This window comes from Varroa destructor, unplaced genomic scaffold (genome assembly GCF_002443255.2).
Source record: "Varroa destructor unplaced genomic scaffold, Vdes_3.0 BEIS01000001.1, whole genome shotgun sequence".
In the NCBI taxonomy this organism is placed as follows: Eukaryota; Metazoa; Arthropoda; class Arachnida; order Mesostigmata; family Varroidae; genus Varroa; species Varroa destructor.
Window position 1 is genome coordinate 11,567,252 of NW_019211454.1, and position 144,179 is coordinate 11,711,430.

Here is a 144,179-nt window from a genome sequence, read left to right on the forward strand (position 1 = left end):
TTCAATTGGGTTAATACTCGGATTAACTTGCCGTTAGATTTAACTGGGCCACACTTTGTCGGCACGGTCGAATCAACAATCAGCAACGTCCTTGCTACCCGGACAACCGCTGCCGTTCGTCTGCTGCTTGCGTTTCGTCCCTGTTGCCCGCGTCTCAGTGGTCTGTCCTTTGATTACAATGCGTCTACATGCGTCGTATAGAAACGTAATTGATGGTGTAAGGAAGACATAAGCCGTCAACGCCTAACGCAATAGATAGCTATACAACAATGCACCGCAGCGTTCATCTCGTCCCTTCTCTCTATGCCGGCAAAAAATACATGTCCGATATTTTTATGTTATAGAAATTATTACTTTATATGTATTTGTCCGCATGGCGAGGATCCATCTACTCAACGGTGAGTGACAATAATGTATGAAATTTTCAGCCTTTTAAGCTGCCTTCTATCTCTGATAAATGCCTTTCGAGTTTGATATTAAATCTACAATTTCCTGTGTGACAGACATTCCATAAAGTAATCAATAAAAAAAATCCGACTTTTCAAATATCCCCTTTAACCCATGACCTGGTAAATTTATTCAACCCATGCAGTGGAACAATGTTCGGTGTTTTGCTCTGTTAATAGTTTTTGAGAAATCGAAATAAGTGCAATCCAATTGTTACTCTCTATAACCCAGTACTGTATCATATACGTTAGGTAAATTAGGTTCCAAAATTAGGCGTAACAAATACGTTAGAACTTCTCGCCAAGAAACTGCGTTCGCTCATAACGAGTAATCGCCTAGTTGGCAGAAACGGTATGTATTGGAGTACATGATCTAGTAAGACATGCTCAGATCTGGTACACACTGGTCTACTGGATGGTAGTCCCAGACATTCCTTTCTTTAATATCGACGTTTCTACCAAGACCCGAAAATAATCCGAAATTGAACTCTTTCTGAACGCACTTCCCGGCGCCAAGCTCAACGGTTAACCATGTACTCAGCTTTTCATAAGCGATGAACAAATACTCTATTCGGTGCAGCATTAACTTTGGATCATATGAAACCCATTTTCCCTACTATCTTATTTGTTAGTGGGGGGGCAGTTATCCTCAAACGTCCCCATTTATTACGATTCATGATTTTTAGTGGTTATTTTCACAGTGCCAATTTCGATGCCATTCACCCCTATGTATACTAATTTAGTTATCGTAGTTTTACTGCATAGTATCTTAGGTTTCACTGCAGCCATGTAACTTGGCAAATGAACACTTTATCTTATTCCAATGTTTGTCAATTTTTTGTCTTCAGTATACAACCGTCATTATATTATACATAAGATTCTATAGATCTCAATCCAGCCTGATAGAAAAAAATTGTTGTTCTCTTGTACGTTTTAACCTAACGTATTTAAAATGCTCGACATAGATCATTCCTGTGCTTCCGAGTTTTCAATCTTCGAAGTTTTTTTTTGACAGAGATTTATTCACGCTTAATCATTTATTTGTCCAAGCGCTAAGGGAAGTGGCGAACGAAGTGCTGAAATATGTGACAATTTGACAGCTGCCTGCAAAAACAGGCAGGTGAAGAAAATATGTTGTTGTCGTCCATGACATGGTAACTTGGTACATGTCTTTTTTGCGTGTAGAAGTTGAGCGAACGTCCGCGCACAATCAACTTTACTGAAACCTACGGCTCTGGACCTGACATTCCAGGCTGAACGGCACAGCCTAGAAACGGACAGACCGGAGAGAATGCCCGAAAAAAAGGTAATATTGTCAAAAGGGGCTGTGCTCCTACCTCTTACTCCAGCAAGGACTTTTTTTTAGCTCTAACCACACTCTTTCAATTAATCTAGCAAGATCCCCTGTGAGGAGACAATTCCATTTAAACGATCGGGATCAGTCACCAGCAGAGAGGTGACCTGAAATAGAGGAGTATAGCCAAATGGTAGATCGAGCACGTAAAATAAGCCAATTGCTTATTTCGTGTGTTTAACATGTGTGTAAGTGTAGCGCCCCATAGTTTTTGAGTTTGTTTTTCAGATGTTTATGCGTTTACTTTCCTCTTATCCTTTCGCATGTGTAAATTATACGAGGTGGTCTTCACCTTGCCCAGTTTTGATTGCGGCGGGGCAATCACATTTTTTTTTGTACAAGGTCGATTTCAAATATGACATCGGTTTTCCTCTTCACGTATTATAATACTCAATTAAATGATTCATTTCAGTAAGTGAACGATAAATAAGCGTCTCGACTGTATAATGCTAACTATCTGCTGGTAGTTTTTTGGCATCATAATAGAATGTAGTATACTAGGAAGCTCATCACTACATACGAGGCTAAATGTCGTGTTTTACTTGATTTGTTACTTAGATGATTTATTTGGACATAATAATACATTCTTTCATAAACGTTTATATGTGTTTGTATTTAGTTCATAAGTAATCATGCCGTTAGAAAATCATATGATCTCAGATTTTATTCACACATACGTATAGAATTTTCCAACTTTTCCTTTTATTCCTATAAATGTGCTGCTTCTTGATTGATTCAGTTCTTCATTCAGTATGCATGCATTTTTTTTCCAAGATTTTGAGAATTCCTCGATCAGTAGGTATAAATATTTCTACAGACTATATAATCTACCAAACGATAGGACGCGTTCCTTTTAGAATATAGCAAGAGATCTTTTTTTCGTCTTTCTAATGCGGGCAATATTAAGTCAAATTTGATGTTTGAGTTGTCTAGATCTGACTGCGTCCTGAGACTTTGTCATTAATGAACGAGGACGCCTTGGAGAGGTGTGCTACGAAGGCACATAAGCAATAGAGGTGTATCAAAGGCCCTCCTAAAACGACTATCCGGTCGTCGCGATTCATCTAGTTTTCATTACCGAACCACACATTACAAATTCAGCTGGATGCCCAGTATATAAAATATAACGTATGTGCCATTAGCAATTTTGTTAACTTTATTTGTCTAAATTGTTTTCCATGACGATTGCCTAGGAGCTCTATTAGCCAGCTGCGTTTGAAGGCAGAAAGTTCAAGTATAGCGGGGTCGCACGTCCACAGACAACATGGATGGAACCTCGAATGTCTTTCACAATGCGCAAAGGTATTATTATCGACTATACCTATTAAGGTCATGGGGGAAATCATGACAACATGATTGACAAACCTTGTTTTCCATCCCTACAAACATATTTAGATCATCGCCTTAGGCTGATTTGAGCACTGGATAATTTGGGCGTCATTGAGTGGCATCTAGTGATGGACTTGTAATAAACCCCGGTTTTCTTCTGATTTTTTTCAACTAACTTACTTAATCGGAATGGACGCAAGATGTTGCTATCCCTTGTTGTCCTATGTAAAGTAAATTCCAGTTTCAGTTTTCGGTCTGGATCATGCGTGTACGCTCTTGAAGGCCTCAGGATAGAATGATAAAGTCGATCAGCAAAATGCAATGTTCTAAAAATGTCTGTAAATGATCCAAAAAACCGAGAGATATAATTGTCGCTTGTGATAGCGGCCTACACATCAGAAAGTGTCAACGCCAAAAAGTCAATGCGGCAGTTTAAGATAAATGCCCTCGTATACACAGTACTTTATTATTTCTCATTTTTACAAATTCACTATGCTACGATGGAGCGTTAGCTGTCATTTTCAAACAACAGTAAAATCCATTAAGGTGCATGGCATTTTTGGACTAAACAACTAACCACACAAACTAGAATTATTGTACTCAGATTATTCATCGACAAAAAAAATTCGAATGACGAATATGCACGTTGTTAGAAAACAGACAACATTGAACGGTAGATAGAAAAACACTGATCACAAGTTTTTGTTGTTGTTAGCAGGCGTCTGTTTGGCTGTGTGCTTGTTAAATTTCAAACAGCATCAAAATTAAGTTTTATGGACACCGTTTCAACTGTTTTTTTTTCAATGATTAGCTGTTGAGCGTTTTTCGGGTTCAGCGCATGCGTTGTGTAAAACGCGCTGGCGTTCGGCAAAGGTACAAAAAATCCCGCGGGGTGAAGCAGTCGCCTAAAATAGGCATAAAAAATAGTAAGGGGGAATCCATATCGCTGTTACATATCTGAGGATCAGTTTTTTTTTCGTATTTCGCTAGTACTGTCAATCTTGCTAAGAGACGGAAGTCAGTCTTCGTAGAAGCCATCTATAGTAAAAGAGGTCTATTTTATACAAGGTTTTCCAATTTGAAGTTTTTTTAGACAGTAAATAATAGAATAAATGCAATATAGGGCTAGTGAATACCATTTACTTCTCCGGCCCGGGGATCTCGTTACAACATATCTTGCACACATATATGCAACCTACTAAACCTACTAGTCTCTTGATTACACGGTTAAAGCTAGCACATCCTACTATGTAACGACTACAGTTGTAATGATGCAATAGTATATTTCGGTTAAGTTCCAGTTTTTTTAATAGCTATCAAATTGTAAAGTTAAAGACACAAACGCTTAAATCTAATGTGATAAAACACGCAGTGAATCAAATGAAAGTTCATGAACGTTGAAAAACAATTTCCGGTAGGGACAAATAATTTCGGCTATCCACCAGCACGGACTGCTACGTTCTGCTGATTGACAAGGCTAGTCCTTATATTCTCCGTGATGCACCGTAGTTCCGACTAAATCAACTTGTCTCTTTTTTTTTTTTTTTTTTTTTTATTATTTCTTGTCCTGATTGGAGGCAGCGCCATCGTTCGATCCTCAGACTTCTACCAGCACTGGCTTGAATATCTGCTATTTATGATATATCTTACAGGGACTGTTTTAACAAAAAAGCCTTTGTAGCTAGTATTATGGACGTGGCAGTTTCTGGAGGCGCCATGCTTAAGCCTGTTGTCGTTGCCTTCATTTTATTATCGCTTGTGTTGGCATTATATTTTTGTAGCTGTCAATGGGGCCAATAGGTTCAAGATGTGGTTGGGATGCATGTTCATAGCATCCCTATTCATCAGCGACAGTTACAATGGAGCCCTAATGCTTGTTGTTGCCTAATGTAAAGTGTTTTCGAAGGAAGAGCTAACAGTGTTGCTTACGATTCCCTTTCCCTATCTTTCTCCCTCTCTCTTGCAACGGCGGTTCTTCTGAAGAACTCCAGACCATTCTCTGTTCATCAGACCATAGGGAATTTGTAGCAGTACCGCCCAATGATACCGAACGCTCACGTACCTCACTTAGCTTTTCTAAGTGAAGTTCGTGAGCGGTTCCGTTACGACCTGTGCTCTAAAATTTAGCGAACAGTCAAGCCGCTGGATATAGACGCTGTTTAGGTCACGACTTTTAACTAGCACATGTAAACTCTGCAACATTTAAAGCAGTTGAAATCTTTGATAGCTAAAACTTGATAGTTAACAATTTCCAGCGCGATTCTAAGCGGCAGAAGTCGGCGTTCTCTTTAAACGTCTCTTCTGTTCAATGTGGATTAGGTTCAGGATGTGTGTAAGTCGACATTGCAGACGAAAAAGTGTTTGTTTTATTATTTTAAGGTATTATTATAGCACAGTACCAATATTTGTATTTTTTGAAAAACGCGCCACTGCAGTGGGATTGGCATAGAAATGTCGCGATAAGCGTGTAAACATTTCCATTATTGTAAACAGTAGTCCATTTTACGCCGAATAAAGCACAAGGGATTGCTTCGTCCGCGTAGCAGTCTCTCTTCTGCATGTGTTTTGAGCTCAAGATAATATATTTGGATAAATTAATCTACTGTTTATTGCACAATTGCCATTACATTATGTGGGGCAGGCACCTTGGCAACAATATGTGTCATTTGTCTTCCGCTAGATTTCGGCAGTTTTTGCTGAAAGGTGGTGGATGTAGTGTTAGTCAGTTAAGCCAGGTAGACTAGACTCGTTTTGGCGCGATTACATATTTAAAAATGGAACAACTTTTTCTGGACGAAGTATCCTGACAATGAGGACAATGATATGGCTCACTTTTTAGCCAAACGTGACGCAACGGTTTGCTAAAGATTTAGGAAATCTAAAAATCATTTACAAGTATATTTTAAAGCCGATTCATCCTACCAGAAACAAGATATGAAATAGAAAAACATACATTCTACAAATGCTCAGGCTTGAGGATCTCGAACGTAGGGCAGATTTCAATTGACGAATTGTAGACCTCTATAATAACTGTCTGTAATTGTACATAATACGAGAACAGTACTCTTATTTGTCTCTATGCAACACCCCTCATGCTCAGCATATGTTAAATAAAGTATCGTTATTGCTATGTGACAGACACAAAAAACCCTACGAATTCTTTATTTATTATAAAATTACCGTTACGAGATAGTGATTTAATTAATGCATAAATAACGGGGAACTTATCGCGGGAACAAACAAGTTATGTTAACCATTCAACCTACGAAATCGGAAAATTGCTAACTCGTTAAATGCATGTAGCTAGCTTTAGGCTGGCCCATAATCAAGCTATACGTTTTACGTCAACACCTGTAACTAATTTCATGCATATTGCGATTTGCCCCTGCTCTGTTACCAACCTTCCCAACTAAGCCTTCGGCCAAATCGAGTAAATTTTTACCAAGCAGCGCTGGCTACACTTCAGCATGCTATGGCAGGCTGTCTGCTATAGCCTGAAAAATTACCGCCAACTTAGCCAACTTATTAGCAAAAACGCGACATTCTCGCTGATGCATATGCCAACTTCATCTGCCAGTTCATTAACAACCAGCCAAGGCTCAGACATCCAAATCGCGAGGGAGAACACGCCGTATGTTGACACGCGTTCAAGATGTCCGCCCACTGTGAAATAGCACCTGCATATGATGTTTTGAGAATGACATATTCAAAAAATATCCGGGAAGGAAGGAAGGGCTCCTGTCGCACTTTTGGGTTAACCGAAATGTGTAGTATGAATATTTATGTGTAAAGGCAAATTTTGTTTCCACAGATAACATAGGTCTTCATTGCCATGAGTATTCTTAACAATCGGAGCGGTAGCTTGGACAACGAAGCTAGAAAAAGCTGGCTGAAAAGCCAGAGCTTGCTGCTTTGACACCGATGGATTTTACATATTTTATACGATTCAGTAATGAAAGCTTTAGCTTTCATGGTAGGTAGACAAAGCATCTATAAAAGCTTTACGGAAACCCAGCGCCAACGATAATGATAAGTCTAGCAACAAAAAAACGGCGCATACGTTTATCTGATTTTGCACCCTGAAAGACACGTTTTTCGATAATCGTCTTATAGTCGGAGGATCGGATGATGGGCCGCGCATAATTTTTCAAAGGTGTGATGGTGCTTGAGCCAGCATCGGAGTTGACGACAGAAAAAAAGCATTGATCGATACTCTGCATTTTGATCGTACTGCTTTATGTTCGTAGAATATAGTTTCGCTTTGCTTAGTAGAGCATATACACCAAAAGGTTTCAAGAACATTGTTGATTCTCAATTAGACCGCTTAATCTCCCTCTGGTTCCAACTCCTGCGTTCATACAACTTCTATGTTTCGAGTTTTACGTTCGGTATCGCCGTTAGGCAGTCCATCGGACAGACGGCTGGCTGGCTTCCAGTACGAAGCATTCATATAACCTTAGTACTTCGCGACAGTCTGTACGTTCGAGTGTTAGAAATGAACGTACTGTGAAAACGAATGACACCCTATGACGTGTTAATGAAAAATTCATTTACCAAAATTCGAATTTTGTAAATGTTTCGAGCAGTAAAAAAAGGGGTGGCATGGTTATATCTGAAAAAAAGCTTACTTCTCTTCTAACAGCGACAGTTGGAGAATTTTTTTTTCTAAAAAACTAGTACATTTTATACGAAAAAGGGTGTTAAGCGGCCACAGCTTTGCCGACTCTCCTAAGCTCGACAGACAAGGGGACGTTATTTTGTACGCATGTATATTTCTCAATACAGTGAATTCCCTTGAGTATGAGACTAAAGTAAAGAAGAAGAAGAGTAAAGAACAACTGATTATTTGTTTTATACTACCAATTATAAAACGTGTCATGTGGTATATGCTTTTCCCTTTTAAAGTCGCTTCGACAAAGCATGGTCGAATACATAATTTATTTGAATTACACAGTCATAATACAGCCGTAATACTGCACTTTATTAAGTAATGATTTTAACATGTCTAGTTCCTGTTTCAGAAAAGTTCGCAACAGTTATTCGACGTTCTGCCAAGAGGCTTTACAAGGCCTCAAAGAAAAACAAACAAGTTCTATCCTCGTCCAATGTTGTTTTGATGGGTGTAACAACCTCACTAAACATTGAGCTCGTGTCGAATGATACGGACAGAATTCCTTCGACAGCGGCCTTCCGTGGGTTTAGGTGTTTGTGCGTGCATGTATGGTTAGGGTGAGAATCATCCCGGATCAAGGTTGTGTCTACTGCCGGAATGGTGGAATGCACACTTTCAACATTGCTACTGTCACTGGAGACTCTATGGAGGCTCGTGAGATTTAGGAAACTTCATGAATACCAAATCAATCTGGCCTACGACGACTGCGCTGGAAAATGTATGCAGACGCCTGGTTTGTTGCTACTTTTTGATTTTCTTACGTCGCTGGCTGCCTCGATACTGACTTGTTTAGTACATAGATTGATCATAACTGACAGTTTCAAAGAACGAGGGTCAATAGCCTATTTAAGGACATTTGTACGACTGTCCTAGATTCTGTCACGTTTGTTTTCCGCATTTGATATGTAATATAAGAAACAAGGCAATTCGCATTATACGACCGTGCACACGCTGGCGAAAATACAGGTGTTTTTACAGAGTATCATAGCCTTATGCCTTTCATCTTGAAAACTGATCGATTCCGCAATATGTGATGGTATATATCAAGAGGGATTATTTTTAACGATCTTACATTGAAACAGATTGAACTCATTGAACGCAGTCGAAAAATGAATCAAAAATTCTTTAGCGCCAACTTGCAACTCAAGTGATTAATCTTATCTTTGAATGGCTGTTAATTCCGTTAAGTGAAAGCTTGATTCTTTTACGGATAATTAGGTACATTATCTAGCGGTTATTCGTTTGGGGGGAGCCCTAGTAATTTCATACAGGTAATCAAATATTGAATATGGCGTCAGCTGTAGACAGGTTTAAATCTGCTCTGGCACTAACGGATAGGACAAGGCCTTCAGTCATTCCAAATCGACTTTGAGGGCGTACGTCATCGATTTCACCTCACGCTACCGGTAATACGTAACCAATATTGTTCGTGTCCAATAGGAACACGTGGGTCCTTATTTAAGGCGTTTCTTTGCATACATACTTCATTTTTGATATTAATAGTAATTATTTTTATTATTTTGTTATTATATTATATGACATTCTGTCGTGCCTTCTATTATTCCCTTTAGACCTCAAACCATTTACGATGCATTCTTCAGACTCGTACGCTGAGTAAGCTACGCTTCACAGACATTTTCTTTAATATCCTTCTCACTTGTACGAACCTATCAGTTTAGACGGGTTAACTTATAAGCTTTCTTTTCAGCCCGGAACAATGTGCCTTGCGACGCTTCATGGTAGGATTTAGATGGCACGCAAACGCAATCAATTAGTGCTGCACGTAGGCAACAGTAGTTTCCTCACAGCTACAGCGGAAAATAAGACGCCTGAGGTACAGGACGCAAAATCGGATCGAGTGCCGGCTGGCTAGATTAGATTAAATTTTCTCTTCTTTTCATAGAGATGTCACGAGAACTCGTTTGTAGCATTATATGCTGATGGGGGGAACCTATATGCATGGATAACCGGAGTACTCTCGAGACTCACAGCACACAGAAGAAATGTGTAAGAACGTATAGTAAAGATATAAACGCCGTGCAGACCTTGGGGGTGCTCTGTTATGCCGTATTGAATTTGGCAGCGATGTCCATGACTATCTACTTTCGGTACCACTTTCAAGATGTTTATTCTGCAGAAATACTGACCGATACCATAACACGCTTGGTGATTTTTTTTGCTAAAGGTATAAATCGTTTAAGTTTCGTATCGTCGTCAGTACAGAATACAATATTTGTTGGGCGTCAAAACAGACAGTGACGAGTTACACTGTGTACAAGAATGTATTTTTTCGTTTACGCTGGATGCTACACGGAGATGCCATAACATCTCACAACAATCTTTTTTTTCGTCCGCCTTGTGAGGGGTTCTATATCCGTCAGTTGAGCTTCTTCCCTTAGTGGTCTCTGGATCAGGCTGGCCCGATCTTCTTTTTCTTTCAAGGAAGTAAATACATAACCACTGTCAGCCCTTCTCTCTGGTGACTGTCCCGTCAGCGGCTTCTCGGCACTATTTCTTGGTGCGACCCGCTATAGCCGAACCCAGAGCTTTCAAGTCTAGCGTAACAAAAGCAACGCCGTTATAACACGACGACTTGCCCTCCCGGCACCCTCGCTGGTTGCATTACATCTCGTCGGTATCTTTCTTGTGTTTTCTAGCCACCAGCGGCTTCTGTTTGGGCTGCTACCTAGTTCCCAGCCCATTTAGACAAACGCTGTCCTGGCACATCTTAGTTAACTTACACTTCTTTCTTTTAACTGTTGAGCTGGCTACTAGTTGACAACCTTGTATTAGGTTTCTCGACCACTGACTCACCTAAACTGCTACGTATGACACTCATCCTATGTACCGCTTCCGCATTTTGATTCGATTTTAAACTAGAAGCAGGACACTTAGTTCACATGCGTGTTCTACATGGGGTAGGTTCGCCTGCGTCTTGAATGTATGAGACACAGACGACTTAGAAAATACGCCAAGTATACTAACTCTGATCACTTGTTTTTTTTATTTTGGGTTATTACTTTATTTGTACTCTGTTGAATGTTTCTTGTCCACTTCACAACCCTTCTGAGAATGGCATACTTTCTTTAAAGCTAATCATAAGCAGATGCGGAAGTAACATTGTCGTCCAAACTATTTAGAGATAACGTTTATATGAGGACCAACGTTAGCATGAAGTTTCTGGTATTTACTCTAGATGGCACTTCTCTTTCCTAGTAAGGTGCCCTTAATAGCGCGGTTCATTAAGCTAGTAAGTGTCTGTGTTGTTCTATTTGTATAGAAATGTATATTATTATATTATATATTAGCAAACGTACAACGATCATACATTTTTCAATAGATAGTCTGATTAATTCTCGTAAGTTTTTTTGCCGCTGGAAACAAGCCTGTATTCTGAACTAAAATACATAAAATAACATCATTGCAATGTAAACTACTGTTGGCCTTCATTTTACTTTTTGCTCTTGCCATTCCGACTTCCCCATATCGGATCGGGGTTCTTTGTGTCCTGGCCTGCATTGTAAAAATGCGTTGCTGTTGAATCCGGCATATTAGACAATGCTACTCTAAATAAATCCTTACGGCCATAGTGTTAGCAAACCTAATTTTCCGCGCAATGTATTTCGTGTAACTTGCTGGCTCCTAATAGCCACAAACTTGTCGTCGAAACTAAGAGAAACCGACCAGATGCTAGCAAGGGCCGACGGCCAACTAACTTAAGAGTAGATAGCAATCGCGCTAAGGATGTGCTTTGGAACGTTACCACAATAATAAGTCTAAGCAAGTTCTACTTAGACGGCGTCGACACGAGAGCCTTGGATCCGAATCCAAAGGTGTAAAAAAAAACAGGAACACAAGCTTGAGACAGTTGAAAACACTTCGCACAGATTTTTGGTTTCCCGGAATGGCATTGAATTGCGTTCAGCCTGAGGAGTTGCAACTGAGAGAAAGCAAGAGGTCTCAGATATTTAGGTTTACCACTGCGGGAAAAATCGTGAAAATCGATGATGTTATTAGGTTAAAACTAGGTCCTTGGTTCAGTATCACGTCGGCACCACGAAGGAACTGCTTCGAGTAGTCGAATCAGCCTAAATATTTAAGTGGTTTGTTAGTTAATCATAGATATCTAAAATTCGATTTGTTTCTAATTTACAAATAACTCTTACTGCGTCTTGTTTAAGTACCCGTTAACTCGTATTGAGTCATGTCTCAGATCAGATGCAAACGGGTACAGTCAGACAGCTGATACACCTGTTTCGGTTTCTTAAAACCAGGACCCCCGCGCCAGCCAACCGTACGACGGTTAGACGTTGCAATCTGTACGCTGAACTGATTGATTAGGGTTCTTGGATTAATTAGAACGATGATGAGACATAGCTTGCGCTTTATGCCTTTACGATCCAAATTCTACCGGTAATTATTGAAAAAAAAAGTATAAAAGTTTCAAATATATTCAATATATTACATACATCAATATACAAACAAATAATTTCAATTTGTGTTAGTCCACAAATTGCCTTAAACTAAGTTGGTAGAGTCGCAGTATTTTTATACGCTAAATTATTCAGTCTGTCTCAATGATGCAGTATATTCGAATATATCACTAGTAAATTAACAATAACTAAAAGTATGAGTGGTATCTTTTCTCGATATTGTTCGAGATGTTGGATTTACAGTCAGTCTAGCTAAAAATATTGGGATTGTCCATTGGTTCCATGCGCCTCCGCGATCCAAAATGAAATTGAATCAGTAATAGGTCACAATAACGAATCCACTAGTAAGTTGATTTTTATATTTTTGGCAAATACGTGATGTTACAATATAATAATATTTGGTTGAAGGTATCCAGAATCACTCTTATAAATCCTGCACCAGTGCCGTTTGTATATAAAATATAATCACTATCAGATTTACTATTATAACTCTTTAGTCATCGTCTCATATTCAGGTGACGTGATATGGATCGTTTGAGCCTTAGGTAATACGTCGTCATTATAACTATTTCAGTACGGGCGAGAAATGTGTTCAGGCCAAAACCGTAGCATGACCTCCTTTCTTCTAGGACAGATTTTTAGTGTCGAGGTTAGCATATTGGCGGCGACGACCGATCAAAAACACGACCATGGTCCTTCAGTAATATACGTTGTGAACCTTAGGTAGACCGCTCCTAGTGTGTATTAATCTTACTGATCAAATGGAGAAAATAATAAGCCAACAGGGGAAAAAAAATTACCAGGCATCGTACGCAAATGTCCCTTTCTTCTTTGTGAACAGGCTTTTACACTATATGGAAAGCCCTGTCATGCGGTAAATTATTAGTCAATAAATAAACGTAGATGAGCTGCTTAGTTAGGATAAGAGCACAATAAAGCTGATACGAAATAAATACGAAGTACACGTTTAACGATATCCGTTTGGGGGTAGTTAGAGGTAGAATTACGTTGCTAACTGGAGAACGTTGCCTAAGCCATAGTGAAACAATGAGGTCAAACGCTGGTGCTTGATGACAACTATTCGTGTTATAGCAGAGGATCATGTTGTACTAAATCGTTACATTATGCGGTTCACTTATTCATGTTGTAAATCCAGTGATTTGCGGCGTGATCTAATGCGTACTAGCTTCTGCGATGGGTATCAGCTTCTGGTAATCAAAACAGAGGATCGAGTATTTAATAAGTAAATCGATCGCCGTCGGACCGTCAAGAGCAACTGAATAAGATTTATGCGCTATAAAATAGACAAACAGGATGTAATAATCAGACCATATCATAGAGATACATCGATAGAGAATCGTAAGCTTATGAGCACGTCATCAAGGGACCCAGAGTAATCAAAAGATATCTATTAGACATGAACTGGCTTTTACAGGCAAGGACTATAAGTCTATAATAGGTTCTAAAAAGGGTGCAACGACCCAAAATTGGTTACATTTATATCATTGTTCCAGCATATTGATCAACTAATAGATCAGCTATTGAAACGCACAACTACATAACTGTCTAGGGTGCGCGTCCTTTGAGAAATCTTCTCCTAGTTACTATATTATATTTCTCTCTTTATTTATCTAATTACCTTACCGGCTAGCCCCGCAGTTGGAAACCGAGCTATTCTATGTGCATACATACTTAACGGTGCCTCGAATATTAAAGACGCAAATATGCAGAAATCTAAGCGACGTACATCTATACGAGGAACTATCCTTATCTCCTTGCCGTGTGGCTTTTTTAAAGTATATTGGCTTCTAGTTTGCTCTATCTGGTCGTCGTTGCTTTAAACTATAAAAACGGAAACAGGGCAAGCGTAAGATAAGAGTCGCAGATCCTCTTCGAAGGTAGCTGCTATTAAAAGCAAGGTGATTCCTCCGGGGGCAAAATGCGATTAATTTTTCTTTTGTAATAGGCACGAAGGCAAAACGCCTGGAGAGAAAACCGAATCGTTATCGACTTCTGATTTATTATCTTTTGCTAACTCGCGCTAGTGGAAGGTAAGCGGATGATGAGCTCAGAAAGCGCCTAAAATCACCATACATAATGTAAGTTAATTATTTAAGTTCCGCCATAGACGCATATTACGTAACGTAATAATAAATATGCACATTCAGCTTGACGAACGATCGCAATCAATTTCACTGCATTGGTCCATGCAGCAGATGAAAAATTCCTTCCCCCTTTCGATGCAACGCATCTACTTAGACATATGTATCAAGTTAGATAAATATTCCCGATCAAAGTGGTTTGGCCTGTTATTGAATCGGCTCATCACATGTTTTAGAGAGCCTCCTGTTCTGAGGGAGATCGCTCCTCTTCGTGTTTCCTTATGCATATGAGCCTACAAAATATAAATAGATAAATGGAAAGTTAGCATTTATACGGTTTTAACATTACAAAAGGTAATGCTTCTCCAATTTAAGTGGGCCCAAAAAAATATGGTTGTGACAATTATTCATCTATTTATGATTTTGGGCACGTTCAGCTGTGATCGGAGGCTAATTCTTCAACGCCTCTATGCCAAGGCGTGTGAGCCCTGCGTTTTTTACTCATAAGAAAGACATTTTTTTAGAAACAGGTGTACCGAGACCCCTCTTGGTCATTCCTTAAAAGACACAAACTATCCAGTGTAAAAGTCGCACAGATTGATGCTAGGAAGGTTTCCGCTATTCGAGCATCATCACGAATCTTTTCCAAAAAGAAAACTACCTTTTTAAGTAATAACTGTTAGATTTTTTTTGAAAAATTTCGAAGTGCGCTTTTTTTTATATTGATTTTAATAACGATACGAAAATTACGTTAATACACTTATTAGATATTAGCCCACTTTACTGAATGGCAAACTTCTTAGAACTAATCATAATGCGAAGCGACAATATTGACTACCTAGGTCTCTCCATTCGGCTTAATAAATGTGTTCTGTTTGTCACAAATGTCAAATTACGTTTATTTTTTAGGTTTTAGGAAATTATTTAGTAAATTTGGAAAATCGACAAAAGTTATCGTTTACGGCCGTTAAATCATTCTTACCATTCTGCGGATGTAGCTCATACCTACACAAAACAATCTGACCGAAGAACTGGTTGGACCCTTTTTTAACAATTTAAAAAATAAAAAGTTATGATTTTGGAAGGAAAAAACCAGAATCGAAGTTCGTATCGGATTCGTTAGAGGAAGCTATTCAAGTTGAACAGAGACTGCTTCCTTACGACAAAAAAGATCGGCGTCCACTTCGTCGCCCTTACATAGCACAATCGAATGTGAGAAATCTAAAAATTTTTCTCTCTTATTTCTATTAACATCTTGGGAAAAATCGTTAGTCATTATAAAGCAAAGTACCGTGTTTTACTATGTGGCGTTTCGCGACGTTTTTACTACATGCGGCCTTTGTTTTTGCTTCTTTGTTTGTCAGCTAAATTTAGTGCTTCTTACTATATGCAGGCATAGTCTGTTGCGAGCAAGACAAATAACAGCAAGAAGGTCATCACTAGAAAACCGGACTCTGGTGAAAAAAACTAACGTGGGCAGACACCATCGGCAGGTAGGACGCAGAGGCAGGTAATCAGTGTCGGCTTCGAGAAACCGATGATGCGGCTCATCGGCTCTAAATCATCGACCGTCGGTAAGAGAAATATCAGGTTTTAAATTAAAATAAAAAGAGAATTAGGATTAAAATTAAAAAACGAACGTCTTTACGTTTGAATTATGGACACTATTCAAAAACGAGCACGCTAAAAGCACGTGAGTAAACTTGCTGAAAAAAGGATAAATTGTTTCATTGTAAAAATGTAAATCTAATCCCTAAAGCATGTACCTCCTGTAAGAGTACGAAGCCCGTATCGAGGTTCTGCCACCATCGAGTTCAACTGTAGAATTGCCAGTCTTCGGTGTAACGAGCCGCTTTAACAGCCCCTACGTTGTAAAATCTCCTGGGGACCAGAAGCAAATTTAGCGTTAATAGCAAGCAAATGCTGTTTATTAGTCTGCATGCGGTTATGTGTATTTGCACATAACAAAACATATTGATAACGTTCTCAGCTCTTCACTTAAAACCAGATAAATGACGACCAAATACCATACACGTAAAGAAACCTAGGGTAAAACATCAATATTAAGCTTTGCAGTTCTATTACAACCTACAATTTTATCAGCTAACTTGGTGCAAGATATTTTTACAGTATTCAAACAGATGGTTGAAACAGGGCGAAAAAAAAACGTATTTGAATCTAATAATAGAGCTATATTAACCTAGTATACAACAAGCCTTAAAATCGAAACTACGAAAGTACAAGTGTACCCTATTCCCTGCATGTGGAATAAATGAGCTCCACTTCAAAGGAAGTCCGATTTTACTGGCCTTTTGGATTTCCTAATACACGATCCTGTTGTATTGGTTGTTCATTTCTAAGCTTTGTGTTCCCCATATTGGCCTCTAGTAGCGGACTTGATTGAGATTTCAGGATGGTTCTGACGGCGCGGTCAAAAAAAGCGTCCTAAATCTGTCCGCCTCTTCCGCAGCAACGCTGTATTGCGATGATAAGGTTACCTTTTTCCGAACATACATTGTTTTGGTATTCTGGTAATGGCCGCATCAGTATGAACTAGACAAATTTATCCTTCGCTTCGCTGATTTCTGCTAGGCCTTGGGGCAGGACACCGGACGGAGAATCTCTTTTCTCACGTGTTATCGTTACTTTCCATGCAGATTTGACAAGATCCCGTTCCTCCATCGGCTATCTATAGCCAAACCAGCTTTCACACACGCCTTCATAAAGCTTCTTGCAACGTTGACACATATTGCATAGGCGAGTAAGAGGCTGCATGAGCTAGAAGGCTCGTCATTATGCATCGTTGTGCGGCGTAGGTGACGGCAGAGCAGCGATACTGCTACCTCTAGTTGGCGTTTACCGATATAAGATATCTAGGCAGATTCCCGGCTAACATATGGCCAGCTTTCAGTGGAAATGGTTTAATTTATGTTAGATTTAGCTACGTATTTGTAATTGGGGTGCGTATCGATGCAGGGCTCCAAACAAATAACTATATTTCTAAAATACGTAGTTAAAAACAAAGTGTGTATGAGTTCTTAGTCTGGTCATCTAACAAACTTGAGCGCACTACGTATTACCAAAAAAAGTCGAATGTATCTCTTTTTTTTGAGCTCCCTTTCTGTCTAGCTCATTTCCTATGTAAACGGTGTGTCAGCTGCCAGTTCGATTTGCTATTATGTCGACACTGAAGTAGCATAAGACGCCTGCTGATTTTTATTGCCAAGGCGACATGTATACCACAGCGAAGCTGTTCATTTTTAGAACAAAAATTAAAGCGTCATCGAGCTATCCCATCAGCAGACAGTTCACCGTTTTGCCAGTACATGAAACTTTGCTTGGTATCTGGCGTTAACTTCTAAAACTATTAAATAGCCATTTTTGTAACAGCGGTTTAAGTTGAGCCAGTTTAAACATCTTGGACTTGACCTGCTGTGTTTAATGTTTCCCAGAGTTATGATTATCGAATTTCGTATCGGTAGATCGTGCAGAAGCTTTTTATTGCAACAAAAATTAGGCGATAAGCAAAATACTATGCCTTTATCTTTTTATGAATAGATACTTCCGCTTGAAATAGGTTAATGCTTATCCAAAATTAGCCGTATGATACGAGATTCTTTATTATACTGGTCTGCATAACGGTTACACGCTTGGAAAATATATGTTTTTCATACTTATACTCTTCAGGAAGACTGTGAAATTACTATGCCTTACATGGGGAGTTTTTGTGGTAGGATTTTATATTTGTTGCTGACAAAGTTTTGATGCGACGTTTACATAGTGAAGTGGACACTATGCTATTATACATTGTAAGTATAATTTTTTAAATAAAATTTTGGCATTTCCCCGCAAGATGGGATAAGCGCCCAAGCAGATCTATGGATCTATGCTATTTAAAATACGCAGGTCGATTTTTTGCAGGACCAACGGGAATTTGTTCATGTTTACAGATGAAGAAACCCTGCTTGTGTGTCCAATAGTGTGAGCAACAAAAGAGGGATGGCCAATCTAAAATGCTTCCGCTCATTCTTAAATACATTCTCTATTGACTTGGGCTAAATGTAGGCGCATAATTTGAGGGTTAGTGCATTGAAAGCTAATGTGGTCTCACTACAAGGGTCGTCGTACAGCTCAATGGAATGGACTTCTCCGCATTTCATATAGCGATGTGAAATGGGCAAGATCGATGCTGGTCGTGTCATAAAGAAGAAAGTGGCAGTAGCCCAACTAAGGCGAATGTAGGCCAGTCGGTGAAAGCGAAAAAAATCTATTAATTCTACGACTGTATTCGTGGAGGCTTTTTCCGCGTATGATCTTTTCCACCAGCTAACGGATTAGGATGGCTGTACACGGAGTCCGACCGGCCAAGCTACACAGGACGGCCATCCATCCTTTTTGTTTATTAGTCAATATTAGTTTGTCACGAGTTGTACGCTATATTTGGACAACGTTGTCACTCCATAGGCCATCACACATTCTCCTAGCTTCTCTACCCTACCGTCCGCCAGCCTTCTTTCCTTACTTGCCATTGCTCATCGCTACGTACTTGTACTCCCTGTACGCAGTATACGGGCGCGTCCCATCGGGTCTGCTCGCAGTTCCAGTTGCAGTTCGACCATAGCTATTGGCGGTCGTACGGTTCTGCGTTCTGCGACACGAACAAGTTCAGTTAATTATTTTCTCAAGAAACCACGTTACACCGACGGCTAAGGTCAGTTGTTTCGAGTAACAAGGGTACCGTTGTAGGGCTGTTCCGGATCCGGGCAGGCAATCGTTTTTCGAGGAAGGTTTTGACGAATAAATAACGAACAATTTACAAACAACGTATTTAAGAGAACTTTAAAAGTATTTGGCGATCACACTCTACGAACGTTCGCGTTTTACTGTTCGATATCTGAATATCGTCGGTATAAATCTTTCAAACTCAATGCCAAGGATAATGCATCACGGGGCAAGCCATACAGGTAGCTTATGATACCAGAGAATATCGTCTCATCTCGGATTGGATCGCCGCCGCTGCTGCTGTGTGAGTGTCCTATACTTAAACGTTGTGTTCCTAAGTGGAGTAGTTCTATACAGCGTATTTATTTTGCCTGTTACGGCCATATTGCATACTTTGCTCGGACAAGGTTTGCCAGCCTTCCTTCCAACAGTCCAAAGTCATTGCAGATGTTTTGATCATTGCATCACATGATCTTTCTCTGTCAGACACTTCTTATCTTCGCTGATTTTCATCGAGATTGATTATGTACCCTCTAAATTAGTGGGCATAGAGGCTAGTACCCTGATGTTTACGGTACACAGTTCACTACAAAGGCTACCACAAATGTTTTCTCTTTCCAGAGACAAGCTGGATGCAGAAGGCTCCATTACTTGTACAGCAATCGACGGCTATCTAGTAGCCTTATTATACCATACAATATATGGTTTTTGGTAAGATTTTGGCTGTGATTAAATGTGTACAGAGACAGAAATCGGTTGGCTCTTTTAGACTGAGCAACGCGCTGATGATACTGATAATGCTAATAGTAATAATCTCTTTTTTTTGCATATAGCTAGGCCTTCTTCTTACCCTGGTGTCAAAATATAATTAGGCCTAATTCTCAAGAGGAAGCGAAGCGTGTTCGCCACACATCAAATTTACCTGTTTCTTGATGTACCGTGTTACTCAAGGTGGTTTTTGCAGTAGCTTATTTACTATATTTACAAATTATTGCTCTCATTTACTTCTAACGTCTCTCGACAATGAGCTTTGAATGAAACTTTTTGTTCTGAGCAAGCAATTGGATTTTGCTAGCCTTAGCTGTTAAGGTCAAATATAGGTATTCGGAAAACTTCTGCACACTGTCGTTGCAAGAGACCTGTTAATAGATATTTACTGGATAATTTTTATCTAGTTCCTTCTTGATCAGAACACTTTTAAGTATTTCTCATATCGGTGGAATTTTTTTTGAAAGCGCTTTGCCACAAATGGCGTACTCAAATTTGCTGCTTTTATTAAGTTGAACTATAAGTTGAAGCGCTATTAGTTAAATTATATATAGAGTAAAAGGATTGCTTCATAGCGGAAACGTTCGTATTTGCTAAAATCAAGCTACGTACTTCAATAAGCAACTCCCGCAATAAGAACGGTAGTAATAAAAACGGCTTACTTGACAATGAGGAAGAAGGGACGAGACGTTAATTAATATTGCATCTTCATAGATAAAAAAGTTCAGCGGAACTTTTAGCTCTATGGCGTTACTGACACACAGATAGTTGTTCTATTGCAATTTTAACTAATCTTTGCTTGTAACTTTCCCGAGCATATTCCTGTCTTGAGGCTCATATCAAGCGAGCAGTATGAAGGGCAAGCCATATAGAGACATGATGGTATGCTTAGTCAATACTTCGAGTTTTTCGCCCAGTTTCGCCTTTGGGCATTCCATCGGACGGCTGGCTCCCAGCACGAAATGCACCATGTGTCTATGGCCGAACTCGAACCTATACCACAATGTTTGCCTAAGATTACGGGCAAATATGCTATCCACAAAGACATTCGTCCAATACGTTTTCGTTATGACATCTGACTTTAGCCCTTGTTAACACGCCTAGAACCTATGCTTTGCGCACTATTGCTATTTTCGTATCGTGTGGCGAGGCCTATACCGAAAAACAGTATACCTTACTGGACCCGTAACAAAAAGCCTCAACACAATTAGAAAGAAACTGCTGAGCCAGGCAATCAAGAATTACCGTACATTTTAAACTAAAGCGATCAGCTGCAAGAACAAGCGAAAGCCAAACATATTCAGTACACATTGGTGCTGACGTGTCATTTTATGCTTTGGCTCCAAAAGCGTCCAAAGCGTGTTTGGCAAGCTTACCTTTTCTTTATTCTGATATAGATGTACCAGTCGATTTCGCATGTCTTGCATGGCCATCCAGCAGGAATAGCAGTCATTTTGTAGCAGTACTTTTGTACGCTTTAAAAAAATAATAAGTAACGAGACCGGCCCGAACCACACACGCAACAGCAACATAGAGATCGTACTGGGATGGGCATTGACAGAATGACGACCCCGCGTTAAGTATGTATAGCAATCGACACCACGCGATTTCATCTCGTTTGACATTTTCTAGACCGTTTACACGAAAGCGCTTGCTGTTCGCAAGGACACAATAAACCCCAACGGTTCCTGTATGGTTTCGGTACAATAAGATGCAACAGAGTCACTATGCATATTAGAAACGTGACATTTTTATGTCATCTAAAAGACGTTCAGAACGTAAGGTACTTGCGTTTAAAAAGTCTATATCAAATATTTTGTACCCTATGAGTAGCGACCCAAAGTTAGAATTCGACTTGTATATTGCAGCAAACACCGGCTACGTACCAATCTAATCCATTCAGCGTTAAGCTAGCTACGTTTACAGGTGGTTTATTGCTTTATTTTGAATTATTAGCGGTGCTCAGGTCCGTTCGCATAAATACATTATAAATACATACATAAATAACTTACACCTAAATATACAAGCATAATTACTATCGTATGAGCACTTATCAGTGTCTGACACCGGAGTTCATGTGTGTAATCCGTTAAAAATCCGTAAAATGCCCTTGCAGGGGCAAGCACATCGTAGCGACATCTAGCGCACACGAGATACTTTTATAAACACAAAGCACAGAACAGGCGAAGGAAATGGTGGCTATTTACGCAAAGCACTGAGCTTACAAATATCAATGTCTAATCATGAAAAGCTAGGACTAGTAATTAGAACTGCAAGATGGAAGGACCCCGGGTCCGGGTATGATGACTTTTCGTTAATAAGGCGTTCGCATTTTCGAAGGGCCGCATATTTCACTAGCACTATAGCAGTTCATGGCTCTCTGTGTGAAATCGATAAGCTCGAAAAATGATAAAGAATCAGAAGGAACAGATACTACTATTGCTAACAGTATTGATATACATATATATATATATATATATATATATATATATAAAATTAACAGATAGACAACTACGTTTTGTACTTATGGTTAGGCATGCGGATGGCTATCTAGTATTGTGAGAGTTTGCGTGGGTCCGAGTATATGCAGAGAGAGTATATTTACATAGTGGATATGATTAACAAATTGTTCCGAAGCAAGAAATCCCCCAAATGTCAGTGTAAGGACGACGTACATAGGTAAGCCTGATGATACTCAGGATCGGTATGATTTTGCAAGAGCGTACAACACAATTCGTAGCATGATTAAATAAGAAATGCGATGTACTAATGCGTAATAAATAGCGAATTAGTGCGGAACGAGATTTAACCGTCGGCTCTGGACCTTACGCTGGGCACAGATGAAATAAAGGCCATCTTGTTTTGCTGGTTCCCGTGTGCGCAAATGTTTGACACAGATGCTCTTAGGTACAACATACCACCGTTCTGATGTACATTATTATTCTATAAACGTTTCTCGGATAACGTTTAAACGAACCATTTTAGGATCAGATAAAAAAAAAAAACGAAAAACAATTTTGTTTTGAGACATAATACTTTATCTCTCTCTTATCAAATAAAACTATAACAATGAACGCGTCTATATTGCATTGTTTCCCTATGACAGACAACAACAATAATTGAAGCCTAGGAAACTCAATAATAAAAGATGCACATTATCTTCTACAGCTAATTTGTTAGACTAACCGTAACGTACATATCAAAGTCGGTTGGGTTTTAATGGCCTGACGAAACGGGCATATCCTTGTACAATAAAACAGCAAGTTCAGCATGATGGAAAACAGTATGGTGTTTTCGAAATTTTAGCAAAGGCCAGCAGTGCTTATCCAACGTGCTCAAGCGGGATGGGTCATTAACTCCTCTCTTTGCCCGAAATCGGCGACCATATTTTACGCGGTTTCTAAAAAATCCGTGGAAAACTTTTCGGGAAATAAAACCGGAAGTCCTCAATCAAATTTGACTCAACGGGCAATTTTTAATGTACCCATAGGTTTTAGATAAAAATTAAGAGTCGTTTCGAGAGCAGGATATCAGTTGCCAACTGGGTCGCGCAGACAAGCTCTAATAATTAGTCTTTTTAGTACTTATAGGTTGTTTTGAGCCTTTGCATTATTGGAGCCTTTGGCCTGCTTTGAGTCCAAAAACTTGCTCCTGCTGGAATTTTTCGTTCGTAGCATAGGTAAGCCTTCACGACTTTTGTGATAATATTTATGGACGCACGGTCACTTGTCAAAAGCAGTAATAACAAAAAAGCAATAGTAATATTAAATGAGCGTGACCATCGTGAGTTACACTTTTAGTGCATGGTCAAAAAATGTCTATCTTTGTGTAGATGTCGTTTTGTTAAAATTTATAAGCAAATATCCCTAATGATGTATATATATATATATATATATATATATATATATATATATATATATACGGGTCATCTATTCTATCATTAGTAAATCTCTAGGCCTGCATTTGGACCTACGCACGATCTATATTTCTTGTTCTCTTCCTGTATCTTCCTATTCCGCCCTTCTACCCGATCCGATAGATACGCTAATGTATGTTGCTGTAGGACAGCTGAGGGACCAATCTTCTGTCTCTCTGATGACAAATTTGTACCACGTTCATCGGAAGCTAAGGTCGTCTGTTTCAGCAGACTCCTGTCAACCTCGATGATTTTTAGTGTGACCGTCCTTTCGGCGTTTATTTGCACCTTTTTTTCTGCTTTCTGACACCTTGCGTTTCTGCGAATGACCGTGGGTTGTTGCCATTACTTTCCCTCTAATAGCAGCGGTTTAACAGTATAGTGGAAGGTACCCCTATATTATACGAGCACGTATCCTGTTTTATCATCGTAAGAGCTGAACTCTACTTAGCTGGCTGGAGACGAATGTCTAGGCTGGGATGGACCAATGGCACACTTGAATCGAGTGAGTTATCATTCGCAGTTGTACGGACGTGTCGAAGGGTAACAAGATGCACTGAGATAAACTTGGTGGTCGGGGTGAATGCGGCTAGCCGATTTCTAGAGTCCTTATTGTCATCCGCTTCTGCCGATACTGCAATAGACCCTGCAGACTATTCGGCTGGCTGCTTACCTTGTTCACTGCGACTAAGAACATCCTGTGTTATTCATTTCTCTCCTCCAGACGGGTGCAGCTTTCTCCACCTATTAATGGCGTCAAACCGGTTGAGCAGAGCAGAAAAAGCAAGCGTACCTTAGACATATCATTAATAAGTGACAGGGAATCTATTCCAGGGGTGGTAAGTAAAAATTTTCAAACCGCATCTCACCTCCCTTGATCGCTTTTCAACTGGACACCGGTAGTTAGCCTTGCTAATAATAACTAGCACGAAGGTCGTGCGCTGCGGCAGTATAGTTATTTGCTGCCATGTGATATTATCATTAAACTATAATAACAAAAGCCATGGCTACAGGCATAGAGACGTGTGGTATCGTTTTTAACTGAACCATTATAATACACAGTGGTAGTAGTGATTAAGCGATATTGGATTTTCTGTATCAAGGTTTTCCAAATATTTTCCGAGCAATGGAACGAATTTAACGAAAAAAAAAACCATCAAAATTAGGTAAACGGGAAGAACATGATTAAGAACCGAGAACGAAGCGAAAAGTGTCATTACAGAGAACAAACATTTATTTACTTCAAAATTTATTTTGAACTCTGCTAAAAAAAAAAACGCTAATATGCACAGAAGTCCTATTAAAGAAAATTTAATGAGAATTCCGTGTCCTGTAAACCAAAGCTCAATACAGCGTAATTCGATTTAGATTTTGCTTCATTAACTTAGACAAAGGCTTTCCAGGGTAGTCGTTACTTAGCTTTTGGAAACGATTCTGATTGAACAAAACATTTAAGTGTTCCCTTTCTTGCCTTTTCCTTTTTAAGCAAAGCCAAACAAAGATGACGATACGTGCTGCGTTCGAAAAGATAACAACGAAGACGAATCTTGATTTCAACTTAAAGGGACAGTCTTTATTGCGGTGTCTTGAATCAACTAACTGTCCTCACAAATTCATTCATCCACTGAAGTGTCCAATCTTAACTTGACAATGAGAGAACTGGAACCGCTTTCCCTTGTGGGGGATCATTCTTCTTCGGATGCAGGAACAATAGCGTTTGAGGAGCTGAGGCTGCAAGCCGTAAACGTTGCCCTTGACACGGCCAAGCTTCGCCTAGCAACACGTTGTGTCACTTGAATCAGCGTAAAACTGCGCAGCAGATGACTGCAATGCAGAACGGGGCGATCCTCTGCATCGTTATGCTAGTTTTAAGAGTGAACAGCCCTTTCCTAGAGAGAATTAGACAGACAGGTAGCTGATAATGGCGGATAATAATAATAATGTAATGCACTAAGTTCTATTCAGCCTTGAAAAGTTTATTGTCAATTGTGTGGTACTGAGAGCCCACCATTGCTGAACTTCTTTGTTTTTATCAAAGAAGAAGTAGATTAATATGAAGCGACCTCGTGGTTCATACACTCGACCTCTCTCCATATAAAACACATTTGAAACTTTATCTGGATAGCTTTTTTATCTAATTATAGCTATTTAGTGACGATCTAAAAACAAAACTCTTCTAATTTACAGATGTAAATTATATCTGAATTCTATTAAAATTCACGCATTTTAAGGTAACACAACAATTTAAAGCTCATCTTATTATAAGAAAAAAACACCCACGACAAATTGCATTGCCGAAAAATATGTTTGTAGGAGACAGCACAACTTTCCTATTACGACCTGATCTAAAGATTGCAGTGGATTACGCTAAAGTACTGGAGGACTCAGTGAAGCGTTGTACTTGCCTTTTATCGAGGGTTGCTTGTTGTGTCGTATATAAGTACAACAATGCGTTTGCTCAACAGATAATCAACAGCAAGTCACTGCCTAACCCCAGCACCGAAGTTTCCCTAATGGGTTAAGGTTTTCGTACAGGGACTACGCTACTCCTTTCTATGATCCGATGGGCTAAAGGTAGCGAAACAGAACATTAAAAACCATTTTGTCATTTTTCCATAGACTTTGTCTATGCACTTTATTATAGTCTTCGGTATTAACTTGACGATCTCTTGTTAACGCGTTCAAATTTATCGTTACCTTTACGTTCGCGGCCGCACCGGTAGTTGCGGCAATATGGCGACTAAAGGCGACAACGAACGCAAAACAAGGAGATACAGAAGGTTATGGTGACCCAGCTTAAAGCTCTTAGGCCACCCAAAGCTGATACCTTGGAAGATGTTTGAGCCACAAGTTGGATAATTTTCTCATGAAAGGAATTGTTGAACAAATTGCACCTAATCTACCTTGTTTCACACGAATGGTTTCTATGCTTGTAGTACTGTGGACCTCGTATTAGCAACGCCTGGTTTTTCCAATCAGAGCCCTAACCATAAATGGCAATGTGTAGAAAAACATGCCATTTTCTTTTGAAAAATATACTTTTTTTTTTTTTAATTGTAAACTTTTCGATTTTTAATGTTTGCAAATATTCGTCTTTTTGCACGTGTTACACTGTTTTGTTTTTTAAACAGGATATGCCATATTGTAATGATATCATTCAGTGGAACTTTTTTTTTTACTTACAATATGAATTAAATCTAACCAAGGTTAGATAAACGAAATTAGCTGCCCTTTCAGTTATTGTAGTTGAGTGGCAATGCTTGAAACTGAATAGGTTAGAATAAGTATCATCAAGCATAGAATCTTTTCTAAAAAACGGAAGGTAAACTATACATTCTATTGTGTTTTATCATTTAATACCGTATGCGAAATCGTCTGCATAACATAATCTTTTGCTGTCCTCTCAAGTCAGCGCTGGATAGTATGTCCATGACCATTTCACACATAAGAACCTAATAATAACATGTAAGATAATTAATAGGCTTGCAATGAAATACGTAAGGCACTTAATGAACGATTAACGATAAAATGTAATATTGTTAGCTTTACATTCACGTGATGATGAGATACGAGGGTGTTTGAAGTAAGAACGAAACCAAAGGCAGGGCAAACAGCAAATATGGTTATTTTTTCAAATATACTTCGACTGACCTATAGGACACATCGAGCCTTGCTCCGGCGAGGTGTAGGCGTCTGCCGCATTCGTTGGCGTACACAAGTTGCTATAAACTCGATATATACCCATGTAGGTAATGAACGCTAGGAAACTGAAACCTTGTTGATGAATGCTATCCTTGCAGATGGTTGGCCTGCATTATCCAGTCTTTCTGACAAGGAACGTTAATAAATTCTATAATGCTATAGGTCACAGCGACTTCGCCCACGTAGTGACAACAAGGACGATGGAGAAAAGCACCATTGTATACCTCTGCCGCGACCTAGTAACTGCTAATTTTTCAACCGGATGAACGCATTCGTAAGAGAAGTGTGATAGGAAAAATCCTATTGCAGGAATGGCTTGTCTTTATAACATATATATATATATATATATATATAATATATAAAAACATATATTTACCTGTCACGTAATAGGACTCACATCGGACAGTATGAAGGGTACACATTCGGAACGCATATTGTTTGTAGTAAAGGCTAATGGAACAAATAATTCGAGTCGATTCATCATTTACGCTGCTAGAATAATACATCGCTTCTAGGAGCAAGAATGCTGTAAAACACCGTTAATCCGAAGCGGATCTGGCGTATGTAAACCTAGACCTATGTAATGTAATAGTTTATCACTAAACATCCCTGCCATTTTTTTTTTCATTTAGTAACGCCGAGAATCGGCAACCAAGAATGTTCAATAAGAAAAAAGTATACCTGGAAACCCATAATGACTGACAATGACATCTTGATTTTCGGTGAAGGATGACGGCGTCGTGCTTATAATCCCATTTCTCCATGAGCATTTCTGGTGCATTATTCATAGACAAAAGGCCTATAGAACCTTAACACTGCTCCGAGCTATTCTAATCTAATAGCCTAGCAATCTGCATAATGCTCTCAATGGGTTTGGTACACAACTCTGGTTAGTCTGGAAACGTAGCTTTCCCAATCCGGTGTAAATAATAAATGTTTATGTCTCCATGGAGCACAAAATAATTCTAGAGAGTTGTTATGCGTTCAGAAACATCGGACACAAAATTCATATTTTATAATACATTAGCAGAGTATAGCTTCCCAAACCATGTCTTCCCTTTTGGGAGCTATGCAAGTGTACTTATGATGATTTTTGACTCGGATCCTCGCCTACTAGAACGTTGGCATTCCTTGCTTTATTAAGGTTAGCTCTTGTTTTCGCTGATTGAATTTACGTCCCCTATTTGCGCATGTCTTCGCTAGCTACAGTAGAAACAGAAACTTTATAGAGTGAGATCATTTGTGACCTTGTTTATCTCTCCTGACGAACCCACTTTATTGACTTTCGGTTGCCTGTGTCATTCGGATTCAAGTAATACTCGTCGGGTACCTTTTCCTTTGCTAGTTGATTGTTGACATGTTCAGCAATGACCACCCTCTAATTTGGGCGTCATAGTGAAAGTGATGAGCGTTTCTTTGGTTGCTAAGCTATCGCTGCTATCCAAGAAACAGATACCACACTGAAAAAGACCCCATATTTTTGAGAAAGAACGGCGTAATCTCGGTGCCTAATACCTATCTCGCTGAGCGCGGTGCTACGGTAACCATTATACCATATACAACACTCGCTGGTTTAAATTACAGCATTGGCAGGTGTTTACGATGCTATACGGTTTCATAGATCTGTCAGAAATATGTCTAGCAAAACACACTCTGGCGAGTTGTTGATTTTACACGAAAGTTCGTTCAATCAGTAAGAATGACCAAAAATGCTAAGGAAAACAAATTATGTTTGTCTCCTTTTGAGGTAATATTTTTGACATCACGACTGGCACTGAGTAACTGTTTTGAATAGAAGCCGTTCGAAATGCGCATAGTTGATGTATCAGCTCAAAAGTTGGCCTACTTTCTATCATCTTTAAGCTTGGCCTATCTCGCAGCAAATGCCCTAGTGCACTTTCTTCGACGTGTCACAACGAAGAGAATACTGCAAAAATTTATGAAGCGGATATAGATAGTTCTGTGTTGAAACTTTGCTCTATCCGTAAAACGGCGATGAGCTATTTGTTTAGCCCAGCTGCTTGGAGTCTTTGACTTGTTTGTAGGACGCATGATGTTATAATCCCTGCGCAATAGGCGTATATTTTCCACACTCTGGAAGGTATACGACCCGGAGATTACAGATAATGCTAATACAACACAGTTACCTCGGATTTTAAAGCAACATTTTAAAACATTTAGGAGGCCAATCGCTACTTTGGCCTCGGGTTACCCGCAGAGGAGACATGTATTAAATGCCGCAAAATTACAACCCAGCGTTAAGAAGAGGGAAGTATAAAACATTATTGAAGAACCCAGGTTAATTTCGTTTCCGTAGGCAAGATGCTAATATCTTGCAAAACTTCTAATGGACTCAGGTGATCGTACCTGCAAAGCAGGGTTTTGAATTTCATGCAGCTTTTGTACGTATGACTATCAGTACGAACTACGAGTGTGTTTAGCCGAGGCACATACGAAAAGGTACTTCTATTCAAGTACCAACGTGTAATAACACACGTACTGCTAGCACAATGCATGTACAGAAAAAGCCAATTATTTCTTTCTATGCCGCAAGCCATAACGTTTAAACTGATATTTTTATGCCATTAGTGCATGAGATCTGGATTGGATAATTATAGTTTACTTTTTTACATCCAAAACTTGACAGTATATAGAACGATTTGCGACCCCTTTTTTTTAAACGACCTACGTTTCAAAGCAGGTTTTCTTCGCATTTCTGTTATCATTACCTCATATTGCATTTGTCGGGGTCGCAATCGCTTCGTTAGAGCTTCGTAAGTTTTTATTTAGCTAAAATAATGCTTCAAAAACCAAATAGCGTCTTCGGTGCAGTGCCAACTTCTTACCGTTAAAGAATTACTATGTCAATAAGAGGCAGACAAGCAGTAAACAACTTTGACATAACATACACCCTAGAGAACAAGACACATCAAACGGTTTGTTGGTTCAATTTATTCATGTTATACATCGTATTGTAGTACCAAAAGTTATTTTTTTGTCTATTATACGACATTATGCAACCTACGTTATTTAGTAGCCAATAGAAAGCTCTAAAGAGAATCCTAAACCGAAACAAAAAAAAATTACTTTACCCTGTTTAGCCGTATTGCAGATGTTCAATAAGCACTGTCTTAACTTAAAGGCTGTTTATTACCGTCGAAGGATTTTAATGCGCAAATATAATTTTATTTTATTTACCTTTCATTACATTTTTTAGCACTTACTTAAAATCCAAATGATATTTTTGTCATATCCTAATCACAAAGTAGAAGTTAATGTAGAAATGTTTAGAGGTTATCGAAAGGCCAGTTTACATCTAGAAGTTTATGTCACGACAGGCAAATAAATCGCATATGATGGTCGTGTTATTTTTGCACTATTCGGCGAAAATAGGTCTACGTTTAACAAAAACGTGTAAGGTGTAAAGAACAAACAGCATACCTCTTTTTCTCTCCTTCTTTTCAAAGCTAACTGCAAAAGAAACACTTGATGTGCACGCCTAGGTAGCGTCTTTGAAACTTTTTACTGATTAAATTCCCTTTGCAGCCAGTCTCACCCGTTCTGGTCTACTGCGAGCCCCATTTTTGCTTCAAAGACATTTCTACGTTTTCAAACGCATCGCACAATTTTCCACTGTAGTCGCTTTTTTTTTTTATTATTGCTTTATAGCGATGCAGTTGTGAAGCAAGCATGCACCAGGGCCTCGACCAAGATCTGAATTTACCTATTAAAGTAGTATTGACATGCTATGAATCTAATCGTTTAGGCAAGAATTATCATTAACTTGACTGGAAATTAACACAAAATAGAAGACTATTTTGGGGCAACATTTTCAAAAGCATTTAACGAATGGATCAGAAATATAAGAAAGTGCTAATTCATTAAATCTGAGCAAGGAATCAGCTCGAATTTTAGGGAGTTTATATCTGGCCTCGCCAGATATAAACTCGCTAAAATTAATACTAAAATCAAACCGGGTGCCTGTGATATCGATTTTCAATATCATTTTTCACTCCTCCGTTTTCTAGCTAGTCTTCCCCTGTATATGCCTGAGCGTAGAATTCCCCTGAGACTTTTTATATATAACAAAAATCGTTTTCTACCTAGATACACCTCGATCCACTACAGAGTAGAAACGCGCTGTTTTTATACAATGTTTATTTCGTCACTTCTATTAGCTTTTAATCGACCTATTTTGGCTCGAGGGCGAGCTGACAACGGCGCATTGCAGGATTCTTTTTGTCGAAAAATGCGGTCACGAGAAGCTAGCTATATGAGATAGAGAACGGGTGAGAGAGATGAAAAAGCCAATGTGGCCAATATATCCAATGTGGTCGCGGTCCCTTAACGAAGTTTCCCTGATTTTGGTAGTACTCGACACGTCTCGGCTTTGGTTATTAGGTGGTCCTATTCCCTATTCCAATTTAGATAGAGACTGCTCGCGACACCGGCGCTGGAGAGCGGGCACGTTGTTCAGTCATCTGCTCGGTGGGTTTACGGACCGCCGTCTAGATAGTCTCATTGCTAACTCATCTAAATAGAACATTCGGGCGAGCTTCACTGCTGGCCCAACCTATTCGGCCTAGCAGAGATCGTTCTGCGCCAGCTCCTGTAAACGGTATGTGAGAGCGCCAGTTCGTGTTTGTACGAAAGTTTGAATATGATCTAAGCTACCCTCACGGACATACTGGTTTCGAATTTAGATATTATTATGCAAGGGGCTGGCGAAACCCAAGAATGTCTAATACGGCGCAGAGTTGAGAAATGCGACTTGGGGTTGGAGACTGTTTTGTAAGGTGGGTACGGGTAAAAAGAATAGCTTATATCATAAATCAGCGGAGTCCATTAGCGCCATATACGATTGAGACCGATAAAACCACCGTTATGAGCTATTTTGTTTTTCTGTTATGCGTTTCAAAGCTGGCCAAGTTCCCCGAAGGAAAGAAGGAGCTGATAAGACTCCAGAGATATTTAGAAGAGATTTTTTTTGGTTACGCTGTTCAATATTTCATCACTCGTTATGGCGTGGCTGTTTCTGCTTTTATGCGACGCTATTTAGCATGGCCTGCCCTGTGAGAACACACATAACATTCAAATACTGTGCTTATGAATTTTAAGGAAATGACTACAATTAACATTGCCTGTAGCTTTGAGGCTCTTTTTTCGATAACAGCAGTTGGCATGTAATGATGTTTTTTGGGAGCGATTCCGTTATGCTCCGTCATCGGATTTCTAAAAGAGCGGTCTCCATGGCTTTCTCCGTATTTTATTTTTACTACTATTAAAAATTTATCAGTTTTTTTTTCCTTACCGATGAAAAGAACTCATCTCTACCCACCGCTTTAGTGGATACTCGCAAGTCAATTAAATAGCTTTAAACCAAATGTAGGTACCCACTGGAGCGTATACAAGATCTTAGATCCCCAGAAGAGGGAAACAATTTACTCACTTCTTTATCCATTTTCATGGTGGTTTCCACTTAGTTGAGAAAATGGAAATATGTAAGTACAACAATAAGATTAATTAGAAGCAGACAATAGTTTTGTTTCTCGGCTGGAATACATCCATGACCAAAAAAAGGTACCTGTGGTGGAAGTCACAATAAATGCGAGTGACAAATGAACGTTTCTCGCAAGGAAGTTTTCCCCAGCTTTTCAATGGCGATACATATACTACTTGGACCTTGTTTCGCGTTGACCGGTATCAGTGAATATATACTTCGCTCTCCATATCGAGAAGTGCATTACTATGTTAAATATATTGCGAGGCAAGCGTACCTTTGCTTTCAGGCATCGCTGGCCCGCGAACCGGTAAGGACTAAAGCATCTTGTGTTTTGAAACGATATTTTTAATATAAAAAGCACATATGCGCATATGTAAGCAATCGATAACAAAGTGCTATAAAAGATTATCACAAGTAACACTGCAGAAGTACCACCGTTCAAATACGTTACCAATATAGAAAATACCCACTTTATCGTAATGAACTGGCAATACCATTCGTGCGCATTGGCATTCTTTGCCCTAAACATAGTTCCTAAAAGGAAACGATAGTTATCGTCGCCTAACGACCAAGCGCGAATCCACTACATTGTCTATCAGAGAAACGTTGTATTCACTAATCGTTCAATTGAATATCCATATTGCATCTTGAAATGTTCAGATTTGGCCTCTTCCACTATGTAGGACTATTTATTAAGAGCACGTGGAAATATTCAGATGCTCTGTGCCGCCGGAGACAGTAAGAGGGCCACAAGCACGTGAACGTACATACGATATCGATGCTGATGGATCCTGTATGCGTTATACAAAGTGTGTGCGAATTGTAAATAGGACACTGTTGGCGTACCTCTGGTAACCATCTGCAGGCACAGCTGAATCTAAAAGTAGGCTTTATAGAAGAGCCCCTAAAGCCAGAAGAAGACGAGAATGAACGACAATAGAACAAAAGAAAGGCTTCACACAATCTATGGATAGCTGGAGAAGGTCACCATATAAACGAAAGCCAATTCTGGCGACATGTATTTGCGCTTTACTTTTCAATACTCGCACGGTTTTCACAGCGACTTTTTAAGAAGGCATGTGAATAGCTTCATCGCTGCAGGACTTACATGCCTATGACACGGCACAGATTTTAAGCTTCGCTACAAGCTTCTGCCACTTTAGATGGCCTAAAATGAAAGAATAGGTGTACGAAAACTAACTACTTGTTTTTTTTTTAAATAAAAAAGGACCCCTTGCTTCAGGCCTCAAACACCGAAGTCAGAGCGAAACACAATACTCTAAAAGACCTTCGAAGGATATTCGGCACACATTTTCAATTTGTTCCTTACAATTTCGCCATAGCGATGTAAATTGGACAAGCAACTTTCGGAGGTTTCTTTAGCATACATTGGCCAGCCTGCTTATTTGACAATCAGTCCGTCACAGATGTCCCCAGGCTACATTCGAACTTGTTCCTGTACGATTTATATATACTTCTCGTTGTCGAAAATGACTTGAAGGATCCTTTCTCATAAACCAACGTAAAAAAATTATATGCAACACTGACTGCATTACGGCAGTATTAAGTTGGTTTATCAAGCTAAAAGATAAAAGTAGCCAGAGTTTTTATATCAACAAAAAGCTTACTGTAGTATGGCATTCAGCTTTTGCGAGTCAGAACCCTAGTAACGTGAGCTCCCAAAAGGCGATAGACCCTGCGTACGAGATAAATATCATACAGCTTCTCGGGAAATATCTTTAATTACGGGCCAAATAAATTAAAACCATAAGTCATAAAGATCTTATGGGCAAACAAAGAGCAATAAAAAAAGATGCAGGCGACATGAAAATATAAAAGCGTCAAAATAGTAGCAAGAATAATGTATTATATGTGCATCTTCATTCGTACTTGTCTCTAAAGATGTCAGTAATTTGAACGTAAAGTGAGCTACTGAGTACTGATTTTATACCGCTTTTATTAAGCTCGATGATGATATAGCAGTAAAAGTCTGCTTATCAGTGACATCCGTCGCAAATAATAAATATACAAAATACACACAACAAACTACCGAAGCACAAGTGTATATTAAGCTTAGATAAGAAGTCTAATATAGTGCGAAAAAGAGTTATAGAGTCTCTTATAATCCACTGATATTTGTGTTGTGAACTTGCGGCGAATGTATCGTTTTCCAGCGTCGACACACACACACGCTATGACAAATATTATCTATTTATCATCCTTACATACGTCTTTGATGGACGCTCAAACTTAGCAAGAACTCTTATAACAAAGTGACGATAATTGTTTTAGAGCAACACTGTCTCCATTCCAGCAAGTTAGAGTGATAATCATACTTCGAACGAGATGCGAACCAGGGGGCAAGCCTTCAAAGTTGATGGCTGCTGTACTACCCTATTAATTCATAGATCGCATGTACAGGTCTTTTGTGTCGGCACGACTTGGTACTATAGTTCGCCTTTTACCTGTAGTTCCATTTGTTCGCTTTCTGAAGTCAAAAAGTAGTAAGTAAAAAAAATAGTAAAGTAAATAAAGTAGGTATAAAAAAAAGTAGTAGTAGTAGTAAAAACTGCCCTTGACTAGGAAATGAAACAATTTCAACTCGACCATTAAAGCTTTCTCTCTTCTTGTCAAGTAGACATAACCCGCCGCGTTCCTAGGGCGTCCTAGGCCCTGGCTCGGCAGGCCGAACCGTTGCTGGACCGTGTCTGCCTTTAACGTCTTCAAATACCGCTAGGGGCAAATGTAATAATGTAGTATGTTATTGTGTTCCCGCAGCGCGTCCAAGAAATGCGCCACGAAACATAGCAGAGGGTGTAAATGAAAAGGACACGCTAATTGTGTTTGACTCAGTGTTCTACGGCCTCGGGGGTGCTACAGTAACGTATTCTGCCAAAGCGCGGAGAGCTTCTCCACATGATAACTTTGGCCGTTTCGGAAGCGGCGGTACTCCCGTATCTGCTGTTCTCGGACGAACGTGGAACGTAGATTACCATGCGTTATGTCTCCTGAGGACTACCCTTCGGCGCAACAAAGACGCATCTATGTGTAAGCAATGTCGAACATTCACGTTTGATTGTCCAGAAGTTTCAAATTTAAAGGTTCGGACCGTGTAAGCTGTATTCATGGGGACTGCGAGCTGACATCAGACTGTGTTTTACAGGGCCGATCCGAAGTACGATTGCTCTAGTGGATTATTGAGTTTGTTTATCAGTGTGCATATATTTGTATCCACTAGTGTCTAAATTCACCGTTTTTACGGAAGGCGTCAGTAAATATCCGTTAATTTGCGTGCGCCTGATAAGTGGTAGTAAGACAAGAAGTAAACAAATACAAGTTAGTAATAATCAAAACAACCATATAGTCGTCCTACAATTTCGCTTTTTTCTTTTCCGGTGCTTGGATTCGTCGTATAAGAAAATAGGAAAAAACAATTAAACTTACGCATGCACTGGTCATTTGTTAAACGGACACGAATAAACAAAATGACGGACGAACATAAGATATTAGCAATAACATTTCAGGAAATCTGAAACATTGAAAAACGAGTACACCATATCGTCCGTACGTAGGTGACATCCTGTATCCCAGACCTGTTTGTATACAGGATTATGCAGGTGTCTATTCTAGCAATCACAAATTAACTATATCTGACTAACCGACCGATAGATTTGATTGACCGCGATTTGATAAACCATATGTTGACTAAAAAACAAGGAGATCATTGACTTTTTCCATAAACGGTTTCGCTGGTAAAATCATGTATAACAAATAATTCTATTTGCTTTTTCTGTGTGTAGCTTGTCATTCGCCTAGTCACCCAAATGGGTCGTGGACCAACCGTGGTACAGTCCGATTTACACGTGCTACGAATATTGTTTAAATTCTTTTCTTATCTGCTTTCGTACGAATATTTCCCTTGAAACACACAAATTGCAATCAGTCCATGGTCCTTCATATCAGACCCGCCCAGAGGAGCAAAGTACAAAGTGGATCTATCACATATATTAAAAATGTATGCATGCATGTATGTCTATACACCTTGTGTCAACGAAATAAACCAGTTGAGGACAGATTTTGCCCGATATCAACTTGCTAATGGCACACTCGAGTGTTTTTATGGCTAAAAAAATACCTTCAACTCCAATGGCAATTGTGATATCTTCTACTTTTTTTTAATAATCGTGTCCGCGAAATACCCTTTTACTGTTATTTTCAAATTAATAATATAATAAATATGTAGTTTATTAGTAATTAACAAATGTTTGACCAAACCTTCCACATTTCCGGCTTAGGTTTTTACTCGGTCATTATTTTGTATTGTCCTGGTGGCCATTTAAGATGTAATTTAAATAAATGAGCCATTCAGAGCCTTAGCGTATATGGCTCAAGCTAACTACGCTGCCGAACGCCCGTTGCTACCCTAAACCAGCGAAGTTTTTTGGCGTTCTGGGGTCATCAACGGGGAGAACCCTCTCCTCATTGCTGATGATAGATAACAATTCGAAGTCCGTTTGTCACCGTTATCACAAATTTATCGAGGCGATGGAGTACGTAGTAGCGTTGCATAAGATATTGAACATTGAATTGAATGTTATAAATTAACATAACACCACTGGTCCCGATGGTAAGTTGTTGTGTTACCAAGTGTATTTATCTAAAGACAGTAACTTCACATATTGTATCTTGCTTTGAAAATATTATTATATTTCAATTCAGCGCTAATATTCCCGTTAAAAATTAGCTACTTTTGAACATGATGGCGTTGTTTTGAGTTAGTAACAAGGATTGTTTATCTTGACCATTGTTACAGTCAAGGTTGTCAAAGGCGTGACCAACTTTTTCGGGGAGGAATTAGTTTCGATCCTTTCTATCGACTACCAAACGTGGCTGAAAATTAACATAAACAAATAGAACGCTTCAAATAAAAGTAGATAGATAACCTTGAATACGAGTTTTTGAAAATTCGTACCTAGAGCGGACGTGGGAACCTATTTGTGCTGAAAATTAGCTATTGTATTTACAATGCAAAATATGTAGATGAAAGTGAAACGTATAGATCTCTGGGAATCATTTGTCTTGATGTCGTCGTCTACGGTATCTTCTCGCGGTGACTTCGAGGTAGCAGTTGCGGACTCGGCGGATTGATGATACCTGGCAAATCATACAAGTATGTCACGCTTTTAATAGACACGTAGACAAAAATATAGGGGCAACAGAATTATTTACGGAAACTTGCTTGCAGAAAAACAACATTGAAACTGACTGGACTCTACGATAATTAAAAATCTATCGTTGGCCAAATATGACCTGGTGTGTAAATCCAGTAAACAGAAGCACTACATCCGAGAGACGGAAAACCGCGGTGCAATGCCCCAGTCGCGCGACATGTTAAGCATTTCAAAGCCTTTCATTTAGTCTGTGCAAAGCCCTGAAACAATTGAAATAGCTCAATCTACAGCGGTGAAATGCTTTAAGCTAAAATGTTGTATTTAACACAAATCTTAATCTATAACTACTACTACTAACGACTGATAAAGGTTGTAAAATAAGTGTTTTTTTATTTTTTTTTATTTCCAAACAAATGCAAATATATTTCAGTAAAACAATAAGACTCCTGCTGGAGACCAGGGGGAGTAGGCTTAAGCTGTGTTTGTTGTATTCACCTACTATACGTTCAGTTATCATTATTACCTTCCTAAATAGAAAGATGTAGCCTATTGAAGCTATTTGTTGAATACCGGAAAGAGAAAATTGCGCCTCATGCACTGTCTGTATTCATAAAAGGGCTTAGGCCAATTGTGCCAATCGCTCGTCGATCGTCTTTGAAAATATGGGTCCAATACGAGCTTATCTCTGGCTGTTAGGCGTCAGTCCTAAAGGATCTAGATTAAGTCCATCTGCGTCAACTAGTGTAGCGTAAATGTCTGTTATTCAAGCTTATTGTTAGCGTGTGTCCTGTGCGCAGCATATATCTGTTTGTATATGCGTATGTCCATATGTATTTACGCTTCGTCAGCGCGTTGACTTTGTGGCCGGCAGTTTATGGCTTCCCGACTTATTTCATGCATACCGCTTCGGGAACCCAAAAATGTGCTACCAAAAGCAAAATCTGAAAACTTTGTAGCATTGGTATCCTTTGTAATTTTGGCTTTGTAATCGACAATGATATACGTCGTCATAAGGGTACGTCTCTATATATGACCGATATGACAGAACCACATGCATAAGATCAGGTGCACTTGCGTGGGCCTACTCGATTTATTATCGATATAGTGTTAATAAACAGATATACATACAAATGTGTGGACAATGTGAATCGGGTGGAGAAACAGAATGTGATACGTGAATATCTATAGGGTAAAGATGTAGTGTTTACGGCAGGAGAAAAATTGAACATAAGGATATATATATATATTTCTGTTGAAATCTATATCTCGTGAGTGAAGGAATGCGTTCAACAGCATGCGTCATTAGTTTACTTTTACATTGATCTTGAACTTGTACTTTTTTTTTTGTAGAATGCACATAAAAGATTGCAGCTAACATGTTGCAGCTTTGACTAAATCGTGAGAAAAATATACGCACACTAAGCTCTAGCAGATTTCAATACGATTTTTCGTACCTTTCGTCACGAACACTGCAATTTGTTATGGCCCATGATAAGCGAAAGTTCTTAGAACTCTGCCCGAATAGATTAGCTCGAGGCAACGATTGAAAATTCTGCTCGGTCTTCAACACGTAAAGACGCTGAAAGGTAGACTATATCTGGTATTATCCAGTGGGTTCAAACAACGAAAACAGTTTCTTCCTTAATAAATAGGTCGGATAGGCGATACGGTCACCAAGGACCTGAAGGATGATCAAGATATAATTATTTTATTTTTATTTATAATTATTTAAATATAGATGTTTGTCACTATGTATAAATAGCATTTTATAGATATGATTGTATGAATAGGATTTGCTAAATAGGATTGCCGATATGTCTAGATATAGATTTTATCAGATAGCACTAACTGTGTTGATGTCACACTATCATAACTAAGTAGAGCGACAGTCGTATCTTATTGTCCGACTAAACTATGTTTATGATTCCACTACGGTATGCATTGGCAAAAGACTACCTCAAGCTACATAAAATTTTGGCTAAAATATCAAAGCAGTGGTAGGCTTTTTTTTTTTCCACTTAATCGTATCATAGTAATTGGGTAAAAAAATAGAAATTTAATGCATTAAAGGTTGCTTTTGAAGCTGTCGATTCTTAATCGAACAACTTCCGAATAGGCCGTATATCACTCTTTTTTCCGTTTCTACATGTTGAAATTCTCTAAGAAAAAGTTGCGGTTTTGAAGTTTGTAAGCTATTCCTGAACTTGTTTTGATTGTCCATCTAAAAAGAACCCCCTGAATCGCTAAATAGGCTGCTGGCTTCTTTGTGAAACCAAGTGTCCCGAAAATGAATTACTTCTGAAATTAATTAAACCCTTTAGCGTTGGCAACAAACTTAATTAAGTTATAGCAATAGAATACGAATAGGTCGATACTAAGGGCGATCGACGCCTTTACGTCCTTGTCATTCTTTGACGACATGTTACAGCTTCTCAATATACATAGCGGTGAGTTTCGCTATGTATATTGAGAAGCTATTTTTTGTTTTTGTTTTTTCGTTAACGAAATCAGCATATAGGACCGCAAATATGTCTGATTAGGAAATCAGCATGGGCAATACAATGTTCTAGAAAAGTTTAATACTATCTATCTATCTATCTAATTCACTCTAATATAGAATTGATCGCTTTCTTTCATAACGAGACGTGACACAAACTAACAAAGGTGCTTCCTTATATCTTTCAAAATCACCAATGGTTATATAACTGTCTGGTGGAACAGAAACACTAACATCCTTAATTATTTCTTTTACCGAATAGGTTCAACGAAACGGCTCTATGTAAAGAAGATTGACTGTGAAAAACATTGAACTACACTCGTCTATGTATTTTGCAATAGTCGCCTAAAAACTAGATATTAAACTAGTCGCCTAGATATTAGATAAACAGCTTAGAATGATATGTGTGCAGGCACTACATTATTTTGATTTTATATTATGAATATTACTTATTATATTAAATTGATTACGAGCCTCAACTTTTAACTCGTTCAATATTTTACTAGTAACTTTTACTTTTACACACGTTGAATGAGAAGTCTATTAATAACTTAGAACTTAAATAGAAAGAACTTAAATAAAATAAATGTAACAATATATAGAAAACAGATATAAAATAAACAGAAAGCATAGATAGTCCTGGCAGAAATCGCATTCCTTAAGAAATTTTGGGTTTGCGGTGGCTCTGTAAGTTAACTTCAAAGAGATTTGCATATCTATCTTCTCTTAACTGACAACCTGTATTCGCAAGAAATGTCGGAAGTTCAGAGCCTGTCACCCACTTCACGAAGATATAAGACAATTAATACTAATAATAAGCATTGTCAAACATCTAATATAAGATTGTATATTGCTCTACGGTGGAAACCCTTATTTCGCATTTTTTGCCCCTGGCAACAATTTGTTAGCGTTGTTTCAAATTAAACGATATGTTTGATATTAGGCGTATTATGAAATACTTCTAGAATAGAATGTCTGCGATTTCGTGTAACTATCTTCGGATTCATGATATGATAGCTTATGACCAACTCCTCTTATTTATACTTGTCCTACCGAAATAGGTAGGCTAACGCCTCTATGGCTATCGTTTATCGCCCGTTATTCAGTATCTGACGGAAACGTTTACCGCTGCTTGGTCGGGCTTTTGCATGTACTGCCGCGGGACGGTGGCTAACCATAGCTAGTATGTTGTTTATCTTTATGCTGACATGTCTATCTTCACATATGCACATAACCATTATAAATATACGTGCATAAAAGAATGGCTGTCTTTATAAGGTTTGATATAAACAAATGACCCGAGCGAGTCCACAAAAGAAGCGCGGCCTAAGTCATCTTTACCTTTGCCTTAGCCTGTTGCACGAATTGGATGGTTGCGGATACAAAGATTTTTCGTTCGTTCAGCTCGTTCTACCTTGGTCTGACAGACGTCTTCTTGAAGCAGCAGTATTCATGGCTGAGGAAATTTTCTTGTTTCCCAGAGGGTCTGCGCTACGCGGTCGTCAACATGTCAGATGAAATCGGAATGATGCGCGTTCTCATTACAATGAATACCGCACGCCACTGACATTACAAGAATTCACCAGAACGCTGTACTTGTGCAGGCCCACAGCCTGTTACGGCATAACTTTTCGTCCCATCATTGCTATGCGTCGTGTTTGATGCTAGGCCCCTAGAAGAGCAAGGTATATAACGGTCCCTATAAAGGTCGGCCGATTTCTATCTGCGACTTCAATCGGCGCGACTGGCTAGGTTTAATAATTAAGCGTGGCTGCTTTGCGCTAAGCAGCTCAAACATGACGCACGCAATGAGACCGGCATAGTCGTCGAAGGTGATAGGCGGCAGCCGAACAAACTAGCAGCCTCCTTGAGGACAATTCGCTGGCGTGCTAAAATGTTAGTCGGAGTATTTCTCTAGCCACCACAGGCCGTAGCCGACCAATGGGATTAGCCAGTCGTATGGTTCGCAGTCCTTGCGCAAGCATCGATCTGGCCAAGGAGGCAGGATCCATTGGGCTTGACTAAAAGCTCGATTATGGAAAAGCTGAACGGTCCAATGCCAATGGAAACATAGCAGAAAGCACGATTAGCATGAAATGCAGTGTTCGGCCTGGTGATTTGCTTTGATAAAAAATGTGCGCGGTCAATTAAGCTGAGATACTGACACCCGTTCTATGACTTTAGCGTGGTACTCAAATTGTATCATAGATGCTTGACTGAAAGAATCAAGCGTGTCGATAGCCCATGATCGATACTCAGTTAGCAAATGAATCTTATGAGCTCTAGTTTTTTCTATGTGACATACATAGATATACCAGGGGAACTTTTGATGTCACGCGTATAGACATGGAAAATTAAAAAAGTTGAAGGAAGCTTTCGAAGTTTCTTAGTTACCACAAAGACAGCGCATGCTATCTCGCTAAAGAAGAAGAATATTTGTCAATATTATGATTATTATCACGCTAAGTAACGGTAATTAGTTTTGATATAGTTATATGATATATAATAGTTTCATATTCGACAGCTAGAGAGCGATAAAACTAAATTAACCCTTTAAGTGTTGGGATAACTCGACGTACTAGATTTTTAATAATCTGATATGTCTAATTATGGCCATCATTTTCACGATGTTTATAGGTACTCTCCTGTAAGAAAGGCCTCCGAATCAGTCTCAGGCCAAGGCGACCTTCAACACATTGGCTTATGACCTCAATTTTGCGACGAATACGTTTGCCTTGCATAATTAAATCGTGTCTGGAACAACATAAAAAATTATTGTTACTTTGTAAGGACTTAAATTAATTTATTACTGTCATATTCCAGTTATTGTTGTTCTTGCTATTGTTGTTGTTGTCTTTGAGGTCAGTTTGGTCGTTTTGAAATACAATATTCTTGTTGTCTCTCTGAGGGAGCTACTGGTAATTGCGCGCCGGTTTTGCAAACATCTGTTCCGTATATTTTTTGGGAAATTCGTTGCTATGGTTACTATGCTATAAACTATAAAATCCCGCTGTACTGCTAAGTGCTTGTGCTTTTAGGAGCTTAATCCTATATCAGGAATAAATGGCGAACCTTATAACACATCTCCGCCTTACAATAATAAAGAGTAGTTTATCTAACCATATATTTTAATGCACGTTTCAGACTTTGTTTATTCAATCCTCGTTAATATGATCGTTGAAAAACCGTTGTTTTGCTTATCTCACTAAAGCATAAGAAGCCGTGCATAAATCCCTGTGTAACTTTTCCAGTGTCTTCCAAGTTCTGTTACATGGTAAAGTTGTCTATATTTTGTACGTACTGATAGTAGATTAAAGGTTGAATATTGCATGTCACTAAAAATCCTACTGCACGAACAACATCTAAAACAACAAGAAACAAACATTAAATTCAACATTTGGCTTTAAAATAATATCGTAAAGTTAATATTAATGCATGTAGACACAAAATAGAAGTTATAAATTCGTTGATTGCAAGGCCAGTGCGTCGTCTTGTTGGAGCTGCTGCTGCTGCTGCAGATGTTCTGCGCTTGCGTAGCTTCAACGTAAAAGACCCGTTTTGAACCACCCTATAATACGTGGCTTATATGAGACGATATTTAATTACGCGAACCTTATAAAGGACAAGCTAAAGACAAGATAAACCCTATAAACGAATAGTAATGATTACGTGAAAGTGACGTTACGAGAAGACGTGCACGTGTTTCTTTCAGAGGAGCATAAACCTATCCGTTTGTCGCCTCTTAGTCGGATCTCGATTAAACAGCGACCCGACAGACTGCATATGCTCCGCGTAGTGACCCGGAAAATACGACTATGGCCCTAATAGAGGGTTGCAATAGAAGCTATACAGAAACAAGCTTCTATCTGTTATAGCTTTTTATTAAGTTCCTACAAAGGGGTTTAATGGCTGCTAAACGATAGTTACACTGTCTCCATCTCAAACTCAGTGTTTTATTGGCCTTAAAGTAACTGAAGATGTCTGACGAGTTACTGTAAAACGAAACATTGGTCCATTTATCATGCTGGAACTTATGATTGTTGCCCTACTCACACGCCACATAGAGTGCATGAACCGTACACGTGGCCTGAACCGATTGTTGCTGACTAGCAGAACTATTCAAAGGAGATCTAGCCTGGGTTCCTCACGAGTCCTAGGCACGATTATTACGCGCCTGACTGATATTCGCATAAGACTATGCTGCCCACACATGGTGGTATATGAGAGCAATTACGGTGACTGGCTGTAACCAATTGACACTAGACGACATCATACAATAGAAACGGAGCCAGCTGGCATGAGCGTTACTTTACGGTCTTATTTTAGCTTGGATTTTTCCGTATCTGTTGAAATAACTTGTCATCAGTGTAACATAGTACAACACCTAAGCTTCTAACAACTCCAGTCCAAAATGCAATGCGGCAAATATATAGCAGCTTTTGGATACCAACTGGATTGAGATCCGTTAGCTTTTGTGCCGCTGTGACGTGTTGTCTTTTCCGTGACGTCAACTCAGTTCGGCACCATTTCTATTACAGGTAAACACTCGAAACGTACTTTTAGAGAACAGTGAGGCCACTGGAAGAGCTTTACGCGGAACGAAACGTCAAAGCATTTTATTCAAGTAAAATCAATTTCTAATTCATTTGTTAGGAGATTTGAAGGACCTTATTTTTTCAGACGAGCGCGACGTCCAAATCAGGCTTGAATCCTTAAAAGGAGATACAATGCGGGCACGTACTCACTGCTTGTTCCAGTTCTGTCGCATCGTTCAAGAAATGGATCCGTTTCCCTCGCCGGTTCACTGTTTTTTGCCAATGCGAAAAGGAGCGTTAGTAAATTCAAATACGCCTCCAGAAATTCAAGCGTTGCCAGGACCGCTGGATTGTATTAAAATGTCTACATACTTTTTAGCAGCGTGTAGAATGTAGCATACTATAAGCGACCGTGCTTTAGTTTCTTCTAATTTAAACTAATCGTTACTCGCGTTTAGCCGTCTGGTATGTACTCCAATGAGCGAACACTGGAGAGTCACGTTTAAAACCATAGTAATTATCTCTAACAAAGACGGAAGTTTATATTGGGTGAATATATTTGAAAAGGAGAATGCCGTACGCATTAGGTACATATTATATACATAATATATGTTGTATAGTTTTAAGTTCAATTGAATAAAACTAAAGAATAGACCCATATTGTGCAACAATATTTCGGAAAATATTTCGACAGTCGCCAATGCCACGGATAGCAAATATGTCTAGGATTTAGAAAATTTCAATTGCTAAGCGTTAATTTTAGGGAGGTATATTCAATTTTTGCCAGTCAATGCTTGAGCGACAATTTGTCGCCAAACTGAACTTACGACCCAGAACCAAATTCGACTCTATTTGATATTCCTACTATCGACACCTATTACCTTCTGCATGCCAACTATAAATATCTCAAAATACAATCTGGCGTCGTTCAGTAGCTACACCAAAGCGATCCGAGTGCTTTCATCAATGCATCTGTTTGAATCCGAGATTGTCGACCGTAATTTAAGTGATGATTTTATCCGTACTTAAATTCCGTTGGCGAGACGTCGTCCTCTAGGGTCGCGGAAAACTGGAACGCACTATCAACACCTTACCACGCGTCCTAGCAGCTGTTCGTTCAGCAAATCGAAAGAACTCTGCTTCCTAAGCCATCCCACACGCGTGGGAAATACAGCAAGGTTAGTGGCGCTGCGAGCGGCTTGCCCCTTTATTCAGCCTCCAACAAAGAGGCCTGCTCCGTTCTCGCCAACCTATCGTATACGATACTGGGTCATGTTTGTTTTGCTTGATACGGCCTGGTTCAACATCTTGGCTATTTGGGACGCTGGATAACGTAAACCCCCAGCGTCACTGTTATGGCATCATTCTACGACGAGGAGGAAGAAAATGTAGGTAGCCATGATCCGCAGCGTTTGCTGGAAGCGGTTTGTTCGTCTGCTAACTATCAACAGTCACAATCCCGGCTGAGTCGCGAGACCGTATGAAACCGGAACTCTCAAATTTTACTTTATCTAGTTTGAGCATTTACTGCCGGGCTTGTCCATTTGCAAAATGTTGATATAGCGTTCTACTTCACCATTGGGATGCCAAGGGGCGTTTTGCTGAGTGCATAACAGGGCTCTATAATATGTGTAATACTGAAAAAGACGCGTCGCTCTGAATGATATAACTGAGACATTTCATGCGTTGTACAAATAACGGATTTTATTGACCAGTTTTTGTTATTCGGTACTCTAAGCTTTGAACAAGTTCTCGGAAGGGCCTAATTGAAATATGGCATTAAGAAGATGCTTCACTGGGAATGTAACCGAGATCTTACTGGTCACCTCTAAGGCTTCTTCGGCCAATCTGTGAAACGACATATAGGCAGCTTAATATGAATTTCTTTTCCTTACTTTTCTGGGTGCTAATTTCCAATGATCATCTTTGCCTCCGCTGAGTTGTAGTGCTCAGTTTATTAAACATCGCTAGCCGTGCTATCGACACTTACGATCTTTAAAATTTGACACATTCCTTTGCCGAAAAGCCCATCCGTCAGATGTTATCAAATGTTAAATTAACCGAAATGTGTGGCAAAGGATCGTAGGCCGTCGGAACACAGCTTTTTTTTCGAAATGCACCACGGCTTTTACTACCTTCATTCACTTTGATATAATCCTTAGAGGCTGCAAAGTTTCGTCTATGCTTGTGTACGTAGTTCCTAAGCGAACTTGAACAACAGGAGGCACAAAGGTCTATTCATTGTCATCGTCCGACTCTTGCTCGTTTCCTTTATTATTTCGATTCTGTGGCTAAAGGACGGTGACTAGTGCATCAATGCTGGCAAACGAATATGGTTGAAAATCCGAACGTATATTAGCTGAAGGTAATAGACTGGATTCACTGTTTGATAGGTATGACAACATGACCCGATATGGCAAGATTATAATTGATATCATTACTTGACATAAGCACCAGTGTTTGCAAAAACGGCCCACTGACTTTGTTTAACAGGGATAGGACACAGAAAACAACAGACATTCGCCGTATGATAGAAGAAGTTAACTGACAGCTGCAGATGCAGATGCCGTATGGTAGGCTGTTTGAGTTGTACCGATATGGATGGTACTGATAGGGAAACAAGAATTGCTAACCTCATTGTACCTTAGGTTCGGACCCTTGTCATCGCGAAGTGTCAGGTAGGCACGTCACTGAGAGGATGGTCAACGAGGCGCAAACTAACCTACAGACTTACCTACTAGGCGAGATAAAACGTTTCAGATGGCCGAACTCATCTAGCACTGCTGTGTCATGACAAATAAACTTCATCTGTCGATAGACCGCTGTGAATATAAAGCCACTGACAGGACTTGGACGAGCAGGAACGCTAATATAATATACTGATTAGACTGAACGCTTGAAATTAAAATCGGTTACACGTTAGCTTCATATGGACATATAAAATTTTCTTCGAGATGACTTCGTAAAAGGTGGATATAGCTCGACACCGTACGGTGCGTTAATTAAAGGGGGCGCGAGGCCGTCACAAAATGCGTAGGGCACCCTTATTACTGACAACGGTATAGAAAACTGGCTAAACTATGATCGTACCGAGACGGGTACACGACGGCACAGGCAATATCAGCACTTCAACATTAGCTGTTAGACGCCGAAACATGCTCTACGAACGCATATAATTTTAGGTAACGCCTTCGACGAATGTTCATCATCGTAGCATGAATTTTCGTGGTTCATTAAACAGGATGGATACACTATCACAACAAGAAATTGTATCTACGTGTAAAAAAAAAAAAAAAATTCTGTTTCTTTAGTAACCATGGATGTTCTTTATTCGTTCCCCGAAAACAGATAGCACTTTTTGCCTTAGAATTTAGCAGAGAGCGAACACAGCATCATCAAGGGTCCCGTTTGGGGCGCTGTCGTTATAAGAGATTAACTGTGGCCGCAAATAAATTCTTAATCAAAAGACGTCTAGTAAAGAAAGACATTTGCTAGAATTTGAGTTAAGGTTTACCTAAGACGTAGCATCCTCGGATCTGCGTAATACGGGGAGACAATTTCTCACAAGCAAGTATCGAATTTTGAAAAAAAGTAAAATAATAGACCCTTAGGTTTTGTCGAATATTATGGATGCGAATAGATTTGAACGCTTGGTATATGACGAAAAGCGTTTACATTTTGTGTTATATTGAAGAGAACATTTTTACCATGCCTGCTAATATATATGTTACAGTCGTACCACAGTCATGGCATACAGTCATATACCATACAGTCGAACAATGGACCTATTGAGGGCCACACTGATTAGCGATGCAATGAAATACGAGCGGACCAAAACAATCGATGTCAAAGCTGCGAAAAATCAACCATCATTCTCAGCCGAATCGGCCGCTATCCCAGATGCCGACGGTTCGGTCAACGTGAGAGCTATAATAGATTGTTTAAAAACCCCATAGATACCGTGCATGGCCTCTAAATTTAAATGTTACGTTAATAACTATTTAATCTGAGTTGAATCTAAATTTTCGTAGCCAGTACTGTCTGCTCGTGATTCGTGTCTAATTCGTATTATTTCTGAATGCTCGCTCGCTCGCTCGCTCGCTAGCTATATGCCGAGAAAGATACGCTAGGAGCCGACGTCAACATACGAGATACAGCCGAACTCGGCTTCTATAATGAACGCTGACTGAGTTTGCTTACGGTCAACAGTCACTGGCGTCTAAATTGATGATTTATTGTATAATAAAATTGTTTCTATCATTGGCTATAACGAAATTCTCTAAGAGGTAGAATTGTGCGTTATTCGAGTGAAGCTGCTTTTTTTAGTTTATCAGTGAGTACATTGACAGGGAGATTTCTATCATACAAAACGATTCATTTCAAACGAATTCGCTAAAACGGCGCGTTTTTACCTTCCAGACTAGATGAAGTAAGACAGTTACGTAACACGATATAAAAGAAAAAACTTCACCAATTCGTAAGCGGCATCATGATCAGCTCGTACATGTGATGCTAGTATGCAACCTTTACTGGTTCGACGTACAACTATGCTAGGGAAAATTTTAGAATCTAGAATCGGCGCCCATATAACGATGTTTATGCGTTTTTGCGTATTCATCTTTGAAACGGTACAGCTATCTTTTCCCATGCGATTTTCCTTCGTCGTATGCTACGTCTTACCACATCTTCTATAGTCAATATTGTCGCACCGATAATTAATCTCTGTTTTAATTAATTTCCGTTCTGGCTATATCCATACCCTCGCATCGTCATTGAAAACTCTCCGCGCAGAAAAATCTCTGCCAGTTCTACTATCAGCCCCCGGATTAGCTGTGGGCGCCATCATTGGAGCGGACTGACAGCAACTGTTTTCATAGAAAATTACCACGTTATTTAACAAACATCGTGACAGTAACAAATATTAATGAATCCAAGAGCCGTTCGGTTTATTATTCGAATAGACGGTGGCGTCATATTGTGTACAGAGGTACACAAGGGCAAACGTACAAGTATCGCATGTAGATACGAGGTCTTTCTTTGGGTCAAAGTAATAGCAAGGCGGATATCACGAACCAATTTTGGGTGCACCTGTTAAAGTAAGAAGCACTCTGACAATGCCAAAAGGGCAAGCATTTTAAAGATAGCGTGGTCATGAAGCCGAGCGCGCTCAGTAGTAGTCCTAGTGGTAGTACTAGTCTTCAAAGATACCCAAAAGCCGAAAGCTGTGAGGGATTCTTAACCGAAAATCGAGTAAATGAACTCTATTAATCTACCTCTGTAAATTGCTTGTTCAATTATAGCCTCTTTTTGACGTCTGCCCTTTTCTTTTTTGTAGATGTGCCGATTGTACTAGCTCCATTAGGCAAATTTAACATTGAAAAATTACGTACTTGTGCGCAGTTGATGCTTTTCGTTGGTTGCTGTTCAGCTGTTCATGTCTAAACCCCTTTGTTTCTCTCGAATGCTGAAATTCCGCATTTTTTCGGCGTGTGAATGAACCGTAAAGTCTCTACATCAGCCAGTGCCTTTTATCGAGTGCTTCTACTAGTCGTTTTCTAATGATGGCAAATCAATAGTCTAATGCGAGTTCACTAGAAAGCCTTAAAAAGCTAGAGGAATTGAACGTAGTAATCTTCAACCACCATCCTCAGAAAAACAGACGTCCCCAGTTTTGCGATCTAGCATAGTTTTCCATCATTTGGAAGCTCCAAGATACTTACCGAGTTCGAATATTGTGTAGGGAACGAGTTTAACGATGGCTCTGCGTCATTTCTTTCGAAACGTTCTTCGATGCCTTTTACGGAACTTACAGAGCATTGGCGTGTACCATTCAAGCGAGCCATACAACCTAACGAGGTCATTGAATTTAACCTATTTTTCTCTCTCTCTGCATATATGTACATGTATATATATACATATATATATATATATATATATATATATATATATATGTATATGTATGTGTGTGTGCGAGTATGTGAACAGCAATTTATCGTATTAACAAATGGGCTGCACCCAACAAATTTAGTTCTACGTTAACATCAAAAAGTCGTTACACATACTTTTTTTTATCCTTAGATTATCTAAGTCAACTCACGAAACTCAATAATACCTTTAAAAGGGTTGATTGTACAAAGCGAACGATATTCTGTGTCGTTTGCTCGCTGTTATCGACTGTACGCAGGTAATACGCACTATCTCATCTTATTTATAGAAACAGGAAGGAACATCTTAACATATCAAAGATCATGACGTAAGTCAGTTTTTATACTTGAAAACAAACTAAACGTATTTTCTTTAAATTCATCTGAAAGACTGTACCGCCAAACGTAGAAATACGTTATCTTGCTAGATCGCCTTCCTAAATAATCAGCTCAAAATAAAAAGGAACGACGTAAGAGAAATTACAAGCACTGTTCTACGCGAGATAGTCCGTGTGTCTAATACTCACCGTAATAGGTAGACATCGAATTAACGTTGTCCACCAGAATCAGAGGAACACGACCATAAAGTTATTTCAAACTTTCTAGAGGATATAACAGGAGGTAGTTCATTAAAATGACAGTGTTTCTCAGACAAACATCAGCTCTGTCAAGCTGATGTGAGATCGACAAAACTAAGTGTTTAACATAGACAATAAAATTTAGAATTTAGTTATTTGAAGCGTACGGAAAACGTTTTTCCACCAGTTAAGATGTTGATTTTAACGCTCACTAAGCGTTATATAAGAACTACACTTAGGAGAAACTGCATTTTGGTGCATTACGCTACACAGCCCAAATATCATATTAAAAATAAATAAGGGAGTTGACAAAAGTTTCGGGAAGGACACATTGTGGTTGTATAATAAGGATCAACAAGTGCGCCTAGCGTGAAGCAAGTGGCCTCGACAATGTAGTTGGTCGCTGAGAGATTTGAGATAACACAAAATTAACGAATCAATGGGCCGGTGCGATTTTTGTTTGTATAAGGCAAAGAAGCGCATGGTTATAACGATAACCAGAAATTCCATAATTGCTAGCAAGTTGCAACGTAAAGACCTCACAAATTTGGTACTAAATGTTTGCACCAAGACAGACTATTACGGCTAACGAATTTCCGTAAAATACTGAGTAAATCCGAGGTATCGCAAAGAACTGCTGAAGTTCTTTTTATATAAAGGCAAGTTTCAGCTTCTGGGAAGAGGTCAGACGGCGAAACAGTTGTGCTGCATCTCACCGCATATATCTAGAAAGGTCATTGTATCATGCTAAGTAGATGTCGGAATCAGTACCTTGGTCTGTGAACGAAAACGTCTAGGAACAATATATATATATATATGTTTCTTTTTTTTTTAAATTTGACCGCCTGTCTACTACATATATCCTTTCTTGCCAATTAATTTAGTCAATTGCAGTGCGTAATGATTACTTATTTAAAGGTGGTGCTTTTATTCTTAATTCTATTACCTTCTGCTTTATCCTTTAGAAAAATAATCTGAAACAACAGGACGCTTTCGAAAGTCACTACATACATATTGCAGTCGCGTGACACTTAATTGTTTTTCGGCAAAGGCCATCACGAACCAATGTTTCGCTGTATGCGAATTTTGGCCCATCGACATAAAAGTAGCGTGGCAGCTTCGCTTCGAAAAGCACCTTTATTGTTGGTGTTTGTACAATGCGAAACGATGTTTTCGGATACAGCTTCTTTTTTCCTATTGACGAACGTGTAAATTTTTTATGAGACTTACTTCTGAGCGTCACAACTTCGTACATAGTCAGAAATCTTTGCGCGTTTTTGAGGATTTTAAAGGGACGGGCCGTCATTTCCCCTACTAACGCACAATTTTGGTGGAATATTAGGCCGGTGAATAGTTTCAGATTTTCACGTTTCTCGTTTGGTCTCTAATACACGAAACTTCGGTATTTGCTATATTTAACATTTTTTCGATGTCACAAAGCTGCGCAAGTGGACAGGACTCTAGTTAAATATATATAGGCATATTTAATAATTATCATTTTCTAAAAATGACTCAAGACAATTATTTTTGTACTTGAAAAAACAAATGGAATACGTTAAATTCAAGATGCCATTTTTTAATTTAGCGTGCCATAGTTTAAACGGTATTTTTGGCTGCAGAATCCTCGTCATACCTATTTCGATTACTTTTGGCCAGATCTTGAGCCTTGGTCAGCAGGAATCCGAAACATCGGATGAAGAATATTAAACATACCACTTCTACCAGAGGTAAAACCTTGTCATATGGACAAAGCGAGCTTGCAATAGTAGGTGAAATAGTAGTAACAATTGAATAAGGGAAAATTTAAAAGAAAAAAGTATGCACAAATATATTATAGAGGTGGAATTCGATATTTGTAGAGATTGTATTTCCCTGCTATATTTATAAATTTACGTAATATTCGAGATAATTATTGGCTAGAGTGGAAATTATCTTACGGTTTTCAACTAAAGGTTTCATCTGCGAGCTTGGTTTTAGTGCTTGCTTTCTGTTGAAGCTATGGCATTTAGTTGCATTTCTGATACTAACCAAATAATCAGTCGGTAGCTTTGTTAACTGGAGGAAAGAGAAATCAATTTCACACCTGCAGCATTCAGTTTTCATGTCCTTCTATTAGAAACAACAAAATTCTTATACAAGTATGTCAAAATCCGATGAACTTATAATCACGTTCTCTTGAGGAACGTTTATACGAACAACCTCCATTATTGGCATGGACGTTCGAAGGGCGAGCCGTCTGCTAGGTATCATTTAATAGTTCAAGAGCCTACTATCAACCTATCCATCGCATGCTTTTTTATATAACACAAGCCTTAGAATCACCTTGACTGTTCCGAGGACATAGACACACCATATAATTAAAGCATCACTTTAGAATATATCCGATATTGCGTTGATGTAATTAATCACGGCAGTAGACGTGGTTATATTGAGATTAGCAGCAAGAAGAAGGACGAGAACTTCAGTAAACGTATTTTGAGGCTAATGAACTCAAATATATATATGCTATACATCCCCCAAGCTGTGGTGCTAAACACCTTTGTGGTGCTTCATTGATATAAAAGTCACATTTGTAAAGATAGTAGTTGCAAATGAGGAATTTCCTTTACGACTCCCAATTTATATAAGCATGTATCACGTGCCTTCATAGATGTCGCATTACTCAACAGGAAATGACAGCAGTGTTATCCAACAAGAAAAGAAAAATCACGTGGATTATTTCATCATTAACGATAGAAACTGATATATTTAATTTCACCGTGATGAATTTATATTTTTTTTATTAGCACACAGTCTTCATCAACCGGAACGTTTCCTGAATATTTTTCAAAGTAGGGGGCAGCCTGGACACAGCAGCGCATCAATCAATACGCGAACTTCGTGACCGTTACGAATATCTTGGGTCATCAGTTTCAATTTGCATGAGACGTATTCTCGATAGGGTCCTGACTGGCGGCCTTTATCTTTTTCGGCAAATGAAGGATAATCAGCGACTTCGGTCAGCTGTTAGCGTAAACCCGAATAACTATCGAAGCCAGAAAGGCAGTGTCATACTCGCCACTTTAGAATAGTCAAATGCATATATAGACCCCTTGCGGTTTCGCCGCTGGCTGCTTAACTATTTTACATAATTGAGCTTGATAATAGGGCTAGCGGCGCATTGATGTTATGGGTAGAAAGGATACATTTACAATGAATAGTATCGAAACAATATTAGAGCAGTGGCGGCACTCGCTAGCAGGTGGCTTGGGGCACGTGTGAAAAGCCTCCCGGCACGTACTACTTACGACCAATGCCTCCAATAATCAAACAACTTTTAATTAAAAAAAGAGGCCCGTTTAAGCTCAAGGATTAAAGGACCGTGTCGGATAACATCATACGATCTACTATTCGCTTGTATATATAAGCCTAAAGATTGACCTGCGCTTACGATCTGCTGCTACACAACAGTCGGCCCTGGTCAATAGTATTTGTCCAGATAGTTAATGTCTATTTTCCACAACGCTGCTCTGTTCATAGTGTATCGATGTTTCTCCAGCATACATAATGCTGCAGTTAGTTTCATGTTCCATCTTTATCAAGCACGCTAATTCTCCTGATGATACTGAAAATCCCCTATCTAATAATATTTCCTGATCATACATGCTTTCTACAACAAAGACCTAAGACCGTCATACGTAGGTTCAATTTAAAATACTCGGCCGTTAGGAACGAAGTTGTTTAAGAGGTAAAGTTAGTGTCTAAGTGTATCACGAAACAAGACACATATCTAAATAGTGCCCATTAAGGTTTTGAAATTTATTTCATCTAACCTTGATATCTTAATCCTAATATCAGGTATTTCTATATGTGACAAATGGGTATGCAACAAATATAAATCAGACAGGGTAGTATTGTACGCTTCGCACTGTTCTGGAATAAACACGCGTAGCGGATATAAAATGAAGCCGCTTTATAAATTTATATGGTTGGGCTTTATTGAACCAGTGCAACATATGTATTCAATAAATCGTCCGCATTCGAAGTAAAAACATAAAAACCGTGTAAGCCCACAATAATAATGAACTATTAGCACACAATCTAAACGACCCTATCGTTTAGTAACAACGTTGGGTTTATTACCGGTCTTTCGTCATATGTATATATATATTTTTTCTTTATATATACTTACAGGCTGCAATTTTCACGTAACTTGCATTAAACCTAATTCACGTTATCGCATGTTCATATTATAGGTTTTCGACTTCTGTTTACAGTCATTAGAGGACTTTTATACCCATTATATATACGTATGATGACATTTATTCAATAAGGGCTTGTTCTCTTATCTGCATTATCTAGATTAGGCTTTGTCATTTATACATGACTCGAAGGCCGGCCGGCCGGCCGGCCGGACGGTGTACTTCAATATATTTCGTTGACGTAAAGAAACGATAGCAACGTATAGATATGTGCTATTCTACGCACCAACTACATCAGGGGGTGTGGATAGTGTGATACTACTGATTCTGCTAGACTATTTCTATAGATTTAATGAATATAATTATTGTTACAGTTACCGCCATTGGAATTGCATACATGTATATACGATAACTGTTGATGGTTTACGGGGTAAAAACCATCAACGCCTTATCGATAACAACCATTACATTTCAAAATAGCTTTCAATGCAGCTATCGAAAACCTAGTGGATAAGGGCTTTCCTACATAGAATTGTCATAGTCCTCATTTTACTGAAACCGTCCGGCCAATAAGTTACTAGAAAAGATTACACAGTGAATCAATTGGTTGCGGTGCTAAGTAACTCTGGATTTACGCAAGATTCTCTCATATCGTACGTATGAAAGATTATTCTATGTATTCTGGCATCTGCGCTCTTCTCTAAATCAGACGAATTTTTTTCTATGATTCCCTTATACCTTTTTTTCAGTTATCCGCGCCTTAATCAACAATGTTGGCCTCATCAGAAACGGACATACGGGGACTCATATTCTAGCCTAGTCGAATTGACTTTTAGAAACCTCATCGTATATGATCATAATCCTACATCCTGCAAAGTACGATCTTTTTTATTGTAATCATTTACAATGGCACTGAACCTTTTGTTGGTTTAAGAATTCTCGTTGCCCATCATCCTTTTGTAACGTTGCTGAAACAATCCCGTATAACGCTAGAATGTCACCTAAAACTTCTTTCCCGGCTTGTTTGTCTACCTATATAAGTTCTCTTATTAGGTTGTTTGTTAAGGTGGACGATCAATAGATTATTTGTAGCCGATGTAACATGTATTACTTGCGTTATACGCATTTTTTGCCAGCGTGCAACGTGGAAGTTGAGGATACCATCTGGCTTGTGTTGATTTTTGCTATCTTTACTTGGTTTTTGTTCAGTTAGTGGTCATTGCTATGGTGGATGCATGCTCATTATGGGCTTGGCGCCATAATGGGGTTTCTTATTGGGCTGCGATTAGTGATCAAACATTGAATTGGACGATATCTCTCCAGTTTCATCGCGTCTTTTCTGGCTATATTCTAATGCCGCGGCGTGTTAGTACTGGCTTATCTTTTGGTGGTTGCTTGTTCGAGAAAACCCACAGTCTCGTCGTGTACGATATTTACGGTTTTTGCGTTTGTTATTGAAAGAGGGTAGGAAGTAATAGTCTACAAATGTTAAATTATTAGCAGGATCGTGCTAGCGTTGGTGACAGTATAGCACAGGTCGTTGATTTTGGCCACTGTTAGTCACACGTGCTATTTCGGCGTCTGTAGATATCTAAATGGGTCGGGTCAATTTTATCCCCTCGGGACAGAGCATCAAAATTGATGATGGGTTGTGGAAATAGGGAGCTACCGGGCGTTATTATCAAGCAAGACTATTGCTACATGTCTGCGACTATGTCAACTGCTTTACACAGTTCTAATCAAGGCCAGTAACTTAAGAGAGTTAAGTAAATATTCGGAAAAATCAGAATATTCAGAGACAGGGTTAATACACTTCTGTAATCTAACGAGTGATAATGTATTAGATTTTACCTACCGGGGTAACATAACGGTATCTCAATTGCTGCATGCCGAGCCTATTGCTTAAATCACGCTTAAAATTCTTGGATTCTTTGTGTGTGTACTACTTTCTACTAATCATTAAACCAGAATAATATTGAACTCCCATAGCTATTCCATTTTACGTCTATTTTGTCTTATTTATTTGAAACCTTCGTTCGTGGTATTTGCGTCAAACTATGACTTTTTTGCACTAAAACAGTGATTATATAATGCCAACGGTCAGTATCCCTATAGCTAAACAATACACAAGACCCCTTTTTCTATCAGACTCAATAATCCTTTTTTTTCTTATCCTGAATTCTTATCAGCGCATATCATTTCTTCTTCTATCTGAATATGAATTAAAATAGCCTCTCCCTATAATTTGTTTCCTTTTCCACCATTTTCGTTGTGTTTACACCTGTCCCGCTCACGTATGCCTACTGCTCTCCATGTCGTCCACATCAGACAGTAAATTAATAGTAAGAAAAAAAAGCCCTTTTATTCTCAGATCAAGTTTATAAGCCTCCCGGTGACGTTGAAACTACATACAGTTTAATGGTGCTCATCTTTGTGATCACATTTTTTTAAAGTAATCCGACTATCAATTATTTTCATTTTACGCAGGCGACCGCACATAGACAAGTATACGCTAAGCTACTGATCAGTATTTGTATATATATGTGTGCGTGTGTGCATGTAATATATGGAGTAACATCGACGTCGTAAGTATATAGGACAGCAATGCTGAGAACGATTTAATGAAGGAAGGGGGCATTCTGTTTTCGTTTACAAGATTAATATTTTCAAACATTTTCCTTGCGCTTGCATTGTTTTATAAAATAAATGATGTGCTATACTTGATGTTTATTATTTGATTGTACGCGTTTTCTTTTTCTAATTTTGCATACTTATCTATGAAACGTTATATTGCACATTTACAAGCCCAGACCTATAATACAGGCAGGCTCCCACAGGCTCGGTTTGCACCTTAGCTGATTTGTTCAATTGTTAGCGACACATCGCTCGCCGGCTATTCTTCTCTATAGATGACACCTTGATCTAAAATGCCGCCTGTACCTTCTTTCATTGCTGTTTTCAAGAGTTTCTTTGATTTGACAGTTGTTTTGCCTACATAGTATGTTCTTAGGTTCGTGTTATCTGTATTGCCGCTCTATTGCTATGGTGTTATTCAAGAGGGTAGTACATGAGGTGTAGATATCTTGTCTATATGTTCAGATTACACTAATAGTCCTGAATATAGATGTCAATATACAGTAAATTTACCCAACCTTCCTTGGTCCTGCTAGGTTCCTATGACCCTCGTAGCCGGTAGTCTAGTTGTGTTGAATTCTGTGGGATGCAAGCGCTTTGGAAATATTCGTTAGAGGGTTTCATCAACGATGACGAAGCGCTCCCATATTTTTTGCACCTTTATCTATAAATGTAAGGCTTTTTGATAATTATGAGTAAAAATGAATGACCCAAAAACGGAAATTCGTATTTGCGTTATCTGAGGGAACGGTGTTTTCCTTGTGAGTTTTTAATTAATTTACTGCTGTTTCCTAAGGGAACCTAGTGTTCAATAATAAAGACGGTTAATGGTAACGACATGGGTACGAGCTGTTGCTTGATTTGAATCGGAAAAAAATCAGCTGGAAGTTTATTGGCTATGGGCGAATGAGAAGGCTGTACAGGAAACGAACTGTGTTTGCTTTACATCGTTACCGTGACCCTGCGGACTATTGATGCCCTTGGAATTGTTGTTGAACTAAAGGAGTGTACTAACGGTGCGATTAATATTTTTTATATTATTTATTTAACATGGTTATGTTTATGTTACTTCAATTATTGTAATCATCATCAATCAATATCATTGTTATTATTATCCCTATGATCCTTCATTAATTAATCGGGTCAAAAATCAATTCAGGATGAAGAGAGTTGCATCGGTGCCTCGTATATGTTGCCCTGCTAATCGCAAGCGTCTCGATTACCTTATTTTATATTATTATTATTATTACTCGCCTCTCCTTAGTAAACGTATTATATTATTACACAATAGATATTATTTGCAGTGCTGCTAATTAACATTATTGTTACTCTTATTATCACCGGTCGCTAACGGTACCAGTAGCGGTGGTTGAGTGCAACGTGGCGCCACCTGCCACAGGTGGCGCCACGTTGCTGCACTAGTACCAGTAGTAACCTCACAGTAACAAGCGAAAATTGTTATTGTCACGTTTTAGTTGTATTATGTCGGCCACTTCGTCATGGCGTCTGCACCAACCCGGAAATCCCCACAGCATATTGGCTCTATGGCGTTTTACTACGCAGAATGATACAGTTTAGAGCATACGGAGCCACCTGCACAAGGTCGTCAGTGAGATGATAGCTTCATCCACGGTGTAATGACTGTGAAGAGCGATAACAATATCATTATTATGTCGCTTGAGCAAAAGCAAGCACGCCCTGGCAATAACTGGACGCGAGATAAATCTCTATTTCGAATCTATTTCTTCCGATTCTGTGAATAACTGTGACGAGACCAGGCGGCGGTACCATCAACGGTACAGGTCGCTACTGCCTTTTGCTTACTTTCCCTACGGAACTAAACAAAAATTGCCAGCCTCAACATAATTGCAATAGTGTCAAACAGAATAGTGCAAAATGTTTGCCACATGTTTGGCGGTCACCGACATTCAGCGACCTGTCGAAGGAGAGGCGGTCATCATAATACGGTCTCCTTTTCCATGATGTGCGCCTTAACCATAGCCTGTTGCTGCTGAAAAAGGACACTATGTGGAGGAACAGCCGGTAGGATGCTTGCTTGACTAATTACCAGAGGCTCATTACTATGAATCTGAAACATGAATGAAGATTAGTTCGCCAGAATATGTAAAATACTTAAGATCATTTATCCAGATCAGTTTTTCATTTCAAACATTAGCTGATAACTGTAACCAATTGTTGCTGATAGTAATAACTTGCCTTGGTTCGGGTGAGATCCCGATGGCGGAGAAGATCTTCGTGGCTGCCGGTAAATCGTGCCAAACTGTGGATACATTTTGAAGAGTGAACAGGCCGATTTAATATTTGTTTTTGCATTCACTATCGATTTTCTAAACAACGCACGTTTACTTACAACGCAGGCGTAAAGTCCTGATCAGCAGGACATTGTTTGTCGACTATTTATCATTGGACAACTATTTATCGAACTTGCAAACACTCGTTAGCACTTGACAACGCGGTATACTATGGGATCACCCCTGTTTGTCGGACCGTGAAAACCATTTGGACATAGTAGACTCAATAACTCCCATTAAAAATAGGATTAATGAAATGAACCTCTGTGTAAGGAAAATTGTGACCGTAGCAAAAAATATTTCGAATTTTCCCACTACAATTTGAAGGTCGCATGATGTGAATTATAGAAGGTTTATACCAAGCTACTGTTACATTATTACTAACTATACAGGTGCACTTGTTAGTATATGATCGGAACCGTCTGCAAATTATAAATTAATCCGCTTAAGGAAAACGCTAGGAGCGGGATAGTTATGAAGGGTGTTTTTCATAACGGACAGAAAAGTGCTGCCGCGCAGGTCGGTCAAAAAGACCTACAGTGGAAAATTTTTCTGCGCAATATTCCTTCGCTCAAAGACAATTCAAGTATTGATACTGATAGAAAAACTGAAGATTTCTGCTTTCTCAGCTCTTAATCTACAGCTGAAAGATAAAACCCTCTGTAGTCAGCATGCTTACCATTGGTTATCTAAAAATGTTCAAAGAATTACTTTGGAGTACGAGAAGCAGGGGACAAATTTTCTGGGTGTGCATGACTCTTCTTATAGTACTTAACCTCAGCAAATTTAATTTTACAAATTATAGGCCACACATGGTACACTTCTTTATAGCTATACTTACTAGTCGTGTTTTATTTTATTATTATACATCTTAGAAAAAAATCTATGTATGAAATTACTATGCGGCCATCTTGATTGATATGGACTGCATCAGATAACGTAGGTCATCGACTCGTTTTCGTCAGCTGGATTTTCCAGGGGAGGCGTGCGCAAAAATCGAATAGGACCTAGAAGTGGGATATCTGCATCCTTTCGGAACTGGTGCAAAACACACTTTTAACATAGCCCTTAAACCTGTTCCTGTAAATATCCTGTGCAGGTCTCAATTAAAACATCTCTTAATTTGCGAACTTTATATGAACGTCTGGTTAACTGGGTCGAGTAATATACACTGTTTGTGTAACAACAAGCCTAGAGTCTGCCTAGATTAGAATTGCATGTCCTCAGTGTGATCTATGCGACCGACGTCTAGGAGTGCGTTAACAATTATTGCAGTCCAAGACAGGCCTCAAGGTTTGCCAATCTTTCACAAACTCCGGCCACGAGACATTTCGATTTAAATTAGCAATCAAGAAATCTAAGTTCGAGCTATCGGAATCTCTAGACCACCGAAAACCAGCTTCGGCGGCAATTTTCAGAAAGTACACCCTATAAGTCTTTGTAGATTTTCCACTTAAACTCGCTGGAGAATCTTCCCCGTTGATCGGGCACTCTTTTTTTGCAATTGATATATACATGTAGAAAGCAACGACTGTTACTGCTTTATCGGTACGAGCAACGTTTTTTCTCAAAACACCAATAAAGCGCAAGTGCTATTGTAGTACTTTGAAAGCATATTGAGTCGGTCTGAGTGCCGCGTCAAGACAAACCAGGTAAATTGCATATCTTTTTGCAGTCAAACAGCTAACCATATTTCAGCAATAGAAGTAGGATTGCTAAGCTCATAGATGTTTTAGCAGCGCTTTTTACGAGAATGCTCATCTATGAAATGGTGTCAGACTACCTTAAGGAATCAGTAGTCCCACCCGTCCGCGAGAAAGTATTAAAGCCCCTGCCATGAAACGTTTGTTTTTTTTTACCTTCTGGTAGGTGACTCGGCTCCTACTGAAGTGTTGCTATGGATCGACGCTTGACGTAGTCCGACAATTTTGTCCGCCACGTTTGGATGACTGCCCGAAATAGCCAGCGGTCCACCGAATGGTGTCCGTTTTGGTGCTTGGGGTCTTGCGACCCGTTGTGAGCCGGGTATCGATCCCGTGGTGTCGATCCCAGTTCCGCGCAGCTCATCCAGACTCCCTCCATTGCTACCTGCTTTTGTCGTCGTTAGATCACTTTCTAACGTCTTGATTTTTTGACGTAATACATCTAGTTCGCGTGCCAAACGCGCGACGTCAGCTTGCAATCGTTCGTGCTCTGCGGTGGGGGGAGGGCGGGAGAGTATAGCAAAAACGTACATTAACCACTAAAACACAGGCTTGTAAAACAGAATCTGAGTTAAATAAAGCTCGAGCTCGTGTTGAAGAGATACGGTTTGTCTACCCATAGTCAGATCTAGCATTTACTATATATTTAGTATTTTTTTTTCACAAAAAATAATGTCTGTATGAGTTCGTTGACGACCGTGTTTCGGTTGAAATTCGCAATATTGATCACAGGGGTTAAGATATATGTTCCGTGCAAGTTCCAGTTACCTAGGTACTCTAAAAAAAGGCTTATATGTACGGTAACTGGGCAAATTCCAAACTATCTCGAGCGATAACTAACTCGTCTCGCGAATCCTCTCACGGGATATGCCCGATCTGTCATGAAAACGTTGCAGCTCTGAGAAATTGGAACAGCGGAATCTTCATTAATTGTTCTGACGGTAGGAGTCAAACAGGCTTGAGGTGTCAGTTTCTCGACATCTTACAGTTTGGTTTAGACGTACTGTTGGAAGCCCTTGAAGAAAGGCCGCTTACAACTATGTACCGGCAACTTTACATACAAGTGAAGTTTCTTTTGAGTGCTGTCAATAAAAATAGTATTAGATGAATTCATTAGAAGTCAGGTTGGGTGCGCTACATTGGCAGTCATCATCAATAATAGCTCGGTCGCTTAGAATTATCCAGCAGATGAGTCTCATTTTGAAAAAAAAAAAAAGGAAATTTTGTCGTTTTTGCGAGAACTCATTTAAGACTATTTTACAAAATAAATTAGAAAATATCTATGATATTGCTTTTATTTAAAATGTCAACACTTTATAGGAGCGTTTCGGCTAGATGGAACAATTATAATCACAAAATAATTCAAATGAACGCTAACATGATTCCTTATGAGATAATTCAAAGTATTTGATTATGTGCCAAGAATTTTTGGTCGACATGAACTCGAAATACAGGAATTTCTTAAACGTTATTTATGTAGTTGATGATAGGGAATCAGCCAAAGGGGAAGACGGGATAAGTTCTTATGAGGATCCCTAGGGCCAAGTACTTCACTGAATAAATCTAGCAATAACAAGCAATCTAGCAAAATAAAGCAATTTTTCCGAATTTTTATTTGGCAACCCTCGTCTGGTCGTCTGCCGGTGTATTGGTTTACTATCATCTAAGTTGCCACATTACCTGCGGCTTGCAAAAAGCGGTTCTCCGTAGCGCGTCTGAGCAGCATTCCCTGGGCGCTGTACACAGCATCCCGGAAACTGAGAGACTTGCCCATACTCTGCAAAAAATAGCAGTTTAAAAAATGATTGTTATCATTATTATCCAATACTAACGCTAGATATAGATCCTGGTTAAGTGCGAATTCAATTTTCAACTTCGGTCTTTAAGAGGTGCTGAGTTTAATTCACCTTTGGCTCCAAGAATTCGATTACCATTCACAGAAGCAGGCTGACGTCTTGTCCTCTAAGCAAGGTTGCCTCTTTGCTTCTGCTTTCTCCTACCGATGTTTGTTTTCTCAAGGGTTTTTCTTTTTGCTCGTTTTCGAGAATCGAGTGAATACGTTACAGCCTGTCCGCCATACGCGTGACATTATAATAAGGTCGCGAACGAAGCTGAGCTTAAAAAAGGAAGCCAATGTTTTGATTTGCCCCATGAGGTTCCGCTTTCCGGCTCGACGCATGCAGTAATAATATACTACGTTCTAATGTGGGTATAAAACGCAAGTTCAGTTCCCAGCTAGAAGCAAGCTTCCAGGGGGCATTTATGCGGCAGCATAAATGTATTGCCAATTTAAACGTCGATTAGAGATTTCTCTGCCTTAACACTAACGGGTCGTATTGACCAGTACATAGCCAAAAGCGTACTGCAATAGCACCCGTTTACCATACTGCCTGCAATCATGCATTAATGGAATCAGGCCAGGGTGGACCTAGAACTCACCAGACTGATGAGGGAGAAACAACTGCCAAAATTGGCCTTGGCTAACTGTTTTCGGCAGTATCTGAAGTAGACATGTTCGAGGATGAGCAGCACCACAGTGAGGAGGACCCCGCAGCCGAGTAGCAAAAAGGCGCTCATAAATTGGTTGATATCGAGCGGATTGCCTGCATTTCTACTTAGCATAAAGGATAACCGCTATTTACTAGTAATAGGTAATATCTCGTAAGCTTAGGCTAATATGAAAGAGATAATACACACAGGTTTTTTTTATTTATTCGTTTCCTTTATCATTTAAGACGACAAACAAGCCCACTTATTTAGAAATAGTCTCGAAGCACTAATTTAATAATAGGCTACCTTTTAGCTTTTACCTTGCGTTTCGATCGCTTCGTTGCATTGTGCTCGTTTTAGCACGCCTCGTTTGTATCTATAGTATTTATTTACACTTTTCCGATTCTGCTAGCCCGCCATTATAATGTACTTGACCATTTCTGACAAGGTTAAAGGCATCATGATGTATCCGTAAGCGTAATACAGACCTTTTTCGTTTGTCCGGTTTACAGGCACCTTGTAACCAAAATCGTTGCAATCTCTCGAGGTCACCGTGTTCTCGATATTCAATCATTTGGCGATTAAACATCTATTGAGCACCAATGAAAAGAATTAGTTTTCACAGTTATCCAAAACACCAGCTCATTACCATAGACTCGATAAGCTTAATGTTGAAAAAGAATTGCAAATATATGGTAGCGACATACCTGTAAATATTTGGATTTTTTAGGTAAAGCGAAGCCATAGCCTGTCATGGCATACCACGAGCCTACCGTGAGCAATCGACATTCGTCATCTTGACCAACGAAATAGTCAAGAACCGTCGCGTCGTAAATAAACGCATCCAATGTCCTGTTGAATCAATGAGATAAAACATAGCGTACGTGCAAAAGCGTTATTTAGTTGCCTGCTACGGTGGAGAAGAACATTCTATTTACAACAGAAGACCCGTCTCTGTGTGATCTCTATAGGTAATCGGCACAGGGACTCTTAAAGTTTTCCATCCCACTTTAAACGGTACAACAAATCAAGAAAATGTTATTTAGCCGTAATGATTTAAGAAATCACCTTGCGCGTTCACGGTAAAGCTCCTGCACCCATTTTTTTGAGATAAGCGCAATGGGCTAATTTGCGGTTTGAAATAAATATTTCCGTTTACAGCATCAGCTAACGATATTTACCCAGTGATATCCCGAACTACGAATATATTGGTTATCAATTCTTCGCAAAAGAAGGTTCGGTAGTTAATTTTAGGAGTTAGCAAGCTCAAAGGGGCTTGTCACAAGGTTCTTATTAATTTACCCTTTTTTGACGGCCTTAATTCCTTCATTAACGTTGGATCTATTGTAGGGTCTCATGTATTCATACATTGTTGGCTTATTTCGCTGGAGAACTTGCTCTGTGTTTCCATAGGGAATTGTTCCAAAGCGGAATGGTGGTTCCATCAGATGAGGATACCTTAACTGTAAAAGAATAAACTGGTATTAGTTGAAAACGCCTCATACTATTCGCGCGGTTAATACATTATTCTCATACACTGATTTGGCGACATTAATTTGCCTGGACATATTTATCTTGCCTGGCATCCGTGTGCCTGGTAAGCCGTTTTTGGTAAGCCGTTCAGCCGTGCGTCAGAATTATATTGTTTCATTGTACGCGCTCGCTCACTGTGAAACAGGGCTCATATGGCTACGGTATCGAGTCAAAGATCGTCTTTCCACAGGAATCTCTAGCTTCTACGTTCCTCTTGGTAAAGCGACGCTCCTGGGATAGCTTCCTCACAGTTACTATCTATGGCTTGACCTGATAGTCCGCGTCTCGGCCGCTGCATATCCATAGTAACTGACTTTCCTCAGGCCTCGCAGGCATAACAAAATGGATAGTACCCCTCGCGCAAAGCACGACGGGGCATTTGGCTGCAGCAGACGCTCGTTGTGGCTTAGCGTACGTCGGCACAGATTTTGTCTACCAAACACATGCTAAAACCTCACGAAGCTAGCGTTCACCTATGCGCCTATATGTGAAATGTCATGGGCCATCTATGTATCGTATTATAAAGCCCAAGTGTGATGTGCCTGATATCTCTTACCCCTATGCTGACTAAAAATTTAAGTTAAACAAGCACAAATACTAGGTAACAGCTAAGCTCAAATTTAGTTTACGTACGCAGGTGCGTATGCATAAGGCTTACTCGAGCCATATTGGCTGATCGTGGGTTTTGCGCAAACTAAGGAACGAAGTATCGCAAGAAGTGCTTTGGTTTTCATCAACCATACGGTTAACCATTACTACTAACAGAAAAATAAAAGCAATATTCGAAATGAATTAAGTAAAAGTTCTCACGAGCATACAAATTAATATGGAACAACTTACACGAGAGTCCTCAATTCCACTGAGGTCATAGTACTCTTCGCGAGTGATCATAAACGCAGCGAGGTTGGCTGTATAGATGGCAAGAAAGACTACGGCAAACATCGCCCAGACGTTACTCATGAAGCGAGCTGTGTAACCTCGAGGGCAATCCACGTTCACAGCCGCTCCGAATAGTACCGCCCACACCAACCAGTAGGTACGGAATAGCGAAAATTTATAATCTGCAACAGCCATGTCCATAACAACGACGACAAGAATCATAATAACAATATTAACAGCCATTGCGATTAATGTTACTGTATTATGAAGCACCATCAGGAGTACGCTGAGCGCCTGCATTCTATGTTGTGGAATCTCTTCTCTGCAAGTCCTTATCGCATAAGTTTGAAAGTTTTATGCCTGCTAAACGAGCATACGATATATGATAAATCAGTGTTAAATTCAAGGCCTAAATTTTGCCTTCTCTCGATACTTAACATAATGAACTTTATTTTCGATGCTCGAAAACTTCCGAGTAAGCGATATCAGAGCGCCTTTCTCTAGGTTTCAAATGTGTGACGATTGCTAATCGAGAAAATAGGAAACTTTTATTGCGATACACCGAAAGCCCTAAATGGTACCCAAAGGGGTAGTGTTTAAGTGATATAGCTGCAAACCGAGAAAAGGCCACAAAATCCCTGCTGCGAAACCCAGAGGACATAAGCAAATCCAGGTTGTAGGACGTTCCTAATCTGCGAATCAAGTTTGTTAATTGAATATCCTTTAGTTTCCCTAATGTCCGATAAATTTCCTAAATATATTAGATAAGCAGTTATAAACTCAAAAGGGACATTTTTGACTTTTGACTAGAAGATGATAATTAATTAATTATAATTAGTTTCCACTTACTTCTGGGAGGCGCGATCTTCATGTCGTAGCCATCGGGCGATAAGAATTCGAAAATGAAGATGGAAAAGGCCGCTACCTGGATGCCCACCAAAAGAATGAGTAGCCAGGATACTGTGTCAAACGGTTCTGAAACCCGTGTGTCCCGAATGACGCGTTATTATTCGCTTATAGTATTAATATGTACATATATATATGAATTGTGAGACGTTTATGTGGACGCTGCTCGTATGGACTATTAATATTCAGAATTATGTTGTGCTGTCAACAGACGAGCAAAACGAGGGGTGCATTAAGTGTTGTTTCTCGGCACAGGACTGAAGCGATGCGGCAAGCTTACAAATCGTCACTGTAGATTCATTTAGTCCCCGTGATACTTTAGCGGATAACGTATTTGCCCACCAATCTTAAGGACACATAGTTGTCTCCGTTCGAATTCAGGCATAGACAGACGGTTTGTCTCGTGACGGCTGGGGGCTAGCTATCTGATACAATGTCTATTAGTAAAACTCGAAACAAAGATTCAATCTTTCAACAATACCTCGTTCCTCGAGACCGGAGTTATGAAAAAGGGTCTGCACGTTATACGAATTCACTTGGTCGCCATGTGTTACGGCATTAAGTAAAGCTTCGTTTTGATGCTGGCGGCCTCATGCGGGGCCGCCAAAATAACAAAAAAAGAGATTTTTCCCCAACCACTGTTTCAAGTGCGTTGTGTTGGATACCGCACAGCGCTGCCACACGTTTATGTCGCATAAACAGCAAAAAAAGAGACAAGATTATCTCAAGTTTTTCGGCAACGAGAATGAATTTAGTGTAATAACATATTTTTTCGTTTTTCATACAGAAACTCTACTAACAAGAACGATATCGTCTACAATAGACTTCTATAGGGCTAGTTACAAGTTCAACACACGAATCTTCTGGCAATCAGAGAACCCGCAAGAACGAATAGCACGAGGCACGTTCCGTTTGGGCTACAAATTTAAGCCATGCGTGTGCTTCACATAACGAGAATTGCGTTTTTGGCGCTGGTCACTCTCGAGGCCTGGAGCTACTATTGTGTTATATCCTTTGGAAATGCAAGAGCAAACGGGCGCGAGAAGAGATTCAGTTTCTTTGGATTCTCACATCGATAAAACCGGAATAGAGAATTACTGTCGTTTGATCTGTTTGGGACAGTACAGCTATAGATAAGTTATTATACCTCTGTGAAGTGTAACTTCATTCAAGTCGCTTTGAATGGAACGGATGTAGATTTACGTCACACTATTGACCATTCGTATTAATAATCACAGATAAGTTTATAGAGATCTCTTTAGCTGTTTGGGCTGCAATGGAAAGTGCTATTAGCGTATAACTATAACATGATTAAGTCTATGCAAAAGGGCGTATACAAAAGGGTTTTATGTACAAGCGCTATTACAGGAACAGGATAGTCTTTGTGAGCCTGCGAGTTCGTGTCCTTCAAGAATACCGAATCCCCTTTACCTTGCGAAACTCCGTTAGCGCAGCAGAGCTGTTCTCTATCTGTTTAGACGTCTGACACACATTGCGCATGGGCATCTTGCAATTTTCTTTACATTGTTGCTGGATCTAAGTTCTTTTCTTAGCATCTCGTTTCTACTCAAATAAACTACAAAGACGCAGAGAAATGTTTCGAGCTAAGCGTGTTAATATGCAAGTGCGTCCAAGAGGTGTTCCTAGTTGTTCTAAATGGGAGCTATTGTTGCTTATGTAAATGCCAACTTTTCACATGTACATATACCGTGGGATGCCTGTCATTGTTTCCAGGACTATGTGGGCCGGTATGAAAAAGGTTTGATGTTAATTGAGAGTCTAATGTAACGAGTAGCGACGACACACATCATACAGTAAAAAGCTTTGCCATCACAGCCGATCGAGTTGGTGGGTAATCTCTGTTAGTTAGAATTTGTTACTACCTAAAAATGCTTTCGGCGAGATAATTCCGGTTCGTTTGGCGACCACAATGGCGATTCCAGTCTCGAGAAAGGGTACAGTAAAATCGACAGCTTCTTGACGATCCGAGTTGATTTTGATAGAAGTGACCACAATATCTGTATGCCGATTTAGCAGAGCTGCGATCAGCCCGTTCCATTTTCCGTTCTGCAATTGGCAAATTCCATTAAAGCGAAACACATGTCAACTCTTTGATTAGATCGATTGATTTCTTTGTCAACAACGAATATCAGACACATGATAATGCTTCGTCTCATTTGCGGTGCTTCGTGGAGGTTGTCAGTTACGATTTTGGCCTAAATCGACCTAAAAAAAAATGAATTATGCTCATGAAAGAGTCCTACGTCGGGGAAGTAGTTACTTGAAATATATTTTCTAGGCCTTTACTACAAACAAAGTACGTATATACAGTTTTAATACAACTGCTTTCTGTGATGAACTATTAGTGAAAATGTATTGTATTTTAGTTATATTGAGAAGATGCTTTTTAAATTTTTTTAAGAAAAATCACTCTCTCTTTCCGCCACCTTTCCCTCGCGAGGTACTCGTTAAATCAAAAGTTTTTAGTAGTTAGAAGTACAAGCGCTTCGAATGTTGCTTTATATATCACTTTAACGAATATGCGTGGCTTTCTATGCTCCTTTGGAGTTGTTAGAGTAGGTTGTCGTTCTACACAAAACTTTCCGCATCAGCTGTTAAAAACATACCAGTTCTTGCCACTTTTACCGCGGCCCATATCTAATAACCCCAGAACCCTTAACAGCATCACTGCTGGACCTACGTGTTTGTTTCGTATTAACACTGAAATATCCTTCCTAGTCCGCTTAATATATATTAGATGAATAAAAAAACATCAAAGGAATAAACAAGACAGCTCTCATTTAGTTCAGTTAGTGTAGTCTAAACTCTATATAGGTGTCACCTTTTTCATTTGATCTAGTTCTTTTAAAGAAGGTTATTTTTCAGCCCAATACAACGCGGCATTATAGCAGTAGCTAATACGGTGTGTTTAGTAAATGATGCGTAGCATGTTTAGTAATAATAAGTAATATAGAATATCCTATGCAGGATAACCAGGATGAGCCTAGCAATGAAGGTGAGCGTCGACATGAATCGTGATATGAAGCTCGTGTGTCTAAATGCATTTCAGATGTTTACCTAAGCTGGCCTTAATTCTAAGGTCTTCGCTACCCAAGCCTAACTAAGCCATTATCAGCATAACTCTTAGAAGTTATAAATACTGACATGTTTTTATCGGTTGATAGTTACATCAACCGGTATTTCGATGTTTCTAAAGATTTCGAATAGCGGGCAAGTATTTCGTTAAGCCGGTAGGGGAGACTGCCGATACATTTGCGGTATATGTCAGCAGCATTGAGCAATATATCGCGGATGCACGCTACGTATTTCATGAGATTACCCAAAATCCCAAAGACCTTTTCCCTTAGGTACTATCTCTTAATATGTGTCTCTATCAGTCAGCTGAAAGAAACCGATGCAGGTATCTCTAGTGCTAAACGTAGTTTAGCTGACCAAAGGAGAGCTTAAAATACTGTGAGTTTGTAGGTCCTAATACTACAGAGTATTGGAAATAGCATTATTAGATGCTTAAAACATAGAGCATTCGCAACATCATTGCAGTATGTCAATTACAATAAGGTTACTGAAGCTAATAAATTCAGTAACTAGCTACAGATCACATCCTATCGTGCGATTGCGTAGGGAACTTCCGTAGTTCCGGCAAACTAATTCGTGTAACAATGGTGGTGCAGAAGAGGCTAATGAGTGAAAGGCCTCATATCTTTGAGCACACAGATTCAGTACGGATGGCCTTGTAAGGTACCAATCCTATCGTTAGCAGATATGTACAGATACTAGCAGACGAAGCTCCCTCACGTTCTTACGGCTTGCGCCTTTTTTCGCCTGCCTTGTCTCTTTTTTTGTGACTTAATGTGGCAATGTCAAACTATTTCTTTCTGCTGGGTACGTTACCGCACTAACGAAATATATTCCCAGTCTTCGTGTTATCTTCGGCTGCGGCTGGGTGCCGACTATTGCGGGTTTAACTACGAGTGTTTAAATGTATAGAAAAATCGGCGACTTCTTTTTTCATTTTTCAACGTCATCGGTCGCCGTTTCTCGGTAGATCGATATATCTAATTTGGCTTTGCCCCTGCAGAAGCCTCTCAGTAACGGATCAAGCATTCTATGCCATACAACGCCGTGCTACAACAACATCAGAAGAATCGGAAAGAGGACCGAAAATTAAACGAGCGAGCATAACAGGATACAGACCAACCGAATAGGACCTAAAGCTTACTCGTTTAAGCATGTATATATATAAGCGCAGAATGACTGCATATGTAGAAGCTAGTTTCTGTCCGCGTAGTGATATAATGATGAATAGTAGGATAAACGTGCGCACTTTGAGTATAGCCCTCACATATATGTTTGGTTTAATATGAGGCAGTTCACTAGCCTATATATACATATATATAGGCTAGGATAGTAAACTTTAAAATAAATACTTTTGCACTGTGGAAGCAAAGGAAATAGTGAAACAATGGGGAGTTTTAGGTGCGGCTAAAATTTCCTCATTATGGGCTTCCCCCATGTGTATGTAATATATGCCCTGTTGCTCGATTCTTCCATCATGCGGGGCGCACATGCATCCGTTAGCTCGCGTAACGCTTTAACGTGAGGCGTGGCCGTTCGATAGCTGTCTTGTTATTGCATGGTTTTCTACGCACCTCTCGCTTTAGATTGGTAAGAAAATTGAGTTTTAATTCGCTGGAAGGTTTACGAAAAGCGTTTCACAGACGATCCCCTTCCGGTTTTCTCTGCTTCGCCGTTCCGACCCCTCAGCAGTGCATCATATGCATCTTTTAATAGCCAAAGAAACTAAGCAAGGCCGCACGTTCTATCTGTTGGGACTTCCGTTTATAACTGGTAATAAAAAGATTTATGTTATTATAACCGATTTTTCCTACATGCATACACACTACACTATACATGTTGCGTTTGGTAACTGCTAGCACTTCTTCCCATCTTCCCCTTAGCAACACTGTTCAGAATTAAATAGCGTATATATTGGCTTGATATGACATGTATCTACGTGTAGACATGGTAGATAAATGTTTTTTTTTTTCGATATTATATACTTTTTCGCGAAGTCACTATAGACAAAAACAAACGTAAAAAATCACGTAAAATAAATCTCTAGCACATGCCTTATACCACTACATAATAAACTAGTTAGCATTGCCTGTCGACTAATAAAAAACGTCCAGATTAAAACAATAGCCCTATGTTGTACGGAATATTGTGGATCTTCGTTGAGAACTTTATTAGAGGTTGGATTCAAGTTACATTTGATTAATTATCATCCGAAAAAGATTGGCATGTTACTGAGAACGGTTATCTTCTAAGCGGAACAATCGTAATGATCGCAATGTGTAGGTTCAATATAAGTCATCATCGTATATCTAACGTAGGGTAATTTTAAGCAAATATGTGTGAGTTCTTCATAATCAATTTACGGAATAAGTACGAAATTATATCCGAAATGCATGTCGTCTGCTGTTAGAGAAACATTTCCCGAAATAACTTAAATACATTTAGCAGAATTAAATGTTTATCATCGTCTACCAAAGTTCTTCTTCTATGTGTGTATAGAGAGAGATAATTCGTACGCGCTTTACCGCTCAAGCGCAAATATGTTATTTACTACTGTTTAAGCTGTGGAATATTGAACGAACGACTATCCCATTAGCTGTATTACTAATGGAATTCTTTTTTTTGCAGCGACTGCTCATATTTCTAATCCAGCGCTTAACCCCCGACAACCCCCCATATCTGTTCGCCTGATTCGAAACAATTAGCAGGCAATCGCTCCGAGAATCGTTTAAGTAGATACGAGCCTGGGTAGACTGAACATGCACTCATCAAAGTATCTCCTTGCTTTTTGTTGCTTAGACGTTCTAGCGGCAGAACATTCATACTTCAAACCAAAGTTTTCATTTCGCTAAGCGAAACTATTTAAAACGTCGGGTTTTTAGCTCAATTAGCAATACGTTTAACATTTTACGGGAGATTAATGCTACTTCATGGTTACACTTTTTCCTCAAAAGCTTTGACAATCATCGATACAATAGAATATACAGTATACGATTCGCTGAAAAAATTCGTACAATCTCTAATTATCTGTCTGTGTATTCTAATAACACTTCGTTTATCTATAGAAAGTACACAAAGATAATATGCCAACGGAATGTTGTTATGTTGTATAATGTAAAGTAGAATTGAGCAATTATTGACAAAATGTCTCCGTTCCTATGCATTTTTCGACGGCAGCCGAGAACGGAGGAATTTCTAAAGATACCGTTATGCATCTGGCAGGAAGTTTCTTTTGAAGTGATGTTACATAAAAAAATTTTTAACGGGCGCTGAATTGAACAAACTCAAGCCTCTGATTATTTGCGCTGGCTTTAAAGTTATTGGTCAAATTTATTGCTAGAAACAATTTTGTAGTACAATAAACCAGGGATCATTCATCGGTGATGAAAATTCAATTTACGTTCATGCTGATAAGTATGCTTTTTGAAAATAGATTTGTATTTTGTGTGACCTGCCAATGCATATATATACTCGTGGATAAAAACTGCTCAGGGAAGATAAGCTACGAACGAGCACGATTCAGTTGTATACCGGGATGCGATTGAATCTCAAATACCTGTTTTTTTTTTTCTATAAGTTACAAGAAGTTTTTTTGGTACAAATAATACGCGCTGAAAATTAGGTCACTTAAAAAATTATTCTTTTTCTCCAGAGCTACGCTATTGTGACTTGGGCAATGTTGTACCGATTTTGTCCTCAAAACATTTCTAAATACGCTTGAACTTGAACTTAAATGTAAACACATCTGCATAATTCTTTAATATAAAAAAAATCGGCTAAAAAAAAGGCACCCGAATTGGACCGTTATCGAATAAGATTGTTCGACGATTAATAAATAAAATTGAAATTTTCGAGGAAATTTGTATTTCTGGTAGTAACATGGTTACAGATTAGGAAGTCACTTGTACTTTGACGCGATGCAGAACCCTTTGCCTAGGGTGCATCGAGCTACTTGATGTCAATATCTAACAAGTTAAATCAGATATATATGCGATAGCTACGAGAAGTGTGAGCGTGTTTTGGAATTTCTACGCGAATTTGCTTATTTCGTAAGCATGACTTGTGATCAGAGGACAAAAAGTTTATACTTAACATTATTTTTTATTTACTTATAATTCTTAAGAACAGCCGAATCCGTGCGTCCGTTCACTAAAATGTTTGTCATTAGATCGTTTTCTGTTGAATACAACCAACCTTATCTTTGACTCCCCACATGCCGTCCTCGACCTTGGACAGGTCGTATGTAAAGCCAAGGTCCTGAGCGAACTTTTCCAGCAAATCGATACAAAATCCCATGCAACACCTATAGTAATTGGGGTGTCTGCGTGCCATCGTATCATTGAGCCTGCAAGATAAGCAAACGAAGACAAACTTTGTTTTGGAATCGTCTAACAGATTATCTAATTGTTTTTCTTTAGTTTACATGTAAAACGCTCAATTTGAGTTTATGTTACTTAGTCAATAAACTAGGCGTATGTGGGCTATTTTAGCACAATAATGCCTTCATAAATTATATTTTTTCTAGATTGTCAAACTGCCAAGGCATGATCTCCTTCGAGTAAAAAAATTCGTTAATTCTGTGAGGTAGGGCTAGCTTCCTTCCTTTTAGATGTTCAGTTCGGTGCTTAAATATGGCCTGATTCTACAACAAAGCGGAGAGAAACCTCAGGAGAGTGTTGAATAACCTAACAGAGACGAACGAGCTGTTTTTCTGGGTACTGATATGTTTCGGACGCTTGATTTGATCTCATTGTACATTTGATAAAGTATAAAGATCGAAGCTCAGGGGCTGTCGGGTACCGTATTTAAAATTGTCTATAGCTAACAAGCAGGTAGGAGTAGTATTCGATAATTGCGCTTTTTCTAATTAAATTGAGGTGATACCCAGCCAAGCTGAATAGGTCTTTGTGCTAAATATGAAGCGCTTACGTAAGATGTTCATGTGCAATTATCAAAACGACTGTAACACTTTTCATAATAAAGATAAGTTCTTTTCTCTATGCGAAGTTACTTAATTGGCCTAGGTGACTGCATCGGATAAATCCTATATTGTACTCATCGTACTTACCCAATAAGGGCCGATTCAGGCGCAATACGGCATTTTACGGCTCGACTGGACTCGCACTCGCCCGTCTCGGGATCGGGCAAGCCAACTATAACGAAGGGCCTCTCTTCCATAAAGGTCACTTTGAGGTTAAACTTTTCCGGTACACCTTTTGGGGGTTTACGCTCCTCCCCAGGCCAAATAATATCCTTTATGTCTACACCACTTTCTCCCCAATCACCGATCTATTTCAGATGAAAGGTATCGTGTACAAAGCCACCAATAACACGAAACATTCAAATGTGACAACTATAAAATTTATTATTTAGCTTATATTTTCATTGACATCAGCTATGTTTTCTAAGAAGCATTTAGGAATCATCATTTATTGGCAATTCCTCGCTTAAGATAAGCTTCCATAAGAATTTTTCTCGTAAAAGTTCAAAGATATATTACTTACTTTTTCCCAAACATTTCTCGCATCAAGGTTGAGAATGTCGAGATCAACCCTTTTCCGTGTTCCATCAAAGTTAAAAGCCACTGAATTAAACTTTTTACTTGTCCATTCAGTTTCCTTGAGGTATCTGCCAAAAAACGAGGAAAAGCAAGTGAAAATGGTTTTGTTATTAGCTGTAAGCGTTCCTTTTAGAATGAATATTTAAGTGCCTTTGATAATGGCCAAACATACACTGGCAAGTTTTGTAGAATTTTTGTACAGCAAATGTTACCGATTTGTGCTAGCCCGCTTGCTAGTAAAATGTTCTCGTGGTCTGTTAGGTCATAGGCCAGGCAGATTGGCCTCTGTTGCACTGACTAATAGAAGCACGCAAGCAATTATATCAATTCTGAATACTAATTCTCTTTGCTAGACAAAAAACTCAGCGTTCATGGCTCGACCTGCACAGCCTTCTACTGATCGTTTTATTTCAGCGATACCCGCTATCGGTCATCAAGCCTACAAAACGAAGGCTATTTGCCTCTGTCCATCCTGATCCATTAATCTTCCATTTCGTGGGGCAACAAAACGCAGAAAGTGGACTTGGAAATATCTTTCTAAAAATTCTTAGAGATTCTTCAGCCACTCAGCCGTTCGTCGAGAATAGGAGAATTCTATACAAAGAAGAAAAACAAAATTAAATTGGCAAAATCCAACAATTCCTAGAAGGTTTAATGTGCTCGCTCGAGAATGGTCAACGATGGGAATGCCAGACCCCCCTAGGAATTTGACATTCAATACAAACTTTGTGTATTGTATCGCTGGAATACAAAACGTCTACAAGACCAAAACCCCCTTTTCTAAAACTGCCATCCTATTCACTCCGCCATCTCAATATCACAATATTTCCCAGTCTTCCTGTAGAACTTATGTCACTGGACGTAGGCTATTTCTTCAAATTTGCTGATCCCACAATTGCCTGGTCACTCCGAACCTAGCTGTTTCACTGAGGGTAGAACTGGTTTTTGCTACCTCCAGCGTAAAGATCCGTAAAAGATCTAGGGCGTGAAAAATTACTACAAGTTATCAAGCGATTTAGTAACCGCTTCTCTAGTCACAGTTTCTCAATGTTACCCTGCTGAGCTTGTTCTTGTGTAAATACTGAGCAGGAGGAGTAAAAAAGGACCGGCCGATGGCGGTAGTTCCTTTTATCAATATGTTCAAGAAGCCTTTGTATTGTCTTTATGTGTTCTCTAGCGTCTGAACTAAGCAGAAAACCGAAAGGTGACTGCGAAGTACAGGCGAAGTTCGCAGATCGTTCTAATTCCTTTCCTCTAGCTCAGCGTAGCAGAGCTAATAGGTACTGAACTGACTCACATAAGAAATAGACGGAAGAGCATGCCTCCATGTGTTAACACTACCTAACCTGATTCGAGCAGAGGATGGCTATAAGGGACGCGTGCGAAAGAAACGGATTAAGGTTGGGTCAAATCAGGTACAATATATAGCGAGAGGTTTGGTTTAGCAAGGTAGGCTTATCAGTTTGCTAGGAAGTTTTAGGTCTTAACAAAGCCGATCCTTAAAGATTAAGGCTTTCCGTGAAATTCAGTATTGTTGTGTATTATCATTTTGCCCCGTTACATCACAAGTGGGTACAAAATGCAAATGGCTAATTCGGACTTACGGATCGGTACGATCAACAGGCAAATGATAGTTCAGAATTTAGCACTTGTTATAATTAATGTAAAAAGAAATATACAAAACGTATGGCTGTTTCGACTAGGAAGAGGTGTGTTACATGGGAGAATTAAGATGTGATTGCTCATTCGAACATTAATCCATGTGTAAGCTTTACAGCTTAATACTTACTTGTAGAACTCCTCCCCTTTGCGCCAGTAGCTGTACTCTGAAGCATTGCACGTGAGCCCCGTTGACAGTTGATTACGATTTTCTTCTGTTGTATGATTCACTAAACGCTCCAACGCGGACGCGAATATATACATTGACTTTTCCATTTCATCCAGCAGAACCGGCAGTGTAAAATTGTAGTACATCCCTGCAGAACGATAGGAAAAAAGTAATTAATAAAAAATAATTATCTTCCAGTGAGAATAATTATTTATGAAAAAAGTCATAGAACCTATACTTCAAAAGAAACCGTTACGAGAAGTCGACTGAGAACAGTGAATACAGGTAGTTCAACCCTTAATACTAATACAAGTTGTGATACCCTAAGAGGTCCTCTAACGATTTAATTATTGGTGATAGCATAAGCGGAGTATAAGTGCGACCTTTGTTTTTGGTTCTGGACGACTATGCCAGCTCGTGAGTCACTAGCTCGGCACGATAATTCGGGCATACATACAAATTTTTGAATATCAAACACGTGTTTTTTAAGGAAATATTAAAACTCGATTTAATATCTTCCACGTAAGCCGACTATGGTGCGAATCAGGTATATTCGGAACTCCTGTCGATAGGCTCTAACCCTCAAGAAGAATCTTTAAGCGGTGAGATTCTCGAAAGCACATCCCCTGTTATCTAGAGCTAACACGATATATTATACGTCTCTCGCAGAGATCTTTGAAGTTATCTGGGGCCTACTGCTGCTTCTGTCCAACCGGGAACTTATTTCATTACGAAATACAGATAGTGGCATAATGAAGTTCTTGTGATGGTCCTGTTTGCGACCCACTCTATGGCCATTTTTCATCCTCGTCGTAACAAAGGGAATAAAAATGTCATGAAGAAACCTTCTTTCTTGTGTCTGTCATTGGGCACGTCAGCGACAACTGATTTGCTGGAAAGTTTCTGCCGTCCGCCATCGATCAAGCTGTTGCTAGCGTCGCTCCGGAAAAGGGTTTATCGAAGATCGGATCGCAAACGTTACATAATGTTACGTCGAATAAAAGATTTCATGACGGCTATCTCTATTTTCCCTGTTGCACTGAATTACCACCAATGCGCCATTGGTCCGAGCGGAGCAGGCAGATCTCCATTTTTCTCTCTTTCAACGCGATCGAATATACTTCAGGTCCATTCTGTTATTCTAAAGGGATAGAAAACACTAGTACACACCTGGACGACGTTACTTTCAGCTACTGTCGATTTCGACACTTTACATTCGACCCTAATGCTCCATCGATATGCGAGGACGATAAAGCAAACTACAATTCGGGATCAGATATATATATTTCAGGGGAATAGATAAACATAGGCGGACTGATTGTCCAATGATACCTATGAGTCCCGTTGGGAATTCGGCAGGGGATCGCTCCGCGGAACCAATCACAGCCTGCGTTACAATCCATGCGTAATTCTTTCCTGTAATAAGTAATGCATATTAGGGGAAGCACTTAGCACGACCCTAGTATATCACCGTGCATGCATGCATCCGTTTAAAATCATACTGATGTTCTAGCACGCCAAATAACAAAGAAGTGAGACAACTTCGCTGAATATTCCCCTATTACCCAAACAAGAAGTTTTATTTATTAAAATCCCAAGTGACATTATCGACACATTGCTTTTGCCTGCCTTAAATTCACTTCATTCCATAAAAGTATGAGATTATGTTCTAGAATGCTTAAAGCATGATGTTCTTGTATGCAAAGAGTATTGGTGCCCACCTGTGATTCCATGTCTACTTGACGCTAGAAAGATCTCTCGTGCATCCTCTGTCCCGCAAAATAGAACGATTACTCGTACCTCACCGTCTGCCAGCTCCTGTAGCAGATTAAAATATTTATCAGCATCGCCGCCTCGAGGAAGGGTGTGAGCAGCGATCAGGCTATACCTGCAATTAAACAAGTATTAAAAAATATAGATCATTTCAGTTTACTTAATTAAACTCGAGCGATTTTGCGCGTAAATTAAGTGGATAGGTACGAAGGGCGCGTTCTCGTTTCTGGAGCGGAATAAGGAGCTTTAATATAAATACTATTTTATCAGATGAGATTAGACGACACTGTGTGTTTCTCGCCGTTTTATCTATCTATCTATCTTCAAACAATGCACGCATAAAATATCTTCCGCGTATCCTTTAATACATCACCATTTCTTGTTGGCTCAGCCCCCATGGTCAATCCGTCATTTAATCTGTTCGCTTTGACTTATTACGCACATGTTACAGCATAGGCGTGTCTCGTAGTAGCTAAGTATTATTTTACGATGCAATCACACGCGTAGTCGGTCATCCGATGGTCGCGGAAAAAGGCCGTCGATTGAGTCATTGAAAACCGAGTTTTTGCTTTGCGCTCCGCGCTTCATTCCTTCTTGTGGCCTTCTCCCGTTGACTTATTCCTATCTAGTTCACCCTGTCTATTCTATCTCGTAGGACCAGGAAATCAGCACAACTCTGTCGGTGTCTAGACGTCCTCTTGCTATTGTTACTGATGTTTTCACACTGATCTTAGCAGCGGTTGCTGGCATCGTCTATACTGCCATTAGCTTCTGTGATGGTATCAAGGGTTAACCCTCTGAAGGGCAACCCAGCTTTGACCACTAGGGCTGCCCGCTTCTAAAGACTATTCCATTTTCACCGATTGGCTTCGTTCAGTTTAGCTTTTCTAACGGTCTCTTCCGCCTGATGCCATTCAGCCTTTCGATTGTTCGTCCACTAGCGTCTATGCCTTGGACGTTCGGTCTAGCATCGTCGATTGGGCGAAAAAGGGGCTTTTTGTTCAATCGATTAATAGGAGGAAGCTCAAGAAGGAGAAGACTTATATTTTGGTATTACCTACCCGTTTTATGGAAAAAGCAATTAAGTTAATATACGGGAGTCACCCGCTTAAAAAACACCAGGCTCGAAGCATTCGAGTCTCAAACCAGTCTCTGAGGAAGGCTGTTGGATCCAGGAAAGAATAACAAATCGTAGGTTTACTGAAAAATACACATTGGTTGCCATAGGCTGGACATTAGCAAAGCACTGGCTAAAGAATGTGTAATGGAGAACGAGCGATGCCTGAAGGGCAAAGCCATCGCCCAGGGTTATTGCCTTAAATAGATGTGGAGGCTGAACGAAGCACGGAGCTGATGCCTACATACGTCGTACATTGTAATCAAGATCCAATCGCACAGGTTTCTAGTAGCTTCTTTTCAACGTTGCTTACGTGATCGAGATTGATGCTGAAACAGCACATATATATATCTTTATATAGCTCCCTATAAAGGTAGTATATATATAGGGCTTTTGGGAATGTAAGTAACGAGTTGCCAATCAAATACGTTTATCTAGAGATAAACCAGTCATTAATCCTGAACGCGTATTTGTATCTGTCAGTTGATGCCGCTGACTGTCTATTTGTGAACGTTAATATAGAGAAACTGAGCTATATACACTGATATTGATGTACATTTTTGCGTGCAAAACGAAGCAGGTTTAACGTCTTTCCATAGACTACGATTGGCAAATTAGAGCCAATTTCACACAGCTTCAGCAAGACACAGTCTCATGTCTTCTATCAGTTTTGTGCTTATAGAAAGAATAATCTTCATGGAATATCCTAATAGCTACATTTTAACCTTCATATCTGGCCGCATAGCTATTCTATGCGCAAGCAGTGCAGATAGTGGAGAAAGCTACTTCCCTTAGAGAACAACGAATTGAGGACCTTGTTTCGCTCTCCTCTTTTATTGCTATAGCATTCAATTAAACAAAACAAAACAAAAAGAAGTGTATCACCGATATACGGCAAATAATAATTGACTAATGAGAACTAGGCCAAAAAATGAAAATTAGCCTGTCGCTATCAGTAGAGGAATAAATGAGAAAGGAAGGCCGAATGGCACCAACTTAAATGGGTCTATTACTTGACACCACGTTCAAGTTCGATGCAGATTTACTTCGTGTCACTTGAGTGACATTACCACGAACCACGAATAGATACGCGTTTGTACGAAGTAAGCGGGTCAATTTTGAGTCTATGAGTCATATCGCTTGAATTCCAGTTACTGCTAGACATTTGTTGAGTGATAATACTCTCAGCCTACTGGTAGCAGAGCGCTGAGCAAGTTAAAGCCAATGGAACAACAAATTTATCGACTGCGCCTTTGTTTATTGTTACTTTGTTGGATGTTTTTTAACTGCTACCAGCAAAAGAATATATTTCTATGTATTTTTCTCAGGAATTGATTCTTCAGGTTATAATACGATTGAGTGCGGTACCTTTGGAACTACCCTATGGGCCTGTTTTTGTTAGCAATTGTGACGCGAACTTTTATCAAGCAGTCGTTTTTTATTTGTTGCCGTAAATAACTTGCTTCGGCGAGAGGTAGAAAAAGCGTCTCTTTTTAAGCGTGCCAGATTCAGCGGCAGGTCAGCTTGTAAACTTTAAAACGATTATCAATGCATTAAGGGTCAGAGTGGTGTTCTACTCCCTACAGTCTAACGTTGAATTGACTCAAAAGATTATACGTTAAAAAAAGAGAAGGAAGGGCGAATAGATATGTTTGAGGTGTACTCAAAGAATACATGCTAGCCGATTGTATGATATAGACAGAAACTCACTTGTGTTGTTTGTGGAAGACCTTTTCGCGTATGGCGCGAATAAAATTTTCATGGCCGGCCAGCTGAGTCGTTATGATGGCAAATTGGGTCCACTGATAGCGGTCCAGGAAGTCGAAGATCGAGTTTACTTGGTGGTCCACGGAAGGCGACAACCCCAGAATGTGAGCGTCTGTCACCCGCTGTAATCGAATAATTCAAAGCCAATTGGATGGTTCACTGAACTAGAGACTGTTTCTGGTTCTCCACCTTCTTTCGTCTTACTTAACTTGACTCATTGCACTGCCGCTTTTTTAGTGCATGCAAAACGGATTAATAAAGTTATCCGTTAAAAGTATACTAATAAATTACTCGGTATAAATAGAAACCTTCAATTCATTTTTTATTTTAATAATGTTTACTATTATATATACGAGATAGAAATCAAATCTGCAAAAGATTATGCTGCACAGTTTTCAGTATATTCGTGTGCAAGTACACGACGTTATTTTAAACAATCTGTTATACATTCGTACTAAACAATTAGAAATATACATTAAAACTATAGATATTGTCGTTGTTTATCTTCCATTTTTTGTTATTTGTATGTAGCACCTCATCAAGAGCGATGTTATCAGGGTTCCAGGAGATGACAGGAATGCCAAGGTACCCGAGTAGTTGGTGAACGTATTCAACCGAAGCGGCGTTGGAACCAAACGTCTCTGAGTTGGTAAAATAACCCACGCTGAGGACGGAGGCGTTGAGTATCTCCGTGCAGAGCGTGTCTAGGATCTCGCGAGGCGTTGGCGCCAAACTCAGGTACACCAGCTGAAACTAATGGACAAATGAAGCAGTCTGGTAAATTTTTCGGCACCATGGCTTACCAAAGGTTCACTGAACATAGCCGCTTACATACATTCATAGCTATAACATGGGTATTGTGATTTTAAGGAAGAAAGACTGTGTGAGCATCTAGATTATCAATTAGGACATCTAATCAACGCCATATTTGCACTTAGCAACGGGTAAGGATAGTTCACATTGATAGCTTAACTAATTTTTCAAAATCGAGGACATTTAAAAATCGGAACGCATTAGATGTAGCACTAAACCTAGGATAACCAGCCATAAATGGTAGGTAATACAAAATAATTTTAACAAACAATAGATGTAATTTGCTTATTGCCCCAACTAACGGCCTATTCATTGGCTGTAGCACACATATAAAAAAACACCGACCTGTAGGGAGTAATGTTTATTGAGGTGGTTGCCGGGAACTTTTCCATTCTTTATTTGGTTGAGCGCTTCGTTTATAGTACTACGGTACTTTCTTCGCACACTTTCAAAACGCGTACTCGGCACAATCATCACATATGTGACATTAGGTCTATTTGGATTGAGCTCGCCGTTGCCACCAGCTCCGTCAACGGTATTCGCCCTATGCATATCCGTTAGAAGGTTTTGGTTGTTTTTGTTAAACTGGCCAATCTGTATCCCACCTTTACGTCCACCTCGACCCGGTAAATCAATACCCCCCGCGTCTCCCACCAGCAACACGGCCCATAACGCTGCTACCAGCCAGAACGCTTGGGTGGGCCAGCTCGACCTCGTTCGGCTACAGCTAGCAGTATCATTGGTTGCTTCGTCTCGGCTGCCTCTTTGTGCCGTTGTCCTCATCCTCAGCTTCATTATCATTGCTGGCGTCACGGGCTGAACCGTTATTATTGTTATCATCTCCAGAGTCCTCGCTACAAGTTATTTCACGCCAAGACGCCGGAAAGGCTACAACGTCTGCTGGTGCGCATCAGTAGCTACTGCCTCTACGGCAGCAGAAACATCGTTGCGGCAATCAATGCAGTGATGTCGCGATGCCGGTGTTGTTGTTCCCGTTCCCGGTCGATTGAGGATCGCAAGTGTCGCAGAGTGATGGAGATTGATGACTTCGGCGGACAAGGACGCTGCTGCTGCTGCTGCTGCTGCCGGCGGTGCCGTCTGCAGGACTGAATCGCAGCAGACGGCGGGTGGCTGAAACACTCGCAGGCATTGCGAAGCGCAGCGATGCGCGCGAGGACTCGACGAAACTCTCGTCGGAAACTATAAAAAGAGTAACACAGAAGAGAAGACACAAGGAACCTAATTTTTGCATTTGCGTCATTCAAATATAAAAAGTGAACTAAAAAAAATTTAAAAAAAGCACCTAATTTTGGACATGACTAAGAAATTACTAACTCGATATTTAGTTATTGGTGATCTAAACTGTATATCCCAGCTTTGTCAATGCGTGATTTTATGGATAATTAAAAACCCTGATAAAAAATTATTCATTTATTAGTTTATGTTTTTCAAAAGAAGATCACTTAGACGCGTTGTCTGTGACTCAAGTGTAATACTTACTTTGAAAACTGTCTATCCTCTCTAGAGAAAGTACTTTACCTTTCAAGTTTAGGTACCGATAAACATCTATATATCTTTCATTACCACCTGTTCGAAGGACAGAGGTACTGTAGACAGCGTCTGTTGGGCTTTCCGCTTTTTGACACGTATCTGTAATATCTACCTTATTCAGATCAATCAAAAAATCATCGTCGAACTGTCTTCATTTGTTACTAGCGGATTGCATAAATCCTCAGTCTCAGTGCATTAGATTGTCTACGCTCGATGTTAAACAACCGCTAGAAAATGCTGAGCTACATATATCAGATGGAAAGCAAATTTCACTGCACCTGCCTCGTTTGAAAACACCTTTGCTTCTAATTAGGTTTCCATAAGAGCTAGTCTGTAGAAACGTTAATTATAGAACACGTATAGCTGTCGAAATCAAAGAGAATTAATTGGAAACGTGGTAACACAACGACGATGAGTGGGTTTTGTCATGTCCCACAAAAACAAAACGCATGATCTAGTTTACAATGCTAGCTAGCTTTTTTCGATCCTATCGGTACATAAGGCACTCCATCTTTAAACATTAGACAAAAACTTTTAAGATGTCTGATCCATTGTCATATACGGGGGTCAGTTTTGAGATTATAAAAACAGTCACTTATTGTGAAAAATTGAACCAGGCGAACGTATTTAGAGGATAACTTCAATAGGTTAGACGATGCAAAAGTCTCATGTCTAATCTAAAAAAACTAATGTTCCTATAATGCGAGATCATGCTGTTTGATTACAGCATGTAATAACAACTGTGAGACTATGCTTAATTTATGTTTTTTTACAAATCCCGTCGAGTGTTATCGATTTGTTTGCAAAGAGTTTGCACCTATATATTTCTCCCTGCTCGTTCGGATTAAGTAGGTTAGCAAATAATACATAACGCCTATGTTTTGCCGACGGTGGTAATATTTTCCTTCGTCACACTCAACTATTATATACCTCTGTAGTAATACAAAAAAGGCTTCGGTGGAAGAATAACATACAGTGTTTGAAAGCTTAAGTTTATTAAGCATTCACTCTTATGACTAGAATCTACCAAGTATAGTCTTGGTGTATTTCAGCCGTTATAAATTATATAGCCTGTCGACCATATAATGCAAGCGCATACACAGAAAACAAAACTCTCCAGCTGACAAATGACTTGGCCGGTTATGAGCTATTTGATAAGATGAAGAGATCTTGACCTGCTACATGATTATCCTATAGGTTTCCGTAGAGAAAGCACCTCCGTTGAGGGAAACACACGCCCTTAAGGCTGCTCTGTTGATGTTGACCTTCAGAGTCTTGCCTCTCGGCTACCAAGATTTTAGAAATCATCCGAAGCTATCGGCATGATTACCAATGAATAGAACTTTGCCTTTCAAAATATTCGGTGCTTACTGAGGCGGATATATTGACAGCGCTGGGATACCAAATGCGAACTAAAGAAAATGCCTGAAATCAGCTAGAAATAGGCTGTTTAGGATGTGTAGGATTCGATTAGTCATATGCTGGACTTCGCAGGGAAGAGGATGTGCCAGGCCATCAAAAAAGTCGATTCATATGTTGTAAGGTCAAACATGTACCTAGGGAAAAATAGATATTGGCTGTAGTGCTTGCCGCTATTTCTCGATTTCCGTTCCAGCACGATGGCTATACAAGGTTTTGAGTGATACTGCTGAAATGACGATAGTTTCGTTAAACACTTATTACTAAGCGCTCGGTACGACAACAGAGCACGTTAATCACGACGCGTATTTTTTTTTCTGCTTTTGTGCGGTCGGTATGACAAGTGTTGATGATACAGATCTGTTACCCACAAGGCAAGGACCGTTCACTAAACGTCATGTAATTTAAGTCACAAACGCACTAGTTCAGGAGAGTGCAAACACGTACTATATAAAGTTTGTTCATTCTGGCTTGTAACGATATCTGTGACTTGAACATATCGAGTGTTTGTTGACTTATTTCTTCTCTCCGATCAGACAAGCTGAAGTATCAGCAATTGCGTAGAATTGGAATTGATTCAGGAATATCTTTAGCGCTCGCATTTATATTGTGTATGTGCGTGTTTTTTTTTGTAAAAGACATGGCCTTTTCGGCCAGTCTTCAGCAGATTCTCTGTTACTGCTAAGCTCGTATGAAGTAACTTTCGTCCATACTCATATTCAACATTAAAAAGCTCGTGAGCTAAAACCGTAACGGCCGCTTGTGCCCGTTTTCACCTGCATCCGAAGGATTTGAACTAAATTATTTTCAAATAGCTAACGATTGCGATCTAGCATCTAATATAAGCTCCTAGCAAAAGTTGCCGATACCGAATAAAAAAAAATTGAAGGGTCAACCATTTTAAGAAATTTATATTAGAAAGTGACGCTGCTATTGAGGAACGTATTTTCTTTTAAATAAATAAAAAAAAAAAAAGGATTCTTTTAAATGACAAAAACTTTACCTTGTGTCTGTTCCGTCTGGAGTGCTCTTTAATCATGTCAAATTTGTCAAACAATACAAGTAATTTCAACGCAGAAATTTCCGATTTTGCAATTCATATTTGCGCCTAACATATTTTTCTAGGCGCTCTATAGAAAAACTTAAACCAAGTTGTTTACATGTCGGTCTTGGAATACTATCTACTGCCTGTGCATTTACGCATAAGCCTCATTTTATTATAACAGAAACATACGCAATATGAACTGAGTACGGCCGGATCAACGTTTCGTTACATTCAGGATAATTAAATCATGAGAACGCTGCGCTGAAAAAATCTATTTGGATGACAAATAGTGGACATATAATAAACTAGAGAATGCGAAAGTTATGACACTTAAGCAAGGATGAGACACTGAATGAACGTGATAGCTGACTACTTCAAAGAAGTACGTCATGTAACCCTATTCATAGACGATAGTAAGGTCAGTGTATTGCCTACGAAAGCCATTTTGGATCGGCATGTAGACAGCTCGGTCTTTGAGCGTTTGGTCGCTATATTCACTTTGCAGAGATGCAAAACTCTATTTTTTTTACGAAAATCTTAAGCCAGATACTAAACAGTTCGCCAAAAAGCCTGCTATTCATGTCCTGCCATTAGGACATATAGATATGCATCTAGCCTAAATCTATGAAATGTTTTCACTTCGACTGAATTTCGTTGTATAAGCCAGACGCTTATAGCCTGCAAAATCGGTGGCGCTGTTTCAGTATTTTGCCTGGTTGGGAATATCCGCAGTTTATTACTTCAGGCCAATTGTCCTGCACTTTTATGTCACAAGACTGTTAGCGTTCATTTTCCAGACTACATAAGAAGCTAGGATGAATTCCAGCTGCAAGATTTTTTTCTGTTTTTTTTTGTCTTAGTGCGCACGACTTGTTATCGAAGCTCTCCGGCATTATCTCGTTTGCCACGCAGAGCTGCGTGTTGACGTTCTGCTGTCGTTAAAAACGAATAAAGAAATATCAAGTTTGTAATTACTCTTTCTCAGTGACATAGACGTATCCTCCTCCGGCTACGCAGGTTGTATTAAAAGGTAACGATGTGGTTAATAGAAACAAGGCCTAGATCGTATCTGCACTTTTCCTAGTACCCACCAGCATTTCCGCAAACTTAAACTTATTGTGATCAAATACACGTGCTAAGATGGGTCAAAGTCTTTCTGGATTATGGGCTGGTTTTCCATTGCATATTCAGATACACTTCAGTAGAGAGCTGTGAAGTATCATACTTTAATTTTATAGATTCATTATACTTCAATTTAAAAAAATAAATTTTAATATTCATCGTAATTTCGTTATCTCTCGTTAACTCTCAATCACTAAGTCTGAGCGAGCTGTTCGCTTTTATAAATTAAGGTATCAAAAAGTGACCAATACTTGATCTGAAGACATGCGCCAGCAGACACTCATGTGAGGCGAAAGTCAACTTCCTTGTTCTTTCTTTGCATATAAGTTACTTTCTACTTGAAGATTTGCACGAGGTATTGTTTGAAAGCAGTAGCAAGTATGTGTATCGAATAAGATAAAACAATAGCTTTGACGAATCCAACATATTTCTTCAAAGGAAAAACAGTGGATTTCGATGGCATCATTTTCTGACGGCTGTACGACTCGTGGGCCACGTTCCTGTCAACGATTGTTTCTATCAATCGGAATTCATTATAGAACAAAAATACTTTCGAAATGTTTATCCCTGCGTCTTCATCAACCCGGCATAGAGGACCGCGTTGTCCGCCCTCGTTCATAAGCTTAAATGGACGCATCCAACACCCCGAGTTACTGCTTCAAAAAAGGGAAAAAGAATCGTTATCGTTAACGGAACAAAAATATTTTGTAAAAAAAAATCTGCGATAGCTGTGTTGACATCTTGACATCGCGGGGACAAGACACTCTTTGGACAGTACAAAATGCCTCTGTTAGCAGCTGCTATGGCGATCATTTTGTTTTGAGCGTCATCTACGCTACTGCGTTTACCGAGAGTGATGAAGCAGCTGTGCTTGAAGGTGCGAAGAAAGCAGGGAATGCAAGAACTTCTAGGAGAGGTCCTACATTAAATTCTTATGTATAGTTCTTTTACACAGCCGGAAAACGGTATGCAACATTTGTCTAGGATTTAAACTATTACATCTGTGTGTGCTTAATACAGGCAGAAGGCCGATGTCGGCGTTGGTCGGGATGCATGCTGGAGCTCTCAGGAGACACGAACTTTATAGTGAATGATAAACCTTAAGTCAGTGCGAACTCTCGCCATCTGAATCATATTTTGCTGTAGACAACATTCGGATAAAAAAGTTGAAAATTTATGAAATTGCGTACCGGCGTTTGTTAGTCACGGGGTTACAAAAAAATAAACTACTGTTCAGAGTATTATAAGCAATTTAAAATATAACCAGATAGAAATTATAGGCTCCCAATAAATGCAATATGTTTGTATATCAATGCGACAGCTTTTAGTAACGCTGTAACATTTAAAACAGCATCTTGAGTATCTCATAAACATCTGTGATAAGTTGTTTTGACAGTCAAGTAAGGGGCGAGTCCCTTACTTGACTATCGAAACCGTTTACCGTTCTTCCGGCACTAGCGAATTATATAGCTTCTGTGTTCGCTGCATTTTCAGGCAGGCAAGAGAATAAAATCCTCTTCTAGTTACTGCAAGATTATTTGAAATCTAAACAGAATCACACACTGTTTGCTCGACGATAAGTCTGAGAAATAATCAAACTGGTCTACTTGCCATTTATTTAATACACAAGATCGGGTGTCTGGCGGACTTTGTCAAGACCCTAAACGTAGCTTAGTAAAAATGATTCTACGAAGTCCTTTTTTTAACACGGTTCTCAATAACGATAGTAAAAATCAACCGCTCAAGAACAAAAGCTTTGTCTGTTTAGGTAATAAGAAGTATAGCATTAACTATGTTTTCAAAATATTAGAGAGTCTGAAAGAGCATTTCCATACATAGTCAGCCTAACTTACGATAAATTTGCGTCGAACCACTCGATCTTATGGAATGATAGGTGGCGATTCTAGCTCTACATCGCTGCGGAGAGTTACAGCATGGAGTTTTTAGCAACTCTGCTCATAAAACAGATTCGAAATGTACCTATTTTCGTTTAAGATATTCTTTCTCGAAGGCTAGGTTTGTCGTTCGTGTGATTCCATCGCTCAGCTAATTGAATCAAGTACTTAGGAGATGAAAAAAATACGTACATATAAAATAATTTATAGCTACATTTATGTTGATTAACAGTTCTTCATATTGGTTGGATCTGAAATTGCCTATACAATGCCCTGGAGGTGAATTGACCTGTATAGTAGAATAGTTACTCAAGGCTCAGGCAAAAAAAAAGTTAAAGGACACTCCAGTGCATCAGAAGCACAAGCTCTTAAGTCTTTCCATCAAACGCGTGGGCGAAACTTCAGCTAAGGTCTTTCAAGGCTACTTCCGTCTTGTAAAACAAATAAGAGACTCGGTGTAATATTGAAAAAAAAGCCATCTTCCGTAAGGTGTATCAGCGAGCTCATTCCTAAATCTTAGTTGCCCTCCTTCGTTATTCTTTTCGAGTTGCATAAGCGCGAATATCGCTACGCCACTGGTGGTGGTAGCATTGCTCCGGCATTTGAACTTCCTGCCTTCCGGTCTCTTATTTTGCGCGTAGTCATAAAAGCTCCTGACATCCGAAGCTTCAGAGCAAAGGTCCGGCAAGCGCTTTTGTTAAATCCCAAACATATTTCTCTTGGGTTTCACCAACGTTTACCTCGCGCAGTTAGATTGGCCCTGCCTTGTTTCGTTAGAGAGATTAATAAAGGCTACGCAGTTACGTTTTTGGCGAAGTAGAGAGCACTGCAAGGGAGGCTATACGAAGGAAAGCCAGAAAGCTGGCTGCTTTGCTCTATCTCTTCTACTACTTGCCGTTTTTCGCGAGGGAGAAATCAAGTATATTCTTTAATGTGAAGGCGAAAATGGCGTCGAAAAGGCGAGAAAGACGAATAACAGAGAACAGAGCCTCGCCCCGTCCTGGCTGTCATTTCATGGACCTCAGGAGGCTTCAAAACGATGACGGAGCGATTGCCCCTGCGCAAACGCGCACCGTAGTAATAAGTAACGACGTTCCCCTGGCCTCTTCGAGAGCGAAGCAAGCAAACGAAGAGCTAATGGTTTATGTAAATGTGCTTGGCCGTAAATGAAGTATACGGTACAGTACGAAAAAAATGTGTTCCCTCGTACTAAAAGCTTTGGCTTGATAGTTCCTTATTTTTCCCTCGGATAACCAGTTGCTAAAACGATAAGGCTATTAAGTGAGTTGGATGCACGAAAGCACACGGCCGACATTATATGGATGGAGCTATTATTAGCCAAGGCTTGTGATCAATTCGGATGGACAGTATCTCAGGTATAGTTATAGCTACACAGATGTTTATTTCTAACTACAACTTGGGAGGAATTGATTTCAAAGTTGTAAAATATAGTCTTGGCTTTAACATGGCCCGTTGGCAATATAATGTGCTTCGAAATGTGCCTTGTGTCCTAATCGAAGCTATGCATTGAGCGAGGATTTGTGTGAACGGTAGGGGTACGAAGTGTTTATCGATTAAGCATACTAAGGCCATATATTATGTTGTGTAGAACGATATTATATTTGCCGGACCCGACGGGCCTTCTCCAGGTGATCAAACCCATATCAGGCATTAGCCACTATCTTTTTTGATTACTATATGCAGTTAACGTCTTATTAGTACTCGTTAAAATATAGCATCCTGTTATCCCTTACATATGTGCTTTCATCACTCAACACTCATCACTAAACTGTCAGAAATCATAGGATCCAACAATGATTAATATGTGTACACTATATTTACATTAATTACTACACCGTTAATGCAATATGGCGACGTTGGCATGAGAATGAGAAGTACGTGAACTATGGTCAACAATCTTTGCAGCGATTCAATCCGAGAATTTACATAATAAGAAAAAAAGGCGCTTGGTTTGTCAAGAGTCCGCACTTGCCCCTTAATCCTAAAAATTTCCTTGACGTAATCATTCACTGATTGATTATTAGGTATCTTTCCGGGCTACGTAACTAACGGCGATTGCCACGTTCGAAGAAACGATTCCGTGTGAGAGCAGCATCGTTGTCGTAGGCTAAAGGCGAACTAATTTTTATTTACAACTCTAACGAAAAGCTTGTACACCACACATTATAATCAAATCCCCGCAGAGCCATATACTGTATCTCCCGATTAACGGAATCCCTTTCCATCTATTTATTATGAGATATTAAATATGTACATTCTCATTGCGTAAATAATTTTCTGCCAAATATTGCTTCCCCAACTGAAGGAGGACTCCGCCGCGTAAGCGGCCAGGGGTTCTTGCTGAAGGTAACTGAACACAGCCCTTCACCCGAAGGCAGGCTGATTATCAATAGCAACAGCAGGTATTGCATAAAAGTTTGGCTTTGTGTGCTATTTATGAACAAAAGTACAGACGCTATTAGAAGAGTATCTGCAACATTGAAGTACGACTGAGTTCTTTAAAGATAATCAATTTCATACAGGCAAGGTTTCAAATAGAATTGGCCATTTTGATTGTAAGAACATATGATCGACAACCTAATTTGACTTCGATCAATATGTCATACATATCCCGTTAACTTTGGACAACAACTTAATACAAATGATTAAACGGAGGCCGCAAAATGTTTCCAGAGCTTTTTAGTCATTTTGATTTTCGAGTAACTTTTAACTTAAACATCTCTTTGCTAACTCATAGTATCACAAAACGTTTTGAGGAAGTTCAGCCGTTTCTCTTCTCGATTCCGCAGAGGGCGCCCTCGAATCAACAACAATCGAGTACGGCGCGGTCCAAACGCATCACTTGTTTCATTGTTCTTTGCCTTAGCTGAAATCGATAGAATGAATCTTCGTTCTGCTGCGATTTACCACCTATTACAACTAGCCTTAAAGGGGGGTAGTGTCGAGTAGTCAAAAAAAATAGCTGATTTTTTTACGCAACAACGCGATCACTGCTAAACTAGTATATTCTGAAATTCTATAAAATTAACGATGTGCTCACTCACTCATGACTACGACAAGCTAAGAACGAAGTAAACGTTCGTTACTTTAAATCCGCTGTTCGGCCTCAAGTTATAGGTGAAAAATCACCGTTATCTTAATAAATGCAATCGATCTATAGGATATACTCTATAAAGTTACGTATCTGAAATGTATGTTGTAGGTTATGTGCATGCATAGGAGCTTTTGGGAAAAGTTAAATCAAATGGTGTTTGAACGCATATAGTGAGGAAATAAGAGGGCATCACCAGTCTCGTGATATGCGAAAAATATGACTATCACTCTGCGTGCAGATTTCAACAGAACGGGCTTTTCTTCAAAAACTGACATGAAATGAAGCTGAGTGACCGCCATGCTCAATAGAAACGGTATGTCTAAAAATGTTATCAACGGCTAGATATATCACAATCGAGTACCCTTAGGCTTGTCATAACGGAGGCGGCGAACTAAACTGTCCTAGGGTTCAATTCATGGTAAGTTTCGAGTTTAAAGGAGAATTATATTCACATTTTAAGCCGTTACATCCGAATAGCCCACCCGAAGGTAAGGACGGACTTCGAGGCCTGTGGATCGGTAGTCCTTGAACTTTCCTTTTGTGAATTTTGCATTATCCAGTCGACGAGGATAAATATTTTTTTGGTTGTTTTGATAAATATTTTGCTACTATAACATAGTCGAATCAGAATGGGGCTAAAAGCAATTTCGACCAAACGCTTTAGCTTTTCGAATGTATTAACCGTAGTAAAAGGGTGTGTCTTGCTTCATTCCTTTATTGAGCGTCGCCGTGAAACACAAACTATTAACGTATAACTATATCAGACAAATAAAGCTTTATTGCCTCAGTTACGTAAGCTATAATCTTATTATAGCTAGTCAGACAGGTACAGCTATTCTTCTTCTGGCGACGCCTTTGAAATATTTCTTCGTAAGTTCTTGTTGTATTTGATGAGAAAAACTATCGAGACATTTATCGAAGCATTTGTCGATTTATAAAGTTATATATACTTATTTAAAATCTGACGTATCTGATTCGCTGAGAGTTTGTGTAAGCTGCCAGTGTACTCTGACGAAGTCTATAAAAGGCGAAACAGGTGAGAGTGTAAATAGATGTCATGCAATTTAACTTCTATAGAGGACTTGATTTACCGTTAGCAAGAAGGTGTATTTTAAGCTGGGTCGCTTGGAAGTTAAATCACCTTAGGATTTTTAATAAATAGGGACGTATCGATTTTAAGAGATCTATGCCGATTGCTGCATGACGTGTCTAGATTGAGGCCCCATTTGAGGTATACCTTATATCGTCTGGATTGTACCGTACGAGTTACAGATGCAATCTTCATGCCGTAGTATAGTTCGAGAGCCAAACGATGAAGTAACCACCTTCTCCAATATGCCCGTACAGGACCGTTCATTAGTCTGTATAACGGTACCGAGGTAACTAAAGCTCTTCATGGGGTAGAAAGTGATCGAGTGAATTATTATCTCAAATTAGCTGGGACAGCAATACAACCTGCCCTACAAAACTTTATTGCCTTTGTTTTATGTACGATTACCTTTTGACCTTGAATATATGCAAACTGATTATATATTACTATGATCATTCATTACTATAATCACAATTTATAAAACGCCTTAAACCTTTTACAACCTCAAAATAGCCTAAAACCCTTTTACCTCCCCAAGAATAACACCGGGCCTAGATTATCTCCAAGGTTAAACATATAACATAAACAAGACTTTCTTTCACTAGATCCAGCATAATATTCTGAAGCACGTAAGCTTGATAAGCATCCGCAATACTGTGCCACCGAACGTCCGCTCATTTGGAATTAAAGCTTGCAACATCGGCTTCTCTAGCGTTTACTTCGCCAGGAGGTGAGAAGCGTTAGGTTACCTTTACCACTGGATATTATTAAATCAATAACGGGGACTTTCTTCGGCCAGATAGATACGACCGACATGCATTATATATATACAAGTTTATTCATCTTCACTGGCAGTTCACTATAATATTAGTTACGAATAGTTTGTCGAGCTCATTCAATACTGTCAGATCTTAGTAAAAGTATAACCTGTATTCGATTCCAGCAGCGTAATCAAGGTGCTCACTCACACACAAAAGCGGGAGGATGTTTTCCTTGCTGGCAGCAGATAACAATGGCAGCCGTAACTGTGACGAGATAAGAAAGGATCTATCCCGTCAAAAATGAATGTCTGCACAGGTACATACCTAGGCTGCGGCAGAGCTAAACCTCTGCGTTCCTAGGTTGCAGGCGGTGACGTAGGATCGTCTCGCTTTAGGTGCGCTCTTTCAGGTTGAACACTACAACGCCAATGAATAGATGATGCGAGCTCTAGACACGTAACTAAGCGTAAAACACGCCCGCTCAGCTTAAATTCTTAAATTTCATGAGCTTATATGGATATTTGAGGGCTATATGTTGTACATTATCAACTGTGTGTGTGTGTGTGGGACATATTTTGTAGATGTTTAGTAAAAATTATAATAATTTACTGTCAAATAGAAATACTTTCGCTCTCGCACGTATATCTCAATAACGAAAATCGTATTTATTTCGCGTAATTTATGCAAATAGAAAAAATCAAATAAATAGAGTGTTAACATCGTCAAAAGTTTTTATGGACTTTAAAGGGCAAGATGTTTAAATTAATGAGTTGGTTCGCAAATAAAGCTTTCATTTGACGCAGAGCGTCCCTGTATCTTGTACGCCAAATAATAAAACCGATCGGCTTTAACGCTGGTCCCTATGTAAGAATATGTTCGGTCGTTGCTGTTGTCATGAAGAACTAGGAGTTCACTTTGGCCTTCTTCAGCCTTCGTTGATCTCTACGCCACTAATTGCAAGCGACGCGCTATCATTGCACAAATGTATTAAATGGTTTCAGGTTGTAGTGTTATATAGATCAAGAGATAATTTCAGGGAGGCAAGTCTAACTATCTAACAATTATCGTTCGTGATTTTTCAGTAGAGACTGCACCATCGATTTCCTAGCGGTCTTTTCTGACCGTGGACCGCTGTCCAGAAACGACTAGAAGTCAGTGCCGTACATCGGCCTGTGCAAGGCAAAAAGGTTATAACAATTCGATGCTAACCTTAAGGTACAAGGACAGCCTACCGCTTTTAACTAAATCTAAAGAATGAAATCGAATCAAAGTTGAGACAAATAAATCAATCAGTGTATTTTTCTAGGCTGCGTATTCGTTCTGCTGGTCGCTTTGCACGGCTATAACAGCGGGCTGAGTTAATGGAACTAAGTTATCCTTCCGTTTTATGTTGGCACAATTAAATAAGACTCTACTTAACAATGGCTTGCTATGTAATGGATTTGTACTTAAGTCGGACAGACTGTACACGATTAGGCTATGCGTTTAGCGCCACTGGTGATTGCTATTCTGTAGTTACGAATTATCCAAGTATATATGCTAATTATCTCTTTGAACGCTTTGTTCTAATTACGAACTGCTTACACGTACGCTTTCTAAATAATGGCAATGCTTCTTTAATATCAGTACGGACTAAGTGATGTCTGGACGCAGTCACTGCAGTTGTTTAAGTCCTTCTTCATTGCTGCCATTTGGTGGAGCCTCCGACTTAGATGATCAATGATAAGACTCCTTTTGACCCGATCAAATAAGATTCTTTGACTCCCAATGAGCCCCATTAAGAATTCTATTACCCCAGTCATGCTCGTAGTTAGTACAAAAGAAGGGCTTTTCGAGCAGGCAGGCAGGCAGGCAGACACCTTCTTGTTCCTAAAAATCATCCCCTTTGACAACAAGTCGATTTCCGCGCTGCAAATTTTACACAATTTACATTCTTTCATTGGTCACCCCTACTATTAAACTAAGTTATTGAGCGCCTTTGATAATTGCAACTACGAAAAATCTGTGTTACTAGATAACACAAAGTTGTCTTTGCTTCTAAGTTAAAAATTTCGACAGTTTCGAGTTACTAGAGTCGAGGTCGGACGGCACGTTGCAATGAACTTAGCACCGTCATAAGTAAAATCAAACTCATCTTAACCTACCTATGCTCGTACTTGTTAAGATCCAGAGGCGATTGGAGCCATAAACGAAACGATTTTACTCGAACATTTAAATAACGGTATATGGCTCCATTTGAGTTTTTCGTTTGATCGCAACTAGAAAAAAGATTATCTCCTAGCTTTACGTATTCCAAACAGCATATCTCATTGTACTACCCACGAACCAGTCAAGCGTTATGTCCATTCCGAAGATGAAGCGATAGTACACTCGGCGTACACCTATTAGTTAATGCCATTATCATTTTCACTCGGTTCATAAGCGGCAAATAGCGAGTGGACAACCGGAACGCCTTTCGCAACCCTGTCGCCAGTAGTACGATATGGAGACGTGTCATTCCTTAAACCTATACATGCTCAGGACGACAATTACAATTCAGGTCTATATATAAAGTGAAATTTACAGCAAGGACATGCCGAACAGTAGCATGCTGTTTAAGATCACCTGCTAATATGATTAACGGACCTCGAAATAGATTCTATACTTGCAACAACTTAAGTAAGCCTCACTTCGTCGAGAATGGTGAAATCTTGTATAATCATGCCACCTGACAATTTCAACGTAATGTCTCTTCTCTACCATATATTATTGTCTCTATCTTTATCAAAATGGTTACGGTTCTCTTTAAATCCTACTGTGACTTTATAAACGCATCTGTGCTTCATTCGTTCGGATCGTTCCATTAATAAAACCGACGTCTTCGAAAAAGTGTAATAGTGACACTGCGGACCTTCGCCTCCCCGAATACTGATGACTCCTACCGCATAAGTCCTACTTTATCTGGCTGAAGTTTGCTTTAGCGTTTTCTTTATCTTTATTTGATATTCTCCGCCTTTTCATTGTTGCTTCGGACCATTATTTGGTTTGTCATCCTACAGAAGCAGGTCGGCTTTGATAGCTCTACCTAGAGCGTCCCTCACACTACGCTTCCTCTGCGGGGTTAAACTTATATTTCGCTTGCGGCTTTCTGCCCTCTGCAACCTCACTATAAAGAAGTAAAGAAACGTTGGCCCGAGTTGAGTGTCGACACAACGAAACACGATCCTTCGATGAGGGTCATACTATAGGCGACGAGAAAACGGGGATAGTCTTCCCGAGGCAAGAAGTATAGGAGGGCCCAAAATCCTCCTTCCCGTAAAGAAAACTACGTCTTCTAATAAAAAAGAAAAAGGATAGAGCTTTTTTCAGTTTCATTTCTACCATATACCCATCTTCCGTCTCTTTTTCACTATTTCCCACCTTCTTTGATTTGCTATATTTTTTCGGCCATTCCGCAAACATTCGCCTTTATTGTACGGCCACTCGACCGGAACGGTTATGGTTTGGCCTAGAGTCTGACCATTAGTTGTTTTCGGACCTATTTTCCGGTTGTTCGTCTTGCGGGTTCCTCCGAACGTTCATGTACAGGAGCTCTTATTGATCCTTTCAAAACACTGTCCAAATGCTACGAAGGATCTCTTGAGTGGGGCATTTTCTTCTGGAATGGAAGGAAAACCTTCACTTTTTTTTTGTGTTCCCAGACATCCCGGAGTAGTGGCGGCCCGAGATAGAAAAACAGAAAAGATCATGGCAATAACAAGCAGGAAACGATGCTAGTGATAAGACTTTCGGGTCTTTCCCCGGAACATAGTGAGTACGTTCCTTGTAAAGTGACTTGAACGTGTTGGTTCGATAGCCGGAGAACTATGAGTGGCAGTGATATAAAGCACTAATGGGTACCCTATAATGGCTGCATTAACTTGCATCTATGGAAAACGATCAAATTCCTTATTAGTAGTATACCTCGAGGAAGTAAAAGAAACCTATATGTTTCGTCGCGTGTTTTGGTGTTAATTTAGCGATTAGTACTGGTCTTATCATAGACCCATAGCAAATTGCGGTTCGGTACACCTTTCAGAAGCACCTACCATACCAAGATATGTAAACGAAAAGAGGATTAAGTCGATTATATGTATTGCTGATTTACGGCCATTGGACGCTAACAGTAGTTGACAGTGTTGTAGGCCATAATCATGTGAAGAATAATAAGGATAAACTGTATAATTTCGGTAGTGTTTTACGCTGCTAGAACTCGTAAATAATAAAAAAATACTAATATACATCCGTCAACGTTGTGCATTCCTGATGATAAGAAGATTAACGGACGCTCTCATATGCACATCGATTTATACGCTACATATGAACTTCGCTACCGTATTTTTGTTGTAGCTAGTCAATTATTATGCTATCAATTAAAATGGCCTATTAAATAATTTCATACCGTAAAGATAATTACGGCGAAACTCCTATTTCAAGTACGTAATTATATATTACTCATTGTGCCTTTCTATGGACTTTCCTTATCTGGCGCCTTTGCACTTGACAACATCTTGGAGGTACTCTTGTCTCGACAATCCTCAGAGCCCCCTGTATCTTTTGAAAGTAATGCTTATTAAGATAATGTCGTTTCTATATGGTCTACCTCCAATTTACGAGTAAATTGTTCGTGAATCCGCAAGAAAAAGCTAGGCTTTCCGCAAAGCCTACCAATTAACGGGTTTGAAAAAAGAATGACGAAATAAAAAATATGCCATCGCTTTTAGCCTCCAATATCAACTGTTTGTTTCTGGCGAGCGCTTGGTGTTAATTCAATATTATCAGCCCCATTTGGGTTTCTTCTCGACATTCAGTCTTTTAAGTGTTTCCTCTGACCTTCGAAAGGTTGTTGTCGGTTCATTATAATAGCTACCGTGAAAATATCTAGCGACATTGGCACCAGAATATATTACACCCAGCCCACTTCCTTATAACGTTATTACTTTGAGAGACTAGACTATTCAGTACTGAATAGTTCTACTACTACTGCTATTATTATTATTAGCAAGTACGCAACCGTTAACCGATGACCAGATGATTTGCATGAGAAAGGCCAAGAAAAAGAGATTTCTGAGGAAGAAATAAGGAGGAATAAAGACGACGAAACCAAAGTATTAGCTGAAGTCCACTTAGAAGGTTAGAGAGAAACCTACTTGTAAGTCAAAGCGCGCTCTGAAGCAATGCTGCCGATGGATCCGATGTTTATTGGAGGCTTCCAAGTTATCCTACAAATAGGTTTTTCGTGTGTGTTGTATTTTAGTTGTGTGGATGGATAGATAGGACTGTGCTTTGGCTATTGAACAACTTACATACTAAGTTCCACAATACCTAAAAAAAACATCTGGCTATTTTGTACGTCTCAATCTCGCTGCGTGGATTTCCCCGATGCTAAAATATAACTATATAGTAATTCTCTTTATCCAGTAGTTGTTTGCAAAACAAGATGAAGTTATTCCCAAAAGCGTTGCGTAATGCTTGCTTGTATTACTAACTAAACTATGTGCGTCTAAGAAAATAACTCAAGTGACTATGTTTCTGTCTTTGTGGCCGGTGCGACCACGTATACGACCTCTGGGCGTTACTACTGACACAAAAATTAGCAGCGCTAATGTGGGCCTTCCTTGCCTTTTATAACTGCCACGTGTTTGCCTTTTCCTTTCCTTTCCTTTCGTTTCCTTTCGGTTACACGCTATTTGGCAAATATAAGGAATTGATGTTCTCTTTTGAACTGAGTAACGAACGCATACAAGATCATACCTTCGAAACGCACAATGCATAGTATAAATCTAATAGGAATGTAGGTTGTAAAAATCTCGCTTCGGAAGCTATGCAAAAAAAAAACCATTGATAAAACCAGCGGAACGTAAAACCGTTGACGAATGATGTTGCCTACCCTCGCGAGATTCATCTACAACTGATTGGACGTTAAACCTGGCAACGACACGATAACAGAGGACGACTGAAGTTGCCCATTACCCTATTGATCTTACCTCCTTCATTTTTCTTTCCCGGCAAGTTCAAAATAATGTGTTGATGTGCTTGTCATCTTACTTACTTATGTCAAATTGACTTGCAAACAACTTACCTAACGAATGCGTCTCTTTTTAACGATAGATTTTCAAGTTAAACTTCAAATAAATATTATTCATTATTCAAACGTACAAGTTAGCGGGGTGAGTCTTAGTGCGACAAATCGGTTTTATTAGAGAGTGACCGGAGAAAAGACACACCGTAATGGTGAGCTTTCGAAGACATGTGGATGTGTGCTATGTTGGAAATGTTGTAGGGGAACGCAAGTTAACATATAACTTGTCCTTGCATTTGTCAGTTCGACATGCTTTAAATATGGGAAATATTTACCATATATGATTATATTGCCTTAGAGTAACACTCTAGCCCAATCTTGTAAGCGACCCACCATATTCGGTAGATATTTAGAATATGTTGCCGGAATCTTTCGCCGGCTTTATACGTCCTATGTTATCTCAAAGTAAAGGCATAATTTCAATCGCCAGTTTAACTGAATTGGGAACAATCGCACCGGCAAGAGGTCGCTGTTTAATGCCGTTAATAGAAATAGACACTCGACAAGAGTATTTTAATTTTATTTCCTCACTGAAAACTTTGCCTTCCGGTGCAGCAACAACGCCTGTTATACTGTAACTATACTGAAGTATGGCTAGCGAACAGCCCGTAAGCGGTCTAAATTCTAATTATAGATAATCGTTTTCTGTCTTTTTTTTATTATTATTTACTATCCTTATTATGTTTATCGTGCGGCGCCGCGATACCGGACCGCGAAGGATTTTTCAGATATTGGCAGTTAATACGTGATCATTTGTCTGGTAGAACATGTTGGTTATAGTGCCTATTGAAATATGTTGGAATTAAATGCGGAAAAGCGAGTATCACAATATGTATAGGAGTGGGGTAACGGATAGTTTACTTTATTTGTTAAACGGCATACAAATATAGACATTCGCTGTCAGGTCCCTACCACAGTTATTGAACAACCAGAGTTGGGTGTTGAAATGCAACTTATTGGTGATAGACTGATACAAAGCAGCTTTATACCTGACTAGTTAACGCGTATACTTTTTATACAAGTATTTAGTCATCCTTAATCTATTGAAATTCGTTGTATAAAGCTATACATAGTGATCCTGCAAATGGCCGATACCGAGCTTGATCCCTATTTCGAATTTAGCGGGCAGTCTGTTAAACGTGTCCATAATGCGAAGACATCTAACGCCGCCAATTAAGATGCATGTAATCAAGGTAGAATCTCATAGGTAGGATTTTCTCTAGGTGGCATCTTTGCCTATCGCGCGATCAATGTGTGCGCTCCAGTGTGGCCGAGTCTAGGCTAAAAAAATGGAGGTTTACAATAAATGCATTGAACGGAGCAGTGGTAGGAACACTATGTTTGTATTGAGCGATCGTTGATGGCCAGTTGTAGTAAGCTGTCGATGTTGATGCACCCCTCTGCAAATGTAATTCACAGTGAATATTAGGCAAAACCCTGGGGAGTAAGAGATGTTGACTAAATAGCCAGAAAATTGAAGGGTGATTTATCATAACTGTAGAGGATAATGCAAGGGTTGTCCATAATGGGTGTGTGCCCATAGCTGTCAACCGAAAGAATAATAACTGCTAAAGTTTTCGAAGACTTGAATGACATTCTCCTTCATGATCCCATATTAGCCTTGCTAATGTAGCAAGCATATTAGGGAACCTATGTTCTGCTTTTATTCCTATGCAAACGTAGCTGGATTCACTTCGATCTAGCATAAGCTGGTATAGTTCTGTGCAGGGCGCACACGTATGGGGGTCGTGCAGGTACGGGGCCGAGCACACCTCGTGGCTTCCGTGCTAGTGTCCCAACGACTCCAACGCTTCAAGCTGCGAAACGTACGAGAAGGCCAAAAATTGTTGAAAAAACGCCGCTCTATGAATGACCATTCCAATAAATGGCCGCAATGGGAATAGGTGTCGACGCAATGAGATCCGGATTTTGCTCTGAAAGACAAAAAGTCGTATTTATGTAAACGTAATTCTGTCTGCTAAGAAAACAGTGGGTGTCGTTTGGTATAAGTGTGCTATTAGTGGCCCTGGAATGTTCTTGCCTCATATAAGACATTCGTCCCAGACAATTAGTATTGTATAACCATGAAAGTGAGTAGTTTTTTACTATATTCCAATACTGCAAATAGCGTTTTCTTTGAATTGAATAAGTATCCCAATTTTAGAATATACAGTATGGCCTGGCAGCATTACGCAGACAATTGCAATTAGATCGTTATTTTTTCCACTGGCCTTAGTCTACGCCGCAATTAAGCACAGAACAAGTTTCCGTGATCTATGAATAACGCGTTTTACGCCAATGTTAGGGACACGTGATGGTCTACGCTAGAATCCGAACGTAGACGCACCTCGTGATGAACTGTAGAACGGCGATGTCGGATACAAAACACACGATGCATGTACTTTCAGGTTCGTAGAAAGTGTTGTTTCCTTTTGCTCGTCGAAGATCATTAATGCTCGATAATTCCTTCAAAGTTTACGTATGCCATCGGCATTGTATCTGAGAGTAAAGAGAAACTGTGCAATGCATTGATGATCTCGTATTATTCTATTGGTATTAATGTTATATGTTTTTTTTTATACCTTCACTATTTTGATTTGGATGTTCGTTTAGTAATAACATAGATTAAATACCTTCGGTTTTTTTGTTAATGTCCAGGTTTCTCCTAAGTTAAAATATCTCGATACTGGGTGTGAGTAAGGAGTTGATTGTTGTGAGCTAAAATGTTCTCACGTTACTTTGTGCTCCGCCCTCTATATCTCTCACTGTTAAAATTAGGCTTTTCGGGGTTAACTTATAGGTTTTACTCTCAATCGGTTGCCTCTAGCAATCTGCATAGCGCCTATTGTAGATGCCTTAAGGAATTGATTTTTTTTCTGAGTGTCCATTTTGTTTAGCGTTGACCTTCTGCTGCATTGGCAATTTCATCTCATGCGATTTATTTAGCGTCAGTTATCTACTTGTTCCGTTTGTTCATTCTGCTTGGATATTTCTTCTATTTTTTTGTTTCTTTTTCATTGGGAACGTGTGTTCTGTCTAGCAGTTCGACGTCTCGTTCCATCGTTACTAGCCGGCGCTTTTCTTCGTTGGCAGGATTTCACTATCCTTTTTGGCCGTCTCTCTCTCTCTCTCTCTCCCGCGCTCAAAGGTTTCGCAACGTTGCTATGCTAACTTTGATGGCAAATTTGATGAACTTAAAAATTTGGCACTTTTATACACCGCTATTTAACCAGAGTCTTTGCTACAGCGCGGTTTGATGGACATGGATTGTGGATCAATCCAGATTGAGCGCAATTCTTGCAAGTTAAACAACTGGCCAAAAAAAATCTTCACGAAGAATTGTTAGACGTTTGTACTTCTTGCTTCGACATAACGCAGTACAGTTTCTACTGCGTTAAATAAATTCTAATACAGATTAACTACAGTAAACTGGATAAAGAAAACAATAAACCTAGGTTAAAGTGGAGCGTATGTGTAAATGAATACAACAAATTAATCGTCGTAATCGTGTGTATACCTGGCTGTTTCAGCCTTGCCTTGGTACTTCAGCGGTTAGGTCTATAACGGTTCCGCTATATACAGACCAGCGTGACGCTCTCAATACAATATTTATTATCGAAATCAGTTAGCTTAGGGTCGTCATTCTTAGGAGTATATAGCAGAAAAATTTGCAACAAATTCTAGTTGCTCCGTTGAGTATTTTGTAGTAGCCATTAACTTCTACAATTAAATAAGTTCCCTTTTTACGTACACGACAGAGTTCTTTATTGATGTGTTTCCTATTCAGAGAACTATCGCAGCCTTTCAGAAGGTTCTGTTTCAGCCTGCTCACGCCATCTTATCGTTCCTGTTTGGTGCTAATCGAAAAAGTATAGGATACAAGTGATAAACACTCTGCTTGAAACGTAACATCTGAGCTATATGGTTGTTGTTGCTATATATAGATATGGAATAAACGATAACATTTAGGGATATCATATTATTCCAGTAGAGTTGAGAAAGCTAACGGATTTTCAATGAATTTTTCAGAATATTCCATTCAACCATCTGTGGCGAGAATGCAAAAAATCCAATTCATTTTGAAAGCCCAATTTTGCGCAGTTCTATAGAACTTGAAAGAAAATCAACCTTTGACTACAAGCCTTTCAGCGCATGTCGACTCTGTCTACCCAAATGATCCACAAGATCAAAGCTACCGCTCCACGTAGACCATTTTCAGAAGGCGAATCGACACATCCAGATGCATACAGACTTCTAGCAATATATACAAAAGCATACACACAAAGTTATTTCAACTGTATAGCTTGGCTGACGAGGTTTCACTACTTCAAACTTTTACCTCACGAGGAAACTGACCCAAAGTTTTTAGTTCAGACTATCGCCGTTACGCGGAAGGTAGTTAATTTTTGTCGACTGCCTTCAATTAGCCAAGTCAAATAACAGACAGGTAGTTTGAACCTAAATAGATATATTTTTTTGTCATTTACCTTGAACACGGTAAAGTGTAGAACCCCCGATACATGTAACGCCGATTGCCTGTCACATGGCTTGAGTATTTTGCCTCGGGTATTTCTACCCGTCTATTCTGCCGACCTAGGTCAAACTTGGTCGACAACAACTATTTCATTCTTTTCTACGTTTATACGTTTCCATATCTCGCCGACCTCTTCTTGCAGAAGCTGCTAATTGAACCCCCTTTGTATCTGTATTGAATAGCTTCTGTTTTACTGGTTACGGTTTTAAACAGTTTTAGGTAAAGGCTGCTTGGCGAAATTCTGTGTACGAACGTGTAGGACAGATATGCACTACAATCAACAGTTTTATTTTTCTTTTTGTAGAAATAAACACTTTTCTATGAAACATCTACGTTTTTATATTCGATAGTTGATGAGTCTGGTAGCCAATGACCAGTCGTCGGCATATTTAACAAGCTAAAGCATAATATATTACCTTACAAATTATTTTATCTTACGGTGAATAGGAAGATGACGGCGATCGATATCAATCTGTGTTTTTTCAACGCAAACAGGCCAGCTTCGAGTACACACATGTGAAAAAAAATGCCTCTGAAATGTTCGATACTGTTAATATTGGGTCTACGTGCCTGTGTATGATGTTTTTGTGAAACATCATACACGGGCACTTAGACGAAAGGATCGAGCTGTCTAATTTCAATTCTCAAAAAGTGACTCAATCGCGACCCTAATAAGTCGTTGATCTGGCGTCTGTTGAAGAATACGTTAATATGGACAAGCAGCTTTATTATTATTTTTATTTATTTCTTATATCTACACATACAACGCGTATGTAATATAGCGTATGTAATAATGAATAGAAGGCTCAACTAATTAGGGTAAGCTTTTGGACGCATTTATGGTAGGGAAATAAATAAATAAATTACCCCTACAATTTACCTCACTTAATATGTTGGCAATGTACAAAAAAGCTAGTTACTAACCATAGTGGCCGTATAGGGCGACAAGAAACTAACTAATAAGTTGCGATTCTTGCATTTATTTGAACATTTATATACAGTGATCCTAGGGAATTATTCAATAACAATATGAGGCTGTATACGGCTAACAGAAGTTGTTTTCTTTGCTGGATCCAACTGTGAAGAACAGGGTAACTTAACTACATTTTGGTCTCTCCCTTCGATCAGTAAACGCGGTTGCAATATTAAGAGAATTGCCTCCCTCGAATTATCCAACTGCTCAAACACATCAGCCGAGAACTTCTCAAGCGATTAGAATGAGTGAGGCGGCTAACTTGAGCTAGCATTCTCCGTTCCGCCCGATGAAACTGCGAATATTTTGAATGAACATCAGTCATTTGACATGGTAATCTTTCTGATACCGGATGTCGTGATGCCCGGAAGGTACCCTTAAACGTACTAGAATATAACCCTTCGTTTACCTTTTTTCTTTCGTATACACAGCTTCCATTGATAGTTGAAAGCAGAAAAAAATATATAAAACCGAAGCTTAAATAGCTTCGGAAAGAAGCCATGGCTTTTTTGCCGTTTACAAGCGACTGTCTCTTATTTTGCGAGACATTAAAAAGGCCACAGAAAGCGAGGACCATTTTTTCTTTGAACGACGTCATAGAAACCTCGAAAGCCGTTCGACTAGCGGTGCCGTATGTCGCTTCGAGAAAACGGTTCCCATCCAAAGAAGGTACTAGTCATTTCGTCCTGTTCGGGAGGCGGATCTCGTCTCTCTGCCAACAGGACGTCGTGCTGACGAAGGGAGAATTCTCTGCGTTATCAAAGGAGGACGACCCGGGGGTGAATGCAAACACGACGACGTGCCAAAAGCAGTAATGGCGCTGCTTTACAGATGCTGGGAGACGTCCTCGCAACCTTTATCACCTATGTGCTAGCTTGAATCGCAAAGCTCGACTGTGCAGCGGGAACTCTGCAGGGAAAAAAGAGGAAGGGGGCGCTTGAGTCGATGCTCCCGCTTACCGCATGACAAGATAGATACGTGCGTACGATCAATACATGTGGGCCGCCACCGGATTTCTGGCATTTGGCCATTTAGCTAAGAGTGTTACGAGGCAAGTTTAATAAAAGTTTTCGCCATTAGACCGTATACCATAACCTGTTTGCTGTACTTAACGAATGTCAAAACTGATGAAGTGAGCTTCAACAAAATTACATCTGTTGTTCGAACAAACGAATTTTATACGGTGCACTGGTATCAAAAATGTCACGTAAGAATAAATACCAGACTATTGACAAATGAAACAAGAAAAAAAACAGAGAGTTTTCAAAATGAATAAAGGAAACTTTATTAGTTTTGAAAACTCCCGCTCTTCCGCGAAAGGCTCGTGCACCAGGCGGCTACGCAACCTTTAAAGAGAATTGCGAATTGGGAAACATATGGCGTATTTTCAGCTGTTACTTTTTTAGTTGTGTTTTGGCTACCAGAGAGATCGAGCTATTGGCACTATGCTGGTCATGCAGAAGGAGAAGACGTCTACGTGATGACGGACCAAAAGATGGCAAGGACTAAACGAAGTTTACAATAGGCCTTTTCCCGTTCGACACAAAACCTGATTGTAAATGTGACATTTGAAGTGCTATCGTCAGTAGGCCATAGCGTAGATCACAGTTTTCGAAATTCACATATTAAGCATACATTAACTAAGCTCTGAATCACTCATGTTCTTTTTTCGCTTGAGCTAAGTACCGCATTGATCCCAGCTATACGCATCATTGTGTCACTGCACGTGTGGAATGCATGTTCATGCAGTGATCTAAAAATGCCTAAAATTATACATCATTACACATAAAAACAAACCTCAAATAAGCCTGTCATACTCCGCTTCACTGTTGTTTCCTTTACCGTGAATAAATATTTTTCGTGTACTTAAATGTATGAGTCCTAAAATTGGAGTTTACCTCATTGCGACAAATCGAATACACGATGTACAAGCGCACTTGCAACAGACAAGCTATGCAGCTGCACTGAAGTATGGATACATACAAATGCTTTTAACATGCGGTCGCTCATACAACTGCCAAATGTATCAGGTAAAACTTCGTTCAGATCGTTGTCTCTTTATCTTACAGCTGAGTAATTTTATTTCGTCCTAAAGACCGGGCGACTATGTACGGGATCTGTGTCACTTTGCAGCTCATCGGAACGAGTAACGAAACCCAGCTAAAAAGTCGCGCATCCATGTTATAAACTAAGAACGGCGTTTTACAAATACAAATAATCGTTCATACAAGTCTGCGCTGGAAGCTCTTCATCATCAGATATTTTCACACCGTCAGAGCAATTATGCTGTTTTTGTTATTTTTTTTCCATTTTCATAGTAGGATTATCAGAAACAGTCATTTCTTCATTTCGCTCTTCACTCAATCGACAGTCGACGTGAATCGGTACGAAAAAAAGGTTCTAGAGAAACCTTAAGCTTGATTTCAACGCTAGAAATCAGGTATAAGGTTTTGTACTCGCGACTACCCAGTGCATTTCTCCACACGCATAACAATAGATGGTGACGTCGAAATGTGTTGTTGCCTTTTCTACGCAACTAAAGTGAGCGTTTACTTTACAGAAATAGCGACACCTATTATTTCAAATGGACACTTTTGCTTGAGTAGTATCATCATGGCTTAATAAGCTCATTCCCATGGCGATTTGAGCGTTGTCCTTAATGCTAACTGCTTATATTACTACCTGCCGTTAAGTTCGTCAGCTGATGTTCTATAATACTTAACGACTCTTAGAGAATTATCTGATACCTGTGCACCTTTACTCACCCATTATAATTAAGCTGACTAGAATGTTTACTGTAATGCTTAATTCTAAACTATATAAAAAAGAGAGGTTTTCGTGTTTCTCATCAATATTCATCAGACCGAGGCAACAACATTTTTATTGAAAGGAAAATATTCGACTAGTAAAATTAACTAAATACAAAACAGTAGACCAGATTAACGAAATAGAGCTATTACACAGAATCTGATATAGTTCTAGCCTTCGTATAATATTGAGCTGCCTTTATTAACCATCGTCGTTTGTGAGATTATCTTTCTGCTCAATAATATCGACATTGTACATCATGAAAATTGCAGTAGGACTAGCCATTGTCCTAATTATGATTATTTTCTGCTATAGACTTACTGATGCTTTTGATTTCAATTACCTCTTATGTTGTGCACTTGTGGTGGGTACAGATGCAAGCCCGCAACGGCCGTGGAACCTCTTGGGACGACGCTTCGATTCCTTTTTTAAGCAGCGAATCTTGTACACAAACTCTTTCTCTTCTTATTAGTTTTCCCCTATTTACTTCTCTCGGATATCCCGACAGTACGAAGGACGGATAGAGAAATCAGTCAATGCCGTTTTGAGCGGAGGTAACTACAACGACTCTGATTAATAGGGAACGGCCGAGTAGCAGGGTTTATTCAAGTTGACATACTTTGTTTAAGGCGGTTGTTCTGGGACAAGTCGAGTTCAAACATTTCCTTGGATATCGCTTGCTTTCCGCGCGAGTACCCGGACACTTACCCCTCATTCCATCTGCAATAGAACGATCGTCTTTTCCATTTTTCCCTCAGGTTTGGCGCGATTGTCGTCACACCACCACCACCGTCATTGCCGGGTATAGGTAGTCTCTATTAAGCCTCGTAAGGGAACAGAAAATTAGATGATTTGGGGAAGCGCTAAGAGGATTTAATCACAATAAAACCACCATTTCGCATGTTATCCCGCGTAGTAACAAGATCAGCAGATTCCAGCATGTACAACGACTGACTTCCATGGATCATGAGCTCATGTGTGGGTTACTGATAGTAAGGTAGATCACACTTATATAATATAGCGAATTAATTAGGAGTTGAAAAAAAATAATAGATTAACTTGAAAACCCTTGAAGTAGGCAAAAAAAAATCCAATGGGATCTAGTTATATATGAGTTTATATGATAATAACCCGCCACAAAGCCTAAGAAGACCCTGTAGTTTTTCACGCAAATGCAAATGCTGGACTCTCGTAGTACGTAAAAAATATGTTTTTATTATGTTTAAATAAATAAAGTTTATGTATGTTTAAATAAGTAAAATATCTTTAAAAAAATGTTAAGTATTAGAAAAGTATAAAGTAAACTTAGTAAAATTCGTAGCGATTTGCCCGATCGTCTAGCTTTTTTTCTGAAAAGAGTCTTACGAGACCACGCATGACAGGTTTACACTGAATACACTGCAAACATGTGTCTCTTTGGATAGCAACACAAGTTCGCACAGGGCTACATACTTGCTAGGTCCCATAGTGGTTGAATACATAAATGGAAACCGGTCCACTGCGTCACAAAGTTCAGCCAGTTGTAGCCAGCTTAAAAGCAATAAGACGCCTGACATGGCGTTTGGTAATGAAATGTAGGGTGAGCGCCGTTACGCGGTTACTTGTCCACAGGCCAATATTGCGTTGCACAGAGTGGAATAGAAGACGTGACGGATTCGTGCCTTTCATGATTTACAAGACAGACGCATATCCGTCAGGAAAAGCAGCTGGCTCCCAGACGTAAGAGAAGTACGCATCCAACTGATGCAAAATGAACGAGGGTAGCAGGAAAGAAACTCAGTTCTTGAAATAACACCCTGCTTTCTTGAATAGGCAGTGCGTTAAACGTAACATGTCGGTGTCGTCGTCAACAGGTCGTCTTTCTAGAGGAAATAAGTTTCTACACTCTACTGTCTATGTTGGTAACTGCGAACAAAACAATTGACATCGTAAGAGGTAGTCTACAGTGGAAAGTTTCCTTTTGCTTGCAATGACAGTAGAGTGTTAGCTAATAAACTTTACGCTATTAGTTCTGACTGGCGCATTTAGCTATCCACGCGCGTACCTCGATGCGGTGAGTGTCGAGCGTAAATAGATGCAATCGGTTCCATGTTCGTATCCATTATAATCTTACTTATTTAACTTCCCGATACAATGGGGCGGATCGCTGCACGAAAAACTAATTTCTAATCACGCCTTGCAAAAACCATTATCACTATAACTTCTTAAAGAACATGTTCATATTTTTAAAATAACCTACGATAAGAAATTCTACAGCTACATGAAATATAGCTATAGAATTATTGCCGGCTTCTGTTCTTCGCATTTTTGGCATGAAAACGCGTAACTTAGGTCATATTTTATACCCGTAGATAGATGTTACGGATACTAGATATGGAGCAGACCCGATAAAATCCTTCAGTTTTAGAACCTTACTTCCGTAAACGCTGATTTCTCCTTTTGTACGAGGCTTTTTCTATCGTACACCGCATTGACTTAAACCGTGTGATACTGTAGAGTTTTCTGATAATAAATGTAATGTTTAAAAAAAGAGTTGGTAATTTCATCCGTATAGATATTATGCCAGGTTATTAAGAATACTATACCTACATGGAAAAGGCCCGCTTTGTTATTTGTTAACGGCATTACCACTTCTTTAATATATATATATATATTCGCAGTAGAAGTGAACAGGTACTGCGCGGCTTTTATTTGTACGTAATAAAGAGAAACGTATTGTCTACTGCGTGAAAAGTTCATGTGTATAGCGGGTAGCCTACGTGCCATGCTTGATTACCGTAACAGACGGAAAAAAAGTTCAAAATAGGCACGCAATCTTTTGACACCTGTCGGAAATCAACTAAACAATTGTTGTGGACTTCTTATGTCTGATACTCGTTGTTATATTAATGACGACTCTGACCAGAACAGTAACAAAGACTCGTCTTTCCAATAGACGTAACTGATATTAAACTTCCTTCGGATTAGGTTTCATGCAGATAGAGAAGTGTACAAAAACAAATTAAACACACTCCTGAACTTCTTTTGGACATTGTTCGTACCACATCAAAGACCTAGTATTGATCTGTCAATTATCGATGGAGAAAATATAGATAATATGAGATATTGTTTATAATCATATTGGAGCCATTCGAGCGCCATTGGCTTGCTGATAATTATAGATTTAATAGCGAAATTCTAGTATATTGCAACGTTCTGTGTTTGTCAAGAGTTCGTTTCTCCAAGCGGAGCGATCAACGGTCATTTTCCCGATAAGCGTTATCCGTGGCAGACTCAGCGATGACAAATGTTTAAATTGCCGAGAGATTTCCTAGCAACGAAAAGAAGATCCTACACGTCTGGTCTGAACGGTGAATAGATAGTCTGTTCCTGGTCCTACAGAACACGACGTCAATGTACATAAACGTCGAGTTGGCGCTGTAGCTGCTGAAGCGGCGACCGCTGTTGCCTCAGTTTAAAATTGGTGAATTATTTATGATGTGGGTTCGTAAAGCGGCGGCGCTAAACACTGCGCCCCCGTTTGCATCTCTGCGCAGGAAGACCAGACAACAGGAAGATATTAGAGCCTAGGTAAGAGAGGCAGCAATCAGTTGCGGTACCAACAGGTCCAAGTACTTTTACTTAATCTCTCAGTTTTCTCTTTTTTCGTAAGTCAAGGCATAGAAACTTCTGCTTGTACTGTCCACGGCATCGATATAAATAGAATACCATGAGCGTTGAGATGAAAGACATTATCTCTAAATAAATCACGTATTATTTTAAATGTGTGTGTATTAAAATGGAAACCTCATAAATATAGAAAACAAAAAATGATTGAAACTAATTTGGCGAAAAACTGATCTTTTTGGAAGGATCTCACCAAGTCACTGTGTCATGATAAGTCTGTCTCTATGCGAAAAAGGTGCTCGTCCTCCAAAAATTTCCCTGACATTTTTCGAATGTATTATCAGGCAGATTACAGAACATGGTGGAACTGATGTGTCACAATCATGTTGGCCATCGAAAACTCGGCACATGGTGGCCTTTTAGATCGAGCGCAAAATATCATTAGCCTGATCTGTCACACGATGACTAAACTGCCCGATTCACTCAGAAATCGTTTGCAAGCTTTCTGAGCTGCTGTATGGGCCCTTCAGTGAGAATACGGTATAAAAATGCATTTCACTGCTACAATTTTCGTTGCAAAAAATTAGAAGAGGCTTTCAAAGCAGTTCTCGAATTATGCTCATCCTTCCTGAGCATTAGGGTCCTTCGCGAACTAAAATGTAAAAATTTTGTTGATGTATCTCGTATGAGTTAGAGGTCTCTTGGTTTAGTTTACCGTAGCTACAGACATGGTAAATTTCACGGTAGAACTGGGGTAATATGGTGACTCTGCAGCTTGAAGATAAATAAATTTTGACGCTTTCCAGAGGACATTCTCCTATGTGAACTATTTTACATGGTCCGCTGCAGACTAAGCTTGAGTTTAAACTCCATTGTCCGCAGCGACGCTATGTAACGCTTGCGTAGACGCTAATAAAAATGTAAACTAACCGTAATGTTTACATATATGTATACGCTTGTACGTTAACGTGCCTTTAAATATTGTTAAATCGTGTGGCATTAATATGAAGGTCTAATTTGGGTGTTCTATTTAAGCTGTTGTAAGAATTTCTACTCATATATATATATATATATCTAACATGGCTTTTACATATACCGTCCGTCAGATGGTTGATATGAGAAAGTTATATTGTTACTTCTGCTTTGTCGGTGTCGTCAATCAAGGAGGATGCTTTGCTGGGTGTTTAGCCTTAGAAGTAAAGGGATATCCATGACTGTCCTTCGAGTCATAATCATTGTGCCGAGTTTTTCATTAATCATATCACGGAAACATGATTACTGAGACGTTAGGTCTTGTTTCCTATGTGCACTTTACTATAGCGACCGACTAGGAGTTTACGAATAAAATTAACACCAAAGTCATGCGAAATTTTATCTTTCTAATAAAACCTCCAAAGGGTTTTTGCACCACATTCTATTTTATATATAGTATTTATTTTAGGTAGCTCACTTATAAATCTCCATCTTTTAGAACCCTCTTCATATTAGACTCTTCCATGTGACTGCCGGTACGGTTTCATTTCACATGCTAAATATGTAATTTTTACAATCTAAACTGTTGTTAATTACATTACCTTTCACCTAGCTAATAATTAGCAATAGAAACGGCCCGTTCATGATAATTAAAAACCGTAAAGCCTCTAGACCGTCGGTTTACCTTTTTTTTTTTTCTAAATGACAGAAGCACTGTTCCTAATCCTGTCGGTTGGTCTACGAACACCCTACCGACCTTATATACCTGAGTCACTTAGCATAGAGTCAAGAAAACGCTACTAAATAAACAGTACGTCTTGCAACTATCTATTCTTTCTTTCGCCTTGCAGGTTAGTCAAGCTTAGGGCTCCGAGGCTACAGTGTACCGTACGTTGTGTTTTCGACGGATAAAACAAATGCCGATCCGAGATCTTATTTTTCTGCTTGCCGACAATCTCGTCGTAGATCAGAAATCTAATATATGTAACAATCGATAAAAAAAACATTCAAACGAAGCCAATGTTAAACGATATTGGATGGGCTGAGAGAATCTTAAGTATGACGTTGACGCGAACTGTCACTCTTGCCTCTATATATGCGAAGCGTTTTTAACGCTCTTCTTAAAACACCTTTCTAGAGTTAACGTTATCATTGAATACAGCCTTTTCTGCTGAGACTTTTAATGCATTGTCGAAACGCCTTTCTTAAGGAATGTTCGAGTAATTGCCCCATAATATGGGGCAATATCGGTGGCACAAAAAAACAGTAATAACTATTATACAGTGAGAAACAGCACAGATTAGGTTTCCTTTTTTAGAAATTAGAGACTCATTTGAGTTAGATGTATGTTAAGCTTTAAACGAAGTAGCGCCTTATATCGACTTACTGTTGTTTCGTTACCGTAAATACCGTAGGGCGATATATCGCGTCTGCAAGGCTTCGCAGCACCTCTTTAGCCAGACAATTTTATTGTCACTCGAATCAATAAATGTAGCCCACATCGTCTGCTACCATAATCTTCAATACATCGATGTATGTTTCCTTTTGACGACATAAAGGAGAACTAACTAGATTTTCTGCCATGTATCGAAACAACCGTTACTTCAACAACGTCGCTGTTGCCAATCCTTTTACACAGATTATTCGCGATAAGTTATCATTACAGCTGTACGGAGTCCCTGCTTGTACCTGTATTTTTGACAGTTCCCTAAGATATTCCACTCGTGTGTTTTCGTTATCTTGAACCATAGGATCTCGATTCTCGTCAGGCGTCTGTATGTGTCAGCAAGGTTTTCTTTTTCCTATATTTTATATCGCGTCTCCGACGTTTGGCATCTAGATTAATTAAACAAGCGGAGAATGAGCACTCCTCAGTATATTGTGGCTCCTCAGTATATATATGCTTGGAGATAGCCACAAAGTCGTTTTCTTTTTTGAGTCGACTCCTGGGCAGTATGAGACTTCACCAGATTGTTTGATGTCGATAGTAAAAGTGTATGAAGCTGTCACTTCATGCGATGGATTCACTCTCAACAGCTTTCATGCGTATGTGTGTGTAGAAACCAACAGGGTAAAGCTTTTGCAGCAAAAATAGAAGTGGAATGAGACGGGGTACCGTGAGAAACTTTGCATTAGTATAGAATTTAGAGGTCTAGATACTGTCGAAATCGTAATGGAAACTTTCTACATCGCCTCTGACTAAGGTTGTTAAATACAAGTGGCCCACAAATAACGGAAACCACATGCTTTTTGTTGATGCAGCTGCTTCTGTCGTCGTCGTCGTCGTTTATGTTGGGGGCAGCTGTAGTGCGACGGCTTATTGTGGCTACGCTTATAGCGATTTGGTGACCATTTGTCTTCGATGACGGCAAACGAAAACCAATAGGATAAAACAGAAACTACTGTGACATTTACACAAAAGCCTACCTAAGGTCCCTTTTTCAATTGCGATGTATAACAGGGCTGACAAAGCCGTGCAACTAAACGATGAGTCACGCCGAATGCTGTCGGGGCAAGGTATGAGAAACTGACCACTGAAAGCATCAGGCTCGAAAGAAGCTCTAGTGCCATAAATGACCCATAATAGCATAGCATCGCGCAATCATCGAGGTTCAGTTCAATTGTCATCCCTGTTTGCCATTCCCCTATGAAATTAAACCGCACACAAGCATGGACCTAAAAGAACTCTTTCCGTCTTACCACCTATAGGTTCCTGTTGTGGCCGCTGTTCCTGTAGAGGGTTATAGATCAAGTCCTGAAAAAAACGCTTGGTGTAGAGGAAGTGGCTGTGTGAGTCATCGTTCAAAGTTAGTTCACGAAATACGCCGAGACGTTCTGAGAGGCAACGCATCGCAAACGTACCTACACTCTGTTTCTCTCTATTCGTTTCCCTCTTTAGTCTACAGTCTTTCTCATGGTACGAACAGCCACGAGCAGCACTTCTGCCCTGTTGCATGAAATCGACGCGACACTCAACGGAATGAAGAGCACGCTAGCGATAACTGGTTGATGTCGCACTCACGTTTAGCAACGCGCGCTTGATCTGATTCGATCGATAGAAGGGTTCGTTTTTTTCGAGTACAAATAACGGCTATGACGTGAGCTGGCATCTTTGGTTGTAATTGTCAATCATTATTATCCAGCACGAAATGTATAACACTCTACAAGATACCAAGGCGTAAGTGAGCAGAGTGTTCGCGCACTATCCGCACGTCCAGGATCTCTGTCCCGAGCATCAGCAACACTTTGAGCGCCACGAACATTTCCGGCGGACGTACGCACCGGTGACGTAGCACCACTTAGAGCTTTTTGAATTCAGAACAAGAGAGTCCAGTCACAGCACAGAGCGAAAAGTAAATGACTGATACAAATACGATGTAAAACTACTTTTTCATTGACCATTTTGTTTTTAGCGTCAATTTAGGCGTAAGCAAAGCAGTTATCAACGACTAGCGTTATGAGACAATAGTTTGTAGTAGACAATTAGTTGTCCAATAAAACACGAATTTCTCGAATGAAAAATTTCGTGTTAATGCCTTATTGTCGCTCGCAGTCGTCACCAATATAAATTTGTCTACGAGTAACGATTGAATCTAATTTAATTATGATCGTTGCTTTTCATCATGTAATTGTCTATTAAGTACAAGTGATTTTTAATAACGGGTGCGCACTTAATCTCATAGTAACATCAGCTAACACTTCGACTTGTCGTTGGGTCCATACTTTCGTCTATACAACTGTTGTTACTAAACACAAATCAATGAGCTAGCTAAAATTTATCACGATTTCTCCGCAATACTTTTCCCACTTTTACGCGGCTCCTTTATCCTTCCTTGTACTGCATCTACTGTTGCATAAACAATTTTCGTAGCTAATGTTTTTCTCACGTCTCGCTGTTTCGTTACGTACGTCAACGTATCGGAGTGATCGTCATTTGTTTTTCGTCGCCCACGATACGAGCCGCCAATCAGGCTGTCTCTTCTAATAGCGAATTCTAGCAACATTCGCCTATACCGACTAGATTACGGTATCACTTGTAAACATCTGCGACGACCTAAACCAATTGGAAATAACGGCCGCAGGCTTTTCACGTCTCCAGGCTCTTTTCGTCAGCAGAGGAGGACGTTGCACTTCACAGTATTTCTCGTTACGCCAGTATCTACGCAGTTGTAGCGGCAAGGTTGGTTGGCGCAAATTTACCCCTCTTGCCTTATTTTATCTTGTTTCTGAGCACTGTTAATAATACAGTAAGGAACGGCGCTGTGCCTAGAGTATTTTGTCGTCCACAGGTCCCATCGCTTGATCCAGCTACTTGTCGGCATCGTCAAACGACCCGTTACGATTAACTGCGAATTACGACCTACCGATGTAGAACATCATCACAACACCGCCACGACCACTTTGAAACGAAGCTGCCATGGAGATCTAGCTTATAATTGCAAGCGCCTCTTTCTCGTTGGCTGATTCTCCGTTTCCTTTTACTACTCCGATGACGGTTTAGAGTCCTTTTGGTCAGCGAGCATCGCTGCGTTTCGCTACTGTCAGCAATGCAATGACTATGATAGCGGGGGTAGCCACCACGCGTGCTAGGCTGTTATGAAACCGCCCGTAGAAGTCGAACCACGGCGATCGCCAATGGCCCTCCTCTAGAACATTGGACGGGAAATGGGAGAGGGATAACCGACAAAAAGGAAAGAGATGTTCCCATCAATGAAAGGGAAAGGGGAACACTCCAATTGTTTTTCTGAACACAGCAGCAGCAGCAGCAACAACAGGCGCTAATAATACGATCTCTGGCAGAACGCGCGTAAAAAGCGTGGTGCTGCTGCTGCTGCTGCTGTAGGTAATGGTAGTGAAAGCGGGGTGGTGGGCACGAATGCCCTGGTGCAGCCGTAGATGTGGGATCTGCAAGAACTTCGGAGACGATGAACGTCTGATAGAAACAGAGGGGGTGGCTTTGGCAGTAACGGCAGCGGCAACAGATATATGTAAGTTTGTCTCATTATGTGATTTTAGCTATCAGTAGAAAGACGCCCATCGGCATATATACGGTTATTTGAAACTGAGAACGGCGAGTAGTGCGCATAGAAAGAATACAGTAAATAAGTCTGCACTGAATGCGTTAGCTCCATTGGAAGAAACAGACCCTTGTTAAACTGCAGACGGTATATAATGACACAATCTAAGACAGTGTAAAACTGTGACCTAATTGAATTTAAAAATGATCTTTTTCTATATACAGAAGTGCAATTCCAATACGGATTTAAAGAGCTATAATAATAGTACAGAAATGGAACGCAGCGGATATACCGCAACAACGCTTGCATGTTAAACAGCAAGATCTCCTCTAAAAATGACAATTACCTACTTCTCTAGACTTTCTGTGAGAAGCACTACGAAACAGTTCAGACTTTTCTCATCTTGCGTCCTACTATTTGTCAATAAAACATTATTTTTCGCAGTTGCATTTAAGTTCACTGAAAGGAGCGGGAAACAGCATCGAGAAAGGCGTCGGCTTCCCCAGGATATGCCGTCGTTGCCATCTTATGTGCGTATGAATATATGTAAGAACCGTCCCTTCCTTTTCGCACCGTGTTATAGCCCATCATAAATTGCAAACACTAAATAATACGTCTGCACGTGTCGTGTTGTACTATAGCGAAACGTCCGATCACTTGCTTATCTGTCGCTGAAAATGTCTGTTCATGTACATACACCTCAATCTTTCGCCATAGGCAAAATGACGGCTTCGTAAAAATCTTCTGGAACTTTACTCGTTTTAGGCGGTCTTTGTGACCCTTCCATTATTGTTATAAGTTACCATCGATACAAACTGAGAAGCAGCTCTAATATCACATAGTATCTAGCGGTTTTACTTGAATCTTGCTCGATGCGGAACAATTCAGGGTCACTTAGACATTTTTAGTCGGAAGCTAAATTCTAAGTTGCCTCAGTAATAACTAAACATCTTAATAGTATAATGAAAATTATAATAAAAACAAATCAGGGTCGCTTGTAGTGTAAATATGAGCAAAATCTAAAATCATAACATCTGTTTTACTCATATAAACATGCACTCAGATCTATGACTGTTTGCAATATAGCCTGAGGAATGGCTAGCAATCCTATCAGTTTCGTCTACCAAATGATGTCAGTAACCAAATATAACAGTAACCAAGCAGATGACAATGTGTTGAATAAGTATTAGCTATAAAACTGGAAATTAAAATACAATTTTACCATTTTTTTTTATATATCGTACGTTGCGTATTGATAGAAATGTGTGTGTGTGTGTGTGTGTGTGTGTGTGTGCTCTTTTTTAGGAACAATGTACTGGGTACGTTCGTGAGGTGATAAATGCTGAGACGCATAATCACTCACTGCGCGTATCAAGAAGGTCACAACTTACAGTTATTTGCTTATTAACATATAATTATTAACGTATTATAAACATTATAGAAGAGTGTTTTTGGGCGTTGTCAATGATCACACCTATGGGTGCACTGCTAAAAAAACCATCACTTCTAGCACGACGTTGACGCTAGTGACAGATAATAGGAAAAAAGCCGAAGTGCTTCAACGAAATCGTTGGGACGAGGGTTAAAAGGATGCCCATTTGCTTAGCCTATAGAAGAGCTAAGCAAACTAAGCGTGTAGTTATACAGTGTTGCTAGTTTGATCCTCATTCTACTGATCTCAGAAAACTCAAGTATTCGAAAGTTCGAAGTATTCGAAAGAAACAAAAGAACGAAAATCGCAAAATCAAGGACTTAACCTCAACGTAATTCACTTGAAAGCGCGTGTTCGCGTTTTCCATCTGTGGCAATTTCAAAGCACTCAAGTATTTACCCACTATCTTTAGCAGAATTTTCTCCTAGCGTAGCAACAACTTTTTTTTTTTCAGTTATTTCCGAGTGACAGAGACAGATACAATCTTAACGATTAGGTTCCCGTTGTAGGCACCATCGAGCGACGTAACTATCTTTCATGGTAATTGCTGAAAGTGCATTGCAAGCTTTTATTGGCAGTAGGAGAAAAAACATAACTTAGTTTCGAATAGTTAACTAAGACGAGTGAATGGAAGCATTTTGTAGACAAATTTAACAATATGCGTCTTGCATCGTATTGTGTTTATTTTTTCATATTTGGGTATTTATACACAGCATTACCGATAGCCACGATACGTAATAAATAGAAGCTAAAATAGAGAAAAAAGATCAAAGACTACGAATAGAGAAAAGTATCCGTTGCTTTAATTGGCAGAATAAAACAAGATTAAAAAGTAATTATAACTGAACATTTATAAACTTTTAATAACTTTTCTTATATCTCGACTTTGCAGCCTAAATTTAACACAGAGATTTTTTGTTAATTAATAGTGAATTTTTTTTACCGATATAGCTCTTCCTTTCGCCTCAAAGCGTTTCAGGAATAGATCTACTCCAACAGGATTTCCTTTCATGTCTATGGGCCTAGGAAACAGAACTGCACCATGTCCTGAATCGGAACATTAGTCGTTGTTTGCCAAAGTACAGCTTTTGTCGTCGCCGCTCCTTTCCTGCCGATGTGTGCTGAATCATCATGAGCGTATATTGCTGGCATTTCACACACATCTCCGCTTCGCGTATCAAAAGCGCACGCACTTGGTTTCGGCGTCCTTTTGCCAGGACCGGATACGAACGCGCACGTAAACACGAAGACAGGACAACGGCAAGCAAACACAATTCAAAAATCATTCAAAGTAGGCCCAACAGCAACGGGCTTACATTACATACGGAAGTGCCTACCTAGCGGTACTCGAAACTCGTTCACCCGATACTATCGATGTAAGCGTTCGTTTATTCGATTGCCTTTCTATTTGCCTCGATTGTCGATTTCTGCATTACAATAGATCTCATTTGTGGGTTGCCCGGCCAGCTTCAGTCCGCGACAGCAGTGTCATGCAGCGTACGCGATGTACGTTCATTGATGCTGCCGCTGCTGTGTTGACAAGCGAAAAAAGGGCAGCGAAAAACTGGAGTTGGGGTGAGCTGAAGGGAACCGAGACGACAAGCGTCCGCACCAGTGGAAGAAAATGTGTGGGAGCTTGCTGAAAATCCAGATATTCTCGTGCTGTCCGGACGCAGCTGAATCGAATCGGCAAATCGGCTGGCAGGTTCTGTCTCCTTTATTTTATCTTCTTCTTTTAGCTCTTGCGGCAAGAATAGCTTAACGGTCTGGCTAGGGTTAGTTGGTGTACTAAGGGGCGGCGGTCGCTGCCGAGTAGCGGGCGAGAAGAGTTTGTAGAACGCACTAGCTCACTCAGAAAACACCTAAGACTAGCTATGATGAATATGTTCTAATAACTGTTAAAGTAAGGCATGGGGTGCTTCTTCTACCAGGGAAGAGACATACAAGGTTGCAGAAAGGGAATGGTAGAGAGGAAAAGCAGATGAGGACAGGTGGGCAAACACGACGGTGCACGAAACGACCACCTATATGTACACAGGTGAGATCCGGGTCGATCAGGGACAAGGTCAGGGGAATTGGAGGCGCTTGGAAGACAGAAAAAGGCCGGTAGGGAAAAGAAAAGGAAAAAGAGAACAAGTAACATGAATAGTAGCCGCAAAGAAGCAGGAAATTTGGAGCTGGCGAGGGGCAGGATGAAGAGAAACCCCAACCACCAACAGTATACAGCCAACAAACCCACCAGTCAACAGGTACTTGCAAATCGTACCTTGCCAGGTTCACCTCTTGAAAACAATGACATATAAACACTGCTGGTTACCTTAAAAGAGATAAGGGCTGCAGCGAGAAAGCCGACAAAAGAGACTGAAGCGCAGTACCGAAAGGTTCATGAAGGGCAGGTGACGGAAAAGATATTTTTATAATTGAAAAATTAGTGTCTGCTTATGCGGTTTGACACGGTGGTTACGCACAAAGGTAAGGGGAGCAGACGCAAAGCTAGATCGCTGTTCGTCTGCTTTGACGCAATTGGTTTAATGAGCATGTGTGCGTTCAGCAACTGTGTTATATAGACGTATGGTCGATACATTCATGGGCTTGTGAGTGCGGATAGCCAAGTGGCGAAAGCTCACAAGCTAATCTCTAAAATTTTATCGGTAATAGGGGCGATTAGGTAGGAAATATTAGTAACAGCTTATTACCAGCCGCGAGCTTTGGTTGGCTATTTTCTTAACATATTTATGGCAGCAATAAGGTAATTCTCAATAGGGTAACGTGACTAACAGCCGAAATTATTTTCATACCACCACTTTCTTGTATACACAAATCCACACTATTAAACTTCATTGGCTGCCTGTTGACCTCAGACGATCCCTTTGATGACTATAATAAATTTTAACAGTCTAAAATAAACAGTCTAGTCTGCTAAGTGTTTCTTGTGTTAACAACTATCGTTACATATAGATGGCTTATCACAGTTGTTTCATATGCTATTTCGACAAAAAAAAATTCTACTAAAGCAAAATCGATCATCAGTAGTTGATTGTTGTTCCACTATCCCTAAGAGCCCGGCAGTCTCTTCGTATTCGAGCTTAATAAGGGGCACAGATCGGAAGGCACAGGGCACAGCAAGAAAGCGCATATGGCAATAATGTTCCTTACCGAAGCGTGACTACCGGGTTCAGCGGATATTTCGCCCAAGAGTGAATCCAGTCAGATTTCGGCTCTTTTCTACCATTGCTGTCAAAAATGCCGCTTTATTTGGCGTCTTCCAAGAAAGTCATGCGGTATCGCTCCAAGCGTGAAACGAAGGCCTAATATCTAGCCGCAGAATCTCTCTAGGTCGTGCAAGTTCAAGGTACTAAATGACAAAGCCAAGAACCGTCGCATGTTAGCCTCGCGACTTGCCGAGAGACATCAGGATAGAAAAAAACCTGAAGGAGGAAGCGGGTGGCAACGTTGCTCCCACTATTGATAGCAGTAACTTACAGACTAGGAAAATGTAACCTATGATATATGCTCGTGGATCGGGTAAAATAAGGTCCAAAATAAACCAACTTGTACTATGTTCGCCTATTCTCGTAAAACGAATAGCTTATTAGTGAGAAAGTTTGACGTTTGGACGAGTCAGCAAATCGCACGCTGAACGAATCGATGCTCCCTAATTCTTCTATGTTGGCCAGTTATCACTTTACTAAAACAGTGCTGCTTCTTTGGAGAATATTGTTGCTTATAACTAATATATTTGGAAAGTATAGATAACACGTACCTTTCAAGGAAAATGTACGTAGATACGTTGGAGGCGAGCCCTGTCACAGAGGGGCTAACAAAGAAATATTAGAGACCAAAATTGTAAGGGCATAACGAACCGAAGCTAAGCTAGAAGCAATTTCAAAAACGTCGAAGATAGATAGATTTTAATCCTTTCAAGAATATTCTTGTCACCGAATCAGTAGCCTATAAAATTAAGCCATACGTTATGTATATTTTCGAATCCTTTGAACATTCTTCGGCATTAAATTTCATAATGGAAACCTCAATGGATACATTTTCGCGTTATTGAAAAGGTAGAGTTCTTCTCCTGTTGATATAGGAAACATCTCTGAAAACGAGCAGCGGAGATTAAGTACTTCAAAGGGTCTTAGAAAAATTAATATGTTTCGGCATTTCTTATAAATGCTTAATTATTCACGGTGCAAATGCCATTGAGCTAGATGTCCGCACAATTGCTTAGATACGTCCTAGTTAGCTGCGAGACGACCTGTTTTGGCCCAAGCAGGTGTTGTGACTTTATAGCTAGCTGACGTCGGAATTGTACGTTGGAATATGTAGTTCATTAGATACTCCTTTTATCTTTATAACGCTTCAACTCGGTTCAATGTCGTACCGTGTCCTGACGTACAGAGCCTATGTTTAATAGTTATTGCTAACGAATTCAGTCGGAAGTGAGGAACACAAGTACGTGCGACCATGTAACACATCCACACTGAATCCTGATGAGGTAATCTACCTTTGAGAGAAACAATGCTGAGAGAATCTTGAACCGTCTTCGGCCATCCCACTTTGTAATCAGGCATTATTTTCTTCGATAGTGGCTTTCAATCAATGTTCAATTTTGTTTTTGTTAATGTAAATTATAATAATAATGAAATTGGATTCGTCTAGTGCATAGAAAGCTGATTGTTTTTAGCTGGTGTTTAGTGGTGGTGTTAGCTGGTGCAAAGTGTTTTAACTATTTGAAACGTTTAATCCAGCTAAGTAATATAAATATATAATATTATAAAGATATCTATAAAAAAAAATATATATATATATATAAAATAAAAGTGTCCAAACTTAGTTTAGTGAATGCCAAGGATGAGCAAATAAGATATGTAAAAACGTAATTATTTATTGGTATACCTATTTGCACCTCAGATGATTGAATGGTCTCTGCCTGTAATATCGATCCTGGATATAAAAAAAGCTAAACTCGAAAGCTCTCTATATCGTATTGCAGTCGATAAACAACAATCGCTTTCTAGAAGCGATCGTTATTTTCCTTATCACTATGTTTTCTAAGATACTGAAGGTAGAGGCCTTAAAGGAGCACAAATTCTAGATAAACACTAGGGTTCATTGTATGCGTATAAACATTACAAAAAAGCAAACTGTGTATCGTACACCCGCAAGTGAGCTTTAGCGTCGAAATCTCTACCGGGCCATGCATAGTATATAAAAAATATTCCAATGTACTCAGATAATTGAATTATAATAGCGAACAGATTGAAATTGATTTAATTTTGGTTTTATGCTGCTTTTTTAAAATTTTTTTTTGCCTGAATTTTGACCTCCTTCGTCACACAAAATAGCCTCTAGTTGGCCTTCTTGTTCGGTCTGTTCGGGTTAACCTTGTAAATATGTAACCCTAAAGGAAGTTATTGATAGGTGTTAGACACAGAAAGTAAAAGAGGTCTCTGTTTCTCTCAGATATGCTTGATTCAGTACGGGGATAGACCAGATATCTTGGGGCGCCTCCCCGAAGTGTCTTTTTTTGGGATGCCATAGGAAGTTTGTGTTTTAAGTAAATTCTCTGAATATATGATGACTCAAAAATTGTAGATGAATTCCGCATAAAAGGCAGTATAATCTTACATAGCGGTGACGTTTTGAAGTGAAAAGGAAAGCACTTCTAGACATAAGATTAGCGATTTAGGAAGATGAAAAGCTGTTCTATATATATATATATAACGAGGAGCCATAAGACTGACTTGAGATATATAGACGGACAACACCAAAATATACAAATTCACAGAAACATAAAGACTACTTTACATCAATGCGTAGTAAAGCGCAAACGTACATAGTTTAGGAAAGAACTATTCTATTAACTACTTCTATTAAAGGAAGAATTGAAGGTGGCTGACGATATCAGAGGGATCGCTGCTGCTGCGGTTACGGATACTTCTTTTTGTTTGCGGGCTGCGTGCCCCATTCGTCGCTGTCCTATTCCACGGTGCTATGACCGTGACTTAGAAGGCTATAAGTGGAAGTGGGAAACTTTGCGTTCTCAAATCGTCTGTCCCCTCGCTTAAGTCGTGAGTTGCATCCCAGTTTAGTTCCGTCTTACCGCATCGCCGGTATTCACTATTAGAGCAAAGATAGTAACAGCTGTTAGAATAGCTGCGGCTGAGGGCCATACTAGCTGCGTTGTAGTACAAGGGCGAGGTCTCTCTGTTAAGCCTTACGCTTGTTCCCTGCTACGAGTTTACTGCGAGTGCTTAATGAAATTTCCAAGCTCGTTCGCCAGCACGAGCATCGCCAAGGTTCCAGTTATAACAGGCATGACAGAACAAAGGTAAAAGAAGCCGAATGAAGCTTTACGTATGACTCCTGTAGGTCCCAATTTGTCCGTTCCAGCCCTTCCTGACTCATCGTAGCAGTTGTACAGCATCCAGCCGCTCCTCGTATGGAAGTTCTCTTTATCCCATGTGAGTGTTTCATGTCTGCACATCAATGTTGCCCGACCACTGCCTCCTGTATCTATTCGATGCTACAGAGGCTTCTGCTATAGCGGCCGATACCATATGACTAACCTGTGACTAGCTTAGCGACGTGACTTGCGCGCTTCTCATTCGTCTTCGATTCCGTTCCTGCTAATGTTTTTACCTCTTTTTTTTTCGGCCTGCATGCACAGCTATTCGAGTTCAATTAGGATATACTTTGACTGGCTGTTTATCATAGCGGTTCGATCAGGTGGGTATTCATGGTACCAGAAGAAAGTTTGTTCTTTCTAGAAAAAAACACAAAAGCGTCATGACATAGAGAAAAAGTTCGTGTTCTAATTAGTAACGAAAATCACTTATGTTGAATGTCTTTGCCTCGAACAAGTACCTATTAAGATTTTATTAAGAAGGTTTGACAATTCACTAAAGGCCAGCCTAAGACATGTATTCATGTGTTGAGAACTACAAGCATACAAATAGTCGACGTATCTGGATAGAAACTGTAAAAACTTGTTTTATATCAGCATTCTAGATGAGCCTAAAGACGAAGTCCGGATTTTAAGAGCAACCCCTGGCATTACCTATCTCGTGCGAATTATCAACCGAAATATGAATCACAAAAGATACGTCATGACGATCCCAAAAGTTTACTGTAAAAATTAGCAGCTGTTGGGAACGTTTTATTTTTCGCCTCTTGAACTTCAACGAGTGCACGCGTACCAATAGGGCTTTATTTAAGCTTCACCTATTAAAAAGATTATCCAAAAATAAAGACGCAATTTTCGAAGATACCTTACGAGTAGTTTAGGTTTCGAATAAAATCCTTGATCGAATGATACGTAAGTTCCATTAAATGAGCAAGCCCGCAGTTACGATTCTCTCAGCTGTTAACAAGCAATCGGGATGACCCTGCTGACCAACGCAAACTATTATCTATCTGTTTTCATCTAGATGCGGTATATAAACAAGCGACATCAATGCTGTTTCAGTTTATCTCGAGCATGGCGTATTTCCCGACATTTGATATACATAATACTACAGTTTCGTTGGGCGAACACAAGCAGGCCATTGATCCTTGGACCTCATTCTATGCCAGCAAGTCAGATCATCCATGCAGCGACCAGGCCTCAACTGCTACTGGCAGCATCGGCAGCAAAAGACTATAGAAGGGCAGCTGGGTGAGCCCTGGCAAGTCGAAATCCATGTCTTGCCTTATCAGTCTCCAGGGGCATCTTTCACTGCCACAGCAGTGACATCTCGTGTACGCATCTATGTGCTTCCCTTCGAGGTCATCGACTGGGCTTGTGGGGCAGCTGATGGAAAGGCTAAGCTTAGCCTGGAAAAGCTTTCTACCCTAGTATTCGGGAACTCTACAGAATGGAGAAACCGGTGAGGTGTGCAGGTTTCGTCCATTGTGTTGCATCGCATTAGAAACGTGACGACCTCGCCGTTGGCCCGTACCTGCAAGGGGCTCGTAGATTAGGCCTCCATGAAACACGAACGGAGATGAAAAAGACACACCGACCGCCGTAGATGGCCACCAATCGTTGACGTAGTGATGTTATGGCGACAGTTTTTGTGCTGACAAAAATGCCACGTAGATATGACACGTTTCATCAAAGTGGTACATCCGTACGTATGAATCTCTTGCCGTAGCATTGGCTTAGCGTAACGTGGCATAGTCCGCGATGTCGAGCAAAACCACTCCGTCCTATGGATGTCAGAGACTGTACAATTGTCTTCCATTTTCTGCATCGAGTCGCCAGCTATGGCAGCCCTACAGCCGTCTGGACCATCTACATATCGGGCGTATGCGATACGCTAAATAATGGCAGCTGGAGTATAGGCGATTTTTTTCGAAGCTATAGCTGTATCGAGTTTTGTCATACAGACGCAGAGAGATGAGGCTAAAGGTAAAAGAATGATTGGAGAAAGTTTGACCAATTTCTAGAACTGTGTATAGCGTTTCGTGATGGATGAAGAGTGAAACGGTAAATGGACTGACGCTGGGAGAAATGGATAAAAAGTCATAGAGGAGGTAGCTTACTCCTAACAGTTTGATGGATATACGAGGATATGATTTACAGTGAACTTAAATTGTGATAATAGGTATGATGGTATGTCTCAGTAGGCATTTCTGATTGAGAATCGTCTATAAGAAAATAACGAGTGTTGAGTACTTGGTGGAATCAATTTTTTCCAGATATCGGGAGCTCTGCATAGTCACATTTGTTCGTTGACAGTGAAAGCATAAATCCATTCTAGTAGATGATAATCAATTTTTATTGTACCCCCTATATAGCAAGCACAACGTACCTATAGCTACAACATATGTGTTCGTTTTCAAATTGCTTCACATGTCGATAATGGTTTAGCTGTTAACAACAAAACTACTCTAGGCACGTATAAGAAGTTTAACATAAACGTTTAAGGAAGAAGTTTAACGTGAAGCTACACACAAAATTTAGCTTAATTTGGACTTCGCCGTCGGCTACCAATCACTAAACAGCGAAGAGGGACACACACATTAATCTGCCCTTCTATCTATGTGTTATTCAAATTACCCATTTCGGCTGTTTTTCGTGTGAAACGATGGGCACTGTGGTGCAGTTGCAAAGCTTTTGGCGTCTAGGGATATAAATGGGTCCGCAATGACCCATAATATGCCCAGCGTTGAATTTTTTTGTCCATAGTTATTATGATGACGGTGGCGACTGAAACGAGCCGACTTCTCAAAATTTCCTCTGCTTTCACCTATATATCAATGCTTCGATTCTTTCAGTGAAGCAACCTAAATGGTCAGAGCAATTGCGTGTCATCGTACGAAGTCGATAGCCCTGAAACACGTAAAAACTAAGTAAAATAAACTCAGGGTTCGAATTCAATAGGCGAACTTAGCTGCGAATAGAAAAAGGTTGGAATAAAACATTGTCAGCATCAGTCGTCCGGATGTAAGCTTGGAACACTAGACGTTACAAAAGCTATGTTCAATAGCTAGTATGAATACTTTTTTTTGTACTACTGCTTTATAACGCTACGACAATAGGTGATACGTAGGAGAGTATTTCCTGTTTGGAATAATACGCTGATTTTAGTCTATTTTTCACTCTTATTACCATGCCTTTAAGGTCATACTTGTCTATTTCACCTATTTAGATTTATTCAATGAGCAATATATTTAAAGACGAAGACCCCAGAATCAGCATTTGCAAACATTTTCTCATTGTCTGACGCTAGTTGTTTCAAACATGCAAGGTAAAAAACGCGAACGTTTAAAATTGTTTGTTTTCTAGATGTGAAGTACGATGTCTTTGGTGCCATATTGAACGGTGGGTAATAACATCACTAGTAAACCTGCAGGCTGTAAATTAGAGGCCTATTTTATAGGAAAGCGATCATCTTCTAATACGCGTATATATGATATGTATTTTTTGCAGTCGTCTAGAAGTAGGCGCAACGTTAGGTATGTCTTACGCAAAACGAAAAAACAACACGCAACTGTGTGGAATATTGTCGATTTTCCAGAACGAATAAAAATTACCTAGGAGTATCAGTCGCAATCGGTTTCTCTTATTATAGCATACGCCATGTACTTTATATAGATTTCTCACATTATTGTTTAGACATTTTACTGACATACCACAAGTCCCTAATACAATTCAGCTTGCTGTTCGACATCGTTCGATGGAATAGTTTTCGCACCCCATTTTGCAGAGTAAACCGATTAACAAGGTGGACGGCCATATCATGCAATTTCTCCCCCCACCTTCGTTGCTACCACGCTAGTAGCCTTTTTCATTTCTATCGATTGCGTCTTCTAGAAGGTTGCCAGTTCTGGCGTCTCTTTTGCCAGTGGTCCTCGCCTCTTCTCTATGAAACGAAACTACGCGGTATTACCAATATGTAACTTCATGGTGCGTACTTAATGGATGATACGGTGCGTCGCGTTTCTCTTCGATCGTATACCATATTGGGTCAACGCCGTTTCGGGGGCAAGTCCACCCATAACGACCAAGACAGTTCTTGACGTTGTGTAGAAGAAAGCGGCATCGGTATCATGGTTAGGTAGTGCCGTTTATTGAATGGTGAACTTACGTACTCAGAGAGATTGCCGCACCTACGCGGAACACCCTTGGAAACACTCAGTGAGGCGGAACGATCGGGTTTCGCTCAGGCCGGAAGCTGACTGACGACCTCTCGTGTATTTCGATGAGGCACGTGGAGTAAGGAAAGATAAGTTTTAAATAATCCCGCCAGCAATCATGTGAGCGACATGTTGGCAAAGACGGCCCTCATTGGGTGCTCTTCTGGGACCGATTTACTTTGAGCTGCGCTGTTGGTTAAGTTTTAGTACTCTAATACACTTAGACTGTACTGTGTTAAGGACAAATATGTTCAAGGCTTGGGATACCCGCATTTTTCTAAATAAGTAAGCATCGAGCGACTCAGTTCCGTAAGGAAGTATTCGGAACGTAATTAGGTGGGCATAAAAAATGTATGCAACATCTTATAACGACACAGATAAACATGGGCCAAAATAATTTGGAAGTGTCCGAAATCTTTCTATCGTTAGCAATTATCATTTCTGGGAGCCTTAAAAATAGCCAGAGGGTGCTGAGTCATTGGTAGTGCTGCATGTGCTATATTTTGAAGTTGCTACTTCCATTGCAGTTTAAGGGCAGCGGTTACGCAAATGGCCCGTTTGCGCTGCTCAGGTACGCCACCAAAAAGAGTGGTAAATAATTTAAAGAAAAATCCACTGTCGTTGTGTAGGCATGTCATATCGTTCTTTGATGAAACCCGAACTTTTATGGGTATTAGTGAAATATAAAACTTACCATGAAATATTAGGCTGGCACTAGCAGCCTACGGCATCATACATGTAACGTACCGATGAGTGGCAGAGAAAGAAAAAGAAAGGATCGTATAAAAAAAAAAAACAAGTATATTAAATAGCTTTGCGCGAAGAACAAATGATAAATAACATGTCTATTTAGGACCTCTAAATATAGTTCTAGTCAGTTTGTCAATTAACGAGAAACCTCTTTAGTACATTAATGCTATAATAGGACGCCCGTTCTGTTTAGTAAATGTGGTGTTTGTGAGTATCGTAAGTAGTATACAACAGTTTTTCTTTTGGGGTTCTGTACCGAAACAAGTTATTCTTTTTTAAGACTAAGTGTCGTTCCCATTTATTGTCCTTGAGGAGCCTATAATGAACGAAAATAATTTTCCTGCTTAAGAGCAAATTTCTAGGTGGCTTTTATTGGGGACTCGCAAGGCTCGTGCAGCATAAGGTACATATTTAAATGTACTTGTCGGATTATCGAATTAGCCAAATCAATGGGTAAGTGATTATATACATATATAATGTCACAAAACACTGGTCAACATGGGCTTTGTCTTTCTTCTCTTTAGAATAGACGCAATTGTAAGGTTCATCTCATGAACGATGAAAGGTCTGTTAGCATTCCTGCTCATATATTACTCGGATTTCTGCGATGAGCTTCTGTGCTAACATACTTTGGTAGGCAGTCTTGGTTTTGCCAAAAAACTTTTTACCGAGAAAGCGATCTATGATAAAACTCATTTACATACTAGAAACGGTCAGTTTTTTTGTCTTTTTTATAGCTCAGCACGATGAATTAGTGATAGATTCTGTCAAATTCAACTTACAGTGTGCCGGGTCAAGCCAATACGTACACATACGTAAATGAATACGCTATTTCTTATGAACGAGCTGATCATTGTTTAACGTTAGATCATAATATAGTATATATAAACGTTTACGTTGTTCCGTTTTTGCTATCGAAATAACACTATTGTGATTCTCTTATTAATTATAGAGATTTTAATGCTTGCATCATTAATAGGTAGAAAGATTGATAGGTAGAAAGAATAAACGGATGTCGCTAAATGTAAATGTAACAAGGCAAGCATGAGATCGAAGACGCGAACGAGCAACTTTTTTTTGTGTGCTAGTCATTGGAGAACAATCAGGACGAGCTACAGGACTCAACAAAGGCCTAATAAATACGGAGCAATTATACTTTTTCTTTTGTTTTTCTTCAAAAACGCAAATGTTGAATATATTTGTATTAGAATTTAATTTTTTATGGGTAAATAAACCGTCACTGCTCTTGCATTGAAAGCTAGGTAGACTTCCTACTTTGTCCTCCGCTGTTGTTTTAGCTGCTCGGTGCGAAATTCACGCAACGGATCTCGGCATCACGCGCAGTAGAGCTTTTTTGTGCCCGATTTCTGGTGCAGTCTGTAACATTATTTATAATCTAATTTTTGTCGAAGTTGACTGAATAACACACCTCTAGCAAATGAGTTCAGTAGTAGCTTCTACATGTACACAATTTAAACTTATCTATACGCTTTTTAACTTTCGTAAGGTTTCTTTGGGTGCTTTTGTTAAAAGTAGGCGTTAAAGTTAACTAAAACGTTTCATATAAATTATCGCATGCTGCCGAGACTAGATACCCAGTGCCAGTCGACCGGGTTGCGGGTTTCAGCAGTGTTTTCTCGTCAAATCAAACCTACACACAAGACCTTTAATTATATGAGCTTTTATTTTTAAACATATGCAGAACGATCGATGCGAGCTTGGCTTGGTTTATTTCATCCGTTCCATCAAACAACAGTCAAATTTTGGTTTACCACGGAGCATGCATAATTTGCCTTAGTTCACGAATTTGCCCAACCCTACTTTTTATAGTATTCCGGGTTCCTGTTTACGAAAAAGTAAAAAATCATGATATATGTATATATAAATTCGCAAGATTTAAGGCCTCCCAAGCCTGTTCATGTGCAGTGTGCTTGGTTCACTCACAGTTATAAAAAATATTGAAAATGGAAAAATACGTTTGTTTTTACATACGATAATAATTTGGCGGTATCCCAGTATCTAATTTTTATTTGCACACACGACTAGAGTTACAATGTTTTCTTTAAAATATTTGAAAATTAAATATACCATTGTTATCTATTAACTGGCTCTTCAAATCTGCTGCCGTGATATCATTATTTATCTTCTTTCTCCTAAATGTCGACTGCTCTTCCTCTACCGGTTTTCCAGCAATTTTTGGCTTCGTTATTGAATATATATATACATTATAAACTTTTATATAAAAACATTAAACTGCTTAGTTATTCATGAAAACAATTATTGACGCTTCTTAGCGATTGATGTGAAGCTTTGTATGTATATAAAGCCTAACAAAGATTTTATATCATGTAAATGTCCGCTAAATCAAGACTCTTACAATTTGTCGATAAACTTGCACGAGAACTTACAAGATTGCCATCTCAGAAACGCCTTTATACCGAATATCATCGCAGCTGCAATTTAACAAGTAAAATGAAGGCAACCGATGCATAGTAAAACGTCATTATTATGTCGTAATAACGAGGAGACTAGCAGAGGTCCCATTTTTTCTATATATGTTTATATAAGAATAATGATGCGTATGTAAAACAATATGTCCTTAGTTTAGGGTAGTCGGTCTGTAGACGAGCTAGATGGGCATGTCTTAAGAAAACGGGCTAAAATTACGTGCAGTTCATGAAGCCCTGAAAATAAAGTGAAACATGTGTAAATAATTTGAATACTAGTCTGTAAGGTGTGTAGCGTGTTACGAAATCGTAATACAAGCGGCGCGTTTAATGTTCTGCACTTAATATACGGTTTCTTTTTTCTCGTTGAGCTCACTTCTATTCTTTTTTACGGAGGTTGAGGGCGAATGCATACTGCAGAGTAGACTTCACAGATGTATTGTTTGTCTGGTACTGTGGGACTCGCACCCACTAAACCCTGGACTCCTCAGAAACTTGGGCTTTGGTTCGGAACATAGTTTAATAGTACTTCGAAATCATAGCTTGCAAGAACGGGCGTTGGGCTATTATCCCCTTTGTCCCGTTCCGGTCCATCCTCCGTTCGAGCTCCGCTCCTGACCAGATGTGCTAAGTCTCGGGCGGGCTCTTGTCCCCTGCTTTCCCGTAAAAGCCGGCTGTAGAACATCGGGTCCCTGCTCGTCTCGAGCTTGTCCTTCCGTTATTCTCTTGCAGCACGTCCTTTCAAGCTGTTCCTTTTTTTCATGATGTCATCAAAGAAGGTCGTAACTTTATTCCAGTTTCCCCTATCCTTTATCATCATATCCACCATTTCCTTTACGCTACCCTTCGTTGAAACCTTTCTATGTGCCTGCTTATCTCTGACCCCTTTTAGTGCCTGGCAATAAAGCACAGTATGCTATACTTCGTCTTTCATGCCGGACGCAGGTGTCCAATTGCACTTTGCCGATTTTTACCATGTAGGTCTGAAACTATCCGTGGTCTGACAGAACTTGGCAGGAGTGCTATGTAAGCCCTCCGAGTCCATTCCTTGACATCTGGAATTAGATGTCGGGCCCTGCTACCCGGAAACTCTCCTCTATTATTGGTCTTGGGAGTTTTCCATTGTTGTTGCTATTTGTCCATCGTGGCCTCGCGGGCCATGTTATTGTCGTTGTTTTCGTTTTTCAAATGACATTCCGCTCTTTCGCTGGCAAGCAGATCCCATGGGACCATTTTAGCCAGTACCAGAAGAGCTTCAGTTGACACGGTTCTGTACGCTCTTGCTACACGTATTGCAACTGTTCTTTGAGCGGCCAGCAGTACGTCGCGGTTGGCTTTTGTTCTCAGCGGCGTATCTGCCCACACTGGACCTGCGTATAGCGCTGTAGCTTCCGCTACAGAAGCTAGTAGTTTCCGACGGCCCTCAGAAGATCTCCCTACTTTAGGCAGAATGCGGGACAAGTTCAGGGCTATTCTTCTCGCCTTCGCAGCTACATATTTAATGTGCTCCCCTCCATTCATCACGGTTTCCAGCATCACGCCGAGATATCTTGCTTTTCTCTGGACAGTGCTTTCGATATTTCCCAAAAAGAGATTGACCCCTCTGGTCTTCTTTTTCCCAGTTAGGTATATTGCTTCTGTCTTCTCCGCGACTAGCCTTAAGTAGTGTTCCTCCATCCACCGGTCCATCAGCTAGAGGGAGTCGTTTGCTTTATTTTCTAGGTCAACTTCTGTCCGGGCCCTGATAATAAGAGCCAGATCATCTGCGTATGCAATAGTTTTTACCCCTTCTGGTAAATCCGCTGTTTGTAGCACGCCGTCATAGGCTAGGTTCCATAGTGTTGGTCCAAGGACCGATCCCTGCGGAACCTCAGCTGTAGCCCCGTATTTCGTCCCGTCTGCCTTCTGTTTTCTAAATACGAACTGATGACTCTGCGTAGATACGTGGAGATCCCCTTTTCCTCCAGTGCGGCCATTAGTTTTCCCCAATTCATGCTACTAAAGGCATGTCTAACATCCAGCAGGATAAGAAGCACGAAGTTTCTAGTCTTCAGCTTGCTATTCATCTCCTCTCTCGCTATCTTGAGGATCCTGTCTATAGCTGCGAGCGTTGAGCGCTGTTTCCTCAAACCGTACTGTACTTCTGACAATGCTTCTTTTTCGTCAATCTATTTGGTCAGTCAGTCGGGCGACTATGATGCTTTCCATGTCCTTTGCAGCCGTGTTCAACAGACAAATCGGTCGAAACGCCTTTGGGACCACTAATATTGCTTGCAATTGCAATAATAATTGCTTCCTTTCATACGTCCGGAAAGATCCCTCGTCGCAGGATATTGTTCATTAACGTTTGAAAGATCATCGGCCACCTTTTGATTTGCATCCGGACCACCTCTGATAGTACGCCGTCCGGTCCAGGTGCTTCTCCTGTCGCTAGTTTTTTTCTTGCTTCTGTCACTTCTTCCAGTGTCACTTCAGGTGTGTCTCCTTCGTCAACCTCGAACATTGTGTCACCCCTCCAGGGCTGCGTTGGGAACACTACATCGGGAGGAAGCGGTGGCGGTTTTGTCTTTATTTTACTCATTACGATTTGATACAGAAATCCCAAAACGTCTCGGTCGACTACCTCAATCAGTTTCTACCAGGATCTTTCTTTGCTGCGTCTTATGCCTTGTCCTAGTTTATTTCCGGCGTCTTGGTACTCCCGGAGCTGTTGTAACGCTCTCTGTTCCGTTTCTGATTGTAGGTCGTTTGTGCGTCTTTGCCAGCTTGTTGTTCTTGTGTAAATGCGTCTTTTCCTCACACATGTTTTTTTGAGCTCTGCGATTTCCTTCTTCCACCAGTGTTTTGGACGGTGAGGGTGCCGCCTGCTTGATGGCTGCCGATCCACTTTTGCGTATGCGCCGATCATTAGCTGTCAGAGGTGCTATTGTTTCTATCTGTATTCCTCCACATCCCGTTCCATGTGCCAAAATATGTTCGCACCTTCTGCCTATCTCTCTTTGCAGGATGGTGTGGTCTAACGTCCTTGCTTGCCATTTTCGTGTCTCTCTCTCTCTTTGCCTTTTAGTGGGCTTGTTTGATCGACATGGAAGGATATGTAATGGTGATCACTACCGCTTTCCTCTTGGTCCAGTACTCTCCACCCTGTTGTAGAGGCTATTGCAGCATAGTTTACCAGCGTGAGATTTATAAAGTATGGTTAACCTCTGTGTTCGCAGGTAGGAGTCTCACTGTCATTTAAAGCCACGAGTTACTCTGCTGGAATCCATTCCTGTATTACTGTTCCTCTCCGGCCATTATTTCTACTACCCCATGTTACACTGAGTTGAAGTCCTCCGTAATGATGATCTTCTTCCCTGTGTTATGTCTTTGTATGCTTTGGCCAAGGTCGCCCAGGAGTCCTTCAAATTCTTCTATTGATCTATTAGGCGAAAAATAGCACGAGTATAAGACAGCGACCTCCACCTAGGTGAACCCGTTTGCTTTTCCATTTCTTCGTATTACCGTTTTTCCTATGCCGCTCCAAGATATGGCAGTGTCCTTTCTATCGTCCGTCACCACAATCCCCTTTGTAGATCCTATTCTTTTATTGTTCGGTTCTGAAAGCAGGCATAGATGTATGTCGTATTTTTAGGTTGTCTTTTCCAATAGGTCATGGGCGGTAGACTGTAGGAGTCTGAACTCCATTTTGTTGGCTGTCTCCTCTGCCACTGTCCCCTATCTGCTTTTATTCCTTTGATACTTCTTGGGGTCGTTTAATAGTCTTTTTTGCCGACGGCATTATGAAGTTTTCTTCGTCTATAGTCGGGCTGTTTGCGCTCTTCTACCTCTTCTGTGCTTCTCCGTCCTTTTCTGTCCCTGTCTCATCGATAGTCTCTCCTGGCTCTGCCGCTCCTTCTCCAGAAAAGGGGGGCTTTGTCGTTGTCCTACTCTCACTCTTCCGTTTGTCTCGGGCTTGATCCGCTAGTGTTCTATATTTAGGGCATCGCAATGATATGGCTCTGTGGCCGTCAGTCTCGCATTCATAGCAATAAGGGGTCGGCTTGTCACAGCTACTGTAGTCAACACTTCACTGTCGGATATATTTTCCCCTACCTTTACCCTTATTGTTGAGGTCTCCTCGTATTGTTTCCCTCTTGCTATCGTATGTCTGGTTCTTTTCGTGCTTTGGTGTTGCAGACCCTCCGTTTGTCTTTTGCATAGCTTTATTTCACACCCAAAATAATTATCACACACTTCGAGTAGTTTCCTTGTGGCCTCATTGTCTTGATCGGTCACTTGGATTGCAGGTACTTTTTGTCCTCTTTCTTCCTTTATGGCTTTGACAACTTTTTAAATTATCTCTGTCAGACCCTCTTCTGTCTCTTCTTTGTTAATCGTACCTACTATTATTTCCCTGGCTGCATCCTCGGATATTTCTTCCCCATCCGCTTCCCCTGAAACAAGGTGGAAGGAACTGCTGCTCGTAAGTATTGCAACACTACCGGCTGTCAATTTTGCTGTCGTTTTAGCTCCATGGATTTGAGCATTTAGTTGTTTTAACAGCTTTTAGTCCCTCTCAAAGCCCTTCTTAATTATTATCGCCCTTGTGTCTCTGACAGCAAGGGTGCTTTCTTTTGTTGTGTTAAACATTTAAAGGCCCTTTGGGACCATCTCTTCCTTGCTACTAGCCTAAGGTCTTCTTGTATTTTTGCTGCGGCTATTTCCGCTTCTATCTACACGTCCTCAATCCCGTATAGACGTTGCTTTTCCGTTATCTTATTGCATCCATTGCAAAGGACTTCTTCTCTGTTTTCCCTGCATATTTCTGCGTCCTCCGTCTCTCTCTGTCGATTTTGTGCATCATGTAGCCCTAATTATTCTAGCATCGTAGCGTTTTGTTCCTTCAGACTTCCTCGTCGCTCAAGCTCGGCCTTCTTCCTCAGCCCCTTTGTTCTGACCAGGGTTCTGGCCGCTTTGGCTAGTTGTCGAGCGTTTTCCTTGATGTCACCAGGTGTGACCTTGTGTTTCTTACAGAAAATTTCTAGGATTCCAGAGAGTCTTTTCACCGTATCGATGGTCTTTTCTACACTTTTGAATTCTATCAATACCTCTTCTTTAGCCATCTTTTGCCTTTTGTCCGATGGGCTTATCTCCTCCATGTCACTTGGTGAGACCACTTCTTCCATCGCTCTTTTTCTTGAGTGTGCTTGTTTTTGTGTTTTAGACGGGGTTGCCCCCTCGTAATTTACTTGCATCTTTTCCTCGTATTGTACTTCGATTCTCCGTCCTTGTTTTTGGAGTTCTCCTGGGCGGGCCATTGAATTTGGTCTTGCGTATTCCCCTGTGCCGTCCTTGTCGGTTGCCTGTCTTGGTCTTTTTGGCATCCTTGCGGTCAGAAATTTTTTTTGGAAGGGTCCTTCCCTTCTACTTCTCAGTTTCTTCCTTATTCCTCTTCCTCATGTGCATCGTTTCTTCTTGGGGTGGGAGCCCCGCCCGCCAATGGCACTGTGGTACCGGCATTTATTTTTGTCTTTTTCATTTTCCATGGTTTGAGTTCTTTGTATCTTAATCGGCTTCTGGGTCGCATACGTCGGTCATTCAAGCCGTAAGCATTCTGACGTATGTTTATCACTAGGTAGGGTTTCTCACGTGTAGCCTCAGCAGTGCCCCCTGAATATTGCTGCAGGAGCCCACCCGGTCGCCATCTGGCACTGCAGCAATAACGGGATTTTCGGTCAGATGATAGACGCCCGGGCCCCTATACTATCTGCCAGCCTGTCAGTGCCTCACAGTTTTAGAGCGGTACCCTCACGTATGTCCCCATCATGCGATTTGTCATATTTCCTCTAGCTTTCCGATCCCGCAACTTCCTGTCGTTGCTCCCCTGATCTTCACGTCGTTGAAGCGTCATATGACTTGGCTTTCCTCCGCCGCGAAGGTCCTCGAGGGCTCACCGTTTCCGTTTTGCGCCGGGGTCAGGAAAACGGTGAAGATTTCCCTGAGGGCTGGTTTTGGTCCGCTATCATTTACCGGTACGCATCATATCTGATAGGTATTCCCCTATCCGCCACCTGGGGACGCACCCGGTAGGGGTCCAGCAACCCCCTGCCCGACCCTTCGTTAGGGCGCTCCTGCCTGTTTCATCGATCGGGCCTTCCGGGAGCCTACTTCTATCCGGGCTTTGCCACCAGCCAAATAGTTAAAAGAGACAGCTTTTTTGTACCGTTATTACTTATGATTATTTGATCTCGAAGCGTACACTGTTCGCCGGCGTCTACAGCAAAACAATTTGTATAATTATCGCAAATGCGCTTCTTACGCTCATTGTAATAACCCAAACCTTACGACGAAATATAAAATAATATGATAAATGCCAATGCTAGCAATGGACTGGGAATGTGCATATATATATATACGTATACGTATATACATATATATATATATAAACCGCCGGAGATTGGCTAAAGCACAGCTAAAATACTAAGACTGATTGCTTCAAACTTGTAAATGTTTGCCAAAACTTATTTCGTTTATTCTAAATAAACGGCTTAGAATAGGTATAAAACTGAAGAGACTAGTGATTTTATCGTGTGTTTTACTCACTGCTTCGTTGGTGCTAAATCATTACTATTGCAAGTTCTTGACAAGGCCACTGCTTGCGCAGACGTAACGCCGGCGAATTTACGCCATTTTGTTACTATATTATATGTGGTATATAAAATAGCTTAGAACTTTTTTTACAAAAGTGAACAAACTTAAACCTCTGAATAGCTAACTTCCAGCTTTTTGACGTATAATACCGGACACTTACGTATCGCATGTATATGTATAATGGTATATAAGTAAACTTCAATTGCATGTCGCAAGGGATGATATCGTTCGACAACACAAAGGCGGGATGGGCTAGTCAGGAGGTATTTCGGATGGTTGACTTGTTACAGAACACGTCGATGCTCCTTACGGTCGGTGGGTGCCTGCTCAATACAGTAAATATGGATGACGAGACGACTGATATATTTAATAAGTATGTAGATTGGGGTTCTGATACAGCTATAGGCTACGAGCTAGCTCTATGTGCGTCCATGCATGCCGGCGGCACTTGCAAGCAGTATTCTACCACGTACTCTACTAGACTATATCCGTACATACATAGACTAAACGTATTTTCCATATTGTTGCATAAGATATGGACAATAAGTCCGTTGAATTTCGGAGTTATCACCGGGTGCACTCCCGCAGCTGTTTCTCGCTGCATAAGAGACTTGACAGTAAAATTCTCACATGGACATATTGAAAGGTATCTCATAGCGTCCAGCTCAGAGTAAACTGCTCTATAATTGAGTATCAACCATGAGCCTATTGGATACTGGTTTGACATTTCGATTGTCTGTAGTAGGCTCTCATCCTGGATGCTCTCAGAGGTCGTTGTGAGTTCGTGCTAGCTTTCGGCATTTTCCCGCTGGCGAGTAAGGCGGCTTCAATTTCTGATGGTATCCTGTTGTGCCTTGTCTGTATAAGTAAGACAATGGATGTGTGAATCGAAAAGTGGCCAGATACACTAAGTAATCATATTCAAGTTTGTCTGTGTATGTGATGTTTTTACATATAAATTCAGCTGTATATTTCATCGCATATCTTTTCCTTCATACTGTTGTTGGCGTCTGATCTACATAGTCAAGATTATTAGGGCTAAAACGCTATCTGACCAATGGAATGGTCGTTATTGCGGTCAACTGATTCAATTAGACACATTTCATACAAAACCCCTAAAAGCCGGCATCTACAACAACGCATTATGTTCTGTGCTGATTATGATTAGCGAACAACAAACGTTTCTCAAAATGGCGGCGGTGAAAGCTGGGCCCGTAGGCCTTTTATTTAATGTGATCTGACTAAACCTCATGCTTTATTCCGTTTATTAGATCCAGGTAGGAACAGGTTTGCTATTAAATTCTTCAGCCACTGCTATGGATTAGGACAGGACGGCCGGATAATATTTATCTAACTTGAGCACGCTGAATTGGCATGATATCGACTAGCCCATTAGAAAGGCCAGTCAATATCCTTTTTGTTAAGAATAAAGCACGTAAATCGTACCATTTTTATGAAAAGATAAACTCTAATAGTATTCAATGGCAGAGATCGAAATTTAAGAAAAATAAAACAGTGCTTTAAAGATATCCATTTTGAGTAGAAAACCATGGAGGCTGCTTACTGTAGTTTTACTAAAATAGTCATTTACTTAAATAGTAGGTAATAATAAAAAGTAGGTGCCTGGTATACTTATTGAATGCATACATGAAAGTGCTTGAAATTAATGTCATAGCAATATTGAATAAATGTATCCAAGTAGACATATTGCATTAAGCGTATGACAGTTTCTCAACAAATGCCCTACTAACTATCTAATTAATCTTTTCTAGTGTCTTTTTTTCACTGTTTTAATTGAACACGGTGAGGGCTAGAAAACTAAAAAAAATTCTATTATAAGCATATGTTATATGCCATTGTTAGCATCCAGGCGGTACTACTGTCAGTATAATTTTATAGTCGGATAGGTCTTCTATGACGATAGTTGCCCTAATCGTTAGGTGTCTTCCACATTGCCAAGCAATGAGTATGTGCAGGACAATTACATTTTCCTGCAGACTTATATGGTAACCAGTCATATTTCTGAGTGTCACATTAATAT

The 144,179-nt window shown here is 39.8% G+C and overlaps 1 protein-coding gene and 2 long non-coding RNA genes across 12 annotated transcripts; 2 read left to right on the forward strand and 1 right to left on the reverse strand.

Annotated features, from left to right (window-relative positions):
- The first annotated feature begins 14,121 nt into the window (after positions 1-14,121).
- LOC147758258 (uncharacterized) lies at positions 14,122-28,407 on the forward strand. 2 transcript variants are annotated; one of them, XR_015329489.1, is made up of 3 exons: positions 14,122-14,333; positions 15,730-15,910; positions 27,543-28,407. It is a non-coding gene; the product is annotated as an uncharacterized LOC147758258 (long non-coding RNA). The 2 variants fall into 2 exon arrangements; XR_015329490.1 differs by having other exon boundaries at positions 14,122-14,285.
- A 27,015-nt stretch (positions 28,408-55,422) lies between these two features.
- Positions 55,423-119,821, reverse strand: Nmdar2 (glutamate ionotropic receptor NMDA type subunit 2). Of its 9 annotated transcripts, XM_022795777.2 has the most exons (22): positions 117,936-119,818; positions 84,590-85,444; positions 83,966-84,184; positions 83,375-83,553; positions 80,496-80,662; positions 80,107-80,190; positions 78,736-78,922; positions 76,891-77,014; positions 76,455-76,675; positions 75,581-75,731; positions 70,174-70,357; positions 68,234-68,359; positions 67,346-67,566; positions 66,275-66,435; positions 65,680-65,824; positions 65,461-65,561; positions 64,922-65,093; positions 64,163-64,259; positions 62,639-62,972; positions 60,685-60,748; positions 60,394-60,556; positions 55,423-60,108 (listed from the first exon to the last, which is right to left on the reverse strand). In XM_022795777.2, the coding sequence occupies exons 2-21, from the start codon at positions 85,082-85,084 to the stop codon at positions 60,425-60,427; spliced, it is 3,564 nt and encodes a 1,187-aa protein (XP_022651512.1). In that variant the 5' UTR covers positions 85,085-85,444; positions 117,936-119,818; the 3' UTR covers positions 55,423-60,108; positions 60,394-60,424. The 9 variants fall into 9 exon arrangements, 5 of the variants coding, with proteins under 5 accessions (XP_022651512.1, XP_086838791.1, XP_086838786.1 ...); XM_086982665.1 differs by lacking the exon at positions 60,394-60,556 and having other exon boundaries at positions 117,936-119,819; XM_086982660.1 differs by having other exon boundaries at positions 55,423-60,556; positions 117,939-119,818.
- On the forward strand, positions 95,250-97,531 carry LOC147758259 (uncharacterized). Its single transcript, XR_015323096.1, has 4 exons — positions 95,250-95,770; positions 96,087-96,211; positions 96,425-96,637; positions 97,325-97,531. It is a non-coding gene; the product is annotated as an uncharacterized LOC147758259 (long non-coding RNA).
- Positions 119,822-144,179: the final 24,358 nt, after the last annotated feature.

What these genes read in the sequence shown, in the direction of transcription:
- Nmdar2 (XM_086982660.1), bottom strand. Translation starts at nt 85,084, where the DNA reads ATGATAACAATAATAACGGTTCAGCCCGTGACGCCAGCAATGATAATG. An exon ending in CTCGCCGAAAGCATTTTTAG is followed by an intron (nt 68,360 to 70,173) that starts GTAGTAACAAAT and finishes CACGGGTTTCAG; the next exon opens with AACCGTTTGACACAGTATCC. An exon ending in ATTAAGGCCGTCAAAAAAGG is followed by an intron (nt 65,825 to 66,274) that starts GTAAATTAATAA and finishes TTGATTCAACAG; the next exon opens with GACATTGGATGCGTTTATTT.